Source organism: Ctenocephalides felis, unplaced genomic scaffold, assembly GCF_003426905.1.
Source record: "Ctenocephalides felis isolate EL2017-DRISC unplaced genomic scaffold, ASM342690v1 CF-g0.4_SCAFFOLD_03571, whole genome shotgun sequence".
Taxonomy (NCBI): Eukaryota; Metazoa; Arthropoda; class Insecta; order Siphonaptera; family Pulicidae; genus Ctenocephalides; species Ctenocephalides felis.
This window is the reverse complement of record NW_020539725.1, coordinates 67693062-67837240: the sequence shown is the minus strand read 5'-3', so window position 1 is coordinate 67837240 and position 144179 is coordinate 67693062. Positions and strand designations below refer to the sequence as shown.

General features: G+C 28.5%; 4 protein-coding genes and 1 long non-coding RNA gene across 6 annotated transcripts in view; 3 read left to right on the top strand and 2 right to left on the bottom strand.

The window, feature by feature from the left end:
• LOC113386598 overlaps positions 1-2822 on the top strand; it is a 10829-nt gene extending 8007 nt beyond the window's left edge. Inside the window, exons 5-6 of the mRNA XM_026624368.1 lie at positions 568-1262; positions 2684-2822. Of these exons, the coding sequence (XP_026480153.1) occupies positions 568-1262; positions 2684-2687 (699 nt within the window). The 3' untranslated portion in view covers positions 2688-2822. The remainder of the gene's footprint in view (positions 1-567; positions 1263-2683) is intronic.
• Positions 2823-5344: 2522 nt separating this feature from the next.
• Positions 5345-10765, top strand: LOC113386596. Its single transcript, XM_026624367.1, has 4 exons — positions 5345-5408; positions 5899-5940; positions 8013-8420; positions 10619-10765. Exons 1-4 carry the CDS (start codon positions 5345-5347, stop codon positions 10705-10707), a joined length of 603 nt encoding a protein of 200 aa, XP_026480152.1. The 3' UTR covers positions 10708-10765.
• Positions 10766-40365: 29600 nt separating this feature from the next.
• LOC113386916 lies at positions 40366-42513 on the top strand. The gene is made up of 4 exons (XR_003368027.1): positions 40366-40558; positions 41292-41342; positions 41837-41980; positions 42384-42513. It is a non-coding gene; the product is annotated as an uncharacterized LOC113386916 (long non-coding RNA).
• A 13876-nt stretch (positions 42514-56389) lies between these two features.
• On the bottom strand, positions 56390-124853 carry LOC113386912 (acetylcholinesterase). The gene is made up of 10 exons (XM_026624669.1): positions 124240-124853; positions 115521-115632; positions 113137-113394; positions 111568-111782; positions 108772-108979; positions 80761-80903; positions 80222-80374; positions 65525-65688; positions 58747-58952; positions 56390-56567 (listed from the first exon to the last, which is right to left on the bottom strand). Exons 1-10 carry the CDS (start codon positions 124528-124530, stop codon positions 56443-56445), a joined length of 1875 nt encoding a protein of 624 aa, XP_026480454.1. The 5' UTR covers positions 124531-124853; the 3' UTR covers positions 56390-56442.
• Positions 124854-142111: 17258 nt separating this feature from the next.
• Positions 142112-144179, bottom strand: part of LOC113386914 (corticotropin-releasing factor-binding protein-like) — a 46096-nt gene continuing 44028 nt past the window's right edge. For both annotated transcript variants that reach the window (XM_026624672.1, XM_026624673.1), the window contains exon 8: positions 142112-143131. In XM_026624672.1, the coding sequence (XP_026480457.1) occupies positions 142989-143131 (143 nt within the window). In that variant the 3' untranslated portion in view covers positions 142112-142988. The remainder of the gene's footprint in view (positions 143132-144179) is intronic.

Below are 144179 nucleotides of genomic sequence, written 5' to 3'. Positions count from 1 at the left end.
CTCAGGTATAAAAATCTAAATTAATATATACAAAGCCTTTCTGGAAACCATTGCAGACTGATAAGATATCAAATGCTATTGAACCGATATGATTTTAAGAATCAAATCTCTTTCATCTATCTTTTTATATATGTCTATATTTGTCATTTTTCATTTATATAGTGAAACCGACTCTTTTCACTAAAGAACCGGTTTTCGAATTCCATAACTTTCGCCAAAAAATCGGTTTTTAAAACCGTAAACCCTAATTTCTACCAATAATTAGAGCCCTAAAGGGCTCCACAATAAACAGTATTTTTCTTGACCAGAGTAATAATTATTAACTAATGATCTCTGATCGTCATTACCAATATCTAGACTCCTTAAACGCTTCATTAGAAACAGTATCCCTCAGCAAGAATTTTTCTTGACCAGAGTTATATTTATTAACTAATGATCTCTGATAGATATTACCAATATCTAGAGCCCACAAGATGTATTATCCTTCAGCAAGTAATTGTCTTGACAAAGTTATAATTATACCAACTTGTGTAAATCCATTTCGAGACCAAATTATTAAACTTTCAGGTCCACACAATTACCAAAAGAGCATCACCTCCAACTCCTGCCCACCAAACAGACCTGGTAGCCCTCTTAAAATCCTCAAACATCATACGATCAAGTCGTGTTGAAAAAGTAATGCAGGAAACAGACCGCAAATTCTATTCCCCTACAAATCCTTACTTAGATTTACCTCAAAGGCTTCAACGTGGAACACATGGAGCAACCATAAGTACTCCAACAATGCACGCATACGCCTTAGAACTCCTCCAACCCTTCATAAAACACGGAGAAAACATCCTGGACATAGGATCAGGAAGTGGGTATCTTCTAGCCTGTTTTTCGAGGCTGAAAAACCTGGACGGCCACGATAGAAATGACACAAGTGTAGTTGTCGGTATCGACAATCAACGAGAATTGATTAGGATAGCCAGGAATAATTTGAAACAAGATGATCGCACGTTGTTGCACGATATTGTACTAATTTCTGGGGATGGTAGATTTGGTTACCCAAAGTATGCGCCTTATAATGCAATTCATGTAGGTGCATCTGCAATGGAAGTTCCGCAGAGTTTGATAGATCAACTTAAACCTGGAGGTAGATTGGTGATGCCTGTAGGACCCCGGGGTAAAATGCAGGATTTTGTGGCTGTTGATAAAGATTTTGATGGTCATTTGAAGGAGACGAAAGTTTTGAAAGTGAAGTTTATGCCTTTAACGAAGTAACACTACACTAGACAACAAAACAATTTTCACATTGAACACAATAGAAAGACTAAATTGAGGGGAAATGTCATATGGAACGCTAGTAAATTATATAATGAATTGCCAAACGATATTAAGATGACCAATGATGACGACAAGTTTAAAATAAAAATAAAGAAATATCATAAGAAAATTGAAGATTGAATAGATATTTTAAATATGATAAATATTATATTGTAGTATAATGAAATAGACAAATGATATGTATATATAAAATAAACAAATTGTTTCATAGTCTCTCATACCAGATACCTCTGCCTGATTGAGATATGAAAATAATATATAAATAAATAAATAAATATAAATATATGCTGAAAAAAAGTGAATATAGTGATGCAAGTGATAGTAAATAATAGTGTGTCTAAAACAAAATATGTTTCAAAATATGAAAATAAATATAAATAAATTTACCAATCATCTTTTATTTTTATTTCTAGTTGAACAACAGGTTGTCTCATTTTTTGCACTGCTTAAAAATAAGTTCAGTCTTTATAGACTTTTAGAATCATGGGGAAATTCTGCCTCATAAAATAGCTTTCTTACGCTTGTTTCTTGGTAGTGAAAACTGAGAATATGTCAATCTATTTGCTTGGCGATCAGGTGTATTTTATATATAGACAATTAAAAAATAATCTTCTGATAACAAAATCTTCGATAATAAATATGAAAATAAATATAAATAAATTTACCAATCATCTTTTATTTTTATTTCTAGTCAAACAATAGGTTATCCCATTTTTTTTGGCACTGCTTGAAAATAAATTTAGTCTTTATAGACTTTTAGAATCATGGGGAAATTCTGCCTCATAAAATAGCTTTCTTACGCTTGTTTCTTGGTAGTGAAAACTGAGAAAATGTCAATCTATTTGCTTGCCGATCAGGTGTATTTTACATATAGACAATCAAGGAATAATCTTCTGATAATAAAATCTTCGATAATGCAGTTATCGTAAGATTCTTTCTTGCTTGTTTAAAGCAAGCGAAAAAATAGAAATTTTTAGATTTCACTACCAATAAATATGCATAAGATAGCGTTGCCATGACAACGCTCTTTTATAAGGCAGATTTGCCTCTCAGTCTTTTTTAAATTAATCAAAGATGTCCAAGAAGTTTTTTGTAAAATTTGCTTATTTCTACTAAATTACCAACCGAGAGGTTTATTTGAGAAACTAGTGGTAAATGGTCTATTTGTCCTTAAATCAAATTGCTGAACAATCCAGAAATTTTAAATTATTTTTTAGAATGATTTATAAAAGCAAATAATTTTTGGGAAGACATCACTTAGATTATATATTTCGTTGAAAAATCAGACACATGGCATTTTTTATAACAATTAAATTAATGAAAAAGTGTTCACAATTTTTTTCTTTTTTTGCAGATAAACGTGGAACCATTATGGCAATAAATATTGGTGGCATTTATTTTATCATCTCTTACAAAAACATGGAACAAATCAAATAATTATTATTTAAACTTTGTAATATTTTTTCAGTGAATCAAAAAAACAGAAATCACACCAGATGATAGACAATTAGACAACTCACTATACTATAAAAATATTTATGTATTTTTCTTTTATTACTTTATATATTTATTTTCAAAAACTTTATAGTTTACAGAATAACTATATGAAGATTGTATACATCTTGTACTGGAACATCAGAAATAAATACATATTTTGAAAAAAAAAAACATATTTTTATTTTTATTTGGATTTGCAGTGGGTAAACTACATCTATGTATTGTGTGTTTTCTTTTCTATAGCGAAGGAAATGCAATTTTGAGTACTAGACTAAGTCTTTTGTCTGGGTATGTCGAAGTCAATACTGCTTGGGTATAATAACTTTCTAAAACCTCTGTCCTTGTCCGGGTTCCCATGAAAACCGCCGCTAGGCATTACTTTGTGGGGGAGGATCTAGAATGTTATCATTCTTACCTTGATTTTATACTTATCTTTTAGCAGAGCAAAGTCAGTGCCTGTGTGTATGAATGTATATAATTGTTAATGTCCGTAAAAATCTGGGAAATTGTTAGGTAAATCCACGGACAGATTTTCGAATTTTTTAACTGATCGCCCCGCAGACTTTTTTTTGGCATTAATAATGAACATATGATCATTGACTAACACTTTTGTAAAATTAGTTTTTTATAAAAACCCTTATAAATTTCTGGTTATTTTTATTTCAATATGCTTTCGATATTGTTTGTAATTTTATTTTTTACTTCTAAGTATAAATATCAAATTTCAAATTAAAAATGGTAAATTTATTTTAAATTGTTTTTACGATTCTTCGCTTGTAAGTCATCATTCAGTAAATCTGAATCCCTTTTTTATTTGTTTTACAAAATAAATACTATCATCTTAAATCTGTTTTTAAATTTATTATGTAGAAATATTCCAAGCGAATCAAAAAAATCCAAAAAACAAAGTATGAAACAATATTATTTTTGAAGAAAATTTGGGAAATATTAGGCAAATCCCCTGACAGATTTTTAGATATTTTGATTGAAGCCCATATAACCCTCTATTTACCTAAATTTAAAATATATCACTATTAAAATATATTACAATTTTAATTTGAAAATGAAAAAGTTAAGTAATTAGATTTTTTAACGCTGACAGTTCGTAAAATTAGTTTTTTTCCAACGTCAAAAAATATTCAATTACATTGATTTATTACATCGATATAATTATTTCAAAATATATTTATGTACTAATAAAATATTTTTATTATTTATTATAAATCGACATAAAATATTTATTGTACTTCATTAAAATTCCTCATTATGATTTATTTAACTCATTAGAAGTTAATAATTTGTGTATAAATTCAAGGAGCAATTTATTCAAGTTCAGTTTCAGTTTTGAATCTCCAAAATTAATTTAATTAGAATACTTATACAAAATGTATACATTTCTGATTTGTTTTCTGTCTTTTGTGATATTTAGTTCCTGTGGTAGAAATGAAGGTAAGAATTTATACTTATTCAAAATTTGTACTTTTAATTTATGTATAAAATAGAATCCAAGTTTATTTCATTCTGATCTAAATACAGGATATTTGTATCGAATCTTAGAAGCAGTGTAATATAAAATTATTTCAAGACAAAAAAATTAAGTATTAGGCATCAGAAATCAGAAAAAACAAATATTAAATTTCAAAAATATTTTCAGATGGAGTAATAGAAATTATTATTGCTGAAGTGCCCGAAGGATTCAATATAGGTAAATAGTAAAAAATATGATCATTGACTAACACTTTTGTAAAATTAGTTTTTTATAAAAACCCTTATAAAATTCTGGTTATTTTTATTTCAATATGCTTTCGATATTGTTTGTAATTTTATTTTTTACTTCTAAGTATAAATATCAAATTTCAAATTAAAAATGGTAAATTTATTTTAAATTGTTTTTACGATTCTTCGCTTGTAAGTCATCATTCAGTAAATCTGAATCCCTTTTTTATTTGTTTTACAAAATAAATACTATCATCTTAAATCTGTTTTTAAATTTATTATGTAGAAATATTCCAAGCGAATCAAAAAAATCCAAAAAACAAAGTATGAAACAATATTATTTTTGAAGAAAATTTGGGAAATATTAGGCAAATCCCCTGACAGATTTTTAGATATTTTGATTGAAGCCCATATAACCCTCTATTTACCTAAATTTAAAATATATCACTATTAAAATATATTACAATTTTAATTTGAAAATGAAAAAGTTAAGTAATTAGATTTTTTTAACGCTGACAGTTCGTAAAATTAGTTTTTTTCCAACGTCAAAAAATATTCAATTACATTGATTTATTACATCGATATAATTATTTCAAAATATATTTATGTACTAATAAAATATTTTTATTATTTATTATAAATCGACATAAAATATTTATTGTACTTCATTAAAATTCCTCATTATGATTTATTTAACTCATTAGAAGTTAATAATTTGTGTATAAATTCAAGGAGCAATTTATTCAAGTTCAGTTTCAGTTTTGAATCTCCAAAATTAATTTAATTAGAATACTTATACAAAATGTATACATTTCTGATTTGTTTTCTGTCTTTTGTGATATTTAGTTCCTGTGGTAGAAATGAAGGTAAGAATTTATACTTATTCAAAATTTGTACTTTTAATTTATGTATAAAATAGAATCCAAGTTTATTTCATTCTGATCTAAATACAGGATATTTGTATCGAATCTTAGAAGCAGTGTAATATAAAATTATTTCAAGACAAAAAAATTAAGTATTAGGCATCAGAAATCAGAAAAAACAAATATTAAATTTCAAAAATATTTTCAGATGGAGTAATAGAAATTATTATTGCTGAAGTGCCCGAAGGATTCAATATAGGTAAATAGTAAAAAAAAGTTAAACTTCTATATTGAATATATTAAGGTATTTTTTTATAAATTTTTGTGATGACTTAAAATGTTCCAAAATAATAGTTTTCTCCAAGAATATATTTTTTGCGCGATTCAAAAGCATTTCGAAAGAATAATCGAGGTCATTAAACATATAATATTAGTACAAGATTTTTTTTTAAATTTTATTTTGTTATTAATTATTATATTTGTTTTATTAAAGGTTCCCTTCTGCAGCAATCGTATCGTCCCCAGAAAAAATCAGGTAATAATATTAATTATAATTTTAGTCTTTAATAAATACGATTATCATTAACAGAATAATTACTCAAATTGGCACAAATAAAAATTTTGCATAAAAAACTAAGTTTATAGATGAAAATTATTTAAATTCATAGTTTCATTTCATAAGTTTATAGTTTCACATTAAAGTATAATAATTATTAGTAATTGTGAATTAATTTTCAATACTCCCTGTATCAAAAATTAATTTTTCAAAAGATTTAAATATAAATAATTTTTAATTTTCTGATAACTGAAAAACAATTTTTTTATGAATTTTGAGATTTTTAAAAAAATTAGACTTTTTTGAAAAATTTAAAATATTTTTTTTATTTTGAAATCTTGAAAATTTTGAATTTGTTTTCAAAGCAATCGCGCTGCGTTGGATGCGTATATATCGCAGTATAACAGATAAACATTGGTACAGAACCCATAGACAAAATTTTTACTTATTGTTAAAATCCCTATAAAATATCTGATGATTTGATGTGCATTTGTCTAATTGTCATTTTTGACCTACAAATGGCATTTTTTTATTTTTTTATTGGATCTCCGAAACTGCTAGACCTGCTCTCTCAAAAATTTCATGAGTTCTTCATTTTGTCAATGCAAATAAAATATTATTTGAGTCATTCAAACCAAACGCTCCGTTCTCTCAAAAACTGAATTACCATTTATTGCACGTTTTAAGCCGTACTTTCGAAAAGGCCGGATCTGCTTTTGCCAAAAACTAATCTGCACGTCTCCTTATCAATAAAAATAGAAAGTATTTTAAATTATTTAAATCGGTTGATCCGTACGCCCAAAATCGTCTACAAAATATTGTATCCGCACATACACACACACATATCAATTTTTTCAAGTATGTCAAAATGTTCGATTTTTTGCGATCAATATATCTTACCCTACGGGGAGTTAAAAAAAATGACCCCATAATTTAATGAAAAGTGTTATGGTTGAACAACCCTTGATAAAAATTGATTGTTTTTCAAGTAAAATTCAAGCTCACACGACAAATACATAGATATTATTAACTTCCCGTAGGGCAAGTTATAGTAATCGCAAAAAAATCGAAAATGAAAATTTTTATATATCTTTACGTTTCAAAGGTTTCTGAACATTTTGGCATACCTTAGAAAAAACGGATATATGTGTGTGTGTGTGTGTGTGTATGTATGTATGTATGTGCGTGTGTGTATGTATGTGCGGATACAAATTTTCGTCGACGATTTCGGGAACACGGATCAACCGATTTGAATAATTCAAAAAACATTCGATTCGTATTGATAAGGAGACGTGCTGATTAGTTTTGGCGAAGGCAGGTCTAGCCGTTCCAAAGATACGGGGCAAAAAGTGCCGAAAACGGTAACTCAGTTTTTAAGAGAACGGAGCATCCGATTTGAATAATTCAAAAAACATTTCACTTGCATTGACAAGATGAAAATCGATAAAATTTTCATGAAGGTAGGTCTAGCGGTTTCGGAGATATGGAGGAAAAAGTAAAAAAATGAGCCATTTGGCGGTCAAAAATGGTCATTAGACATATGCACATCAAATAATCAGATATTTTATAGAGATTTTAACAATAAGTATAAATTTTATTTACATTCCTATGGGTTCAGTACCAATGCTTATTTGTTAGACAGCGACGCAGCGCTTACGCGCTTTGACATTTTATCTCTATGCAATTAAAGCAGCACGATTGCTTTGAAAAAAAGTTCAGAATTTCCAAAATATGTCAAAATAAAGAAAACATTTTTTTCGAAAATTCCTAGTTTGTCAAAAATCTAATTTTTTCGAAGTAAAATTTTTTCAAAAATGTTAATCGTTTTTAAAAAAATAATAATATTTGATACGGAAAGTTCCAGCAATTTGCCGTAAGGCTAGATGCCTTGCGACCCACTAGTTTTCATTCCTCATTTGCCTTAAAACACGATGCCATGCGTCTGTCTAGTTTAAGTAAAATTTAAGCTCATACTACAAATACATAGATATCATATTCATATTTTATCCAACTTAAATACTACGAAAACGTTAATATCAATTCCACCGTAGCTTTTCATAAAGACAACAAATGTCCCGCAATAAACGAAGTGTTCACCGAATGCGGCTTGGAATGTGACCCCAAATGTTACCAAATATTCAACGTCGGCGGCATCCCCAAGTGCGTCCCTGAGACCTGCACCCCCGGATGCATCTGCAGAAGGGGCACCGCCCGACGATCTGATGGAACCTGCGTACCCTACAATGTCTGCCAACATGGGAAACATGAAGACGTTATTCCACATGTGCCGTTTAATAAATTACCGCCTCCTAAATTACGGCCTAGTTATAAACCAGGTGTCCCACATTTGCCGACTGGCGACTTTAATGAAGAAGCATATGCGGGAATTCATAAAGAACCGTATGAGGATGGAGCATATGCAGGAATTCATATAGAACCGAATGAGGATGAACCATCAGGTAAAGAATTCAGATAGATCGATAAAATTTAGGATGAATGTATTGGAAATGATAAAAAAAAACAGAGAGTAACTAGGTATAAGTCTATATGTAGTGCAGAGTTTCAAACATTTTACCAAATAAGTGAGCTGAATAAAAGATTGATTTTATTTAGCACAGAGAATTAGGCCATTTGTGGGCTATTGTATTAACTAGGGTTTGTCGGTTTCCAAAAACCGGTTGTGAAAGCCGGTTTTAAAAGCCGGTTTTGAAAGCCTGGCAAAAATTATGGAATTCGAAATCCGGTTTTATAGTGAAAAAAGTCGGTTTTCACCGTATAAATGGAAAATGAAAAATTAAAAAGATAGATCAAATCGTTTTGATTCTCGAAATGATATTGGTTCAATAGCATTTGATATCTTATCAGTCTACAATGGTTTCCAGAAAGGTTTGGCATATATTAATTTAGATTTTTATACCAGTTTATATATTAATTTTATTCAGTGTGACTTCTTGAAGAAGTAATTTCCTTTACTCAAACTTAAAAAAAGAGTTTTAAACCCTAGAAACGACAAATTAAAAAACAATAAACTTGGAATTATTATATCAGGCTTTAAAAACAATTAAGCATAATTTGGTCGCAAGTATGAGAGTATTTTCTATTTCAGGAAATTTTGTGAGTAATCAAAGGACATGTCTAAGTAGAAATTCGATAGATGTTCTCAGTTTTTGAAATCATATTTAATCAAACAAAAAAACAATTAGAATGTTTAAAATTATTTAATTAAAATTGCTCGGAACAGACAATACCCGAGTTTAGCTTAATTGTTTTTAAAACTGAAATTAATATTAACAAGTATGTATCAACATGTATCTAATATTTTTTCAATTTATTAATTTTACAGATTTTTTTTTATTTAAAAATGTATTATTTTTATTTATTCTAAAACTTTCTTTTCACTATCATGAAAATATTGTCATTCTTATATGTGAAAATGATGCATGAATAACGAACAATTATTTTCAAAGTTATTTAATCAAGATAAACTATTATTTTTTAGTTCTACTAATTAAAATTAAAATAATTTTGTTTACTATCCATAAAATTAAACAATAAATTAATTCAGTCAAATACTGCTCTAAATTACACTAAAATTGCGGATAAATTACAGAATATTCGAGCAAAAACTTATTTCCTATATAAAATTCGAAAACCGGTTAAAACCGGTTTTCTGAAATGTCGGTTTTTGTATAAACCCTAGAATTAATCAACTTTCTTGAAAATTTAAAAGCCGTTCCATGCATCTCGATGAGAAGTATCGTTTATCATGTTAGCGCAATGATCGGCCAAGCAGTTTCTTTGTAAATTGCAACAAAGTGATTTTTTTTTGTCCACGTTTTAGACCGCGATTCTGAATCGATTTTTAAAATTCTACAACCGTTCGAAAAATTTTGGTTGGGAATCGATTTGATTAGTTTTTGGTAAAGATTCGCTGGCATAATTTCTTTTAATTAACTGTTGAAAAAAAAAAATTCAACGATTTTCATGATTTTTTTTAGGGTGGTTATAGTAATGGGCCGAAAATCGAAAATGAAAATTTTTGCATTTATTGAAGTTTTGAAGGTTTCTGAACGTTTTGGCGTACCTCAGGAAAAATGAATGTATGTGTGTATGTATGAATGTGTGTGTAGGTGTTTTGTAGTACGCATTTTTTTGTCCACGTTTTCGTTCGCACGGATCAACCGATTTGAATTATTCAAAAAACATTCGATTTCTATTGATAGGGAGATGTGCTGATTAGTTTTTGGCAAAGGCAGGTCCAGCCATTTCGAAGATACAAAGCTAAACGAACAAAAATTTGCAATTTTTGATAGAACTAAGTGTCCGAATTGAAAAATTCAAAAAAATTTCTGCTTGTTTTGACAACATAATTGGTTTCAAAAAAAAAATGTTTCAATTTTTTTTTTGAATTTTTTTTTTGTGTATCGATAATATTTCAAATTTTAATTTCAGTTCTGGCTAAAGTTCTAAAGCTTACTTACATACTTGAAATAAATAACTCTAACTTTAATTAAGTTTATATAATTCTTATAAATAAATGTTAGACAAATGTAACATTCTTATAATAATTTATTAGAAATCATTGAATATTGCCTTAAGACACGATGCTATACACCACTTGTTATTTATTAATAATGAGAACATCTTTTTCTTGAAGGTGCACAATTGTCACCAAAGGTTTTTACGGTGGCAGATTTTCCAGATTATTACAAAGATAAATTCTTGGAGTATATGAGTAGACAATGAATTATACGACTTCGAAATTATGCGACCATTATATGGATACATGGATACTATGAGAACAACTAAGGCAACTTCAGTAAATTAATTTTTTGCTGAAAAATACAGTTTTATGAATTATTCCTAAATATATAATGAATTAAAAAAAACAAATTTGTAATCTGCAATAGAATCTTATACTGTAAATTTGTAATGTGAATATATGTTATTGCATTTGAAAATGTGTTTGAATTAGTTTTGATATACCTTGCTAATTATTTCAGGTAACAAGATTATTTTAGGTAAGTAATAGCTAAAATTAACATTTTTGCAAATGTTGACGTTTCAAAGGTTTCCGAACATTATTAGACAAAATCATCAGATTTTTTAGGGATTTTTGGACTCATCATCCCCCTTTTGGTAATCGTCGTAATATAAAGAAATCAGAATTATCCCCCCCATCACCCACGAAACATCACGTGTATTTTTCATTACGTGAAATTTTCCGATCGATTTTTTCCAAGTTACGAAAAAAACGCAACATTTTTGTTTTTTTTTTTGAAAATTTAAATAAAAAAAGAGTGCGCGTAAGGTTCACACGCGATTGAAGTAAAACTTATTTGCTACTGCACAAGATGGCATTTAAGTAAAAATAAATACATTAACAATTTTGAATAATGTTCATTAGTAATATGATGGTAACAGTCGCGATGCACACATTTATTAGTGTCGACCATTATATGCATTTATATAATAATAAATTATAAATTATATATTTATATTAGCATTATAAATATGTATGATATTTAAAAACAATAATGTAATTAAAGTCGTACTTCAAATATGACATGATCGGTTTGTCAATGTAATTAGCATTTAGAAATGAACCTTCATTAGAGAAATGACGTATTTGCTGATTAATAAATTCTATAATATTCGTTCACAAATTGGATTATGTTAAACAACGCCTAAACAAATATTGTTTTTGCAACTTCACTCATTATGTAATAATTGTGTTTGAAGAACTTCATGTAATTAAAATTAACATACATTCATTGACTGATGGTATTTTTTTACTTTTTCGCTGGCGATAATCTCATTCTTTGAACAGCTGTAATATCTGTGTTGCCTAAAAGAAATAATTTCTAATCAATAAACTTACGTTTAGTACACGGCACAAATGTTTAATTTTTTTTATTATTTTCAAGGAACAAGGTAAAATATTCTTCTGATTCAGGCATTCTACATTGAATCAAGATTTGTACTACGATGTACTTTAAAATATTTATTTATCTATACCGATTTCTTTGTTGATATCGGTACGCATACAACGTTGATGCCGGTACGCATACAACGACAGATCTATATTCACATACACAACGACTAATCACAATCGACCCGTATAGAAATGATATATTCGAGAGCGAATGACGAATCATTGGCACTCGACTCTTATCTTATCTGCCGTAACGCATTTCTGTTGCATTTGTACGGATTTACCCCTTAGACGCGCCTAAAGAAGTTTTACTACAAAAATAAATACACGTGATATATCACTAGACCTCTCCCTCCTCAACGTGATTTTTCGTGATTTTTTGTCAAACTACCCCTCCCCCCAAAAACCATACTTGATTAATGGACGCTCCCTAAGTGTGTGTGTGTTTTTGTGTATAGTTTTATTTTGGAAAGTACGTCAACATCAGGTCATTCTAAATTATCATCATGCAACCCTAAGTTGCCGTCAGACAACCCCAAATATCTATCAGGCAAAACCAAAAATTTTATTTTTTTTCAGTTTTTAATTTAAAAATTTAAAGGCTCTTTCTTAACAGAAGTATGTATTAATCTATAATATAAAAATGAATCGCAAAATGTATTGGTAAGTGCATAACTCAACAACCCCTGAACCAATTTGGCCTATTCTTTTTTCAAAATGTTGTTCAAAATCGAATAATTGCCGGGGAAACCCTAAAAACAACTCTTTTCTTTTTCACATACAAATGTTAGTATTTTCATATTTTTGCCATCCGGATACGGAATATTTAGTCAAGTCAATGGAGCGTTTTGGGTTTGAATTTTTTTTAGTGTGCTCTAATTCGTATGAAATTTTGAAATAGGGTTTATCTTACTCTCAAGTTCAAAAGTGATAATAATTTAGACTCCTTTGCATTTCCCGGGGTGATGACATCCCTCTCAGTGATGTAATTTAATTTTTTTCAAAATAACGTCGGATATCGATAAAAGAGCTAATTATAAGAGAAAAATGTTTTATAATGTTTTTCAAAAAAGCAAATACTCATCATTTTGTTTAAAGCAGTTGTACATTTAAGATCTATATGGGTGGATGTATTTATATTTTGTTATAGACTATAGTGTAAAAAAAATATAATAATTTTAAACTAATTGGTAAATATCAGTATAGGTTATTTAAAAAAATTGGAACTTTTGAATTGTAAACATAAGTACAGGACAACGTCTGTCGGGTTATCTAGTATATAATAAATAACAAAAATATCCGATCAGCAGTCATTTAATTATTTGGTTTGAATGAAATTTAATATTTTTTGGCGTTAATTATGCTCGTATAACATTTTTCTAACGTTTTTGTAAATCAGTATTTAAAAAAAATCCTTATAATTTTATAGTTATATTTATATATTTTAATATGCTTTCAATATTGTTTGTAATTTTATTTTTCACTTCAAAGTATAAATATCAGAAGTCAAATTAAAAATGATAAATTGATTTTAAGTTGTTCTTACGTTTCGACGCTCCATGCGTGTCATCAATTCAGTGAATTTGAATCACATTTTTGTTTGTTTTACATAATAATTACTATCATCAAAAAATATCCAAATATCTAACTATAAATATAAAACAATAGTATTTTTAAACAAAATTTGGGAAATTGTGAGGTAAACCCATGGACAGGTTTCGGAAATTTTGATTGAAACCAATTAGTAGAATATTTTTTTGGCGTTAATAATTCTTATATAACCTTTTATTTGCCCTAAATTTAACATATATCAACATTCAAATTAAAATTGTAAGTAATTAGATTTTTCTAACACTGTCAGCTAGTAAAATTAGTTTTCTTTCAACGTCAAAAAATATTCAATTAAATTGATTTGTTACATCGATTATTTTAAAATATATTTATGTACTAATGAAATATTTTTATTATGTATTATAAATCGACATAAAATTTTTAATGAACTTGATTAAAATTCCCCGTTATGATTTATTTGACTTATTAGAAGTTAATAATTTGTGTATAAATTCAAGGAGCAATTTATTCAAGTTCAGTTTCACTTTTGAATCTCCAAATTTAATTTAATTAGAACAAATCATGAACAAAATGTATAAATTTCTCCTTTGTTTTCTATCTTTTGTGATATTTAGTTCTTGTGAAGGTAAAAATTTATACTTAAATTTTTTACTTTAAATTTATATATAAATTAGATTGATAGTTTATATCATGTTTATTTAAATATAAGATAAATTGCTTGAATTTTAGAAGCAGTCCAATATAAAATTAATGTAAGACAAAACATTAAATAGGCGAAAAAATTAAATATTAAATTTCAAAAATATTTTCAGATGGAATAATAGAAATTATTGTTGCTGAAGTGCCTGAAGGATTCAATATAGGTAAATAGTAACAAAAAGTTAAACAACTATATAGAATATTAAGGAATAATTTTAATAGATAAATTAATTAACTAAAATTAGTTAGTTTTCTCCAAGTGTATATTTATTGCACGATTCAAAAGTACTTCGAAAGAGTACTCGAGGTAATTAAACATATAATATTAGTACAAGAATTTTTTTAAATTTTATTTTGTTAATAATTATTTTTGTTTTATTAAAGGTTCCCTTTTGCAGCAATCGCATCGTCCCCAGAAAAAAAAAGGTAATAATATTAATTATAATTTCAGTGTTTAAAAATATCAAAAACAAATAGTAAATTTTACATCTAATCGTTATGAAAAATTGAATTTGTAGTTTCAATATTGTTCATAATTTTATTTTTCACTACGAAGTACAAATATCAGATTTTGAATTAAAAAAGACAAATTGATTTTAAATTGTTTTTACGTTTCGACGTTTGATGTGTGTCATCATTTGTATCACATTTTTATTTGTTTTACGCAATGAATACCATTATCAAAAAAATCCAAATAATATTTATGTTCTAATTCAAAAATCAATTTAAATTTATTAAGTAAAAATATAAAATGCAAATCAAGAATATTCAAAAAAAAACAAGACATGAAACAATATATTTTAAGAAGAACAAAATATTCTGAAAATTTATTTTTGTCAGTTTTTGTTATAAGATAAGATAAGATAGTATAGTTATGTATACGTGTTTATGATATAATAAATTAAAGATTAAAAAAAACTGTTCCAATAATAAGTTCAATATTATTCTGTCTTGATGTGAATTTTACTCAAAATTTATAATATATTGTCTATGTTTTAAAATTTATTCTTTTGTTAATTGTGCCTTAAGGCAAATTACTGAAACTTTCCGTACTGAAAATTTAAATTTTTAAGAAAGCTGTAAAATTTTTTTGAAAACTAAAAAGATAAGATTTTTGAAAAATTTGAAATTTTTTTATATTTAGATTTATTTTTTAATTTAGAATTTTTTTCGAAAGTAATTGTGTTATGTAGCTGTTTTAGAAAAAAAAACATTGAAGCGCGTTAGCGCCGCGTCGCCGTGTAATGATTATACATTGTTACGAGTGCAAACAAAATTTATACTTATTTTTAAAATCTCTATAAAATATCTGATAATTTAATGTGCTTATGACTAATGATCATTCTTGACCTACAAATGGCATTTTTTTACGTTTTTCATAGGATCACCGAAACTGCTAGACCTGCCTTTGTAAAATTTCATTAGTTCTTCATTTCGTCAATACAAATAAAATGTTTTTTGAATTATTAAAATCAGACGCTCCGTTCTCTTAAAAACTGAGTTACAGTTTTGGCACTTTTTGATCCGTATCTTTGTAACGGCTAGACCTGCCTTTGCCAAAAACAAATCAGCACGTCTCCTCATCAATAGGAATCGAATGTTTTTTTGATTTAATCAAATCGGTTCATTCGTGTTTTCGAAATCGTCGACGAAAATTTGTATCCGAGCACACACACATACAGCCGTTTTTTCTAAGGTATTCCAAAATGTTCAGAAGTTTTTTAAACGTAAAGATATATAAAAATTTTCATTTTCGTTTTTTTTGCGATTTCTATAACTTACTCTAAAGGACGTTAAAAAATGACACACAAATTTGATAAAAAGTGTTGAGGTTGGACAATCCTGATAAAAATTAATTGTTTTTTAAGCAAAATTCAAGCTCACACTACAAATACATAGATATCATATATATATATATATATATATATATATATATTAGGGTGGTCCAAAAAATGGTCATTTTCGAATTTCCTTGCTCCCAGGGGCTCAAATGGTTCCGAATAGATAAAAAACAATTCTCTGAAAGTTTTACCTCTTAATATTAACGTTTAGATAGAGCGCAATTTAATCAAACTTCGTATGGAAAGAGCATGGAAAAATTTTTGAAAATTAAAAAAAAAAATGTTTTAGGTATAACTTAGCGACAAATAAGTAAGTTTTATTCATTCATTTGTTCGCTAAATTATATCTAAAAAACATTTTGAAAATTTTTCCATGCTATTTCTATACAAAACTTTGATTGAATTGCGCTCTATATTGGACTATAAACCGTTAATATCAAAAGTTAATATCAATTCCACCGTAGGCATTCGTTACAAATGTTCCGGAAAGAACGAAGTGTTCTCCAAATGCGCGTCCGAATGTGACCCCACATGTTACCAAATATACAACGAGGGCATCCCCAATTGTAACCCTGAGACCTGCACCCTCGGATGCATCTGCAAAAGGGGCACCGCTCGTCGATATGACGGAGTCTGCGTACCCTATAACGCCTGCGAACACGCACCACCTGTAACACAATTCCCGAATTTTGAATTACCGCCTGGTCATGAAGAAGGTGACGCACATGTAGAGATTCTTAAAGAACCGCATGAGGATGAACCATCAGGTAAAGAATTAAGATAGATCGATAAAATTCAGGATGAATTAATTGAAGATGATAAAGTTAAACAAAGAGTAACTAGGTATAAGTCTATATGTAGTGCAGAGTTCCAAACAGGGGCGTAACTACCGCCGTATCAGCCGTATCAAAAATACGGTACGTAAGCAAATATTAAGTTGTCAAATATCTCCCTTCCGCCTTTTTGTATTATAAACCAAGAACAAAAAAGCCAAATATTGACAACCAAATATCAATAAAACTAGCTGCAAGTGAAATTCTGTCTTAAGGCAATTAAGGCATCCTGCCTTAAGGCAAATTGCTAGAACTTTCCGTACCAAAAATTATTATTTTTTCAAAAACAATTGACATTTTTGAAAAAAATTTACTTCGAAAAAATAAGATTTTTGAGAAACTATAAATTGGACAAAAAATTACTTATTTTTGAAAAAAAATATAGAAAAAAAAAATGTAAAAAAAATTTTTTTCTTTAATTTTTTTTTTAAAAAAAAAAATGTTTTCTTTATTTAACTTCCCGTAGGGTAAGTTATAGTAATCGCAAAAAAATCGAAAATGAAAATTTTTATATATCTTTACGTTTCAGAGGTTTTTGAACATTTTGGCATACCTTAGAAAAAATGGATGTATGTGTGTGTGTGTGTGTGTGTGTGTGCGTGTGTGTGTGTGCGTGTGTGTATGTATGTGCGGATACAAATTTTCGTCGACGATTTCGGGAACACGGATCAACCGATTTGAATAATTCAAAAAACATTCGATTCGTATTGATAAGAAGACGTGCTGATTAGTTTTTGGCGAAGGCAGGTCTAGCCGTTCCGGAGATACGGGGCAAAAAGTGCCGGAAACGGTAACTCAGTTTTTAAGAGAACGGAGCGTCCGATTTTAATAAATCAAAAAACATTTTACTTGTATTGACAAGATAAAGAATTGATCAAATTTCCATATAGGCAGGTCTAGCGGTTTCGGAGATCTAACGAAAAAAGTAAAAAAAAATGCCATTTGGCGGTCAAAAATGACCATTGGACATATGCACATCAAATTTTCAGATGTTTTAGAGATTTTAACAATAAGTATAAATTTAGTTTATTTTCCTATGGTATCAATGTTTACTCGTTACACAGCGACGCCGCGCTTACGCGCTTTATATTTTGTCTCTATGCAGTTAAAGCAGTACGATTTCTATGAAAAACAAGTTCAGATCTTCCAAAATATGTCAAAATAAAGAAAACATTTTTTTTTCAAAAAAAAAAATGTTAAAAAAAAATTTTTTTTTTAAAAAATTTAAAAAAAAAAAATTTTTTTTTCAAAAAAAAGTAATTTTTTGTCCAATTTATAGTTTCTCAAAAATCTTATTTTTTCGAAGTAAATTTTTTTCAAAAATGTTAATCGTTTTTAAAAAAAATAATAATTTTTGGTACGGGAAGTTCCAGCAATTTGCCTTAAGGCACGATGCCCTAATTGCCTTAGGACAGAATTCCACTTCCAGCTAGTTTTGACATATTTTGGAAGATCTGAACTTTTTTTAAAGCAATCGTACTGCTTTAACTGCACAGAGACAAAATATAAAGCGCGTAAGCGCCGCGTAGCTGTCTAACGGATAAACATTGATACGGAACCCACAGGAATGTAAACAAAATTTATACTTATTGTTAAAATCTCTATAAAATATATGATAATTTGATGTGCATATGCCTAATGATCATTTTTGAAAGCCAAATGGCATTTTTTTTACTTTTTTCATTAGATCGCTTTTTTAGATCAATTCATTAGATCAATTCTTCATCTTGTCAATACAAGTAAAATGTTTTTTGAATTATTAAAATCGGACGCTCCGTTCTATTAAAAACTGAGGTACCGTTTTTGGCACTTTTTGCCCCATATCTTCGGAACGGCTAGACCTACCTCTGCCAAAAACTAATCAGCACGTCTCCTTATCAATACGGATTGAATGTTTTTTAAATTATTCAAATTGCTTCATCCGTGTTCTCGAAATCGTCGACGAAAATTTGTGTCCGCACACACATACATACTACGCACGCACACACACAGACACACACACACATACATCCATTTTTTCTAACGTATGCCAAAATATTCAAAAACCTCTGAAACGTAAAGATATATAAAAATTTTCATTTTCGATTTTTTTGCGATTTACTATAACTTAAAGTTAAAAAAGTGTTTTTTTTTGTCCACGTTTCAGGCCGCAATTCTGAATCGATTTTTAAAATTCCAAAACCGTTCGAAAAATTTTGGTTGGGAATCGACTTGATCAGTTTTTGGTAAAGATTTGCTGGCATATTTTTTTTCAACGTTTTTTTTGTTTTTTTACGGTTTACGTCTAATCGTTTAAAAAATCATTTTGAAGGTTTCTGAACATTTTGGCATACCTCAAATAAAATGGATGTGTGTGTGTGTGTGTTTTGTGTGTCCGCATTTTTTCGTTCACGTTTTCGGGCGCACGGATCAACCGATTTAAATAATTGAAAAGACATTTGATTCCTACTGATAAGGAGATGAGCTGATTAGTTTTTGGCAAAGGCAGTAACCAGCCATTTCGAAGATACAAAGCTAAACAAACAAAAAATTGCAATTTTTGATAGAACTAAGTGTCCAATTTAAAAGATTCAAAAAACTTTCTACTTGTTCTGGCACCATAATTGGTTTCGAAAAAAAAAATTGTTATTTTCTTCAAATTTTAATTTCAATTCTGGCTAAAGTTGTAAAGCTTACTTACAATAATCTTAACTTTAATTCTGTTTATATAATTGTTATAAATAAATATTAGACAATGTAACATTCTTATGATAATTTATTAGAAAACATTGAATATTCCTCGAATATTTTGTTAAGCTGCGGGAAGTTCCAGCAATTTGCCTTAAGACACGATGCTATACACCACTTGTTATTTATTAATAATGAGAACATCTTTTTCTTAAAGGTGCCCAATTGCCATCAAAGTCGAAAACAAATAATCCCGAATTATTCTTGAATCACGGGGCTAGAATTCCGCATGCTTTAGGACAACCATGGACCTGGTTGAATTTTTATAATAGACCCTGAATTATACAACTTCGAAATTATGCGACTATTATTGGACGCTATGAGAACAACTAAGGCAACTTCAGTAAAAATATGACTTCGCTGACAACTACACTTTTATGAATCATTTCTAAATATATAATGAATTAAAAAAAACAAATTTGCAATCTGCAATAGAATCTTATACCGTAAATTTGTAATGTGAATATATGGTATGTTATTGCATTTGAAAATGTGTTTGAATTAATTTTGATATTCCTTGCTAACTATTTTAGGTAACAAGATTATTTTAGGTAGGTAGTAATAGCAATAATATCTAAAATTAACATTTTTGCATAGTTTTACGATTTAAAGGTTTTTAATCATTATTAGACAAAATCATCAGTCAATTAGCCACGTGATCAATTTTTTAGGGATTTTTGGACCCCCCTCCCTCTTGATAATACGTGATATTCAGAATTACCCCCCATCAACCACCAAACATTACGTGTATTTTTGATGATGTAATATTTTCCAATCAAATTTTTCGAATTTACGAAAAAAACGCAACATTTTTTTTTTGAAAATTTAAATAAAAAAGGAGTGCGCGTCAGGTTCACACGCGATTGAAGTAAAACTTATTTGCTACTGCACAAGATGGCATTTAAGTAAAAATAAATACATCATATAACAATTTTGAATAATGTTTATTAGTAATATAGTAATACTCGTGATGCACACATTTATTAGTGTCGACCTTTATACATATTTATATAATGATAAATTATAACTTATATATTTATAAAATCATTAAAAATATGTATAATATTTAAAAACAATAATGTAATTAAAGTCATACTTCAAATATGACATGATCGGTTTGTCATTGTAATTAGCATTTAGAAATAAACCTTCATTGGAAAAATGAAGTAATTGCTGTTTAATAAATTTTATAATATTCGTTCACAAAGTGGAATATGTTAAACAACGCCTGAAAAAATATTGTTTTCGCAACTTCACTCATCATGTAATTGTGTTTGAAGAACTTCATGTAGTTAAAATTAACATACATTCATTGCCTGCTTATATTTTTTTTACTTTTTTGCTGACGATATAATCTCATTCTTTGAACAGCTGTAATATCTGTGTTGCCTAAAAATATTTTCCAAAAATAATTACGAATAATATAGAAATAATTTCCAATCAATAAACACGTTTAGTACACGGCACAAATGTTTAATTTGTTTTGAGAAAACTTGTTGATATCGGTACGCATACAACGACAGATCTCTATTCACATACACGACGACTAATCACAATCGACCCGTATAGAAATGATATCATCGAGAGCGAATGACGAATCATTGGCACTCGACTCTTATCTTATCAGCCGTAACGCACTTTTGTTGCATTTGTACGGGTTTACCCCTTAGTCTCGCCTAAAGAAGTTTTACTTCAAAAATAAACACACGTGATATATCACTAGACCTCACCCTCCTCAACGTGATTTTTCGTGATTTTTTGTCAAACTACCCCTACTCTTAGAAGCCTCACGTGGTTAATGGACTCTCTCTAAATGATGTGTTTTTTTGTATAGATTTTTTTTGAAAAGTACGTCAACATGAGGTTATTCTAAATTATCATCATGCAACCATAAGTTGCCATCAGACAAGACCAAAAATTTAAAAGAAAGAAAGTTAAGAAAGGCTCTTTCTTAACAAAAATAAATAACAACAATATTCGAACAGTGCTTTTCATTAAATTATTTGGTTTTAATGAACATTAATAATTTTTTTGACGTTAATAATGCTCATATAACATTTTTCTAACGTTTTTGTAAAAACAGTATTTTACGAAAATTCTTATAAGTTTATAGTTATATTTCAATATTGTTTGCAATTTTATTTTTCACTTCGAAGTATAAATTTCAAATTTCAAATTAGAAATGGTAAATTGATTTTAAATCGTTTTTACGTTTCGACGCTCGATGCGTATCATCATTCAGTAAATCTGAATCACATTTTTGTTTGTTTTAAACAATAATTACTATTATCAAAAAATATCAAAATATCTGTTTTTAAATTCATTAAGTAAAAATATACATAGCAAACCAAGAAAATCCAAAAAAAACAAAATATAAAACAATATTATTTTTAAAGAAAATTTGGGAAATTGTTAAATGAATCTCCGGACAGGTTTTTAGATATTTTTACACTTTGAAGCCAAGTGGTAAAAGATTTAACATTTATCACCATTTAAATTAAAATAGTAAGTAATTTAGAATTTCCTAACACTGTCAAGTTGGTAGAATTAGTTTTCTTCCAACGTCAAAAAATATTCAATTAAATTGATTTATTATATCCATGTAATTATTTCACAATATATTTATGTACTAATAAAATATTTATTATTTATTATAAATCAACATAAAATATTTAATGCACTTGATTAAAATTCCTCGTTATGATTTATTTGACTCATTAGAAGTTAATAATTTGTGTATAAATTCAAGGAGCAATTTATTCAAGTTCAGTTTCAGTTTTGAATCTCCAAAATTAATTTAATTAGAGTTCTTGAACAAAATGTATAAACTTTTGATTTGTTTTTTGTCTTTTGTGATATTTAGTTCCTGTGGTAAAAATGAAGGTAAAAATTTATACTTATTCAAAATTTGTACTTTGAATTTATTTATAAAATAGAATCCAAGTTTATTTTATGCTTATGTAAATACAAGATAAATTGCTTGAATTTTAGAAGTTGTCAGATGTAAAAGTATCTTAAGTAAAAACATAAGTAGGCATCAGAAATCCGCAAAAAATTAAATATTAAATTTTAAAAATATTTTCAGATGGAATAATAGAAATTATTGTTGCTGAAGTTCCCGAAGGATTTAATATAGGTAAATAGTAAAAAAAAGTTAAACAACTATATTGAATATTAAGGAATAATTTTAATAGATAAATTATTTAACCATAATTTTTCTGTTGTCTAAAAATAGTTTTCTCCAAGTGTATATTTTTTGCACGATTCAAAAGCATTTCGAAAGAGTACTCGAGGTCATTAAACATATAATATTAGTACAAGATTTTTTTTTTATTTTATTTTGTTATTAATTATTATATTTGTTTTATTAAAGGTTCCCTTCTGCAGCAATCGTATCGTCCCCAGAAAAAATCAGGTAATAATATTAAGTTTAATTTTAGTGTATTAAAAATATTACAAAAAATAGTATAAATATAAAATTAGTATTTTACAATAACCATTATAAACTTCTAGTTATATTTATTTAAATATGTTGTCAATATTGTTTGTAATTTTATTTGTCACTTCAAAGTAAATATCCGATTTCGAATTAGAAATGATATGTTGATTTTGAATCGCTTTTGCGTTTCGACACTTGACGTGTGTCATCTTTCAGTAAATATAAATCTTATTTTTTTTTGTATAACGCAATGAATACTATTATCAAAAAATATCCAATTATGTTTTAAGTTCTAATTTAAAAATCAATCAATTTATTAAGTGAAAATATAAATTGCAAACCAGGAAAATCAAAAAAGAAAAAAAAAAACAAAGTTGAAACAATATTTTTAAAGAACAAAATTTGTTTTGTCAAATATTTAGAATGTTATTTTTATAAGTCTATTTACAGGTTAAGTTAAGATAGTAGTTATGTATTACGTAAGTAAGGTTTATTAAATTAAAGATTTAAAAAAAATATCTGTTTCAAAAAATGTGTTTAAGATTTTTCTATCTTGGTATGTATTTTACTTGATAAATTCAAATATTAATATAATTTTGACAATGTTCTGAAATTTATTATTATTAACAAAATCGTACTTTAAAACAAATTGCTGGAACTTCCCGTACTGAACATTGCAATTCTTGAAATAGTTTTAAATTTTTTTTTCAATCTTTGAACAGGTGAGATTTTTAAAAATCTTGGTGTTTTTATATTTCAATTTTGTTTGAAAATTTTGAATACTTTTCCAAAGCAATCTTATTATTAAAATTACTGCAAAATAACTGATAATTTGATGTTTTAAGAATTATTAAAATCGGATACTTTATGCTCTAAAAATCGTCGACGGAAAATTGTATCCGCACACAAACACACACAAACATTTTCTAAAATATGGCAAAATGTTCAGAAACCCTTGAAACGTAAAGATATATGAAAATTTCCATTTTCGATTTTATTGCCATTACTATAACTAACACTAAGAGACGTTAAAAAAATGACCCCCAAATTTAATAAAAAGTGTTAAGGTTGGTTAACCCATTAATTATTTTTTTATTAATGGGTTAATATAATTTAAGCTCACATTACAAATACATATATATCATATTTATTTTTTAACCAACTTAAAAACTACCAAAAAGTTAATATCAGTTCCACCGTAGGCCTTCATAGTGGCAATAAATGTACCGGATTGAACGAAGTGTTCACTGAATGCGCCTCCGAATGTGACCCCAAATGTTACCAAATATACAACGAAGGCATCCCCAAGTGCAACCCTGAGACCTGCACCCCCGGATGCATCTGCAGAAGGGGCACAGCCCGTCGATATGACGGAGTCTGCGTACCCTATAACATCTGCCAACATGTACCACCAGTAACAAAATTCCCGAATTTTAAATTACCGCCTGGTCATGAAGAAGGTACACCACATTTGCCGACTGGTGACTTTGGTGAAGCATATGCGGGAATTCATAAAGAACCGTATGAGGATGAACCATCAGGTAAAGAATTCAGATAGATCGATAAAATTCAGGATGAATGTATTATAGAGATAATAAAATAAAACGGGTAGGCTCATTTTGCCATAACTTAGACGATAAAATAGCATTGTTATGGCATCGCTATGTTATGCTTGTCTCTTGGTAGAAAAAACTGTAAAAATGCTATCTATTTGCTTTGCGATCTGGCGTATTTTACATATATAAAAAAGAGTGCGTGTAAAGTTCACACGCGATTGAAGTAAAATTTATTTGCTACTGTACAACATGGCATTTGAGTGAAAAAATACATCATGTAACAATTTTGAATAATGTTTATTAGTAATATGGTAACACTCGTGATGCACACATTTATTAGTGTCCAGCAATATACACATTTATATAATGATAAATTATAAATTATATATTTATAATAGCATTAGAAATATTTCAAATATTTAAACACAATAATGTAATTAAAGTAATACTTTAAATATGACATGATCGATTTGTCATTGTAATTAGCATTTAGAAATGAACCTGTATTAAAGAAATAAAGTCATTGCTGATTAATAAATTCTTTAATATTTATTTCCACTGTGGATGATGTTAAACAACGCCTAAACAAATATTGTTTTTTCAACTTCACTGATCATGTAATAATTGTATTTGAAGAACTTCATGTAATTAAAAAACATACATTCATTGACTGATGGTATTTTTTTACTTTTTCGATGGCGATATAATCTCATTATTTGAACAGCTGTATTATCTGTCTTGCCTAAAAATATTTTTCATTTTAATAACTTCACAGATTTATAGAAACTACGAATAATATAGTAATAATTTCTAATAAAAAAACTTAGGTTTAGTACACGGCACAAATGTTAAATTTGTTTTTTTATTTTCAAGGAACAGGGTAAAATATTCTTCTGATTCAGAAATTTTTTGTTTAATCAAGATTTACACTACGATGTAACTTTAACATGTTTATTTATCTATGCCGACTTCCTTGTTGGTATCGGTATGCATTCAACGTTGATGCCGGTACGCATACAACGACAGATCTCTATTCACATACACTGAATGAATACACTGAATGAATTTTATTATTATTTATTAACAATGAGATCATTATTTTCTTATAGGTGTTCAACCAAGGATTATGACGACGTGGAATGGCGGATTTAAACCAGGTAATATTAATAACAATTTTATTTTAAAATGAATATAATCGATTTATCATTCTCTTATATAAAAATAATTTTTTGAATAACCTATTACTTTAAACTACCACCAGATTATGAATTAGGTGAACCACTTTTGCCGTCTCCTAAGTTACCGCCTGGTTATAAAGGTAAGGTATTAAGATAGATCGAAAAAATTCAGAATGAATGAATTAGAAACGATAAAATAAATCAATGAGTAACTAGGTATAAGTCTATATGTAGTGCGGAGATTCAAACATTTGAGTAAATAACTGAGCTATATACAAATTGCTTTTATTTATCACAGAGAAATCGATCGTTTGTGATTCCTTTGGGGGCTATTGTATTGATTAACCTCTTTTAAGTATTACCTTCAAATGGATACTGTCAGAACAACCAGTGCAGCTTCAATAAAAAATATTATTTCAGTACAGTTTTAAGAATTATTTTAAACTATTATTAAATGTATTGTGATAAAAACAAAAAATTTTAATTTGAAATAAAATAAAATTGAAATAAAAAAAATATATATTATTGCATTTGAAAATGTGTTTGAACTAATGAACTTCTTGTAGGACAAGTTATAAAATTTGCAAAAAAATCGTGAATTTTTTTTTTGCATATTGTTACGTTTCAGAGGTTTCTGAACATTTTGGCATACATTAGAAAATATAAATGCATGTGTGTAACTTTGGTTGGAGTGCAAACTTTCATAGAAATTTTTTGTATCATTTTGGTAAAATTCGGAAATATCCATATTAAGGACCACGCATATATATATATATATATATATATATATATATATATATAAATGGAGCTCAGTGTTATGTTAAAACTCATTGGTAACTTTACATTTTTAATTAGAAATTTTTGTAGAAGCGCAATTTAAATGAAACTATGGACGGCGGCTGATACGTCAAATGTGAGATGTTTTAGACAGATGATATTTAGATGAATATTATTCAATTGTAGTTAGTAGTTTAATTTATGCACAAACATTATTCAAAATATCAACTTTTTTTAAATGTAAATGTGTAAATACACTTTTTTGAATTAGTGGCACCCCTTTTTGCAAATCATATTTATTTGAAAGCTTGTACTATAAAACAACTCAATAAAAATTGCAATGAATATATAAATCATTATAAAATAATTAGAATTTGCAATAACTATATAAGTCGCAAGATCAAAAAATCTTAGATTCGATTATATTTTTCATACGAAGTAGGTAAAACTTCCAGATTGATTGTATAGGGTCCGCCAAATAACTTTTTTTTAGGGGTACGACTTAAGCAACCCTACTGTGTACTCTGCACTCTTTACATTTCACTTCAAATAAAAAAAGGGAAAATATTTAGTGGTTTTTTAATAGAATTTTCAAACAAAAATAAAATTGGCAAAATATTCAGAACATTTTTTAAGGAATTTTTCAAAAAAAGTTAGTTGGCGGACCCTATATTATCAAAATATAGTCAAACAAATATTGTTAATATAAACTATATTATATTAAACAAAAACAGTTCGGGGTTCTATTGTTTCTGTAAAACCTCATGGTATTTACCACTAATTTACTACATCTTTATACACTTTCATTTTTATACACAATAAAGTAGTAGTTTTCTTGGATTCTCTAGAAATTGATTACAAATACCTTATATTGTAAAACAAAGTCTGCCGGGTCAGCTAGTATATACATATATATATATATACACATATATATATGTGATTATTAATCACTTATTATCTTTTATTCTTTTTATTAAAAAAATAAATTACTGACAGTTAGTGCTTGTCTATAATTATTAATTTTTACAAGTTAAATTAATATGTATTAGTGATAATATAAATAATTCAAGTAAGTAATGTTTTTTGCAATTCTCTTTAGTTAAAACCTTTCTTTTTACTATTGCTTATGCATATTCAAATTGTAACGTTTCTTTTTGTTTTTTAAATTGTAGAACCACTGAAGATGACGTAGAATTTTACGTCGAAACGTATGGAATAATAAAGATGTTTTGAAAAAAATCTTTACTTCACTCTCTTTTTTTTACTTGACGTTACGCCCTCCAAGAAATCAATCATACATTTCAACATCAAATTTAAACATTTTCAACATATATATATATATATATATATATATATATATATATATATATAAATATATATATATATATGTATTTATATATTTCTATTATTAAAATTTACCAAATATACATATCTAATCTAATCTTATCAATTGCCAAAGGCGTATCCACTGGAAAATGCACCGGAATTAACGAAGTGTTCACCGAATGCAATGCCGAATGTGACACCAAATGCCACCAAATATTTGGCCAAGAGGCTTCCGAGTGCATTCCGCAAACCTGCACCCCCGGTTGCACTTGCAGAAAGGGTACTGCACGTCGACATGATGGAACCTGCGTTCCCTTGAACCTCTGCATGGCGGAAAAGTCCCAGAAAGAAGGAACATTTGGTGACCATGATGGTAATAATAAAAGATAAATAAGATTCAGGATGTAGATTATACTATTCTGTACATAGAAGATAACCATAAATATTTAAAAAAATGAGTTTTGCAAATTTTTCTTGGCTGGTGGTTTTCTATATGAATTATCTATTCCCCAGATAGATGTTTGGGACAAAACGAAGAATTCACCGACTGCAATGCCGATTGCGACTTCAACTGCCAAGAAATAGTCTTTGGTGTCCCCGAATGCAAACCGCAGAGATGCAAACCAGGATGCATCTGCAAAAAGGGCTTCGCCCGTCGTCTGGACAAGACCTGCGTTCGATTTAACATTTGCCTTGCGGAGTTATCGAAGTCGAAATAAAACTAGCGGTGCCTTAAGACGAATTGCTAGAACTTCCCGTACCGTAATTGAATATTTGAGGAATAACAAATACTGTCAAACAGATAATTATGAATATTGTAACTTTTATTATTAATTTTTTTTTGGAAAAATACAATAGTTTGTACATATATTTACATGAAAAGTAAATAAACAAAACTTGATTAAATGGAGTTAGAATGAAGGATCTCATATTTCTATTATCTCATTTTATCTCAAATTTCTAAGAATTATATAAACTTAATTGCAAAGTTGAAATTATTCATTTCAAGTATATAAGTGTGCTTAAGGATTTTAGCAGAAATTAAAATTAATTTTCGAATATTTTTGATATATTCGAACAAATATTTTTTAAAGAATTGTTAACATACTTTGCCATCAGGCAATCCTAAATTTTCATCAGACAACGCAAAAAATTTGATTTCTGTATTTTTGTTAATTATAACATTTAAATATCCTTTCCAGGTAAAAGCAAGTGTATATAATTATATAAGTAACAACAATATCCAAACAGTTTTTTTCTTTAAATTATTTGGTCTAGATGAAAATAAATTACAACCATAGATAAAAAAGTATGAATGATTACAAGCTTGTATCCAATTCCAAAGATAAAGATTAATTGTTTCTCTAAATAATGTTACAATCGTCTAGCAATTTATTTAAGGCACCTTATTAAGCATTTCTATCGATTTTTCTGAAATTTGTCGAAGACTGTATAATTAATTAATTATAATTTGCAAAATAAATTGCCCACAATTAATCGCGCAATAGGAGTGGTCGCCAAAAATTACAATTCAACTCAGACGTAAATCTAATACATCCGAAAATATAAACATTTATATATATATATATATATATATATATATACATATATACATATAAAGGAGATCAGGATTTGACTAATATTAAAAACTAGATACACATGGTTAATAAGTCTTAAAGTAAATCAATATTTTACTTTTCGACAGTATGGATCTTTGCAACACATTTTCCAATTTTTTTTTTAACTAGCTGTAAGTGGAATTCTGTCTTGAGGCAATTATGGCATCGTGCCTTGAGGCAAATTGCTGGAACTTCCCGCACCGTAACGAAATGTTCGAGGAATATTGAATGTTTTCAAATATATTATTATAAATATTGTAACATTGTCTAATATTTATAAGAATTATATAAACCGAATTGCAGAGTTGAAATTATTTCTAAAGTATATTAGAACTATAGTCAGAATTAAAAATAAAATCTGAAATATTTTCGATATACAAAATACTAAAAAAAAAAAAAAAAAAAAAAAAAAAAAAAAAAAAAAAAAAAAAAAAAAAAAATTCCAAAATCAATTATTTTGTTAAGACAAGCAGAAAGTTCTTTGAATCATTTAAATCGGACGCTTAGTTCTCTCAAAAACTGCCATTTTTTACATAATTAGCTCCGTATCTTCGAAATGGCTGGGCCTGCCTTTGCCAAAAACTGATAAACACTTCTCCCAATCATTACTAATTCAATGTTTTTTAGATCATTCAAATCGGATACTCCGTTCGCTCAAAAATTCGATTTCTATTTTCTGCACTCTTTGCTCCGTATCTCCGAAACGGCTGAACCTGCCTTTGCCAAAAACTAATCAGCTCTTTTCCCAATCAATAGGAATCGAATGTTTTTTGAACCATTCAAATCGGTTGATCCGTGCGCCCTAAAACGTGACTGGAAATTTGTATCCACACATACATACACACACACACACACACACACACACACACACATCCATTTTTTCTGAGGTATGCCAAAACGTTCAGAAACCTTCAAAACGTCGAGAAATGTAAAAATTTTCAATTCCGATTTTCGGCCCATTACAATAACTTACCCTACGGGAAGTTAAAAAAATCAATTTTTAAAAAATTTATAAATTGTCAAAAAATATAAGCATTTTTAAAAACTTACAAAAATGTTTAAGAAGAACCTATTTTTTCCTCTCTAAAATTAAATTAAGGTAGGAAAAGTTCATATCCACTAGTTTCATTTTTTTGTAAATTTTTCGATCAATAGAAAGTTATTGTCTAAAGAAAAAAAAAATTAAGATATTTGGTCTGAACGTTTCAACACTAAATACGTGTCATCACTCAACCAGGAAATAATATAATAAATTAAGGATACTAAATATAAACATTTTGGAAAATTTATTTTGTTTTTAAAAATATGATCTATTATAACAAGATTATTATAGAGATTTATCTGTACGTTTCGGCACTATATGCATGCTTTTATCCAGCAGGTGAAAACCAGAAAAAAATATGAATTAGGCGTTCAGAATAAAAATCAACAAAATTTGGAAGGTTGAATTGATACGAGTTGAAGTTAGAAATTATCGCCGATAATGAAAAATAATACGTATTAAAATATATCTATTTTGGAATATTAAGATTAAGTTTATTTATATGTAGATACGTGTCGTCATACAACCAGGAAAATATAATACAAATCATGTACACCTAATAATAAAAGTAAACATTTTGGAATATTTTATTTTTTCAAAACCATTATCAATTAAATGAAATGATTTATTCCACACGTTCAGAAACTACATATGTGTCATGAAGAAAATACTTCAGTTATCTGTACAGAATAGATTTTTTTTTTCTTAAAGTCTACCATTTTACCCAGTATTTCTCTAAACGTTTAAAAAGTGAGAAAGTCAAGCAGTATATAAATTCCTAATCAGATCAACAAATTAATTAGTGTAGTGTAGTTTATGAAATTGTTTCAACAATATATCGTTAGATGCTGATGGTATCGACTATGAGAATAGTTACCTTGCTGGTAATTATTTCTTTGCTGGATGTTGAAATTTTGGGCGTTGGATATAAGAGGAAAAGAGGTAAAAAATCATATATCTTATATATAAAAATGGAGCTCTCGATAAAATGATCCGCTAAAACTCGAAAACGGCTAAACCGATTTGGCCAGTCTTAGTCTTGAAAAATTCTTGCTAATCAGTAGGTTGTCGGAAGGGTGAGATATTATTTCAAAATCGCGTAGAAACTTTACATTTTTAATTTGAAAATTTTTGTAGAAGCGTAATTTAAATAAAACAATGGACGGTGGCTAATATGTCAAATGTCAAACGTTTTTTACAGATGATGTTTAATTACTTTTAATATGATGTTTTACGTGAATATTATTTGATTATGATTAAATTGTAGTAAGTAGTTTTGCTTATAGTTTTATTCACATACAGCGTTAGTAATCGGGCCGCAAGTGTTACTAGAAACTCAAAATATCAACTTTTTTGAAATGTTAAAATGAAAATAAATTTTTTGGCGTTGTAGCACTCTTTTTCTGCAAATCATCTTTTTGTCAATTTTTATAATTATTTATTTTTTGTCATTTATATAATTATACACTCATTGGTATTTATAAAACAATTTCTATGTTATATTATTTTTTATTTATGTTATTTCCATTCAGAACCTAAGTTTGGTATTGATCAAAGGGACATTTTGTCGAATAACATAAGCTCAGTTATAATTTCCCAGGATTTATCGAAGAATAGATAGTAATATATGAAGGTCCGGGATTATAAAGGTCCACCACCTATGTGTCAAAAACCAGTAAAGTTGAGCATTGTTTAATACAGATATTTGCAAGTAGAGGGAAAAAGATGTATAACCAGCTATAACCTTGATTCTCATGACTTTGCTATCGGGAGATGAACGGTAATCTTTGAAAATTCATAATAAAAATATTTTCTTCCGTAGGTAATTTTTTAGCATTAGTTAAAAATGTAATTATTTTGTAAAATACCTTTAAAATTAAAATGAGACATTAAACCTGTTTGGCACCTGGCCGTTCCAAGTTACCCCGTCTATAGGGTAAAAAGGTCTAGCAGTTTTACTGAACATAGTCAGATAATTGTTCGTTTGAAATGTTTTATTTGTTGTGATATAATGGGTTTGATTATTATAATATAATTAATATTTTCTCAAAGTCAAATTGAACGTTTGTGCCTCGACCTGCTCTACATATATACTTTTTATTAAATTTACTTTAATTCATGGAATGTTACTTGAAACTTTTCAAAAAGCAGGCCAAAGAAAAAATACTTAATTCATTTTCTATCTCTCCTTGCAGAAATTTGAAAATTTTGTAGAAGCTCAGTAGTATTATTTACAATTATACACAAAATCCAGAATCCAAAAAGAATCTGAAAAACTTGAAACGTAATCAATAAGTCGAAAGACCAAAAAAGACTTGGATTGGATTATACCATGTTTTCTATAGAAAGTGTATAAAACTTCCAGTTTGGTTGTATTGACAAAATATAGACACACTAATGGACTTAATTGTTTTTATAATACCTCATTGCATATAGCATTCAAACAACACATCCTTATACTACACTTAAAATAATATTTTTTTTGATTCTCTAGAAATTGTTTAGAATATACCTTACTTAGCAAAACAACGTTTGCCGGGTCAGCTAGTATATATACATATAAATATATATACCAAATATCCTTTATCCCCAGATAAAAAATCGGACAAATGTCCCGGTTTTAACGAGATGTACACCAGATGCAATGCAGAATGCGACACCTTCTGTTTAGATCTCATAGATTCAAAACAGAGAACAAAGTGCATCCCCGAAAGATGCACTGAAGGTTGCATCTGCAAAAGAGGCACCGGCCGACGCCAAGACGGTACCTGCGTTCGGGTGAATTCCTGTATGAAGGAGTTGTTCGAAATCGATGAAGACTTTGCAGCATCTGATATGGACGAAGAATTTGCAGCATCTGGTCATGTTAATGAGGGTTTGGTGGAAGGCCAATTGGTAAGTTGACTAGTAGATCTAGGGTGAGTTGAAAGGGTTGTGTAGCTTGTTCAATGTTTTGCAGATGTTTGCGAAATGTAGCTCGAAGGATCCGAGGGATTGTAAAAAGAATAAACAATTTAAGGTATTTGAGATGAATATTTCAAACCAGTTAGAAAAAATCAAATTTGTTAAAAATATGGCGTTTAATTGTCAGATTTTTTAACTAAGTCAGGATAAGTTGAAAATTTTCATAGCCTTTATTTTTTTTAAAAACTTCCTACATTATTGGTATTCGGGAAAGCATTGATATTTAAAAAAAAACAATTTTTTTTGAAAAATCAGGAATTTTGATTAATTTTGTGTTTCCTGAAAGTTGAATTATTTAGAATTTACATAAAATGTAAAGATATGTATTTGATAAATGTGATAAAATTATTATTTACTGATTACTTCTAATTTTTAGCAAATAAGTTGATACTATTTGAAAGAATTGCTCACTGTAAAATTTATTTTAAAAAATCGTATTTCCTAAAATTTTGATTAATTTTATATTTTCTGAAAGTTGAATTATATGGATTGTATATGAAATTTGAAAATATGAGATTTTTGGAAAATGTCTGTTTCCAAGAACACTGCAAAATTTTTGACTACTAAATACATTCCATTTTTTTTTTAAAAAAAGAATTTTTTTTAAAGAAGCATTTTTTTGAATATTGCATTTGATTTCACAATACAAAATTGAAATTTTAAATCTTTTGTTTTAATTGAATTTTTTGAAAATATTATATTTGAGGAACATTGCAATATTTTGTATTTATTAAGAATTTTTAAAATGTTGATTGATTGTTGTTGATTGATAAGTTTTAAATTTTTTGATATCATTTGTAAATATCCTATGACGTTTTTATGAATTTATTGAAAACATTGAAATATTATAAATTTCGTGAGGACATTGAAACAATTTGTATAATTTTTTTGAGAATAATGAATCGTTTTGGATTTTTATTTTAATCAGCTGAGCACCTTCAATTTGTTTTAATCTAACTCGGCGAGACCATTGAATTATTTTAAGAATATTGTGAAAATTTGAAACTTTTTTACGTTTTTGAAAACGTATAGATATATCAATATTTTGTATGTTTTAAAAATGTTGAAGTATTTCGAATTTTTTTAGAACTTTGATACAATTTGAAAGATGTAATTTTTTTGTCGCAGTTAGAACAATTTTTTGAAAAATATATCTTTGCAAATATTATATATTTATATATATATATATATATATATATATATATCTGTGTTCTGATATATTTTAGGATTATTCGTGGTCTGGAGAAGATACTAATACCGATATATCAAATCAATTGAAATACAAGACTGATTATAAACACGTAAGTTCCATTATTCACAAATCCCATAAATCAACCAGAATAAATCACTTTTACAATCTTTTAATATATACTGAAATATAAATTATTGTTTACTTAAAAATGTTGTAAAACAATCTGGCAGAAAAACTTTTTTGGTTCTATAAGTTTTAATTTAGTAAATTAGTATAAAAGTAATTTTGGCATTCTAGTAAAAAAAACAATTAAACTAAACTTTATATTGTTATTTTTTTTAGCCGTCTGTATTTCAAGATGAAGATAGTTCTGATAAAAAGACGTCACTGGTGGCTGTGAAATGGGTAAAAATTAAATATAAATTTTTAGATAATTGATGAATTAACTATATACTTAAGACACAAATGATGGATTTAAATTTAACATTTTTCTTGGAAAAATTTTGACAGTTTATTCAGGAATAGACAGTTGATTCAGGAATAGTAGAGCTTTTTTTTCTACAAAGACTTAGAATAAAAAATATTATTTGAATTAAAAAGTTATATCAATAAATAGTATTGAAGTATTTAAATCTAGCAAAAAAATCAACCCTTTCGCATTGGTTTGAGTGCTCAGTTTTCGCATAGAATACATTTACATCACGATAAAAGTAATTTTAAATGCTGAAACTCCAACTTTTATATATTTATTATTATTATTAATAAATTTATTGTTTATTAATTTCTTGTATGTTTTTTAGCCCATTCGATTCAAAGAATTGGTCAATTCAGGAACAAATCATGGCAACCAGGGCTATCAAAGGGTATCTGATTATTGAAACCACAATATATATATATATATATATATATATATATATATATATTAATTTTTTTCATTTTTCAGCCTAGAATGAAACTCCAGGAATTTCAATCCCTTGATATTAAAAAAGAAGGAGATCATGATTATAATCAACGTTCATTGCAGTTAGTTCTTCAAAGACGCCCAAAAAGTAAAATTTAAACAAATAATAAATAATTAGTACAATACACTAAAAATATGTCAAAGTTCAATGATTTTGAATTACTATTTCTAAAATTGTATAGAGTTTTACTATTCTTAGCATAAGATAAGAGAATAAAATAAGTCTTGGTCATATTAATGTATTTTGTAAGACTTTTTCTACTACTCCTAGAAATGCATTTGCGTTATAGTACTATGTAAAACAAAATTATATGGTAATAAAATTAATTAACAAATAATTACTGTTTTTAATCCAAATGTTATATTTCTGATAGGCAAAAGTCTATAATTTTCAGAGACAATTGAAAATTGAGCTTATAGCTTATTTTTTCAGTGACAAGATTTAAGGTCAAAATTAACATCCTAAAATATTATAAGCCTAGGAAAAGTGCTTGAGTTATAAAAATAAATAAAATATAACTATTTTTTACTTGTTATATTTTATATATATATTTCAATATAATGAATTTATTATTCATATTTTTATTTTATTTATTAATTTTATTTTTATCATGATTTGCTTTTATTTTATATTAAATAATCATAATACGGATATCATTTTAATGAAAATACTATCCTAATTTTATACTATATTTTATTTATATTTATGTAGCATTATATAGCAGTTGTTACAGATATTGTAATTAAAAAAAATTAAATTATTGTATCGTATTTCTATTTATAATTATTGTCTTCCCCCTTTTAATTGAGTAAAAATTAAATATTGTAAAGTGGTTGGTATAATTATATTGGATACTGACAAAATTGGTAAGGGCAAAATTAAATGCTAAAATTTTTTAAAAAAAGTTGTAAATTTAAAAAAAAATTAAATGCTAAAATTTTTTAAAAAAAGTAAATTTTAGTTAAAACGTACTTTCCAAGGTTTCCATTCCAACTACAATAGTATTGATAATATTGTCTACAATTGGAATTTATACTATTTTTATGATCTTAACGATGATATTAATGGTACAAGTATCGATAGTAATGTAATTTATATTAAATTTTGATTTGATACATTTTTCCAATATTTTCTGGTATCATTTCGTTTGTTGATGCTTTTTATTATTATGGTGCTTTTGGATCAATAATTTAGTTCAATAATTTATTCTGCACGGTAAATACTAAGCAGCAAAGTATCGTCAAGAAAAATCTATAGAATTTAATATTATTTGAGTACCAAAGCAAAAGTATCGGCATGTAATTAACTATTGTTTCGATACTTGTCTATATAGTCGATACATTTTGTTTTTTATTCCCAAAACCAATCCTAATCAAATTATCAATGCTCCTACGTACGATAAGACGTCTTTTATTAATATTATATAACTTTCTACAAACAATCGTCACCGAATAATTAATATTGCTTAAAAATTGTTTAAACAAAACCGTGTTATTAAATCATTCGGCAACAATCTCGTTTTTATCAGAAATGAAAAAACAATTAAAGAAATTAATAGAAAAGAAAATACAGGCGCGGTTTGCCAAAATATTTACAGAACTTGGAGTACGCACTAGAATTAATTGTAAAAATATTTTGAAAAATTATTGACCGTAGAGGAAACCGGGGGATAGAAGATTGGTGTAATTGACATTTGTAAAAATAATCAATTTTTTAAAAATTAGATGTGATGTAATTAAAGGCTGCTCAGACACGATTTGTAATGAACTTACCCATAGTGGTAAAAATGAATCAAGGTAAAAATAAATTAGTAAGCATCAATGATGTCGATTTTTTGAAATCTTGATATCAACCAGAAATAATAATTATGTTACAAGTTTATGTATCAATCAATTACTTTTTAGATATTTCATAAAAAAATGGTGACCCAAGGGTGCACCCCTAAGGTACACCTAATCTTAACAAACATTTCCTTGAAAAACACGAATTGCACATGGTTTTTAAAATAATTGCTACAAAAACTAATAAATAATAAAATCAATTTTATATAATTTGTCAAGTTAGTGTTAGGTGTATACTATTACCATTTACCCCATTTTCCTCTACACTTTTCAATACCCATGTCTCGCCTTTACAATTTGCGTCAAAATGAAAACCGTATAAAAAGTGACGCATACTTTTCAACAGATCAGTATAGTTTAGTTAGTGATCGATTTAAGTAATTAATTTTCGAAATTAAATAGTTAATTAACTAATTTATTTATAATTATTTTTTAACAATGTTTATGTCACAAACACAAATGGCAAAGCTAGCTTTGCTCATTTGTTTATTTGGAATACAAACGGGTGCGGCCAGCAAAAAGCATTTTAAATATGCTATAGGTAAGTAATAATGGAATAGAAAAGTAGGTGTAAGTGGCATTTTACACTCAGGCAAGTAAGTTGCATGAACTTCTATATCTATGTATATATTAAATTTTAATTAATTAGAATCTTAGGGTAAAAACACAAAACGAATGTGCTTTACCATGTTTTAGTGCCTTCTGTATTCAATAGAGGATGCTAGAAATGAATAAATATTTTTTTTAAATTGGTGGAGGTTTCTTAAAAATTCATGCATGTAACTTAGAAATGAATAGACGCTACTTGAAAAATTTTTGGTTTCTGAAAAATTATAATTTTGTTTTAGAAATAAATGGATGTTTCTTAGAAATTAATGAAAGTTTTTGGAAAATCAATCGATGCTCCTTAGCAATGAATGGAGGTTTAATACAAAATAAATGAAAGTTTATTAAAAATTAATGAAAATACTTGAAAATCAATGGAGGTTTCTTAGAAATTTATACACGTTTTTTAAAAATCCATGAAGGTTTCTTAGAAATTAATGCGCACTTTTAGAATTTAATGGAGGTTCCTCAGAAATTTATACACGCTGTTCAAAAATTAATGGAGGTTTCTTAGATATTAATGGATGTTTATTAAAAATTAATGGAGGTTTATTACTAATGAATAGTCACACCTTAGAAATTAATGGAGATTTCTTAACAGTTTATATTTTAATAAGTGATGCAGGTTCCTTATAGAAACTAATATATGCTCATAGAAATTAATAGAGATTTATTAGAAATTAATGGAGGTTTATCAAAAATTAATGGATTAAAATTGATAGAGGGTTTTGAGAAATTAATTAAGGCGCTCTTAGAAATTAATGGAGGTTTAATAGATATTAATTATTTCTCCTTAAAAATTAATTTATTATTTATTTAGTACATTAATTTAAAATTGATGGTCGTTTTCTAAAAATTAATGCAAATTTTTTTTAGAAATTAATGGGTTTCCTTAGAAATTATTAGAGATTAATTGGAAATCAAGAACCTCCATTCTTATAAATCAATGGACGCTTCTTACCAACAATGGATTTTTTTTAGAAATCAATTGACTTTCCTTAGCAATTAATGTATGATTTTTAAAAATCAATTGACACTTCTTAGAAATTAATGGAGGTTTCGTAAAAATTAGTGGACGCTTCTTAAAAATTAATGGAGACTTCTTGAAAATTAACAAAGGTTTCTTAGAAATTATTTGAATTATTTCAAACTTAGTAGAAGTTTCTTAGAAATTTATGGATACTCCTTAGAAAATATTAAAACTTAGAAAAACTAATGATCTTTCGATAGAAAATAATTAACGCTCCTTAAAAATTATTGAAGATTTTTTAGATATTAATGGGATTCTTAGAAAATTAATGAACGCTCCTCAGAAATTAATGAAGGTTTTTTTTTAAATTAATGGAGGTTTTTTAAAAATCAATGGACGTCCTTTAAAAACTAATGGAGACTTTTTAGAAATTATTGAAGATTTTTAAAAAATCTATTGACGCTGAGAAATTAATGCACACTCCTTAAAAATTGATCGAAGTTTCTTTAAAGTTAATCGTTGCAACTTAGAAATTAATAGAACTTTCTTCATAGTTAATGAATGCTCTTTATAAGCTAATAAACACCTAATTTTATTTAATGGATATTCGCAAGTAATTACCAGACGCTTTTCAGTAGTTAAATATTTTAATTGATGTTTCTTAGTACTCATTGAATGCTTTTTAGTAATAAATTACACCTTATTAAATATTAAATGATCCTAAGTAATAAATAACAACCTCATAATAATTAGCAAACACCCCTTATAGTAACTGATGGACGCTTCTTAAAAATTAATGGACGTAATTCAAAAATTAATGGATGGTTGTAAGTGTTAAATGGATAAACTTTGATAATATTTAAACGTTCTCTAGTCACTAATGGATACCTTTTACTAATCAACGGACACTCACTGGTACTTAAAGGTAGTAATTAATAAATGTACCCTGGTAATTTTCTGACGCCTCTTTAATGGCAATTTATAGACCATCGTATAATAATATACGACCTTCAACAATAAAAAAAAATTAAATATCTTTTCCCAGATGACTTAAAGTGTCCCGGCTACAACGAAGTCTACACCGAATGTTACGGTCCCTGCGACACGACCTGCAACGACATCTACGACCTTCAAAAAATCACCAAATGCAGATTCAACCACTCTCCAACCAGCGTCAGTTCCGAAGAAGAAGAATCCTACGAGGATCAAAGCCAGGAAGATGACGACACTGACCACCATTATTCGAGCCAAGAATTCGATAAATGGTCTGACGAGGAAGAAGAAAATGATGATGATGATCATGATGATGAATCCAGTGATGAAAAGGAAACTGAGGAGGATTCTAAAGAAAATTTGTGCCAGGAGGGTTGTATCTGCAAGAAGGGCACTGCCAGAGATAGTTCAGGGATCTGTGTGCCTTTTGTTACTTGTGATAGGAAGTTCTTCAATGTGGCTCTTGGGCAAAGATCTCTTGATAATGGTGAAGAGTTTGTTGGGCAGATTGGAAGGGATGTTCAGGTAAGGTTGGTGGAGCAACCAGAATGGTAAATAAAATTCTTTTTTTTTTTTGGGAACACAAAAAACTTGTCGCTTGATACTTGATCAGATTATATTTTATCATACACATCTGATTGTAAAATTTTTATTCTAAATAATAAACCAGTAATTATAGACCAGTTCTTCATAATTGCTCATATTGTTACAAAGTAACATAAGTTGATTATTATTTGATTTTATACCACAATTTTGGCATGTTTTTGGTTTCTGCCAAATAACGACAAGTTTTTCATATTTCATAAAAAAAGTCTCAACTGGTACTTTTACTCAAAATGTTCTAGTTTCAGTAAACTCTCTTCTATATCTTTTAGTTTAAAATTTATTTTGCTCGTCAGTAAAGTCCTTTTTATATCTTTTATCTTAAAATTAAATTTGCTCGTCAGCAAAGTCCCTTCTTTATCTTTCAGTTTACAATTTAATTTGTTCATCAGTAGGGACCCTTTTATATCTCTTAGTTGTAAATTTAATTTGCTCGTCAGTAGAATCCTTTTTTTTATTTTTTATTCACATTTTAAGAGTACTCGTCAGCAGAATCCCTGTTTCATCTTTTTGTTTAAAATTTAATTTGCTTATCAGTAGTCTCTTTATATCCCGTACTTTAAAATCTCATTTGCTTGCTAGTAGAATCCCTTTTTTATAATTTAGTTGAACATATAATTTGCTCGTCAATAATATATAATTATTGTTTTTGCAGGATTCGCAACAGCCAGAGTCAATTGGTAAACACGAGGAATACGAAGAAGAGGTACGTACTATACATATTAGAGTGGTCCTTAATATGGAAATTTTCGAATTTCCTTGCTCACAGGGTTTCAAATGATTCCAAATTGATAACAAATTTTATTATCTTAAAGTTTTAGCTCTTAATATTAACTCTAACATAGTCCGCACTCTAACCAAAGTTCCTTGGTTTTTCTTCCTAAGTAAATACTTATTTTATGAAATATCAAATTATTGTTGTATTTTTTTTTTTTTTTTTGATCAAACTAAGCAAACACAATGTTATTCTTTTGATTCACTTGTCGCTCAGTTGTAAAATTCTAAAAAAAAAAATGGAATTTTATCTATGTTAATTACATAAGAAACTTCGTTTGAATTGAGGACTATCTTTTTGAGATAAAACTTTTAGAGATTTTTGTATCAATTTGAAAGCATTTGAGCCCTTGGGAGCAAGGAAATACGAAAATGTCCATATTAAGGACCACCTTAATATATATCTTATACTATTTATATTTTTAGATAGTAGCCTTGGATTGTGACGACAACGATGAAACCAAATGCAAAACGCGCAAAATTCCTGAAGAAATTCAAGAATTAGTCAGGAAAAGACCTGACTTGATTTTGCCAATTTTGGGAATCACTACATCAACGGACTCTCAAGAAGTAAATTAAAAATAAATGTATATAATAAAGAAAATATGAAAAAATATGAGTAGAAATAAAACTAAAAATTAATAGTTACAGATAGATCCTTAAAAATTTTGTATGAAAACTATCTTTTAAAATTTCTTTCTTTCGAAGTCCGGTGTGCTAATTTTTCACTGATTATGACAAATGATTGTAAAGTTATATATTTAAAATACTCAAAGTATTTTTTGTGAAAAATGTCAATGTTTATTATTCTTGTCTTTTTTACCTTTTTTAATTTTCTCGTCTTTTTTTCCTTCAAAATTTAGTGGGTGCAAAATGCCTCTTACTGGTTTTCAGTCTTTATTTAGGAACTTTTAAAGTTGAGCAGATTCACATTGAAAAAATGATTGTTTGTTATTCATTTTATAATTTTTAGGAGTCTTCAGACTTTTGGAACAAAAACGTGAACGATAGCAAAATTTGGCAGTATCAACAAGAAGAAGATAACAGTGATGGCCATATAACTTCTTCCGGAAATGTTTTTTGGTACAGAAGTTGAAAATTATTGATATTAAAAAAAAGTCAAAATTTAAAAATTAATTACATAACACATTGAGTTTTTAAATAAATTGAATTTTACTTTCACAATTTTGTATACAAGATCAAAATTATAATGTCTAAGAAAAGTTTGTGATGTAATAAATATTAGTAATGATAATTGTTTGATAAGTGTTTATAAAATAAATATAAACATTACTTCAAGTGTTTTTGATTGTTTTTAATTAATTCAAATATTTTAAGATATGATGTATATATAATAAAATAAAAATGTCATTTATATAGATTGTTGTATTACTTTTAAAATATATATATATATATTTTTTTAATTTTCAGTCTTAAGTCTCACCAGTTAAGATGATAACTTGATCTATTAAATGAGCAAATGAATGGCTTGACCTAAATATACCAAAATTTGGTGGACATAAATTTTACAAAAATCATTTTTCGTTCAATTATAAATGTGACATGAATTGTTATAAATATTTGCATAAAATGCTTTTATGATTTTTGCATATAATCATTCACAATTGAGTTCTATACAGAAAAATTGAGAAATTTTTTCACAATGATTACCAGAAAATTGGTATTTATCTATCTTGCTAATTTTTATCAAAAAGTAATTTGCCTCAAATAATTTTTTAAATATTTAAAAATCAAGCAAGTTTTTTTTGCAAAAACATTGACGAAATTTTTATATTTGAAGGTATAATACAAAAAATTGAGTTTTTTTAAACACGGCGAATAAAAAGTTGATGTTTTTGTCATATGATGCAACTTTTTTGGGATTTTATTGCAACGTTGCATAATAATAAATTTCGTTATTTGAACGAACATTCGACAATGTTATAGGCCTATGAAAAGTGGCTTTGAAACTTATTACCTAGATAGTTTAAAAAATTGCAACCTGAGAAATTTTACTTCAAAAATATTACTAAGTAAAAAGAAATTAAAATGTAAAGTAAAGAGAAATAAATAGAAGAAACTGACATTCGATTTATAGAGATTTTCAAAATCATCATGAAATAACTTTTGGTTTTCTCTTTATTTAAATTAATACCCTCAAATCTACTATGATTTGAACAAATTTGAATTTAAAGGCATTAGTTTTTTGGCTTCTTGGTATATTTGGTTAAACAATTTTTTAGACGTTTTCAGTCAGAGTTGACTTAACGAAAGTTCATAATAAAAACAAACATCCTTAAACAATCTAGTTCTACCAAAAGTCAAACTATAAAAATCATCAGAATAAAACATGTTTTAAAACATATAAGTCACATTCATTCAACTTTAGAGAAAAATAAAAAAAAAATTGAAATAAAAAATTTAATTTTATCTAAATATTTGAATCATAATCCTTATTGCTAAAGCCGATTATTACTACTTGCAACTTGCCTTAGGCCAAAACGCAACTTACACCTATTTCATAATCAACTTTTTCAAATTTCTTCTTCTCAATTAGTATATAGATTTAATATTTATAAAACTATTACATTACAACACCGATAAGAGATCGCTTAAGAAATTATAACATGGGTGTGCCAGATAAAAAAAAGTAAATAATTGAATTCAATTAAATTTAAACACCCAAAATATTTATAATAAAATGTTTTTTTATTATTTCTGTGCGTCAAAAATATAAGAAAAAAAAAATCGGCCGTATATAAGAAGCGATTAAAACGCAATATGGTCAGTTGGAAATAATTTGTTTGAGGGAAAATGGAGTTTGTGAGTGTTAAATTTGTTTTTGCGATTTGTTTGGTAATTGTTTATGTGGAAGGGCAAGGGAATGAAATGAGTAAGTATAGAATGGAAGTTTTGTCAAAAATAATAAAAAATATGACTATGATATAAGAAACTGACGCTTCAATCAAGTTTTTACAAAAAAGTTTAGTTTTTGTCAAAAAAACTTTTTGTATTTTCTAGGCATTTCAAGTTATTCTAAATCGTTTCGATACCAGTAACTAAAATATTTGTTGTAAGATAGGTTTGGAAACTACGGTAAAATATTCACAATTGTTCCATAAATTTTCACTAAAATCAAAATCATTGCATAATATTTACCCTTGTTCGTGCCTTAAAATCGTACATAATTCTTACCGCACTTTTCACAAAAAAATATGTTCTACTTTCAAAATTTATGTCCAAATAATTTCAATAAATCTCTTAAACTTTGCATGAATCTTATTAAATTGTTATGTTTTTGGTAATTGTTGAAAACAGTAATCGAAAACAGAAGAGTCTATATATATACGGTTTTCGAACTATGATCGTATATCAAATCGCTCGTATCTCAAAGCAATTTTTCTTATATAAATACATCAAAATATTTCTAAAACTAGGGCAGTCATTATTATAACTAATAAATTTTTTAACTTCCCGAAGGAGAAGTTTATGTTTTCATCAAAAAATCCGATTCGCTAATTTTATGTTTTCTCGACGTTTTAAGCCATTCTGAATCGAATGAGCCCAAATTTGGAAAAAGTATTAAAGCTTTAAAAATTCCTCAAAGTTTGCAAAAATTGGTATCGTTTATTTGGCAATTGTCAAAATTAGGCTTTTCATCGTCGTTTGCTCAAAAACGCCTGAACCGATTACAGAAATTTAAAAGCCATTCGTTGTATTTCAATGAGCACTATAGTTTGTCAGTTTTGTGAGACGATGTGCCTGGCCGTTTCTTTGTAATTTGAAAAAGAGTGTTAAACTTTTCGTCCACATTTAAGCTCATTCTACCGAATCGATTTTAAAAAATCAAAAACTGTTCGAAAGATATTAGTTGGGAATAATATTGATTAGTTTTAGGTGAAAATCTACCGAGCCGTTTTCACGTAATTAACCGTTGAAAAAAAATTAAGCCGATTTTTATGAAACTTTCTTTGGCGATGTATATCATGATTTTATAGAACTTACTGAAATATTACGGCCTTACGACAAGTAGTTTAATTTTAAAAATTCATCAACGTTTGAGAAAATGAGTAGTTTTCTTGATGTTTGTTCAAATTAAAGTTAGACAGTTTACTTGGTATAACGATAGATTACTTGGTCCTCATGAACGTACTAAACCATTAACGTCCTGCGAAAACTGGTTCAATTATAAAAATGATTGATTTGTGAAAATTTGCTTTTAGAAAATACTCCGAGTTAACGTATTTGTTTGTTTTCAATTATGTGTAATAAATCCTCTCGGAATACTTCTAATCACTCATAAATTAATTTGTTTATTATTGATTAAGTCGATTATTTGCACATATCGGGAAGTTCATGTAACTTGCCTCTGGGCTAAATACCAATACCAACTAGATTTCATTTCACTTTATTTTAGCAATCACAAATACAATAATAATTTCTATGAGCTAAACTGTAAATAAGTATGATATATAAAATACTCCGAAAATGTGTTATATTTTTATTTTGCCATAAACAGTTTTTGAGAAAACTCTTACTTGCCCAAAGCTCGTATCTCGAATTTCGCTCGTCTACAGTTACTATTCCCCTTACTAAATTTTTTTTGTAATTTTTTTATAGTTTTCGAGATAACTATTACTCACTCAGCTTCTATTACACTTGCCAACAGGTACTATTCTCCTTACTAAACTGACTACTTTTTAGCTATCATTTTTTATTCTCCATACCAAAATTTACTATAATTATCCTATTTACCAGGTGACATGACATGTCCCAGTTTCAACGAAGTTTTCGTCGAATGCAAACCAAAATGTGAACAAAGCTGTAAAGACATCGTCCAGGACAGCGGAGCATCTACTGATTGCGAAGACGACTTTTCGTCCAGTAAGGAAAATGAGTCCTTGTCTAGTAAAGAAAATAACTCCTTGTCCAGTATAGAAGGCGATCCTTCGTCCAACGAAAGTTGCAATCCTGGTTGCATTTGCAAACCAGGAACAGTCAGAAATCGAAACCACATCTGTATACCAAAAGAAGTCTGTTCCTCCGATATGTCTGATGCTCTGCTTGGAGAATGGACTTCAAACACTCAATTTTTGAAGCAGTCACCAGAAACTAAGGTAAGACGATAGAAATTCGAACATAATTTCTATATATTTATATTTATTTCTCAATATAACATATACATTTAAACGGTCCATACAACATTTTTTGTTAACATATAGTTTTCGTATTTTGTATTTTTCTGGACTGTCTACGAACCATTTGCGCTCATTAAAGTAAACCTAAAGACCAGAAAAAATCATTCGTTCCATAAAAAATATTTTTTGTCACGACAAACTATAGGTTTTATAAAAATATTATAATATTTTTAAATTAATTGTTATTTATAAAAATATTTGTAGAATTAAATATGAATTGAACAAAAGTAAAATATAAGAATTGACCGTATTTTTTAGGTTCTTTAAACTGTCAACATATAGATAAATACGTTTCGAGGCAAAGATATCTTTTGTCTAAAAATTGGGCATATTTTGGTTTAATATTGGACAACTATTGATAAAACAAAATTTAATATTACCAAAACTTCGATAATTGAATTTTTTGGCTTAATTTTGGACATATTTTGGCTTAATATTAAACCAGCATTGATAAACCAATAATTATAATCACCAAAAGTTCAATAACTATTAAAATTGGAACTAAAATGATCCAAATGTTTTATTTGCGAAATTTAGCATATAACTAAAAGAATAGATTTAATAAAATATTTAAAACTTATATTTAAATATATTACCCAATAAGTAATATACAACAAAAATAAATTACAAAAAAAAAAATTAAAAAATTGCAGTGTTATAATTGAAAAAAAAATTCTTCGCTTATTCGACCCCATAATTAGATAAAATGTTTAAATTTCACAGAGTTCATTAATTATTCGTAAATATTATATTTTTATTTTATGAATTTAATATTTCATGTATTTCTAAAAAATTACCAAATTATTATAAAAATCTCAATTAGAAAAATGAAAAATTGGCAAAGTGTGTAGTACGTTTTTACTTATTATTGAAAATCACATAAGAATAAATTTAAATCAACTTGTCTACATTAGTGTAGCGGAAATAGCTCAGTCAGTAGCATGCCCGACTCACACGCCAGATACACTCGGTTTAAGTCCTGGCACTGACATAAAATTGTCATTTGATTTCTTGGTCAAAAATATTGTTTTAGGATGGTCTATTAATTCGAATTAGTTGCGAGAATAACTTAGTCAGTATCATGCCCGACTCTCACGAAAAAGACACTCGGTTCGAGTCGTGGTACTGACATAGAATTCTCATTTAATTTTCATAGTATATTAGTATATAGTATATAGTATTTATATAGTATAATTCAAAATAGTGGCAGAAATAGCTCAGTCAGTAGAATACCCGACGTGCATCTCACAGACACTCGGTTAGAGTCCCGGCACTGACATAGAATTCGGATGAGTATTTTAATTTTTGGGATAAAAACTTAACAGAGATATAGCATTTAAAAAAATACACAGCTAAGTTTAATTTTTTTTAAAATATCCATGCACGTTTTTTACGAACCCCAAATATTTATGAAATTCATAGAAATACATAAAAAATGTATGTACTTGAAACGAACATAAATAAAAACATTAAATAAACAAATCAAAAATGAAAAGAAATCTGAAAATCAAAATACAACATTGTTTCAATATTGTATAAAAACGTTGCATCATGTTACACCAAAATCTTTTTCAAATAATTTTTTTTTTGATAAAAATTTCGTTCAAATTAAAAACAATATTGTTTGAGTATTATCAAACAATTTGACATAATTAGTATAAAATTTTTAATAAATTGTTTATTAAACGCATCATCCCTTTGTTGACAGTTAAAACTGACCCTAAAACCAACCAAAAGTTTATTTAATAAAAATTTAATAGTTTCTTATACTTAAATCTATTTTAATTAAATTAGACTAGTTTAATACGTAACACTGACAAAAATATTATTAGATAAATAATTTCAATAATAACCGAAACAAGTTTCAAGTTTTTTTGGTTTAATACTGTGAACATTTTAGGAGCAAAAATTTATCTAATAAATCATATATATTTTTTTAAAAAATAATAATAATAATATTATACTTATTTAAATATGCATATATTCATTTAGCCTGTAAATTTCTCTAAAACAACTCATTAAAAAAATTATATATTTGTGAGTAAAAATAAGTCATTAGATTTTTGTTCAAAAAATGTCCACATTATTTTAGAATAATTCTTTTATTAATTTTTGTGAATGTAAAATATTTATTTAATAAATATTTGAGTAGCAATAAAGATCTTAAATATATATGTATAAGTAATTAATATTAAAAATAAATTTAATACCAAAAAAATCTTTTCCCCATACAATCTCCAACCCACATATGAATTTTATTCACGTTAGTGCCTCGTGTTGATTTTTTTTTATAATATATATCTATCTAACTTCATTTATATATATTTATATTTTTATTTATATAATATATTATACTATTTATATATATGTATATATATACTTAATATTAATTCTATCAAGCGTTTGAAATTGACATTTAGGTTCACATAAGCTATAGGTTCATTTTTACACGATTTTTCATATAGATTAGTATTAAAGTTTGGTATATAAAAAGTTGGCGATAAAATGAATACTGAATTTGCAAAATTTTAGATAATTTTTTTGAAATTCAGTATGTATTTTATTTCCCTATATAAAAACACAGCATCTAGATTTTTTTAGTGTGTATGTGCGATAGTTTTTTTTAATTGTCTATTTTATTTCTAAATGGTAATTAGTTTAAGCAGTAAAAAATAAATACAAGCTACTTTCTTAATTAACGAAGCTGGTCCTTAATTAGTTTTATGTGTATCGTATAAATTTTTTCTGGTTTTTAGTAAAATTTTCGAAACAAAATAAACCACAAAAATATAAAATTTTATGTTAAAAATGGGAATAAACAAAAAATCAAGTCAGTGGTATTTAATTTTGTCTTCAAACCTGTTTTTGTAAGGTATTGGGAAAATCTTTCAGAGTCATTAAGTAACCCTTTCGACTCGGATGCCGCCAGTCCAGTAGCATAATTCATATAAATTTCGCAATTCGCGAGTGGAAAAGGTTAAAAATCATAAATTTCGTAAAATACTTTTAAAATCCATATATAATTTTTAATTAAATTTTAAATGCTATTTGTAATTAGTTATCTTTTCAGAGTCATTAGTTGACACTTTCGACTGAAATGCCGCCGCTGCGGCGTCAAAATTCATATAAATCTTGCAATTTGCGAGTGAAAAGGGTTAAAAATCATAAATTCTGTAGAATACTTTTGAAACCCATTTATAATTTTTAATTAAATTTAAAATAATATTCGTAATAATTTTTCTTTCTCATTAATATTTTTTAATATAATTAATTAATACAAAAAAATTAAAGCAGGTAATTTGTTGCATTTCTTTTTATGTAAATTATTTTTTTTTAGTTTTAACAATTACGTAATTTAAGTTTATTTCACATAATAACATAATTAATCGGTTTATCTTTTCTATATTATATATTTATTTATATAAATGTTATCTAGAATTAAACCTCGAAGGTAAATTTACGTGCTAAAGTGAGTGGCGCACTCTATGGAGAGCGATAACAATTAAAATTGAAGTTTTTACGATCTATTTATATTTTTTTTATCTAAAATTCACCAAACAAAAACAGATTTGAACCAAACGAAGTTAAATCTTCTTTCCATAATTTATTTAAATAAAATCCAACTAGAGTTTTAAATTTATAACATAAAATGTGTAAAAATTCTGTACAAGATTGTTAAAGACAAGACCCTGCTTAGATAATTATTTCATAAGATTTTTTTTCAAACTTCAACAAAAAAATTTTAATCTCTAAATAATATATTTTTTATAAATTAACAAAAAAAAACTACTATTATTATTATAAATTAAATTTCTGTAATCGTGTATATATGTATGTATATATAGTAAACATTTAGGCACTATTCTAAGAGGCAGACTGCGCAATTTTTTTCCTGTTTTAATAATTGTCTAATTTATTTATTTTTATTTTAAATTTTTCTTTTTTTGGATTTTATCTACAAAACGTAAACAATATTTTTTTGTATGCGCAGCCATGATAGATTATCGCGTGTGTAGAAAAAGCATTTTTCAGGATTTCTTTAAGGGAAGGTTCTGTGTAATGCTCGAAGGGTTGTAAGTGAAATTTTAAAATTATGACGTCATTGAAAAACAATTTAATGCATTATATATGTTTTGAGTAATTTTAAAATAATGGCCCAACTGGAAAAGGTATAATTATTTGAAAAACTGGAGACGTACTTATATTTTGTTTATAAATTTTACTAAAATGATTTTTATTTATAGGTTTGTTATTTCAGTAAACAATGTTTATAAAATTTGTATCATATTTTTTGGTTATTTTGTAATGTTTCAAAATTTTGTATAAAATTATTTTAGAACTTGTTTAACATGCTAAATGATGACACACATATACAGTGCCGAAACGTATATAAAAAATATTTAATTTATTAATTGGAAATAGTAAATTATTAAATTATCATTGGCGTTAACTCAAGAAAATTCACTGAATTTTTTTATAAATGTTCCTAACATTTTTTCTATTTTCAATGACGTCATAACTTCAAAATTTTCTCTAGTTTTTTTTTCAAAGTGGCGAAAGTACGTTTTAAAGTCCCGCTCTAAACGTTTTAGATTCATATTTATTAACATGCAGACTTATGCACTGCATAGTTTTTATTTTTTGCTTAACATTGAACTACATTTTATATTTCATATTTTATATTTACTTTACTAATTTATAGAATATTTTCTTCACTAATTGGCTTGAAGGAACGTGATTAATTGCGGCATTTGAAAATAAACCAACCAGATGATTTTTTTGTGGAAAATCAAATGCCGAAATTATTAGGTTCGTATATTTACTATTATTTTTTTGGCCCTAAAAAATTGTAGTGAGAACGTAATCGAAAATTGTAAATATAATAGAAGAGTCATTCGTTTATTTTTTATACTATTTTATAATTTTCAAATTTATGGGACCAATTCTCAGATAAAATAGAAATGTTAGGGGTCTATATTCATATTGGCAATAAAAACTGTCAAAAAGCTATGTTAAAGGCATTTCACACATAAAACCTAACCTTCAAAACACACAAACCTCTAATAACAATTTTATCATAAGTGCATCTTTCTGATGTCTCATTGATAACACATACGTGAAGTTAGGTTTTATGTGTAAAACGCCAGATCGCACAATTTTTCCATAGTTTTTATTACTAATTCATACGAAGATAGACCCATAACATAGCGTTGCCATAACATTTCCATTTTATCGGAGAATTCAATTTTTTTTTGTTGGAATTAAAGTAGTAAACTCAGAAGAAATGTGCTTTACCATATTTTAGTGTTTTCCGCACTCAACAGATGGCGCACTGTGTCCAAATTTATTACTCTGAATGATGACACACATAGAGTGCCAAAACGTACAGAATAAATTTTTTTTTTTATTTGATCATATCTCTGAAAAATATTCCAAAATTTTTATATTTAGTTAGTATAGATAATTTATATTATATTTCCCTGGTTTGCCTATTGAGTGATGACACACATCTAGTGTCGAAACGTCTAGACTAATTATCTATTTTATATCACGGACTATCATTTTCTGGATATATTTTCTTATTTAAGAACCATGATCCTCAAGATCTAATTGAATATTTTTGTTGGTTTTACTTGCAAAGTGATGACATAGATATAGCGCCGAAACGTACAGAAAAAAAACTCGTTATAATTGATGTTATTTTTTGGGACAAAACCAATATTTCAAAATGTTTATATGTAGTACACATAATTTATTTTATATGTTTCTGGTTTGACCGTTGAGTGATGACACACATAAAGGGCCGAAACGTACAGCAAAAAAAACCTTGTTAGAAAAAAAAAGTTTTAAAGTATGTGCGCGTGTATTTTGTTCTCATTCCATATATTTAAATTTATCAGGTTTATCTATTCCATATTATGTATTTATATAAATCTTATCCGGAATTTAAACCTAGAGGTGATTTTCCGTGCTACAGTTAATGGCGCACTCTATGAAGAGCGGAAACAATTAAAAACAAAGTAATGGCAAAGTCTCTACAAAATGATGCATCATAAAAATTTGTTAAAAATATCAATTATCAAAATCATGAGTCAAATCCCAATTTTCGATTTCGTTCTCATTCCGGTGCAAAAACAAAAACCCAAACAAAGTCTACACAAAAATTTTCACTAAGGATCACATTTTTCTCGCTGATTCTTATATCAATATCGAACTATACTTAATATATTATTTAATATATTATAATAGATATGTATATATATTTATTTCTTACATAAGCTTTATCAATTAGGTCTACAAATAAAAATTCATTTTGTTTTCATATCAAATAGACACCTAAACATTTCGGACATCGCGCGCGTCGAACATAAAAAATACTTTTTTTTAATACTAAAAGCTGAAAATATTGACACGAAAACTTATATTGTAACATTACATAGATACAAATATCACCTAGAGCTATTTTAGATTAATTGTCGTAGATTGTAGGATTTAAATCGGGGTCTTTACCAAAGCCTTCTGAAATATACTTCGAATATTTTGCTGACCAATCTTTTACCACCGCAGTATACATAAATATTTTAATCCGTTTACTAATAATTTTAAATCTATAATAATATTATATATAATATATACCTATTACATTTGTTTATATTGATATGTTATAAACATGATATGTAAATTTATTTTTATTTTACGAACTAAATTCTTATTTTAAACTAATTTATTATATCACGACAGACATGTTTTGGTTAATATAAAATTAACCAATTTTATTTTGTTCATATAAAATTTATTTGTTCATAAATTTTGATATGTTTTTGATTTGATCAGAAGGACAATTGTAATTATGATTTGGCTGAAAAAAAAAAGATTTTTGAAACTTTGCTTCGTTGGATATCTTAAAACAGATATCGTTTAAATTGATAGCAAAGATATATATTAAAATTTTAATATATGACGAGAAGAAGTTGAATATTTTATGATGATTAAGCAGCAAACATGTTTATAAGTATAGTGCATTTAGAATCGCAACTTATTTTGAAATTCTAGGAACTTTAAATACTTTTCGACGAATACAAAATAATTTATCGAATTTGGACTAAACATATATATGATAAAACTTTTTTCAGCTTCGTCGGGAATTGAACCGACGAACCACGAATTACTTAAACTTGCCTTACAACTTTGGAAATCGATTTTGTATTGTCCAAGAGCATTTAAAGTAGCTATAAACCCATGTTTTTTTATTTTTTCAGCCAAAAATTGATCTATCACAATGTCAAAAATTCGTCTTAATTACATTATCCTATTTTGTTCCACAAAAAGCCGTTTTTAACATACATTTCTACGGTCTAAGTTCTTTTTTAAAGTCCTAAAGGCTTATTTTGATATGTTTACGTTCATCAAGCACAAAAATAAAGAAACTTGGTATAAAAGCTCGAGCATTGTGCAAACACCAAAACTTTCTGGGCCTCGATACAAAAAAAAAAATGTTGTAGGGCCAGATTTATAAACAAACATTTTTGTAAAAGCGATTTTTTACTACATTCTAAATAGTACACTGTTTTGTGGGTCTTTGATGAAGAACTATAAAAGTTCTCTTTTTAACGTTGAAAATAGACTTATATCATTTGAATCATAGATGGAGAAAGAAAACTGGAAAGCACATCTCACAGACCTATAATATTTTACGATTGTAAATCTTATCGTCTTGCAAAATTTTTTCGAAATCCGAGACGAGTAAAATCGAGGGTAGTACATTGTATGAAATACATGGTAAAAATTTAAAATTAAATTATATATTGTGCTCAGAGATAAATATGGTATCGAGCGTCAGTGATATATAAATAACAAATTGAGTCCTCAATAAAATTCAAGCCAAAAAATGTGTATATATCAAAATCTTTTAGGAAAAATTATTTAACAAATGACTGTAGTACCTAAGCCCAAAAAAATAAATATATAAATTTTTACCATCAAATTTCCGACTTCGTCCACGATTCTTAATCGACACATAAAGCAATTTTAAGCATCACGAAACATCTAAAAATCCATTTTTGGTAAAATAAAGATAACAATATTTAATTTACTAACACGTATCTACGTTTAAAGCTCGTGTCCACTTTTTTATTACATAAATATAATTATGTAAACACATATAAATGTAGTTGGCTTAATTTTTATTTATTATACCGATTGATTGTGTTCGATATAGAACGAATTCAGATTTTTGCAATCTGAGTTTTATATCTTATATATTTTTATAAGACATGAGACGTTTTGATATTAGGACATACAATAAAGTATTTTTCTGATATCAGAAAGCTTCTTTCCGAAATTATTGATATTGTTTCAAGTGGAAGTGTTCACAATTCACGATACAAAAAATAAGACAAAATCACGTTGAAGAGACGCTTTTCAAAATCATATTTTATTCAGATGAAGAAAAACAGCATTAATAAACGCAACTATTCGCTTTAAAACAGCTATAAATTTGTCGGTCAGAAATCAAAGGTGTGTTTTAAGTCTAATGTATTATTGTGTTCGATGATTTTATTTTTATGAAATACTGGCTTATATATAATAAATCTCACATGAGACACAAAGCACACATTTATTTTCTCACGCACAAAATATTTTTTGGAATCAACTTTTATAAATAATAAAATTTGCATGATTCTAAAAACTTTTCATATCACAAACTTAAAATTATAACTTTTAGTTTAGAAAATAAAATCGTAAATATCAGGTGTACAACTTTGCTTCCACCGTTTTTAGCTACAAGAATCTTACAAAAACGGCGGATGCAAAGTTCTTCGATGTTAAGTAGAAAATATTTTCATTAATTAGAAAGTATAAAGTAAAATATTTCAGTTTGAATAATAAAATAATTTAAAAAGTGTATAAATGCACAAGAAATTCTTGTAACATTTTATGAAGGAAGGAAGGAGACACTACATATTTTTAAAACGTATAAATTATTTAAAAATAAAAAATAAATATTTTTTTGACTAAAAATGAAAACATATACCAGGTGTACAACTTTGCATCCGCCGTTTTTACCTACAAGTTTCCCACAAAAAACGGTAGAAGCAAAGTTGTGCACCGTTTAGAATTTTGTTCATAAAAATAACATGGTACAACTTTGCTACCGCCGTTTTTAGCAACAAATTTTGTATAAAAAACGGCGGAAGCAAAGTTGTGCAAGAGTCAATAGAAAATACATTATAATCCCGATATCCATTACCGGATATAATTTATAAATTAAAAGTAGAAGACATATTTTTTGAATCAGAATTTCGTTCATAAAAATAAAATCCTACGTATTAGGCATACAACTTTGCTTCCGCCGTTTTTACTTACAAGTTTCTCACGAAAAACGGCGGCAGCAAAGTTGTACAAAATATATGATTATCCCATCACCAAGTACCTGTAAATTAGTTTCGATTCTAACTGCCAAGTACATCCTGAAAACAAGTATCGACACTACTTCTATTTTGCAACTCCATATAAATCAGGACTAATATCTTTCCTTCAGGTTTTTTGTCTAGATAATTCCTTGTCTCTAGTTTTCTTCTCCTACAAAATAAGTCATGGTTCTCGTATCATCTGATTTGTGAAGACTTCCACTTCCACTAATTCAAAATCCATTACATCAGGCATACAAAAAATGCCTTAAGTCAATTTCATAATCATCATCAATTTTAGATAGATGACGTTTGCTTAAATCTAAACACAATTATTAAGTTGTTATAGTTCTAAATTAATTCTAATAACCTTTCTTATGGCCCTATTTTTCCTTAATAAAAATCCTTCCGTAGCTTTTAGCTTTTAGACCAAATTTATAACCATAAGATTCAGAAGCAAACTCCACGTCCAGAGATATTTGAAGTTGACACAGCCTGAGGCGATTTGAATTATCCTTTCGGTGATTTCACATGGTGAAGGAGGAGTTTCTAGAAAATGAAAAATGGAATTAAAATTTAGAAACAAACACTAATTTTCATTAGTTTAAGCAATAAGCATTAACTTGAACTGTAGAACGTTTTTTAAGCTAAATTAAATTTGTTGGTTTTGCATTAGGCGACGCTCATACGCAAATTATTAAACATAATATTAATAAAGTATTTTATAAAGCAAAGCTTTTAAATTATAATTATATTATTTATAAAGCACTTTATTCTACTAAATTTAAAGATTTTATTTCTTCAAATTTAGTACTGTTTGCCTTTAGAATTTTAATCCTATTAAAATATGAAAATTTTAATTCAGAAATATAAAATCGTTGATATCAGGTGTACAACTTTGCGTCCGCCGATTTTAATTACAAGTTTCCCATAAAAAGTTGTTCGACGTTCCGTAAGTAAATATTTTTATCAATTCAAAAGTAAATGGTAAGATTTTTCAGTTTTGAAATAATTTAACACGTGTATATCAAATGTGCAAAAAATTTTTTGTAATAGTTTCTGAAGAATGGGATATCACATATTTTCAAAACGTATAACTTTTTTTTCTTAAAACTTTTAGTTCACAAAAAAAAAGTACATATCAGGTATACAACTTTGCTTTCGCCGTTTTTGCCTGCAACTTTCTTACAAAAAGCGGCGGAAGCAAAGTTGTTCGACGTTCAGTAAAAAATATTGTTATTAATTCAAAAATAAAAAGTAAGATGTTTCAGTTTTTAAATAATTAAAACGTATCTATTACAAATAAATCGCTAAAACGTGGTTTGGTATGCTTTTCTGGTATTTTTTTATCATTAATTAAATAATATTTTTATTTAGCTATTTTTATGCATAATATTAAAGCAAGTTTTAAGCATTCAAGCAATTTGTTTATTTAATGTAAAAGTACGATTTTATGATTTTAAAATTATTTTGATATATTCAGATATACAATTACTTTTGATGCTTTGAAATTTAAAAAAATGCAAGTATGCAATTATCAATTCTATTAAATATTACATTTATTAAGCGTTGTTTTTCATATAAGCAAAAATAATTTAATTTAATAGTCATACCTTAAATTATTATTATCGTCATAATTTTTTTCATTTTTTTGATTTTGAACATTTTTATCGATGTTTTTCTTAAAAGTTCATTTTTTTGTAAGATTTAAATGAAATAAATTTAAAAATCGTTTGGAATATATTGAAAAATATTATAAACATAATTTATAAACATAAAAACAATTAATATTAAAATTATTATATAAGCTTCTATATTTAATTCTATTATTTTTTTATTTTAATTGTTGGTTGGATACCATAAAAAAATTAGGTTTAGAAAAAAAAATTATACACATGTTAAAAAGTACAACTTTGCTTCGGCCGGTTTTATATACAAGTTTCTCACAACAAACGGCGTCAGCAAAGTTGTAGAACATATATTATTGGTTTATTATATATAAAATTTTGTAAATTAAATATTATGAATATATATATATATATATATATATATATATATATAAATACATATATATATATACATAATTATCGTTGGCAACAAAATATATCCTAATATTATTTTTCTTATTATTTTTCAATAAACATTTGTATAATTCCTGTCGTACATGAAAGCGGTTCCGTAATAAATTTTATTTTGGGGATAATTATTATAATTTTTAAATTGTTTATCGCGTCGATTGTTGTTATTTTGTTTAAATTTATTCCTGTTGCGTTTCCTTTTTCTTTTTTTGCATTTTTCACGAACGAAGGGCTTACAGATATTCTTCAGGAAAGCTGGACTCTTTTGGGGTCGATAAACTAAATTAGAAATTAGAAATAGAAATAGATGATAAAAATCTCAAAAAAGCTAATCTTTTTGTTTTATTATAAAAAAAGTATATTTTGATAATAAAATAGGTCGATGGATTTTAGCATACATATCCTATGAAATTAATTCTAAATCAAAAATCAAATCTTGATCAAACAATTAAATATTTTGACGTTTTGAAAATGAAGATTATTTTGGAAATTGGATACAAGAAAAAATCTTATGATAAATTCAAGATGTTAAATCTTAGTCTTACATTGATACCTTTAAAAACAAAAAATAAAAATATTAAACATAAATTGTTGAAAGATACGCCTATATTTTTATCTTCAAGAAATTTTTCGAAAAATAAATCCTTTACCTGATAGAGCCCTTAGTTTAGGCAAAAACTCGTTCCAAAAAGCACAAGCCGTGGCCCTAGGCCCTCGCCCTGTGTGCTCCAGGTCCGAATCGGACCCATCAATGTCCAAAGAGGGCTCTGGTTGCGGCCCTTCGGCATTGAACTCGTAATAGATCGGTTTTTCTCGGCTGTACAAGGGCCAGGTTTCTCCTGCAGGGGTCGGATCTCTAAAAAAATAAGAGAAACTTTTAGATTGCTCTCTTATCCTAATAAGATAGTTTTAAACTAAGTGTGTCCATCCATAAAAGTGATAAAATTACAAATGTTAATATGATATTATCACTTTTGCTAATATGAGTCCCACCTAGTTTCCCTTGCATAGTAAAATATTTTTGTATTGGGGAAATAATTATCAATTTTCTTTTTTTTTTTTTAATTTAAGTATTAATATTTTATTGTAGAAACGTGTATTCATAATTTTTGCTATTAATTGATTTTTTTTAAATTTTGTTAAAATCCGAGTTAGAAATGGAAGTGTATGTTATTAATTATATTACTTTTTCATTTTAGATGATTTTGAATAGCGACATAGAACATCCAGGTCTTTGCATATAACTTAGTACAACTTTGCTACCGCCATTTTTATTTACAAATTTTGTATAAAAAACGGCGGCAGCAAAGTTGTGCACTGCTTAGAATTTTTTTCATAAAAATAACATAGTACAACCTTGCTGTCGCCATTTTTAGCTACTAATTTTGTATAAAAAACGGCGGAAGCAAAGTTGTGCAATGTACAATAGAAAATACATTATAATCCCAAAGCTCATAACCGAGAAAGATCGATACACTGCCAAGTATAAACGTTAGAAATAATTTTAAATAAACACTTAAACATATTTTTTCAAAAAGCATAATTTGTTCAATAAAATCGTACATATAAGATGTACAACTTTGCTTCCGCCATTTTTGCTTGCAAGTTTCTCACGAAAAACGGCGGTAGCAAAGTTGTACGAAATATATGCAATAATTATTAGCAAAATAAACTTTTTAGCAAATATAAGGAATAGGATATATTCTTGGATATTTTTATTTAAAATAAATGTTAAGATTTTATCTCAAAAATTGATTTTTCTTTCATAAATTTGTTACTACTATGTTATTAATTATCTTATTTTTTATTTTAGATGTTTTTGGATTGCGACATAGAACCTCCAGGTCTTTGCAGAAGTGTCACCAATAAAGTAAGCAAAAATATATTTATTTATTATTATTTTCTATTTATTTTTTTTTTCATTTTTAGGCCCACCAAACATCAGAATCAACTCCAACAAGTTCCAAAAATCCACCAGCTTCATCATCTGTAAGTATTTTTATAGAAAATATTTTAACAACAAAATAACTGAGTTTTATTATTTTGTTATTAATTAATGTTTATTTATAATAAAATATTTTTTGCTTTAGATGAAGGTTACTGTTTGTGATATAAATCATCCAGATCAATGTAGAGAAGTAACTTTGGATGGAGGATTACCAGCAGCACAAGAAAAACCAGTAAGAAATTAGAATAAATACTTAATTAGTAGACAACTTATTCAGAACCACTCTATTGCATATTGTATATTTATGTTTTTGTATCCAGAGCCTCCTCTTCTAATTTTCTGCTAATTTGTATTCTAGTTGAAGTCGAACAACATTTTCAATCCTCATCCTACAGATATGGAACATTTTTTGTTTATAATTTAGTGTTTATTTTGTATTTTTGCGTCCTCGTTTTTAAGACTAGTGCGACTAGAATTTTAAATTCCTCAATTTTCTTGCTAATTATTCTTATTTTTTGCTACATTTTTTAAAAATAATCTTCTTTTAATCGACACATTTTTTTCGGTTCCTAAATGTCGTCACATTGCATTAAATGACGTCAAAGTTTGCATTAGAATATCATTATTTTAGATTTAGAAGAGATTTTTATTGCTTTGTTGGTTTTTAATTGATTTTTTCTATTTCAGCATACAAATACTGCCACATATCATCCTGTTCAAAAAATTGATACAGGAACAGGTCAACATGATCAGGTAATTTTTTTGTTTTAAAAAAAGTATTACATTTAGAAAATTCAATATAACATTTGTATTTTTAGGGACGAATAGAAATTTGCGACATCAATCATCCAGAAAATTGTAAACCTTTGAACTTCCAAGGAAAACAAGAAGGAAAACCTGGTCAACCACATTCGGTAAGTTTTTAAGAAGATTTATGTTATTTGGTTTATTGGTATTTTAATAATGTTGATTATTGTCTAGTAACATTTTCAATTTTTTAGAGCGGCATCGAAATCTGCGACATCAACCATCCAGAAAATTGTAATTATTTGGACTTCCCAAGAAAACAAGAAGAAAAACTAGAACGTCCACATGCTGGAGAAAAATCACAAGAAATGCCTGATCGTCCACATTCTGTAAGTAACATTGATGAAATTTAGCTAGTTGGCATCTGAATGATGTTGACCATTTACTATTGTGATAAAAAATGTTTTTTTGTTAACTCTAAATGTAGAATAAGTCTTGTTCAATAAATTTCTCATTTTTTTTTCAGAGTGGCATAGAAATCTGCGACATCAACCATCCAGAAAACTGTAAACCATTAGAATTTCCAGAAAAACAAGAAAAAAAGCCAGTTCGTCCTCATTTCCCAGAAAAACCGCAAGGAATAGCTGACAACTCGTATTCTGTAAGAATTAAATAAAATTGATAATATTTACCAAATAGCTATTTATTGGCAACAAATTTTTTCCTAAAAATTCTACCTAATGCAATAAATTTTCTTGTCTGAAGTTTTTTTTTCTTGGCAGGGAAGAATTGAAATTTGCGATATCAACCATCCAGAAAATTGTAAACCTTTGGATTTTCCAGGAAAACAAGCAGGAACACCAGATCGTTCACATTCAGTAGGAAAACCTGACAACTCGTATTCCGTAAGAAATAAATAAAATTAATAATATTTACCAATTAGATATTTATTCGCAACTAAGATTTCTCTGAATTTAAATTTTCTAGCTTAATGTTTTATTTAATTGGCAGGGAAAAATAGAAATTTGTGACATCAACCATCCAGAAAATTGTAAACCTTTGGACTTCCCAGGAAAACCAGAAGGAAAACCAGATCGTCCACAATCAGTAAGAAATAAATAATATTGGTGACATTTAATATATTGGCATAGTAGATTATTAACATGATGATCAATTAATTTGTTAGTTGAGCAAGCAACTAACAAATTATCAGCTTTAAACTTTTTTTTAAGTCTAAAAGCAATTTTCAACCAATAGATTATTAAACACAAAATTACAGTGTAAGTTTAATAATAATAAGAATAATAATTTTTATTATTTAGGGAGGAATAGAAATTTGTGACATCAACCATCCAGAAAACTGTAAACCGTTAGATTTTCCCGGAAAACAACAAGAAAAACCAGATCATCCACATTTTTCAGGAAAACAAGGAGTAAATGACAACTCGTATTCCGTAAGAAAGATATAAAATTAATGGCTTAATTGATGATTTACTAATTGGTACAGTCCTCTGATTTAACCAGCTATTGGCAACTAAAGTTTCTTTTAAAATGCCTAACTAAATTTAATAAAATTCCAAGGTTAAAGCTTTTTTTTCTCGACAGGGAAGAATAGAAATTTGTGATATCAACCATCCAGAAAACTGTAAACCTTTGGATTTTCAAGGAAACCAAGGGGCAAAACCTAGTCAGCCACATTCTGTAAGAATTATATAACTTTTGATAACCTAATTGACAATTTATTAAGCAGCCTCCTCTTTTACACCAAAATCCATTTTTAATTTTTAAATACTTGATGGACATAATAACATTGCACAATTTTAATTATTAGAATTACAATTTTTTTTTATTTTTCAGAGTGGCATAGAAATTTGCGACATCAACCATCCAGAAAATTGTAAACCCTTGAATTTTCCAGGAAAACAAGAAGTAAAACCTGTTTATCCACATTCAGTACGTATTGGAAATCATTTATAAATTTATATATAATATTCTAAAAAAATGAGTTTTTTTACATAGTGTAATAATGGTAAGAAAAAATAATCTCGAATTGTTCTGTTCAACTAAAATATGAATATGGTTTCAAAAAATGTAACAGAAATAAACTTTAGTTAAAAGATTCCTTTTGAATTGCTTCCATAATTTATTCAAATAACTTAAAAAAATATTTTAATTCAATTTATTTAAATTTTAAGTTTTGTTTGTCTCTTAAAGACAAGTTAAGATTTTTCGACTGATAAAATAATCTACTTACAAATTACTGACTAAAGCTTTTTTTAGACTGGAGGATCAGCAAGCTATAAGGGTTCCAGGGAAGGGGTATGTGTTTAAATAATTATTTATATTCATTATTCATTATTTTTAAGCAAAACCAAACTAACAATTTGAATTTTTCAGGGAAGCATAGAGATTTGCGACATCAACCATCCAGAAAATTGCAAACCGCTGGATTTTCCTGGAAAACCCGAAGGAAAATCAGATCGTCCACATTCTGTAAGCATTAAATCGAATAGAATGAAAAATATATTTTTTTTATTCAAGACAATATAAAACAGACTAAAGTATTGATCTTGGCTTAATTCCTTTCGTGGATTTTTATACTAGTTATAGACAACCTGATGTCAAAAAGTAGTTCTATGTATTTTCACTTGAAAAAAATATAAGACATGGTCTTAGAAATTTTATTTACTTTGTATAGTCTTGCAATTTTTTATTATTTTAGTTCTTAAGACATTTAACTTAACAATTGTGGTTCATTTTTTTCTCAAATTGGAAAAACTACATATAATTATTTAATTACAATATTTTTTTCTAAATGCAGTATGGTCAAATAAGTTCCAAATTGGAAAATAACAATGTTGCGATATGTTGAAACCATCACACTTAGAAAAATTAAAATAACAGAATTGACTTCGAATATAAGAAATATTTGAAATAAATAAGATAACCACTGCCTCATAGAATTCTTGGTTTTGATTGATGTTAAAAAAAACTAAAAAAAATCAAGAATTTATTCAAATTTAAATGAAGTTCTTCTTTAATATAGCATTTTAAAATATTTATGTAGTATTGATAAAATCTCCTAATGACTTAAATTACCTTTATCTAACAATTGTTATTTTTTATATAGGTCGACGCATCAGAAAGTCATCATAGTCACCACGATGGGGTACGTATTTAAATAATTATATATATATATATATATATATATATATATATATATTATTTTATATTTTTTATCTAAATTTTGATATATTTTTCTGTAGCTTGTCGTGACTGTTTGTGACATCAACCATCCTGGACAATGTAAAGACATAAGTTTATCAGGCCAATCCAATACAGAGGTACGTAATTTAATGCAGTAAATAATTTTTAAATTATTTTAAAATTTTAAAAATTTGGAAAAACCATAATTGATTCTTAAAATGTTTGCATTTGTGATAAAGGCTCAAATATCAGATCATTACAAAATTCACATTTACCTCCAACAATGATTTCATGCTTTTAAGATAAAATTTATATGCCAACAAAATAGTACAATAAATAAGTTATACTCAATAATATTAATTAAACAAACCAATCTTGTATCATGTTGTTGATGTTTAAAATAGCCTTTTTACATTACAAATTACAAATCACAAATTTCTTCAACTATTTCTTATCCTTATTTGTAAAAAAATCTCTGATACAAGATGTCTTTATTACGATTGATAAATAATCAAAACGAGTATAGTAAACTTTATTTATCGACCTTCAATTAACTTAAATTCAATAAATTAATATTTCCTGATTCAAAGTTCTCATTATTAGTTGAAATTTACAAAAATTTCATGAAATTATAATATTAAAATATGTTGAATCAATTTTCAGCAAGGACAAACTGCATCGCAGAGTAAACCTCCATCACAGGTAATGCACTTATATTTCATTATACAAATTCATTAATCTTTTATATTTATTTTAATTATTAATATTAAATATAGATATAGTGAACTATATATATATATATGTATATATATATATATATATATATATATATATATATATATTTCGACCAAATTTTAGATTTATTTCTTATTTTACATTTTTATTTTCAGGATGGACACAAGGGCCCCATGATGTATTTTATAATCCGCGGTTGAAATTCAAAAACATAAAATTTAGGGAGGAATAAAAACAAAAAAATGTATTTGGAAAATAAAATAATTGTAAAATATAATTATACAAAATTGGTATCAATAAGTTAGTTGAATAGTTTTGTAATAAGTTAATAAATTTAGTAAATATTCTGAATATTGGATAATTAATTTTATGATCTTCATATATTTTATAGTATAGTCGATTTTTCAGTCGGATTACACATAGAACCATATTTTGTTTTTGTTAATTAAAAAACTGTAATTATTTAATATAATTAATTATTAGACCTATTATTAATTATAGATCTATTCTGTAGACAATAAATTTTAATATTTATAATATTAAGCTTTTTTTATTTTAAAAGTTCATGTTAAAAGTTTTTACCTGATTAACAGGAATATTGGTGGACAGGTAGATTGTTAATCAAGTAAATTGGTGTTATAGTTCTTAGTATTAAAAATATGAAAAATCAAGGAAATACAAATTTTCAAAAATCATTGAAAAAAAATTACAAAAAATTGTCAAAAATTCAATAAAGTTATGAATTTTAAAATTAAGCAAAATTCATCAAAAACATGAAAATTTCTACTTACCCTGTTCTTGCAAAATCAGCCACCGACTGCACCATCATGGCACTCAATTCCCTTTCTCGATCCCTATATTGTAAACTCTCATTTAAGGGTTGTCCAAAAATATATTCGATTTCATCACCGTGCATGACGCCCATCCATTCGCCCCAGACTGATGTACTTGTCCTCTAAAAAAAAATGAAATCATAAAATAATTGCATTAAAAGAAAAATTGAAAGATAGTGTGTATGTATGTATCTTCGGAAACAATTTTTCATTTTTTAAATACAGTCACTTTATCATTACTACAATTTTAATTCGTTCCCCACTCCATAGAGTGCGCCACCAAATGTAGCAAGTAAATCTACCCCCAAGTTTGATTCTACATAACTAGTAATGTCTACCACTAGCTCCTCGGCTATATTTTATTTCTGCATTCGTGCAAAAATAGACAGTAATGCGGTGACATCAGCTGAAATTACTTATAATGTCCTTCCTTCTGTATAAATAGAAATAAATAGAAACGGCTCAAGTGCGCGCACAACATTATGACAGTTTAACCTGAATGCATTTTTAATTCGCTCGGGGCAAAGGTTAATGCAGACGGAAATAAATGAAATGGGGAAATATATTTTTAAAGATACTTTAGAAAATAATTCAGAGATATATTTGGAAATATTATCAACAAATTATATAACACAATTGTAATCATAAATTTAAAAAAATATATTACTAATTGAAATAAAATTACACCAAATCGCAAATTTATGATATTGCTCTTTTATGATTATTAAAATTTTTGAAATTTTTCACTGACATTTTTCCTTACATAGCATTTAGAATTTGTCGTTTTTTAAAAACCGGTTTCAAAAACCGTTTTTTTGGCAAAAATTATGAAATTTGAAAACCGGATTTTTAGTGAAAAAAGTCGGTTTTCACTGTATAAATGGAAAATGACAAATATAGCCAAATATAAAGATAGATGAAAGCGTTTTGATTCTTGAAATCATATCGGTTCAATAGCATTTGATATCTTATCAGGTTGCAATAGTTCCCAGAAAGGTTTTATATATATATTAATTTAGAATTTTATACCAGTGTATATATTAATTTAAATCAGTATGAGTTCTTCTTGAAGAAGTAACTTTCTCTACTCAAACCTTAAAAAAAGAGCTTTGACCCCTAGAATCCACAAATAAAAGAACAAAAAACTTGGAATTATTATATCAGGCTTTAAAAACAATTAAGCATAATTTGGTCGCAAGTGTGAGTGTATTTTCTATTTCAGAAAATTTTGTAAGTAATCAAAGGACATGTCTAAGTAGCAATTCGATAGACGTTCTCACTTTTTTGAAATCACATTTTATTAAACAAAAAAACAATTAGAATGTTTAAAATTAATTAATTAAAATTTTTCGGAATATACAATACCCGAGTTTAGCTTAATTGTTTTTAAAACTAAAATTGATATTAACAAGTAAGTATCAACATGTATCTAATATTTTTTTATTTTTTTTTTAATTTAATGCATTTTGTTTTATTTAAAAATGTATTATTTTTATTTATTCAAAAACTTTCCTTTCACTTTCATAAAAATATTTTCATTCTTATGTGTGAAAATAATGCATGAACAACGAATAATTCTTTTCCAAGTTATTTAATCAAGATAAACTATTATTTTTTAGTTCTACTAATTAAAATTAAAATAATTTTGTTTACTATCTATAAAACTGAACAATAAATAAATTCAGTCAAATACTGCTCTAAATTACACTAAATTTGTGGATAAATTACAATATTCGAGGAAAAAATTTATTTTCTATATAAAATTTGAAAACCGGCTAAAACCGGTTTTTTAGTAAAATTATTATTCGAAAACCGGTTTTCTGAAATGTCGGTTTTTGTATAAACCCTAATGTGAGTATTACTCCCTAAATTTTGGTCGTCAAGAGTAAATTACACCAGAGTTTCTTCATAATTCATATGAATAGTTTTACGAGTTCCTCAGTTTATGGTTTGTTTGGAATATAGCTCAAGGATGACAAAAGGAAAACGACTATTATTTCAGAACTCCTCCTCGGTTAACTTGGAATAATAGCACACACGCAGAATTTTAATAGAGGAAACTGTATTTGCACGAACGATATGGTATGGTGATAGTCTGAAGACAATTTGCACATGAGCATAAAATTTATTGAGGACGACACGTAGAGGAAGCACTATTATATATATATATATATATATATATATATATAAATCACTGTGTAATTACTTTCTTGCCTCGACGTCATAAGACCAATGACGGAAAATTCCTTAAGACCAAGTCCTGTCCAAAAGCATATCTAAAAATTATTTTTCTGATCAAGTCATTCTTTTACAGATAGTATCCTTGATGTTGGCACTGATTTAAAATCCATCCTTTGACATTAGAATAAAAGCAAACATCAGCGATAAATACCAAATAGCAAACGTTTCAGTTTTTTATCAGATCATCGTATAAAACTCTCACTAGACCACTAATTAATCTAGTTAATTATTTCAGCGGACGAATCGATACGAAACACGCACAACATTTGTATGAATAGGAGATAACTGGGTAAAATGAAATTGTAAAATAAATATAGGATTTAGAATAGTCGGGTATAAAAATTTACAGTTTGGTACTAAAAAACTTTTACGTCAATTTTCTCCAAAATTTGTGTAACAAATAATCGATATCAAATTACTTCTTCAGGCAAATGTGAATCGACATCGATAGCAATTATTTATCGACATCACTATACATGATAATATTTTCATCAACAGGAAGCTTCATATTAAAGTTCGCACTACACGTAACAATTACGATTACAAAATGCACACCCACAACTAAAAACAAATCAATTGAATTAACTAAATTATTTTATTCTAACTCAAATGTTTATGATAACATTTTAATAAAATTTAGATATATCTAAAGAGCATTACGTAAAGTGTGATTGCTCGTTTCATTTCATTTTAATCTTTGGACGTTTTGACCAGGTAAATGTTTAGTTGATTTTCCTGAATGTAGTGAAAAAATTTAACGACAAATCTCAAAATAGTTACAAAAAGGAAATTATTCTACTAACGAGCAAAAATATAAACATAGAGCAAACTAAAAAAAGAACTAGAATAAAAAAGAGGGCTCTACTGACGAGCAAACTAAAATAATGATACAAAAAAAAGAAAATTGAATAAAAGAGCAAATTAGGAACCAACATAAAAATCAGAAAGAAGACTACTGACAAGCATTTTAAAAAATAAAAAAGGTCTCTACTGATGAGAAAACTGAATATTGACATGATAAAAAAAGAAAATTTAATAAATCAGCAAATTAAGAATCAACATAAAAATAGAAAAAATTCTAGCAATCTAGAAAATAAAAAGACTCTACTGACGAGTAAACTAAATAATGACACGAGAAAAAAGAAAATTTAATAAAAGGGCGAATGAGAAACCAACATAGAAAATAGAAAAAATATTACTGGTAAGCAATTTAAGTAATAAAAAAAGACTCTACTGACAAGAAAACTAAAAATTGACATGAGAAAAAAGAGAAGACATGAAAAATAGATCGGGCGTTTACAAAATAGCAAATGAAAATCCAAGGCTGCAAATAATAAGAACTCTACTGACCAGCAAGCTAAGAAAAAAGGGTTTATCTTATTATTTTAAACACTAATATAAGAACAAGAAAAGAAATGATTTTTCTTTAAGAACATTCTACTAACAAGCTTATTGAACACAAACATTGAATTTAGGCATGGGAAGAGAAAAAAGACCAGCAAAGACATTGACCATTAAATTAAATAGCAGCAATGGGAATAAAAAAAATCAATTGAGCTTCAAAATGAATGTCCCTAATAAACTAAAAATATATAAATTAACATTCTAAAAATGTTATAAACAAAAATAATAAAAATTAACCACAATAACCGAGTAATGGTCACAGTTCGGACAAAGCTCCAGGATGCACTTAAAAGCCTACAATTTTCACACCACATGTAATTTTATTTAATTTCTGTCTTGGTAGTTACGATCGGGACACTCTATATATATATATATATATCCGGATACAACATAAAAATCTGAACAACCCAAAATACATTTTCACCTAATCCATTATCCTGGTCAACCCTGTCACAAATCACCTGCCATATCCATATCGCATATACGAGAATGTATTTAAACGTTTGTTAAAAAAAGGTCTTGAGCGCTTTCAATAAAGACCTAACTCTCGACAATTTACCACCGACCACCAGACCACCACCCGACCGCCCTTTTCGGCTTGAATCAGACGTAATGACATCGTGACACGCGAACTTCGGAGGAAGGGCGGTCAGGTGGTTAAGTTGGCGGTCGGACACGTCCTCCAGCAGAAGCGGGTCCTATAATAATAACTACTGATAACGATATGTCAATGATAGGTTTCGGCTGCCAGGGTCACACGACGACGACGACGACGACTTTAGGTCGAAGTGGAGATTGGATCGAGAATATAATAGTTTGGATAGATTTAGTTACATTATCTAGTGATGAATTGCATCGTGCCTTAAGGCAAATTGCTGGAACTTTCCGTATCAATTTTTTTTTTAAATAAGCAAGAAAAAAAGTGTGATATAGCGTTGCCATAACAACGCTATGTTATCAGCTATGTTACTTGCAAAATTGGCTCCTAAATCTCAATACTTAGACAAAAAATACATAAAATGTTGAAAAAAGTTTCAATGATATCCGTTAGTTCTAAAAATCAACGAAATAAATATTATTTTCCCTACTGATGTAATTTTTAACTTCCCGTAGGGTAGTTATAATAATGGGACGAAAATCGAAAATGAAAATTTTTGCATTTCTCGACGTTTTGAAGGTTTCTGGACGTTTTGGCATACCTCAGAAAAAATGGATGTGTGTGTGTGTGCGTGTGTATGTATGTGTGGATACAAATTTCCAGTCACGTTTTAGGGCACACGGATCAACCGATTTGAATGGTTCAAAAAACATCCGATTCCTATTTATGGGAAAAGAGCTGGTTAGTTTTTGGCAAAGGCAGGTCCAGCCGTTTCGGAGATACGGAGCAAAGGGTGCAGAAAATAGAAATCGTATTTTTGAGAGAACGGAGTATCCGATTTGAATGATCTAAAAAACATTCAATTAGTAATGATTGGGAGAAGTGTTTATTAGTTTTTGGCAAAGGCAGGCCCAGCCATTTTGAAGATACGGAGCTAAATACGTAAAAAATGGCAGTTTTTGAGAGAACTAAGCGTCCGATTTAAATGATTCAAAGAACTTTCTGCTTGTCTTAACAAAATAATCGATTTAGGAAAAAAAAATTGTCCCATTTTTTTTTTTTTTTTTAGTTTTTTGTGTATCGAAAATATTTATTTTTAATTCTGATGTAATTTTTGTCTATAAATCGAGATTTACGGTGCAGTAACTTAGTCTAAAACATAGCCTTATGGCAACCTTGGTGCTAAAAACTGTAAAAATATTATTTATCAATCAGGCGTTTTACACATAAAATGTGTATGTTATAAATGAGCATCACAAAGATGCAGTTATGATAACATTCTTCCTAGATTCATTTATATGTAAAATACGCCTGATTGCACAGCAAATAGCATAGCATTTTCTCAGTACCAGGCGAGAAGAATAAGGATAAGCGTTGCCATAACAACGCTATGTTATCGGCTATGCTACTGCAGAATTGGCCACTAAATCTCAATTTATAGACAAAACATACATACAGAGTTGAAAAAAGCTTCAATGATATCTGCCGAATCTAAAAATCAACAAAATAAATATTATATACTCTACTGATGTATTTTTTACTAAACCAACCCACGTAAAAACAAGATTTTACCTCAATTTATTTCTACTAAAAATTTTAAGAGTTCTGCCTCTTTATTTTACCTGCAATATCAATTTATTATCTTATCTTATCCAATTTTGGCAATCTTATCCGACCAGACTAGGACAATGTTAAAAGAGTGTCTCCGTGTCGCATTCATGCCATTCTCACGGCATCATGAATGTTTCATTTTGTATGTCAAGGTCGATAGATGGTGGTGGTGGAAACTATCGGAAAATTCAATGTGTGCGTATCGTTTCCTTATTCTACAGGGCTGATTAAAAGAAAATATAGTTTACTGACAATTTTCACATCCAAAAACACAAAATCAGGGAAAATTTAGGCGAGAAATTGTCATACCATGGTTAACTACATCCTGATGTAAAAGCAACAAATTTATAAAAGAATTATAAAAGGTTTGCCTTTTCTGTTTACTTATGTTTATCAAACTTTTTTGAATTTTGTTTTAATTATGTTTGTTGCAATTTTAAGCAATATATCCTAAGACAAAATATAATTTGAAAAGGTTTTCTTTTTATGTCATTCTAGTTTTTGCATAAACATACAGCTATTTGTAGTATTATACATAATATATTTAATTTTAGCTAAAAAAAATATCTTAGTGCAAAAGTTAGTTTTTTGTGACCACTAATGATTTTTTCCATTAAAATTGTGTAATTAATGGAGTTCCTATAAATTAATCGGAATTTTTAGAATAAACCAAAAATTTCAATGAAGCAATAATAATTTTCAATGTATATATTTCTTGCTCAAAAATATTCAAATTTTGTTTTAATATACTGACAAGATAAAATACTTTTCGGTCTTTTATCCGTCCCTGCAAATTCATTCTCACATTCATTTTTCATTTTATCATTTTCAGTGTATGCGAAAAGTACATATTTGTTTCTAAATATAAAACGATCGAATTTCTATTCGTACTGATTTTAAAGTTATTTTCTATAGAAATTATACAAAATATATGACATATTTTCTAGAGAAATATATTTGAAATAAAGGCAAGATGATAATAATGCAAAATCTATTATTATTAGTTACTAAAATAAAATAGAAAAGGAAAGTAAAAATATTTATGATTATTTACAAATATCAAAAAACTCAAAATGGATAATTTGAGTTTAATATGAAAAACGATAGGAATCAACGAAGTTTAAAACAAATGTATTAAAATAAATGAATAAGGAAAATTTTGAGAAAAAAGAGAAAATTTAAGTTTATAAAAATATCATGTTTCTAATATGTCAAAAAAGTCATTTAAATTTAACACAAAGTTGTTACTTAAAATTAGTATTTTTTTGATTTATTGACAAAATTGATCTAAATATAAATTATAATCATATTGCATTCATATAATTACGGCATCCATGACAATCTTAGCACTTGGCTGTCTATTAATTCAATAGGTTAATTTTTGTAGAATTTTATTACTCTTGTAATTTTATTATTCTGGTCATTCGCCATCTCTATTTTAATTCGTATAAGTTCGTATAAATTTATTAAATTGCATAAATAATTTAGCACTGAACTGTCGTCAGCTTTGCATCTAGTGTTTCATTTTCCATTTTCCAATTTCCAATTTCCAACATCGTTAAAATTTATTTACAACAGCTAAAAGCCAAATCAATAACCGTAATGTTGAGGTGAGTTTCATTATGCGGACTTGTTGTAAATCAAACTGAAATAGGGGAGACGGGAGTAAAAGAGAATAGTAACAAAATAAAATGTACATATTTTCTCAACCAAAAATAATTATCATCCTATAAGAATGAGCTATATTTCACAGCAAAAAATAATAATACAATCTTGTAAATTTATTTACACAAATTATGCAAGCACATTATAAAATTTCCACATTTCTAGCACGGAAAATAGAAGCGTGATACTTGACGTGGATGCTATAGCATACATCTAGTATAAACGATTAAAATATGATAATATTTTTGTATTATCTTATTTTTTTCGTCAGTAATTATCTTGGGCGTAAAATAGAAGCGTAACACTTGACGTGGATGCTATAGCATTTATCTAGTATATAACGATTGAAATATGATAGTATTTTTGTATTATCTTATTTTTTTTGAAGTCACTAATTATCTTGGGCGTAAAATAGTAGAGTAATGCTTGACGTGGATGCTATAGCATTCATCTAGTATATAACAATTAAAATATGATAATAGTATTTTCGTATTATCTTATCTTCTTCCGGAGACACTAATTATCTTGGGCGTAAAATAGTAGAGTAATGCTTGACGTGGATGCTATAGCATTCGTCTAGTAAATACCGATTGAAATTTGATAATAGTATTTTCGTATTTTATCTTTTCCCGTAGTCCCTAATTACTTTGGCGAGCATATTGCGTAAAATAGAAGCGTAAAACTTGACGTGGATGCTATAGCATTCATCTAGTATATAACGATTAAAATATTATAATAGTATTTTCGTATTATATTATCTTTTGCTGCAGTCACTAATTACCTGGACAAGCACATTGCGTAAAATAGAAGCGTAATACTTGTCGTGGATGCTACAGCATTCATCTAGTATATATAACGATTAAAATATTATAATAGTATTTTCGTATTATCTGATGTTTTTTCGTAGTCACTAAATAGCTTTGGTAAAAATTGCATAAAATAGAATTGTAATACTTCACGTGGATGCTATAGCATTCATCTAGTAAATAACGATTGAAATTTGACAATAGTATTTTCGTATTTTATCTTTTCCCGTAGTCCCTAATTACTTTGGGCGAGCATATTGCGTAAAATAGAAGCGTAAAACTTGACGTGGATGCTATAGCATTCATCTGGTATACTACGATTTAAATATGATAATAATATATTTGTATTATCTTTGCTCTCAGTCACTATTTCCATTAGTCACTATTCCCATTATCTTGGGAAAGCACATTTCGTAAAATAGAAGCGTAATACTTGACGCGGATGCTATAGCATTCATCTAGTATATAACGATTAAAATATGTTAATAGTATTTTCGTATTATATTATCTTTTACCGCAGTCACTAATTACCTTAGACATGCCAATTGCGTCAAATAGTAGAGTAATACTTGACGTGGATGCTATAGCATTCATAACGATTAAAATATGATAATAGTTTTTTCGTATCATTTTATTTTTTTCCGAAGTCACTAATTATCTTGGGCGTAAAATAGAAGCGTGGTACTTGACGTGAAACTTTGGATATCACAACCAATTTAAAAATAAAATATTACTGTCAATTTTTTTAGCCTTGCTGAAACTGTTACTTTCCGCGAACGTGTTAAAATATTATATTCTAACTTCAAGTTACTAGAAAGAGAAAGCAATGAAAAATGATTCCTTCTGTACCCCCTACTATTTAAATTTTGCTCATTTAACTTAAGTTATAAATTGCTACCTTACTATTTTACCCTCTTCTTCCCTATCCTCGTAGCTATAGATTTACAGTTAATGGGGTAAAAGTTAGCTAATCGCAGAGCTATCGGTGGGCGACGGAGGGCGTCGAGGGCGGTTCAATATGATTTGACCTTTTCGGGCGAGCCGCCGCGGCGTCCGTCGCAACCCGCGAGTGACCCCGAGGGCGGCTGAGGGCGGCTCGAGGCGGCTTCGATGTCGATTGTCGATTGTCGGAGTCGCACCCGACACCGACACGAATGCGCGCATGCAAGAGCGGATTTATTAGAATATTTGAATGGAATTAGTGAAATCACAGAATTAGAATTACTATATAGAATGGTAGAAATAAATATGTAGGAATACTTGGGGATATAAATTTAGTATAAATACAGGGATTCTTCGGATTGACCAATTACTAAAATTATAAATTTACTAATAACAATACCATGGTGATTTTTTTTAATTACTATGTGGGAATTGTAATGTATAATAAAAGTATAAACTCCCAACGTATAAAAATATATAAAAATTATTTTATTATAAAATATTACTGATATAAAAAATATAAAATGACAAGTCCAATTGTTTTTTTTACAATCATCTTCACTAGCCTGCTTGATCCCCACAACTATATTTCTTACAACTGCTAAATAATTAACATCTAGTAACAGTAATGAACAATTATATAAATATAATAAAAGAAACACAAAGAATAGAATTTTCAATAAAATGACATCCGTAGTATGTTGATACCATGAAGTTAATAAAATTATTCGAATCTAAGAATGTTAATCAACCTGATATAATCTCTAGAACTAAATTAAGTTGGCAATTAAGTAAGTGCGTATTTTTGATAGAAAATCAAAGATTTCATCATTTTTCACAAAATTAAAAAAATTTAATCTGTAACGTATTGTCCATTTTGATCACTGGCTTTTTGACATTTTCCAAGCAGTATTTATCATCTCACTTTTATAAAACTTCTCATTTTTATTAATAAACAACCGAATCACGTACAATTTGACACATTCATTATTAACTTCTCGAAGAAGTTTATGTTTTCATCAAAAAATCCGATTCGCTAATTTTATGTTTTCTTGACGTTTCAAGACATTCTGAATCAAATGAGACCAAATTTGAAAAAAGTATGTGTGTGTGTTTGTGTGAATAGATTTTTCACCTTAAACCGACGTAAATTTTTATCAAAATCGGCTGGGTCGATTTCAAAATTTTAAAGGCCATTCCATGTATCTTGATAAGGACTTCGTTTCTCAGTTTTGTGCGATAATCGGCCAAGTCATTTCTTCAAAATCTGGAAAAAAGTGTTAATCTTTTCGTCCACATTTAAGCTCATACTACCGAATAGATTTTAAAAAATCAAAAACTGTTCGAAAGATATTAGTTGGGAATGATACTGATTAGATTTAGGTGAAAATCTACCGAGCCGTTTTTTTGTAATTAACTGTTGAAAAAAAATTTAAACCGATTTTATAGAACTTTTTTTGGTGATGTATAGCATTGTTTTATAGAAATTACTGAAATATTATGGTCTTACGACAAGTAGTTTAATTTTAAAAATCCATCAAAGTTTGATAAAATAAGTAGTTCTTTTGACATTTATTAAAATTAAAATTAGATGATTTACCTGGTATAACGACAAAGAACTTGGTCTAAATAAACATACTAAACAATTAAAGTTCTACAAAAAACTGGCCCAATTATAAAAATTATCGATTTTTGAAAATTTGCTTTTAAAAAATGCTCCGACCGGGTTGACGTGTTCGATTTTCAATAATGTGTAATAAATCCACTTCGAATAGTTTTAACTACTCAAATTAGTTTATCTATCATGGATTAAGTCGATTATTTACACAAATAGGGAAGTTCATGTAACTTGCCTCAAGGCAAAATACCAATACCAACTAGTTTGTAAATAATGCCATAAAATTTTGAGAGAGAAATGACAAAAATTATAAATTTGCAGTTACTAGAATAAGAATTGTAATTACTACATCACCAATTTCATACATATCATAATTTGAAAAAAAAAACGAGTTTTTGGGAATTTATAGAATTATAGATTTGCTAAAATAGCAAAATTATCAATAGATATGAAATAATTATCATGAAATATCTAGAATAATTTATTTAGAATACTAATATAATAAATTTAATAAAAGAGTTAAGATTAGAACTATTAAAATTAGGTTTTTCCCAAAACCTAATGTATTAGATTTTACTGCCAACTCTCATTTCATGTTCATATGATAGAATTATAGAGTATAGTAATCCCTTAATTTTCAATATTTATTTAAGCATGAGCACTTTATTATAGGGAATAATTAATGATGGAATGTAATGATAACTCTTTGATAACTTTATCAATGTTTCAACAAAGAACAGAAGTGTTTGAACAGGTCTTAATGCCTAAGTTAATCAATGTTCTGTTTTACTTTCAATTATCCAACAAAGTAAATAGAATGAGAGTTAAGGTGTTATTTATTCTAACGCTTGAAATAAATATCGATAATAAAGAAAACTAAAAAGATCTTAAATTTTTGCTAAATGCTGAATGTTGCTATATTGGCAATGAACTCTTATATTTTGTCTATAAAATATGAATAATGAAAGTTAAAGTATTTAAAATAATCTATTTGAAAATATTTAAAAGTTGTCGAATATTTCATTACGGTAATAGAAGTTCCAGCAATTTTCCTCAAGTTACTATTTGTTTCATGTTTATCAATTTCCATCCCCATTGACCCGATCCTCCCCTATACCAACTTTTTCTCTAGCAATCCCTTCTGACCTTTCCCAGTAATAGAGTAGTAAGAAAGAAGAAACCCGCAGGAATCTTCTTCTTTCCCAATCGAATTTCGCCAACTTGCGGGCGGACAGGCGGACAGGCGGACGAAGACATCCCATGCGAGAACTTCATCGAGAGCTTTGAGCTTTGAGCTTTGTGAATTTTATCTCGTACGAGAAAGTTCGCTCGGGTCAATAACGATATGGCAAGAGGCAGATACTGATACAGTTTGTTTTTTTGGCGAACGTAAATTGAAACTGGGGTAAAGGTAAAGGAAATTTATTTACTACTTTAATGGATGTAAGTAGTAAGTAGTTCTGTCTTTTACATATGTTGGAATTAATTTGGGATTCTGAAATTAAATCAAAAGTTTCATATTTCAATCACAGATGTTCACAGCAGCTCTGAATTTGCTGCCTGAAATCGCAGTAGCAGGAGTTGCCAATTTAATTTAATAGTCACAATTAGAGATGGAAACTAACTTGGCATGGGGTGCATGATTTCAAATTGGGTTGCGTGACTGGCAACGATTGTCGGAACATTTTGCTAGATATATATATATATATATATATATATATATATGTATATATATATATATGTATATATATATATATATATATATATATATATATATATTGATTGTTTCTTTTCCGAACAGTAAATCCAATAATAAAAAACAATTTGTTTTTTGAAGATGTTTAATACGACGTTTCGGAACTAGGTACGTTCCATCATCAGGTTTATTCTGTAATAATTTATATATCCATATCACTAATATTTTTTTGTTAAAAACACTCGATTTTTTTGGAAGATATTCGTAGATGTTACGACTACACAAGACTTAAACACACTGATATGGATTTCTGTCTGACAGAAATCCATATCAGTGTGTTTAAGTCTTGTGTAGTCGTAACATCTACAAATATCTTCCAAAAAAATCGAGTGTTTTTAACAAAAAAATATTAGTGATATGGATATATAAATTATTACAGAATAAACCTGATGATGGAACGTACCTAGTTCCGAAACGTCGTATTAAACATCTTCAAAAAACAAATTGTTTTTTATTATTGGATTTACTGTTCGGAAAAGAAACAATCAATATATTGAAAAAATCCAGGACTTATCTATTGAATATATATATATATATATATATATATATATATATATAAGGTTGTCAAATATCTCCCTTCCGCCTTTTTGTATTATAAACCAATAGCAAAAAAGCGGAAGGGAGATATTTGACAACCTAATATATATATATATATATATATATACTAGATGACCCGACAGTCGTTGTCCTGCACCGACGTCTATATTACAAAAGTTCGAAATTATTTAATATCCTATCCCCTACTGTAATTGTAATTCATTTATGGTCTTAGCAAAAGCAGTATAAGAAGCGCGTAAGCGCCGTGTCGCAGTCAAACGGATAAGCATTGGTACGAAACCCATAAAAATGTAAACTAAATTTGTACTTACTAAAATCTATATAAAGCATCTGATAATTTGATGTTCATATGACTAAAGAATACTTTTGAATGCCAAATGGTACACACACACATTCATCTATTTTTTCTAAGGTGTGCCAGAACGTTCAGAAACCTTTAAATCGTCAAGATATATAAACATTTTTATTTTCGATTTTTTGATTTTGAAAACAAAAACAAAAAGGAATTTCATTAATAAGCAAATTAAATAATTTACAATAACATAAAACTTTGCTGACCAACTAATTCTTACACAGAAAATAAAAATTTAATTCTATTAGTATGCAAACTTATTCATGACATAAGAAGAAAACAAGGATTTTACTTAAAGACTACTTATTATCACTCATTGACTAAAAATAACACACAAAATAATAATGGGTCTCTACTGACAAGTGAAGTGAATCTGGGCACAAGACAACAAATATTATACTAATAAAATTTATTATAAAAGTAGTGATAAAATAGGATTGTCAATAGAAAGCTAAAAGGACTTTTCTTACAAGCAAGTTGAATCTAGACATGAAAATCAATAATTATGAGTAAAAATATAAAAAATTAACTCTACTGATATTTTTGCAAAAGATTTGACCAGCAAGCAATAATATCAAAATTAGACTATACTGACGAGCAAGTTCGAAAACAAAAAAAAAATCCAAGAAATATATATATGGGAAATTAATTGTGTTGAATTTAACATGGCAATAGAATTCTTGATGTATATATTATATATATATATATATATATATATATATATATATATATATATATATACATAAATCCTATTCCTATGTCGTGTTGAAATTTATCAGAATATTTAATCAGCAGCGACATGAATTATCTGTCATAACTTTCCCAAAAGGAAACTTTGCTAAATCTATTCGCGAATTTCTCGCAAACTCTTCCAACTCGAATAACTTCGAATTTAAACGCGAACGAACCAGATATTTGATTACTGATAAAACTATCTTTAGAGATGGATAATGTCACTGCTAAAATTATCACTACCTGCTATTTCATAACTGTAATTGACGGAAAGGCCAACGTGATAAAATTTTCTAATAAATAAATTAGAGGGCTCTCATGGTTGTTTATGCTTTTTTAAATTTTTTTTAGTAGATTTTTAAAATTACTTACATGTGTAAAGTAGTAGTACCGCACATTGGCACCCCGTTCGGCCAATCCTTCAGCAAACAAATTGGAAGGACACACAAAAAAGTGGTCGCCTACTGCTCGACCAACTTGGTCTTGGTTTAAGGAACCATCTGTTGGATTTTCCCAATCGGTGTACTGAAAATGATAAAAATTAATAATTATACAAATGCAAAATAAATAAATACTCTAAAAAAACAAATTTGGAAATGCCTAAAATGGTGCTTATGATAATTTTAAATTTTTTGAAGATGGAGCACTAGTTCCTCAAAGTACCCTTTTTTTCAAATTGCCATAATCAAAGGATCCACAATTAGTTAGGAATTTTTTGATAATTTTCCTAATGTTAAAGAATTCAATAATTGATTATTTAATAACTACTGATTATTACCAGTTGGTCAAAAAGTAACTACTGACCACCTGATAGAAATCAATTGATATTTACAAAATTATTATTTCTCATAAAAAAGGAATTTTTAGGGGATTCACTATTAGGTAATTTGTAATATTTATTTATTTATTACCTGAAAATCTATCGCCTGTCTCTCTGCAGGACTCGCCTTAACAAATATCGTAGACATGATCTCCAAAAATTTGTCCCTTTGCAAAATACTTGGACCATCTTTCTCAAAATAATCAATGAAGTCGTATAGGATGAAATAAGTTCCTGAAAAGAAAAGATATGAATATTTTTAAAATCAAGTAACTGATTTTACTAATATAATCAATTTATTAATTTAAGATAAATGGATTTTTGAATGTCTTGGATGAATATAGGTGACATATGTATTATATCTTATGTTAGATATAAAATCTGTATGTAAATATGTCTTCATACTTTTCCGAAACGGCTTTACCGATTTTTACAAATTATAGTCGTATTCAGTAAGTCTTAGAATCGGTTTCTATCTTATATTTTTTATACCCCTATGTGCTAAGGGTAGTTAACACTTAATTTTTTTTTCTAATTTTTGGAGAAATTTTTCTGTTTTCTAATGTAGCACTAAAAATACATACAACCCAACATTTTTACTTTTTTACACCAACACCTATTTTTATAGCCATTTTAGTAATTTAATCACTTTTTATTCTTCGTTTAGTCATTGGATATTTTTGACATAATTTCAGGCCAGATTTTTGCGCTCGAAGTAAAAGTTTAATTCTTACTTTAAAAAACACTTTATTTTTATCAAGTGTTGTTCAACCATTAGGTTTGGGGTCAATTTTCTGTAATTTAATATTTCAAATTTGGAATTTAAGAACACATAAAACCTATTGTTTAAAATTAATCTTTATTTGAATTTTGAATTCTTTTGAAATTTTGGAATCATTTTTTTTTAAATTTTAATATTTATAATTTACATTTACAAAATGCATACTACTCTAAATTTTTACCCTTCTTTCACAAATCTCAATTTTATAATAACCATTTTACTGATCGAAAAATTTCATATCAATAGGAATCGGATGTTTTTTGAATCATTCAAATCGGTTGATCCGTGCGCCCGAAAACGTAAACGAAAAATTCGGACACACAAAACACACACGCCAAGAGGTATGCCAAAATGTTCAGAAATCTCTGAAACGTAAAGACATTTGCAAAAACTTTTATTTTTTATTTTCGGCCTATTACTATAACTACCCTAAACATCAATAACATCAACAAAACCTCTGCTATTGCATCGCATATATTGGACTTCTCATTTTTCGATCCCTAATCAAAACCACCATTAATTACCACTCTCCTTCATTGTTTGTCTTCAAAAATCTCCGTATCTCCTAAATTCTTTACTTTTCTAATTCCATTCCTGCCTCTGTTTCATTTTCTAATGACATTTGATTATTTGATTACCCAGCAATCTTTCTTATCCTCTCCAGAGACAAGAAAACTCTTGCTCCCTCTCTTTCGCACTTTAGTGAATCTCGTATTTTTTGTCTCGTTTTTCGGAGACTGATTTTATGCCCGGCCGAGCGAAAGATTAATTTGCATATCGACCGCGAGATGAAACCGCGAGGAATATTTTATGCGAAGTGGGAAATTGTTTTCGAAAAGATAGAATGGGATGTAAAAAAGTGGTTTATGGAAGTGTGAAAAAGGTAAAAATCTCAATGTATATAATGACAAGATTTGGCACAGTTACCTGGTAATATCAAATAGCATTGCGTATCTTGTAACTTGTCCTAAGAGAAAATGCTACATCAACTACACATCTCGTATCAATTGCTCGATCTATTATCCCATATCAAATGACATCCAAAGAGTCGTGCTTCCGGACCACCCCGAACAAAAATCAACATCCCACCTTGATATCATCCCTTCGCCCATTTTTTCTCCACTCAAGGTCGTCGGATTTGATCTTTTCGCAAGGGAAGAGATGGAGAACTGGTGAGGGTAGTATGGTGGTATGATGGTATGGTGGTGTTGAGTCTTAAGCTTTTAAGGGAGCAACGATTTATCATCTCCTTTCATAGCTCATCTTTGTTTTCTTTATTTTTTTTCGCTTCCTCTGCTCGCTAAAACACTTTTCGGTCCATCGCGTTTGAGAGAATTGTTCGAGTTTTTGTTTATGCTTCATCAATTTGACACGGTGGAAAAATTGGGAAAATATGAATATAATTGTGATAATAAATGTATATACATATATATATATATATATATATATATATATACTAGTATATATATACAATTTGACTCGACAATCGTGGATTTGCCATAGAAAATATTTCTAGTATAAAATATTTAGTATAAAAATAACTAACATTACAAGAGTGGCATATATAAGGGGACAATTGCGAGAGTGGCATATAAGGGGACGTTCATTAATCACGTGATCGATTTTTAAAGGATTTTTGGACGAGAAAAAATAGTGGAATTTCAGATTTTTTTGAAAATCTTTGATTTTTTTTTAAATCAGGTGAAAAATAATCACACATGATATCTTGCTACACTCCCTCCCTTACGTGATATTGTGATTTTTTGTTAATGGATGCCCCCTAAGTATAAGAAACAGTTAACAAAAGATTTATGAATAGTTTACCCACTGCACAGCACGCCACATATAAATGAATCTGGGTCATATGAATGAAGAAATAAGAAAAAAATATCGTAAAATAACATAGAAGAATTAGAAGACCAAGCAAATCTTCTTTCTCTAATTAGTCTTTGCAAGAGCCAACCTGATCTGAAACTGATTCTATTTAAATTGAATTGGCACATTTAAAGTTTCAAGATTTTGATATATTATTAACGCATTTTTCATTAATTTATTAATTTTTGACCAATTACCATCATTCATATTTAAATTATTATTGTACAATTTGTACCACATTAGTTCTTCAAAAATTTCAAAATTTTATATGCACCATTTGAAGCAATTAAGTGTGATTCACGAGTATACCCGTCTTGGAAAAATGACAAAATTTTGTGTACTGAAGAGAATACTCGTAAAACAGTGATTTGGCTATTTAAGAAAAACTAAATATATTCTCAATTTTTAATATGTCTGGAATATTTGCACGTGTTGCGATAAACAAAGTTTCACCAAAATCGTCAAAGAAAAAAATCGAACATTTATTTACGAATACACAGCCTGGCCGATCTTTACCAAAAACTAATGAGCAGGATACCCAATCATGATTTTTTAAACCATTTTTGATTTTTCGAATTTGATTCAAGTTTGTGGACTTAGACGCGGTAGAAATATTTTACCCAAAAACTTTTAGCCAAAACGGATAAATGCTAATCCTAAGAGTTATATCGAATGGTTTTTAAATGTTTGAAATCGTTACAGCTGTTTTTGAGAAAATGACAACGAAATGTCTAAAATTACATGCAGACATAATTTTTCCAAACTTGGTCTCATTCGATTCAGAGTGACCATAAAATTAGCAAATCAATTTTTTTTCCCCAAAGTAACTTTTCTTAGAAAAAATAGACGACATCAGAAACTTAAAAAATAATATTTTATCATATTTCCAAAAAATAAATGATATTTAATATTTGATGTAATAAAGATTTTAATCTGCATTTTCTCCATCTGCATTTCTTTTCGGCCGCAAATGGCGAAATGTCTTCTTAAATATTATTGATTTTACTTGCAGACACGAACGACGAATAAGAGACAGGCACTGCCATACTGGCACTGGCATGAACAAAAATAGGGGTTGGTAAGTAGACATTTGGTGATTATGATTTGGACGCACTTGACACCAATTTTCTTAGCAAAATATAAACAAAGTATAAAATAATGAATGGTAATCTGCCTGAAAGTAGGTCTATAGTATGGGAACACTACAAATTTATGATTTTCTTTTCATCCATTGTTTATTATTCTTATTACCAATGATCCTTTCCAAAACTTCTGTCTTCACGTTTTCTGGTCCTGCAATTTAGCTATCAGTTACATTTATTTTCTCTCGTCTGCGTAGGTCACCAATCATTTGCATTCTTCTTCTTTCCAATACTTTCACTCCTACTTTATCTTCGACGATGTCGTGTAGGAATTAGACTTTTGTGCAGAGTCGGTCAGATCCGGAACCTTTCCTTTTCATGTAAGGGTCCTTTATTTGACCACTTTTCTCAGCACTTCATCTTGTTTGTCTTCTCTAGTATAATATTTCTTAACACTCCAGATAGTTTTGTCGACCTTTCACAGTGTCCAAAGAACAAGTATTGTTTCATTCGTTGTTACTTTTTTAAGTTTTTCTTATTTCAGTAATCCTTTTCAAAAGGTTGACAATATCTGTACTAGACAGGTAAGTAATTTCCAATTTGTATACAGAGAAATGGTGGAGTAGAAATTAATTGTGTGTAAATTATATTACAGGCAGAATAATAGTTTACTCTGTTGATTGATATTTGCAGAATTAATTAATAGTTAAATTCGCATACGCGTTTGATGTCGCAATAGCAACGTCTTGGTAATGGTAATAAATCATTTTGATTACACATTGCTTTCTCAAAAATATAATTATTATATAAGTGCAGTATAATTTGATAAGTAATTAGACAAATAGTTAATTATTAACTTCCGTAGGGCAAGTTATAGCAATCGCAAAACAATCGAAAATAAATTTTTTTATATATCTTTACGTTTCAAAGGTTCCTGAACATTTTGGCATACCTTAGAAAAAATGGATGTATGTGTGTGTGGGTGTGTGCGGATACAAATTTTCGTCGACGATTTCGGGAGCACCGATCAACCGATTTAAATATAATTCAAAAAACATTGGATTCATATTGATAAGGAGAGAAGCTGATTAGTTTTTGGCGAAAGCAGGTCTAGCCGTTCCGAAGATATGGGGCAAAAAGTGCCAAAAACTGTAACGGAAGAATTGATCAAATTTTCATAAAGGCAGGTCTAGCGGTTTCGAAGATCTAATGAAAAAAGTAAAGAAAAAATGCCATTTGGCGGTCAAAAATGATCATTAGACATATGCACATCAAATTATCAGTCATTATCAATTATTTTATAGAGATTTTAACAATAAATATGAATTTTGTTTGCATTTTTACGGGTTTCGCACCAATGTTTATTTGTTAGTCGGCGATGCGGCGCTTAGGCGCTTTGACATTTTGCCTCTATGCAGTTAAAGCAGTAAGTTTGCTTTGAAAAAAGTTCAGAATTTACCAAAATATGTCAAAATAAAGAAAACATTTTTTCTAAAAAAATTTTTTTTCAAAAAGAGTAATTTTTTGTCAAATTCCTAGTTTCTCAAAAATCAAATTTTTTCGAAGTCAATTTTTTTCAAAAATGTTAATCGTTTTTAAGAAAATAATAATATTTGGTACGGGAAGTTCCAGCAATTTGCCTTAAGGCTAGATGCCATGCGCCCCACTAGTATATAAATTAAATTTAGATTCAAAACTTTTGCATGAAACCTGCTTGAATATTTTTAATTATTTCCGATAATTTGGTTGGTGCAAATATCTCTACAAATGCTGCAAATATGTACGATCATATCATCAAAATCTGTATCCATTATCCTGTTAGTGATTCCATCACCTTCACCTCAAAATTTCAAATCCATCCACTCCAAGATAAATCATTATCCAATTCTGCGAATATCTGGAGGTGGCTGCACGTGCAAGCACCACCAGCAGTATCTGTATCGAGTTAATTAAAAGGCGAAGAAAGGAGCCGAAGGGATGGGTAAATTACCCCGTTTCCACCGCGGAGGAATCATCTCGTGTTTTACCCATCCCGACGACTTCCTTTCCTTTGCACGTGATCTGGATGCAGAGGAGAGCTTTATTGGCTGATGAATCTATGGCGAAAAAGTGGAATTGATATTGTTGTTGAAAGTAGTTATATAATAGGGATAGATATGGTTTCGAACCTTGCCTGTTGGTAAGTTGTATAATACCATAGAAGTGATAAGTTTACCTGAGACTTTGGGTTTGCTGGAAATTTTTCAAAAACGTTAGAAATTTCTGTATTTTTATTCCATTTATTTTCAGTTTTTAATATTAGCTTTATTGAAAAATGTGTTTAAAACAATATGTGGTGTACCATTTTTTTGGGAAAAAAGAATATTTTAGCCTAATAAATTGTACGTCAAATATTGTATATAAACAAAATTCAGTAAATATAATATAAGAAAACTGAAATCAAGTGCTGCATGGTATCGTTCTTTAGAGCAAATTAATGGAACTTCCCGTACTGTTATGAATTATTCGAAGAATTTTAAATGTTTTCAAATAGATTATCATAAAACCTGTAACTTTCATTATTCGTATTTCATAGACAAAATTCAAGAGCTTTTGAATTCAACGGCGACGTTTATATATTCTTACATGAACGACCTTATCTCATATTTCTAAAAATTATATAAACTGAATTGCTAAATTAAAATTATGAAATTCAAGTACGGTGAGCTTTAGAATTTTAAGCTGAATTAAAATTAAAATCCGAATCATTTTTAATATTTAAAAATTGTTATTGTAATCTTTTGTAATTCTTATTGTAGGAATTTTTACATTTTTTACGTTTTGAAAGTTTCCGAACGTTTTGGCATACCTCAGAAAAAATGAATGTGTGTATGTATGTGTGTGTGTGTATGTGTGTGTGTATGTATATATGAATACAATTTTGCGTCCACGTTATCGGGCGCACGGTTCAACCCATTTGAATGGTTCAAAAAACATGCGATTCCTACTGATAGGGAAATGTGCTGATTAGATTTTGGCAAAGGCAGGTCCAGCCGCTACGGATATACGCAGCAAAGAGTTCAGAAAATAGAAATCGAGTTTTTGAGAGAACGGAGCATCTGATGTGAATGATCTAAAAACATTCAATTTGTAATGACGGGGAGACGTGTTGATTAGTTTTTGGCAAAGGCAAGACCAGCGGTTTCGGGGATACATGGCTAAATGTGTAAAAATGGCAGTTTTTGAGAGAACTAAGCGTCCGATTTAAATGATTCAAAGAAGAAATAAGTCAGATTTCATTTTTAATTCTGACTATAGCTCTAATATACGTTAAACAAATAATTTCAACTTTGCAATTAATTCTTATAAATATTAGACAATGTTACAAAATTTATAATAATCTATTTGAAAACATTCAGTATTCCTCGAAAATTTTGTTACGGTACAAGAAGTTCTAGCAATTTACCTTAAGGCACGATGCCATGCACCCCACTAGTTTAATTTTTTAAAAAAAAAAAAAAAATTTGTATATCAATATTAGACATTTTTATATAAATATTAGACAATGGTTCAACATTTATAATAATCTATTTTGAAACATTTAATATTCCTCGAACATTTCGTTACGGTACGGGAAGTTCCAGCAATTAGCCTTAAGGCACGAGACCATACACCACTAGTTCGAGTTTAATTTAATTAAAATACTCCAAAAATAAAAATGTAGAGCAATTATTTCATACAAAAAATATTGTTTTCTTAGAAGAAAGATTAGGTTTCATTCGACTCAGAATGACTTGGGATTTAAAAAAAATGTACAATTAAACATTCGAATTTTCTATACTTGGCCTTCGAGAATTTAAATAGTTGTCTCGTTACAACTGAATACAGTTAGATACAATATATCTCGAATCTCGAATTTGTTTATCACATGTTGGTTCTATCCATCTAACCATCCAGCAACAACTCGAACAAAACAAAATCTCTTTCCAACGTGTGCGCATCTGCTCGTCTCCCACTGTGTGCTGGCTGCCTGCCTCCGTTAATATGATAATACCCGCACACGCGTGTGTTGCCCCAGGTGTGGGTAATAAAGCGGACTCGTTCCCACATCACTCCCCCAACAACCAACGACGACCAACTCTCGATGCTCTCTACTTCGACTCATTCTTCTACTTGAGCTACTTCGGCTTCGGCCAGGTGAGGAGCAATTGGAGGAGATACCGACAAGGCGGCGAAGGCGGTGGCGGTGGCACCACCATTTCACCGCCCGAGAGGAGGACAGAGGAGTTTTCTACGAGTGCGATGGTAGAGACGGAGGTGTGAGGGCTACGTTTTCGCGTAGCAACTCAGCTGTTGCGTAGGCGCGTCTACGGCGACGTCGACGTGTACTACACCGTACACACAGATACACACATTTGGGTATTGACTCACTCGTAACAACTTGGATTCTTTTACATATGATTTGTATGTTGAAACATTTAATTGTCTGTATGAATATTGCTGAAAGGTTTTTGAAATTTCTGAAGGAGAAGTTTAAGTTTTTCCAAAAAATATTATTTACTAATTTTGTGTTTTCTCGAAGTTTCAAGTCATACTGATCCAAATGACCAAATTTCGAAATATATGCGTATGTGCATATTTATATGAACTATTATTATTACTATATATTATATACTGAATTATAGCAGACATAATCACAAAAAAACATAATAATTTATATGTATTTAAAGATTATATTAACATTCAAAACAATATTTTGAAAATAAAATGCCTACTGATAGTATCTGATACTTTTTCCAATAGTTGTTATTTTATCCTTTTTTCTAATTTTTATTCCAAATTATTTTAACATTTTTCCATCCTAAGTATTTTATCATTACAATTATTTTCATACTATATTCTTTTTTTCTGATACAGCCCTCAATTATTATTTTGCAGATATTGTACCCAAATAAAAATTGCGGTACGGATATTTAAAGGTTTGTTTTACCATTAGAAGAATCTCAAGATCTACAAGCCTTAAATAAACTAGCTCAAAGTTATAACATTTTTTCTTCAAGTTTTAGTGTTGTATTTTACTATAATTAATTGAATTAAGATAATTTATATCCTGTAATTACTAAAGTTAATCCTGTATCCGTAATATAAATATAAATATAAAATTTTTGTCGTTCTCTAAAAACACAAGAACGCGAATTCAAATTAACATTTTTCAAAAGAACTTATAATATCAGTAATTATATTTTTTAACATCTCCAAGAATTTTGTTTTCACCAGAAATTTCGATTTTCTAATTTTATGTTTTTTCAACATTTCATGTAATTCAACATTTCATGTAATTCAACATTTCAGTAAAAAACTACTTGAGTAAAAAATTTGTTTTCGTCTATTCAAAAACAGCTGAACCGATTTCAAAACTTTAAAAGCGATTCGATATAATTCGATAAGGACTAGCATTGATTAGTTTTGTGTCACAACCAGCTGAGCTGTTTCTTTAGAATTTGCATAAAAGTGTAACATTTTTTATCAGTTTTTTATTAGCCTACAATTTACAAGTGTAAATTGGAAAAAAATTGTTTTGACAATTTTAAATAAACTTTGTATGGCGTTAGATTTCGTAGTTTGAAATGACGTAAATAACAAAATATTTACATTTATATTGGTGTATATTTATTAACCATTGGCACTTTTCCCATTAAAAGAACTATCTCTTATCAAAGTCTCGTCATCAAAAGTGACTTCTATCATAGTCTTGTCTACAAAATTCAAATAAACAAAAATATTTAAAGTCTCCGCAGACTTCAAGGCCTCATCGATTATCGGACCAGTTGGGACATAAATTTCAGATTCGTTTTTAATTTTCGGTTTATCCAAATCTTCTGTAAAAATTTCTTCTGGTTTGCAGGAGTCTTCAGTTGTCTCGCAAAACGATAAAGAATCATAATCTTATAAAAATCCGGCGCTTTTGGATAAATCAGTTATGACTCAGTCTGGTAGTTTTTGCCAAGATTCGGATAAAAGGCTAAGATAATATACGATACTTTGGTTGGAGTGCGAACTATATCAAAGTTAATAGGAGTAAAACTTTCAGAGAATTTCTTTTAATATTTTGAAAGCTCAAAAAAATTAGAAAATATAAGACCAACCCTCTTCATGGGAAAGTTTATGCAACTTGCCTCAAGGCAAAGTGCTACTTACAACTAGTACATGTCAAACTAACTAATTAGTCGGATACTGAGTAGTATCGATACATTTGCCCCAATTTATTCCTAAAATCCATAATTTTTGTTAAAATTTACACTGCTTTATAAACGACTTCGTGTACATTTTAAAACTTTTATCACTTTGTCCAGCACTCGTTATCGACATTTTGGCCTTGCGCAGTGCAAGTGTTGCCCGATGTGTTAGTAAGCGTGCGTCTACGAAACGTAGACTCGCCTACGCATTTTGCAACAGCTGACTACGGCTGAGACCGACTGAAAAGTGGTAAACGATACTGAAAAACAATAACATGGACACAACATCAGAGGAAAATAATAACAATACCGACCTTGGACAACATGGTGATATATAGACATATGGTATATATATATATATATATATATATGTGTGTGTGTGTGTGTGTGTGTGTCTATGACGAAAACTTATATCATTGCCTGTAATTCAGCAACCCCGTGGCACACAACTTCTACTCTTAAGGTCCACATAATACTTGTTCTTGAGGTTTATTCTACTTAACACTTAAATTATTTGTATTTTGAGTAGAAAAGCATAAACCTGATAAATTTCAGTACAAATATTATAGGTTTAAGTAGTATATACTAAAGTTTGTCGGTTTTCAAAAACCGGTTTTAAAAATAGGTTTTCTGGCGAAAATTATGGAGTTCGAAAACCGGTTTTTAGTGAAAAAAATTGGTTTTCACTGTATAAATAAAAAACGACAAATATAGCCAAATATAAAAGATAGATGAAAGCGTTGATTCTTGAAATCATATCGTTTCAATAGCATTTGTTATCTTATCAGTCTGCTATGGTTCCCAGGTAGGTTTTGTATATAATAATTTAGATTTTTATACCAGTGCATATATTAGTTTAAGTCAGTGTGATTTCTTAAAAAACTTAGAATTATTATATCAGGCTTTAAAAACAATTAAGCATAATTTGGACGCAAGTATGAGAGTATTTTCTATTTCAAGAAATTTTGTGAGTAAACAAAGGACACGTTTAAGAAGCAATTCAATATCCTTTCTCAGTTTTTTTAATCATATTTTATTAAACAAAAAATAATTAGAATGTTTAAAATTAATTAATTAAAATTACTCGGAACAGAAATAAAAGTTTAGCTTAATTGTTTTTAAAACTAAAATTGATATTAACAAGTATGTATCAACATGTATCTAATATTTCTTTATTTTTTTTTAGTTAATGCATTTTTTTTATTTAAAAATGTATTATTCTTGTTTAGTCAAAAACTTTCCTTTCACTATCATAAAAATATTTTCATTCTTATATGTGAAAATGATGCATGAATAACGAATAATTATTTTCAAAGTTATTTAATCAAGATAAACTATTATGATTTTGTTTACTATCTATAAAATTGAACAATGAATAAATTCAGTCAAATACTACTCTAAATTACACCAAATTTGCGGATAAATTACAGAATATTCGAGCAAAAATTTATTTTTTATATAAAATTCGAAAACCGGTTTTTGTGTAAAATGAAAATTCGAAAACCGATTTTCTAAAATGTCGGTTTTTGTATAAACCCTACTATATACTATATTATATTTCCTTCATCTTTGTAAGTAATTATTCATAAAATCATCATCAGTCCTTGTCTGTCACTTCATTTCCAGAATAATTCTTTCCGACTTCACCATAATTAAGAACTTTTGCATAATTAGCAACCGCAATTAAAAGTCGCAAAAGTTGTGTCATTTTGTGAAACATGAGGAGAGAAAAATGTGAAATAGGAATATAAATGTAAAATGACCTTTTGTGAAAAGGTTAGCTGAGACTAAAGTTATTTATTTCAATACATTAACCAGCTTTAGCATTTTAGCTAGAATTAAAATTAAAATCCGAATCATTTCGCTATTTAAACAATTTTTTTTTTGGAAATTGCAATTATTTTTCTCTTTCCCAAAAACTAATCATATATTCAACACAAGCAAACTGCTGATCCATGCTCTCAAAATCAGCGATGAAAATTTGTATCCGCACACAAAATTACTCTTTCAAGTTTTTTGCGATTAATATAACTTACCCTTCTGGTGGTTGAATAAAATTCTGATATGGTGCCTTTTATATTAAAGCGACAATAAAGAGATTTGCATAATTTTTTTCTATGCCAATGAACTATCCAAAAATTTAGCTAAAGTTCCCAAAATCTGAGAGTAGGTACTCCGTGGTTGCATAATTTTACTTCTCCGACCGTCTGACGGACAGTTTGCTTTGTAAAAGCAGCCACTTTTTAATCATAGTGCCTCGGCTATTAAATTTTTCTCATTATCTTATTTTCATATTTTATATAATATTTTTTTCTTTTAAGTTAATAGCATTTGCATTTAATAAGCTCTTACATTTCTCGGGAAAACTTTAAAGTCGTCGCCTTGGTAATATAATATGGAATGTTCTACAATGATTAATTCTGTGGTCTATGCTGAAGAACAAATTGAATTTCTTGGAACAAAGAAAATAAAATGGTGAACACATTGGAGGAGGGGTATTAAATTATACGGGGAGTAAAATTTATATCGAAAAGATCAGAGTTATGGACTCTGGAACTTGCAAAACTACCCCAAAAGCTTCGATGAACAACCGAATTTCAAACTATGATCAACAGATTCGACAAATTTTCCGAAGATGGTAAGATCAATTTTTTGATAAAATAGACTAGAGTATGAATTGGTAGTAAAAACTGTGAAAAAACTGTGCGTTCAGGCGTTTTACAAATAAAACCTAACTTCACGTATGCGTTATCAAAGTGACATCCGAAAAATGTACTTTTCATAAAATTGTTATTTGGTATTTGTGCCGTTTGGAGGTTAGGTTTATGTGTGAAATGCTTTCGACATAATTTGTTGACAGTTTTTACTACCGGCATAGAATTAACCCTTATTGCGAGTTTCTATTATCAAGTGCAATTACTGCAAAACACCTAACCAAAAATCCTAAATTTATATTGTCATCATTTTTTTGTATATACTATCAGTGTTGAAGGTTTCCAAAGCAAATTAGTTAGAACTGTAAAAGTGCAGTTAAATTGTATATTTATTCTAAAAGTATTTTTCACAGCAGCTACACAGATTTTTAATTCATACAAAGATAGACTCTTAACATAGCATTACCATATCAATTCTGTAATATCGAGAATTGACGTTGCAAATAATTTGATTACAATCACCAACAATTATCCATTTTCATAGAATTTTCATATTTTCCATGTAAGTTATTACTGTAATATAAGTGCATAATTTGTTCTTCCGGGAATGCACTAAGATCATATGCATTTTCCTTCCCCATGCAATTTCTCAATATTCAAAACATTTTTCAATTCTCTTGTTTCTTCTCTTCTGGGAAAACTGACAGATATTTTCTCGCTTTTAGACAGAGGGTTTATGAAGCGAATTTTTGAACTAATTTTTAGCAATTTTATAAAAGGAAAGTCTATAGAATCATAAATTTTAGCAGGTTAATTTGATAATAAGAAATATGATTAATTTGATAGTATAAATTAATTTCGAATAAAGTTTCAGCATTTCTTTAGCAAAATGTTTTGTTCTACATGGGCTTTTAATCAAGTGGGTTGCTCAGGATTTTTTTACCAAAATTTTGGAACCCGTTTGGAACATGTCGCCTTACAATTAATTAACATGATTTTGTTCAAATGACTTTGAAAATCAAGAATCTCGTAGAAAAAATGCAACACAAGTATTTAAGGATTTAGAACAAGTCGAAACGTCAGGAAAAGTGTATCAGATTTTTGGTCAACTTCCAGTTTCCAAATTAAAAATAATCTTTCTACTATATATTTAAATTTCCATATAATTATTTTCAGCTCTTTTATTAATTTTAAGACGCTGACACGTAGAGCTCGCTCCGGACTCAAAACGCAACGAAATATCATTTATCAGCAAGACGAACGGTCTGTTGTTGCATAAAAATGGAGAAATAAAACAAAAACCAAAATGAAACATAAACCAGACGGAAGAAATATTATGAAGACGCAAATGGAAATTTTTGTAACAATGCAGAATTTGTAAGAATGCGGAGAATGGTTGTGGCGCATGGAATTTGAAATTTGGTAATAAAATATTGCATGCAGATAAGATACATCATAAGGTAAATTTATGAAACATATGCAACTTTTTCAGGAAAGAAATGAGGAATTAGAATACCGGTTTTCAATGTATAAATAGCACTTACAAAATTGAAACTGACAATTCTAGCCAAATGTACCAGATTGATGGAAACACTGTTGCAAATACATAACCGTCCTTTGTTACATTATGATGAAAATATTCACAACTTTGTATGTACAAATTGAGCATAAACAATGGATAATTAGTTTTTACTGTTTTCCAATCTTAGTCAATTTTTATTTTTCTTTTGGTTTTACTTAATTGCCTAAAAAATTAATATCAATAAAATTGAACGGTAAATATAATTTTAGTCAAAAAGTGCTTTTAACACTAAACCTACCGACAACTCATGTACACCTATATGAAATTTTATCTGAATTTATTTTTATATAATTTCTAGAAAATATTAAAAAACATAAATAGAATTGAATAGTCATACAGAATGCCAAATTTATACATAATATTTTTAATTCGGCTATCTCACATGATTTACCAATTCTTTGAGTTAGAAATGTTTATTTAAGAGATATCTCATAGAAAAAAATGCATTTACATCCACTCTTAAAAAATTATATTGTATTAATCGGCAATAAATCTATGCAAAAAATGTATATTTGGAGCAAATATATATTTGTTGTTTCGTAACTTTCACAAAATTTTAATTGACAAGTTTTTCATCCGTTTCAAACCTTGACTTTCTTGAGATTCTTAATATGCATCTCCGAGATGAAAAATTAATTAAAACAAACATTTGTGCATAAAAATTCTTTCACTCGTCATCTCTCTGGTCACAATTTACACATTTATCAAAATGTTAAAATATACTTAAAGTTGTCATCTACAAATTTTCGAAATCATGTTACATTTCTTAGTCACATTTCCACCAAACAATTTACTAATTCAAATTCTAATAGTTTTCGGTACTTTTGCTGCTTTCTCCTATTTTTTTGGATAATTTTTGAAACATGCGACGAGTATTTTTTCGGTTTACTTTTATACAAGCGATAGTAATGAAATTTGATTTATACAGATTGCTTCAAAATCTGTGAATAAATGTATCAGTTTTAGAACTACGAACTATCCAATTAAAAAATTGAAGTATCTTTTCTTTTGTCATTTTCCAAACATGAAAACGGACACTATTACTATTGACTTCACAAACCATCAAGACATTTATTCTAAATGTTTATGGTTCATTTGGTATATTTTGTCTAAATCTGCACCTACATTTCGACGGAAACAACTCCCCAAATAACATTCTTAAATTGACCGACTGCGATAGTTAGGCCACATAACCTTTTTTTTCGAAAAATAGAAAAATAACTAATATCTGAGAGTTCCAAGAATTGCCATATAGTTGAGATGATGGTATTTTAACGTTTAAAAACATCTTAACCTTTTGCACTCCAACTCTTCATTAAATGTCGCAAATAAGTCGACAAAGGAGTGCAAAGGTCTTAGAAGTTACGCAAGGTACAAAACGGTTAATTCAGTGATTTCCAACCTGTGGGGAGCGCCCCCCTGGGGATGCGCCATACCGTTCCAAGGGGGGCGCGAAGCTGTTTGAAAAATATTATTTTTAAATGCTGAGTAAGTGTCAAACAAATCAGCAAAATACTTAAAGTACTTCTAAGAGTGTTTGAGCTCAAAAAAGAAATTGCTATATGTCTTGCTGATAACAAAAGAGACGGAACAATCTTGTTTATGACACAAAGTTCCCCGCAAAATTTGTGTATTTAGTTGATATTTTTCAAAGACTTAGCGATTTAAATAAATCAATGCAAGGATCTCAAATTCGTGCTTTTGTTCAGAAAGACAAGATTATGGCTTTTATGAAAAAATTAGAACTGTGTATAGCTAGTATCAAATAACTTTATAACTTTAACATGTTTCCCACTTTTAAAATTACTTGTGTTACTGATGAAATAGAAGTAAGTAAAGATCTTATTATTATGTCAGTCATATGACTAGTCTACGGAACTAATTTTCGCATTACTTTATCTAATTGCGTCCAAATACGAATGGATTAGAAATCCCTTTGTTATTGAGAAACATGATGATTTTGGTCATTCAACAGCAGAGCAGAAAATGATAATTGATTTATCTACTGATAGCACATTGAAGCAGATGTATCAGGACAAAAATATATTGTTGAGTTTTGGTTACCAGTAAAGGACGATTTTCCTACTTTGACAAATAATGCTTTAGAAATTTTATTAACATTTGTGAGATCTTACTTATGTGAAACAGAAAATTCTTATAATAAATAGTTATGTTTGTGTGTATATTTTTTATAATACTGTGTATCATTTGGCATAATTTCAGTTATATTGAGTATATTTAAATTAAATTGTTAGAAAAATAAGAAGGGGGGGGGGCGCAATATTTGTTTCATTCGGAAGGGGGGCGCAAGGAAGAAAAGGTTGGAAACCGCTGAGTTAATTTGACAGGCGTTGGTAAGTTTAATTTTAATAAACACTCGAAACCGGTTAAAACCGGTTCTCCAAAAATACCGGTTGAAAACCGGTTTTGTAAGATGTCGGTTTCAGTACAAATCGCAATTGATATTCTATCCAGTACTCGTTATCGACTCTTTATCCAGTACTTAATAGCAAACATGATACTAGACTCTATCATGTACCTAACTGGACACTGGACCCACATCCAACCCTATTCCTCCGCCAACCCTATCTCTGTCCATCTAATCCCGACTCTGGTGCGTTGTCACGTATTCATCGGCAACGGTCCGTGACTCCGTGCCGTCCGTCCTCGTCCTCTACTCTGATTATCTATTTTTCGCTCGCACCTCGCCGAAACTTCTTCGGCGGTGCCTGTTGCCATGCGCGCCTGTCTGCCTCTCTGCCTGCCTGTCCCGGTTAGTGGCAGCAGCCGTTAGGCCCGTGTAAGCGTAGAGGAACGAACAAACGAATAAGCGAACGCATGGACACGTAGCACCGCGTAGCACCACGTAGCACGTAGCAGGAACAAGGTGCGCGGGCTACGAGTAACTTTATTAACACGGTATAGGTATATTAACTGTGTACATCGATATATGGGTATATATATATATATATATATTGAATGGTAGAGTCTTGGATTTGTGTATATTTTGTAGAGTTTCGAACAAGAATCCAAAAATAATACAAAATAAAAAACAAGAAAAGTTTTTAAAAAAAAACAATTTCTTTATTTAATTATTTGTTTATTGTCGACGTTTCGGAACTAGGTACGTTCCATCTTCAGGACATCTGTCAAGAAACATGATCTTGATGAGATTTTTGCAAACAATATGTTTAGGAAAAGAAAATAGATTTTTCTTAAATAATGAATTAAATTGTAAAAAATATAATAATGTACAGAAATATGATAATATGTTCAAAATAAAAATGATAAAAATAAATGAGTGGATTATCAAAACAGGATATTAAACATAATAGAAAATTTTTTTGAAAGTTATGGAAATTTTTTAAGAAAAGGTTAATGACAAAGTTGAATTAATTACCTGTATGTTTGAATATTTGTTAGCACTTTTTCACTAAACAAGCTTTTTTAACAAAAATGATTTTGTGAGTTAATTTTCCACCGAATAATTAGATTTTGTAAATCAAAATTACTAAAAAACTTTGTCTTTTTTAAAATTATTATTTGAAAACACAAATAATATTGTTCTCTGGATGTTGTTCGATTGGTTTTCGAAAATTAACTAAATGAAACTGGTGTGCCTTTTGTAACACGTGTAAACACTTGAACGAGAGATGTGAGATTGTATGTGTGTGTTTTTATATGTCAGGGTGTGAATACTTAAATTGTTGATCTTAAAAGGAAGTCGATATTAATTGTTTGTCAAAAAGTGTAAAAAATTTAAATATGAATCATGTAATAGGTTGTGATCTGATCTAATGTTGACACTGTTAGAAACGTTTATGAGGATGAGACAACTCTCCGCGAATAACCTTCTAAAGATGCAACTTTCGTGATATAAAATCTTTGGAGTGAAATTAAATGAATGGGCGTTTTCTATAGAGTGTTGTACTAACAATTAATATCGACTTCCTTTTAAGATCAACAATTTAAGTATTCACACCCTGACATATAAAAACACACACATACAATCTCACATCTCTCGTTCAAGTGTTTACACGTGTTACAAAGGGCACACCAGTTTCATTTAGTTAATTTTCGTAAACCAATCGAACAACATCCAGAGAACAATATTATTTGTGTTTTCAAATAATAATTTTAAAAAAGACAAAGTTTTTTAGTATTAACTTCCCGAAGGAGAAGTTTATGTTTTCATCAAAAAATCCGATTCGCTAATTTTATGTTTTCTCGACGTTTCAAGCCATTCTGAATCGAATGAGAACAAATTTGGAAAAAGTATGTGTGTGTGTGTGTGTGTGTGTGTGTGTGTGTGTGTGTGTGTGTGCGTGTGCACCAACAGATTTTTTGCCGTAAATCGCCGTTTTCTCAAAAACGGCTGGACCGATTTCAAAAATTTAAAAGCCATTCGATGTATCTCGATGAGGACTATTGTTTGTCAGTTTTGTGCGACGATCGGCCAAACCGTTTCTTCGTAAATAGCAGAGAAGTGAAAACTCTTTCGTCCACGTTTTAGCCCGCAGTTATGAATCGATTTTGAAAATTCAAAAACCGTTCGAAAGATATTGGTTGGGAATCGTGCTGATTAGTTTTTGGTAGAGATCGGCCGGGCCGTTTTCTTGTAATAAAGTTTTTAAAAAAAAAATTTCGACGATTTTTATGATTATTTTTTTGACGATAGATACCATAGTCTTCTAGATCATACTAAAATATTACGGCCCTACGACAACTGGTCCAGCTTTAAAAATTCGTCAAAGTTTGCAAAAATCAGTATGGTCTTTTTGGCATTTGTCAAAATTAGACTTTTGTTCGACGTTTTCTCAAAAACGCCTGAACCGATTTTAGAAATTTAAAAGCCATTTGATGTATTTCGGTGAGGACTATCGTTTGTCAGTTTTGTGCAACGATCTGCCAAGCCGTTTCTTTGTAATTTGAAAAAAAGTGTTGAACTTTTCGTCCACATTTAAGCTCATCCTACCGAACCGATTTTAAAAAATCAAAAACTGTTCGAAAGATATTGGTTGGGAATGATACTGATTAATTTTAGATGAAAATCTACCGAGCGGTTTTCTTGTAATTAACTATTGAAAAATAGTGTTAAATTTTCGTCCACATTTAAGCTCATTCTACCGAACCGATTTTAAAAAATCAAAAACTGTTCGAAAGATATTGGTTGGGAATGATACTGATTAATTTTAGGTGAAAATCTACCGAGCCGTTTTCTTGTAATTAACTGTTAAAAAAAAATTTAAGCCTTTTTTCATGGAACTTTTTTTGGCGATATACATCATGGTCTTATAGAACTTACTGTAATATTACGGCCTTACAACAAGTAGTTTAATTTTAAAAATTCGTCAAACTTTGCTAAAATTATTATCGTTTTTTTTTAAAGTAGGATTGATGAAGTATATTATTTACACTTTTTTTTGATTAAGTCGATTATTTACACATATCGGGAAGTTCATGTAATTTGCCTCAAGGCTAAATACCAAACCAACTAGTTTTGATTTACAAAATCTAATTATTCGGTGGAAAATTAACTCACAAAATCATTTTTGTTAAAAAAGCTTGTTTAGTGAAAAAGTGCTAACAAATATTCAAACATACAGGTAATTAATTCAACTTTGTCATTAACCTTTTCTTAAAAAATTTCCATAACTTTCAAAAAAATTTTCTATTATGTTTAATATCCTGTTTTGATAATCCACTCATTTATTTTTATCATTTTTATTTTGAACATATTATCATATTTCTGTACATTATTATATTTTTTACAATTTAATTCATTATTTAAGAAAAATCTATTTTCTTTTCCTAAACATATTGTTTGCAAAAATCTCATCAAGATCATGTTTCTTGACAGATGTCCTGAAGATGGAACGTACCTAGTTCCGAAACGTCGACAATAAACAAATAATTAAATAAAGAAATTGTTTTTTTTTAAAAACTTTTCTTGTTTTTTATTTTGTATTATTTTTGGATTCTTGTTCGAAACTCTACAAAATATATATATATATATATATATATATATATATATATACATGGTCTGTTCAAAAAGTACCCGGAATTACTAATAATTAAATTTCGCGGGTCTGGAGTGTCTGATTGTCAAAATTTTTTTTTTATTGTGTTGGTATACATGCCCCTAAAGTATGATGAAATTTTCAGCTATATTCACTGTTTACTTTGTCTGTGGTAGTCGCTAAGGTTCGACGTGTTTTTCTGAGCTCGGCGATTTTTACAATGGAAGAATTGAAAAAGTCAAAGAATTTGTATTAAATTTTGCGTAAAAAATGAAATAAAGTGTTGCAAAGTGCAAAAATTCACCAGATATGGCTCCGTGTGACTTTTTCCTATTCCCAAAGTTGAAGAGACCCATGAAAGGACGGCGGTTTTCCTCGATTGAAGAAAATCGCCGAGAGTGCTCAAGGACATATCAAAAAGTGAATATCAAGGGTGCTTCGAAAATTGGAAAAAACGCTGGCATAAGTGTATTATATCTGGGGGGGGGCTACTTTGAAGGGGACCACATTAATGTAGACGAATAAATAAATATTTTTTTGAAAAAACGAAAATTACGAAAACTTTTTGAACAGACCTCGTATATATATATATATATATATATATATATATATATACATATATACCCATATATCGATGTACACAGTTAATATTCCTATACCGCGTTAATAAAGTTACTGGAAGACTGCGCACCTTGTTCCATAAAAAAATTCATCAAAGTTTGAGAAAATAAGTACTTTTTTTGTCATTTGTTAAAATATAAAATAGACGATTTACTTGGTATAACGATAGAGTACTTGGTTTAATTACCATTAATGTCTTACGGAAACTGGTTCAATTATAAAAATTATTGATTTTTCAAATTTTCTTTTTGAAAACATTCCTGTGGGGAATCAAGCAGGCTAGACACCAGGCGGAAAAACAATATAACTTGTCATTTTCATTTCATAAAATTTGATAATCAGTAATCAGTAAATCGTTTATATTTTCATCCAATAGATCTTATATTTTTTATATTCATATCTACTTCCTACACTCCGATAACAAATCCACTTCAAATACTTTTAACTACTCATAAATTAATTTATTTTTTATTGATTAAGTCGATTAATTACACATATCGGGAAGTTCATGTAACTTGCCTCAAGGCAAAATGCCAATACCAACTAGTTATTTTATAATTTGTAATTATAAAATATATGGAATTTGTAATTATACGGCCATAAATTTTCACCCTCCTACCACAAACTTCTTTTTCGTAATAGTCATTTTAGTAATAAAATACTCTTTCACTACATTTCGTTTAGGTTTTTTTCAAAACTTATAAAAAAACTGAAATTTTAATTTTCAAAAAGGTTTTTTTTATTAGTGAAAGTTTACCCACCCTTGAGATTTTTTTTGAATTTGGGACCAATTGCCTTTAATTTGATTATTCATAATGTTTAATTAAAAAATCACTTATGGCCCTATTCTAGATATGTAGAAAATTGTAGAAATTGTTCCACTCGCTAATTGCAGAATTAATACGTATTTTGCCACCGGAGCATTTTTAAAAATTCAACAGTTTCTGGAAAGTGTAGAACTAGAAACTGTCTATAGCAAAGTTGTGAATTTTTTAAAGTTTTTTTTTGAGATATTACTCCAATCGCTAAGCATACCGCAATATAATCCAAAACTCAATGAACAGATTTTGTTTCGAAATTCAAAAACTATTGAAGAAATAAAAACCGATTTAATGATAAATCAAGACCTTGAATATGACTTTTGATATGTCCTAGGACTATTAATATGTTCTAGCAATATTTATATAAGACATGCATTGCAGTAGGTGAACCATCTATTTAATTTGTGTTAGCTGTTTCTTTTACTTATTTCCTACACACTTCTACGTTCACAACCAGTTATTTTTTATACTAAAAATTTTCTAGAAATATTTTTTATGGCTTAACAATGTTTGCCGGGTCATCTAGTATATATATATATATATATATATATATATATATATATATTTATATATATTAGGTTTAAGAATCAGGCTTTTGAATTTTTTTTGAGTTGTTTGTAATTCATACGTTTCGACTGACATCGAATCTATCCTTCATTCAGCGGAATATGCTGCCGAAATTTGGTGAATTTTGACTGAGAATGACTAAGTATCGAATAAACATCAAAATAGCAAGTCGAATTTTATCGCAAAAATGTAACATAAAAAAGTGTATTTTAAAAACAATATTCATTTTGCTATATCGGAACTAGTTCAACTGCATCGTAAGGCCTTTGTTCTATTAAATACAAAATATGTATGTATGATATATATATATATATATATATATATATATGTGTGTGTGTGTGTGTGTGTGTTTGTGTGTGTATGTATGTGTATGTATGTATATCTTCTTCCTCCTTACGCAATATTTTCGTGTCTTTTCCGAGACCAGAATTGCGTGTGTTTTTATTGCGGCGCAAGGATATTTTATAAATTTTTAAAGCCGGCACAAGGAAGGATATGAAGAAGTTAAATCCAATAGAAACGACCTTTGAATTCCTTATTTTCTTATTCGGAGGCCACTTTTATTCCTTTTATCTCGATGTTTCTACTTGTAGAAACGTTATGCTAAGAGAACACGAACATATTAGAAGACACGACATGCGGACGAATTGAATTATAAATAAATATTTTGGAAGTAAAACTCACATAAGATGCGTGGGAGTTAAGCATGATTTGGTAAATTGAGGCAATACACTTAGGCTGCTAGTAAAAACTATACAAAATTTTACCAATACTAATATTTTTATTTGTCAAAAAATTCTATCCACCATAAATTATTTTCCCAGCATTTCCGACTGACTCCCCATAAGATAATAATGAGTTGCTTGCAAAAGCCGCAATCGTAACTTTTGACATTTAAAGTTTTATGTATGTGATATGGGGGCGGAGAGGATTGTATTGTAGGGTCGGTCATGGGTACAGGGTACATGTTACATACTGAATTTATAATAGGCAACTATGTTTTGTTTCAAACAGACCAACTAACTGACTGCCAGGCTGACTGCCTGATTGAGCAACAAACTCTATGACAAATTGAACGACTGACCAATCTACTGTGAACCTAACTGTTCAACGGATTGACAATATGATTTATAGATAACCTGATCAACTAACTAATCGACTGACTAACTAAATAAGAGATTAACCATATTACTGAATAACCAACAGAAAAAATAACTAGCTGACTAATTAACTTAGCCTTGCTAAGTGAGTGAAATAATAATTGACTGACCGAATAACTAATTGACTGTCTTAGTAACTGACTAAATAAATTACAAACTGACTGCACAAATAACTGACTAACTGAGTAACTAACTGCTTGCTTAATTTATTTATGTGAATATTCATTCAACACCGAAATGCCTGTGTTAAATAAAAATTCAAATTTTTTTAAATTATTTAAAAATCGTAAAATCTTCAATGGCACATAATTGAATTTTCGAATATATTTTAAATGCATTGTGATTTTCAATATCCAACCCAGGAGAGATTTTTCTCTCCTCCTTTGTCTTGTAACCGCTGAATGTGCAAAAAGAGCGCCCTTTGTCAACCTTTGTATGTAGTTCGTTCCTAACCACCAGGGTGTTTGTTTCGCCCTTAACATAGTGCATATAATATTTAATGGTCTTCCCTCACCGACCCACACATACTGGCAGTACTAAAAATACACCAGAGGAAAACTATAAATGTTTAATGCTCCATATTAAAACTTTTGAACCAGCATTGTGTATGGATCACAGAAGGAATAACTGCAAAAGGGTAAAATGCAGAGAAAAAAGGATACATGAGGAAATGTTTGATAAAGACTTCAAAATATCAAAAGTCAATGTAGAACCATACCTCATTGTTTTTAACTTTTTGTAGAGTAGTTATAGTAATGGCCCGAAAATCGAAAATGAAAAGTTTTTCATCGAAATCGAATTTTTGAGAGATTTGAGCATCCGATTTGAATGATCCAAAAAACATTCAATTTGTAATGACCGAGAGAACTGGTGATTAGTTTTTGGAAGAGGCAGGTCCAGCGGTTTCGAAGATATAGCGTATAATGTGCAAAAAATGGCAGTTTTTGAGAGAACTAAGCGTCCGCTTTGAATTATTCAAAGAACTTTTTGTTTGTATTGACAAAACAATTGCTTTTGAGTATAAAAAATTATTACATTTTTTTTTATTTTTTATAAAATATTTCTGTAATTTTGGTATAAATATTCAAAAAATTACCCAGGATAAGCACAGTCTAAGCGCCACTCTGGTACAAATGTTCATTTAATTGCGGTTAGACTGTTTATGTGGAGCACTTTTCCAATTTTGTGAAAACTATTGAAAAATGTGAAAATGCCTCCAAGCAAAGCACAGTATAAGTAAAAATGTCGCACAGAACTATTTGCAAATGCGTTTAGACTGTGACTATACGAGAGCACTTTTTCAATTTTGTGTAAATTAAGCAACTATTTTTTTTAAAACTGAATTCGAAATGAAATGACGATTGTTAATGTTCTGGAGATAAATTTATTTATGATTGACATGATTTGCTCAGATATAACAATATTGCAAAAATAATAAAAGTTACAGTATTTGTAATAATATATTTGATAACGTTTATAATATCTCGAATATTTCATTACGGTATGGGAAGTTCCAGCAATTTGCCTTAATGCACGATGCCATACACCACTAATTCGATATTTTAATTCACAATTATTTATTCCTTTACTGTGTGGCAAAATGCAGCGAAAAAGATCCTTAGAAATTTATTCCTTTTTAATTCTGGTTTAATCGCATTTAAGACAAAAGTTTCTAAGACAAACTTTGAACTTTTTCAACTTTAATAATACAGAAACTTCGCCGACAAAACTTTCTTTCGTGGAATCAATAAATTACTTACTTCAGTATCAGTTGTTGCTTTTATTGTGTGTCGAGAGCAATTGTGGGTATTGGTTGTACTTATCATTTGACTTATTTATTTCTATTACCATTTTGCCTGTGACATCACGATCTACACATCAGAACACAGAATTTGTATTCTGCAATTATACAGAAGCGATGCTAATCCGAATCTAATCCCGCCAGGTTTACGTAGGGCCGTAGTTGGGCCCATGATGGGTCCTGCGGGTTGGCGCAAGGGCAATTTGGCTTTTCGGAAGGGATTAGGCGGATGTGGCGCGTATTATGATGGAACAAAAGAGCGGAAGGCTAAAATTAAAATTCAGACTATTAGATTATGGAAATTGAGCAGAAGCTATTTATTAGAAGCTATTTTTAAGTTAAATGTAGTTGGGTGTAGGTGTAAATGTGGCAGATATGCTATTTTTAAAAATGTTTTTATTCTTTATTACATTAAAATTTATATGCACGAGAATTCCAGAATGCAACGTCAAGCCCAAATAGAGTCAAAAAATGAAAAATTCATTTTAAGTAGTTGAAGCACCTAAGTAGTGCTGAGAGCTTTGATAACTCGGTTATTGTATTTAATTTTTAACTTTCCGTAGGGTAAATTGTTGTAATCGTCGCAATGAAAAAAAATTATATTTCTTCGCGTTTCAGAGGTTTCTGAACAGTTTGGCATATCTCAGCAAAATAAATGTGTGTGTATGTATGTATGTATGGATACAACTTTTGAAAAATTTTAAATCATAGTTTAAAGAAAAGTCTTAAATCTTGTTGACGTTGAGTTCTGGGATACCCTATATATATATATATATATATATCCATGAATACATATAAATCCATTCCTATCAAATTATATTCAATTCTAGTTCCGTAACTAATGCGACATTGTCGAATATCAGAATCGATAGCCGACGGCCCGCACCCGGATGCATAATATCAAAGCAAAGCAAATCATATCGGCGGAAACATTTCCCTCTGCCCTAACCATCCAACCCAGTCTCCTCTTCACTGGTCTCTTCCTATCTCATCCCCTGTTTCTCTCAATTATCTCTACAATTGGACAACCTTTGAAGCGCGAAACGACAATCGTAATGGTAATAAATGATTATGCAATATTATTGGCATATGATTAACATTATCGATAATTGTAATTATTGTCATTTGCATATGGTAAAATGATTGAGGCTAAGCCAGGGGCGGAGATTGGTATTCAGTAATCAAATTGAGAAAATTGTCTGGTTTGTTTGAATCAGAGATACTGACTTAGAATGATTTCTTGATGTGACGATGAAGAATCTAAGAGGAGATGCTGCTCGATTTGAGAGAAAAATGTAAAAGTTGTAGGACAAGAATATGGAAACAGACAAACATTTTTCAACAATCTATTTGAATCTAATTGACAATCTAGCTGACCACCGATCCAAGAATTCCAGCTAACCAAATAATTTTCTGTTTCAAATATTTATCATTCAACTAGCTGACCCGACAAACGTTGTTTTGCTAAGTAAGGTGTATTCTAAACAATCTCTAGAGAATCAAAAATATTAATACTTCAAGTGTATAAGGATGTGTTGTTTGAATGCTATATACAATGGGGTATTATAAAAACAATAAACCCCGTTAGTTTGACTATATTTTGTCAATACACTTATTGATTATATTTCAAGTTTTTCAGATTATTTTTGGATTCTGGATTTTGTGTATAATTGTAAATAATACTACTGAGCTTATTCATAATTTTCAAATTTATGCGAGGAGAGATGGAAAATGAATTAAGTATTTCTTCTTTGATCTGCTTTTTGAAAAATTTCAAGTAATATTCGATGAATTAAAGTAAATTTAATAAAAAGTTTATATGTAGAGCAGGGTGAGGCACAAAGATCCAATTTGACTTTGAGCAAATATAAATAAATTATGAAAACCAAACCAATTATATCACAACAAATAACACATTTCAAACGAGCAATTATCTGACTACGTTCAGTAAAACTGCCAACTACTTCATCATTGTGAAAATGTGCTTTTTTGCTGTCTTTCAAAAATTTGTTATCTAGATCTTTATACCCTATAGGTGGAGTAACTTGGAACGGCCAGATGGCAAACAGGTTCATTGTCTTATTTTAATTTTAAATGTATTTTACAAAGTAATTACATTTTTAACTAATGCTAAAAAAACTACCAATGGAAGAAAATACTTTTATTATGGATTTTCAAAGATTACCATTTATCTCCCAATAGTAAAGTCACAAGAATGAAGGTTATAGCTGGTTATATATCTTTTTTCCTCTATTTTCAAATATTATTATTAAACAATGCTTAACTTCACTGGATTTTCACACATTGGTGGTGGACCTTTTTAACCCCAGACCTTCATATATCACTATCTATTCTTCGAAAAATTCTGAGAAATTATATCTGGCAAAATTTTATTCGACAAAATGTCCCTTTGATCGATACCAAATGTATACCAAATTTATACTCAAATACCAATGGGTATTTAAATATTCAAATGAGATCTTTCAGAGCACCAAACTACAACGCCAAAAAGTGCATATCCATATTAACATTTCAACAAAAATATTTTGAGCATTCCGTTTAATAACGTTTTTGTGTATAAGTATAACTACTACATCATAATTAAATAATATCCACGTAAACTACTTATTACAATTTAATCATAATTAAATAATATTCACGTAAAACTTCATAAACGTAATTGCACATCATCTGTCAAAATCGTTTGACATTTGACGTATTAGCCACCGTCCATTGTTTTATTTGAATTACGCTTTTCTACGTTTACGTTTCTACGCGATTTTGAAATAATATCTCACTTTTTCGACAACCTACTGATTAGCACGAATTTTTCAAGACTAAGACTGACCAAATCGGTTTAGCCGTTTTCGAGTTTTAGCGGATCATTTTATCGAGCTCCATTTTAAAATATAAGATATCTTACCTTCGTCCTTGTTGCTCCCAATCATGACATCAACCCCTTGCAAATCAGCATTTCTCAGCATCTGCATAGGATCTCCAGTCATAAAAACACCATCAATCGTAGGTGCCGAAGGAAATCCTAAGATTCCTGAATAGGAATTCCATTGCTGGACGGAAATCGTTTTGGCGTCCACTGATCTCATACAGGCTAGGACCATACTAGGAGAATCCTGAAAAAATAATAAATGACAGGTAATTATTAGATATAAAAACAATCTGTTAAATTAAGAGAACAAAGACCAGTTGTTCATCTAATTTCATGAACCAGGAATCAGAAAGTTCATTTATGAGATCAATGACTTTTCTATAATTTTCCAATAGACTGCCTTTTAATTCAATCACACATATGAGGAGTTCGATGTCCAATTAATAACGTCTGCAAATGTCTTTAATTGAAATTGATATTTTTATCTTAAGAGATAAATGATGGTTCAATGGCTCTTCTTGGAATTCGCGGATGCAATTAGTGAGAGGAAAAGATTTTCTCTATTTTTCAATCGACGATGAATGAAGCCAATTTTAGATATCAATATATAGTCACGATGTTTGTTCTTAGTGACTTTTAAACTACTTAGCTTTTGTTAAATTTGATTTACTGACCGATTGCATTGGACGCAACAATAATAAAAACTTAAATTTATAGGCGAAAAATGTCACTAATGACTTCAATTAACTTTGATATAAATTTAAAAAATTACAATAAAATGTAAGTTGTCAGTTCCAACGTTTATATTATTTTTAAAATCCATAACCATATAATTTTGTAACAAATTATTCATTTATTTACAGAACTTATTGGATCGATATTCGATTTCTATTTAGAAGTATAAAAATCAAGTGAATGATGATAATTTATTTATTATATTTCTAAGCAATTTTCTTTAGTTATTAATTTTTTTATTTGTTTTTGCCAGAAAAGTCGACTTTCATTTTAATTTTTATAATTTTTAAGTCATACTGAATAATTCGTCAAAATTTAGCTTGTACGGCTGCACCAATTTTGAAACCGATAAGAACTTGCTTTTGCCAAAACCAGATTATTCTATACTTTAGGGAAAGGGGGTGGTTTGACAAAAAATCACGTAATATCACATGGGGGAAGGAAGGGTATAGCAAGTATTACGTGTATTTAATTTTCACATAGATTTAAAAAAAAAAAAACAAATATTTTCGAAAAAAATCGAACATTTTACAGTTTTGTTTCGGGGTTTGTAGTTAGAAAGTAAGAATTTAGGACTATGTGTATTCTTAATCACGAATTATAAAAAAACAATAAAAAAATGTTCCAAAAATTGAAAGAAAAATCTTGAGGGTGGCCAACCCTTACCACTTACTAGTATAAAAAATAGGCCTAGTCTTAGTCATATTAATCGTGATTATATATTTTTATAAGAATCGGTCAATCCATTTCGGAGGTGTATTGCGACAAATATCATGGTACGAAAATTATTTATATCTTATATATATAAAAATGAAGTATGGCAAAAGTCTAAACGAACCTATTTGCCAAGTTTTAGTCTTGAAATATTCGTACTAATCCGAAGATTGTGGAAAGGTGAGAAATTATTTCACATCTTCCTAGAAACTTCACAATTTTAATTTCAAAATGTTTGTAGAAACGTTATTAAAATAAAACAATCAATTGCTGCTCATACGTCAAATATCAAATGGTTTTGACAGAATATGTTCAATTAGGATGTTTTGGATGAATATTATTCAATTGCAGTAAGTAGTTTTATTTATACACAAAAATATTATTGAACTGGATGCAAGTGTTATTAGAAACTTAAAATATCAATTTTATTGAATGTTTAAAATGGTAATTTTTGGATTCTCTAGAAAATATTTACAAACACCTCATATAGTAAAATTTCATAAAAATGACGATAACTGACAAAAATTATTGAACTAATAAAGTAAGATATAAAATAGAAATTTGCTGTAGTACAGTGAAAATTTAGAGTTGTATTTTTTAATTGTACATTAAAAAAAATAAAATAAAGAAAATCGACCATAATATTTAAAACAAGTGTTAGGATTGATAAAAATAAATTGTTTTTTATTGTAAGAAAAGTTCGTACTTTTTCCAAAACTCTAAAAATTCTTATTTTCAATATTTTGATTTTCTAAAATCCAGTCAAAAACATTGACGAAACGCGGGATGAAAAATAATAGGATTGTGTCGGTGAAAATTTAGGGATGCATGCATTTTTCAATTACGAATTATAACTAAATTAAGTAAAAAGAAGCTGGTCCAGAAAATAAAAAAAGCAAATTATGAGAATGCAACCATCCCTCACTACTTAGGGGTATAAAAAAATAGATTTTGGACGATTCTCAGTCATATTAATCGTGAATAATATTATATAAAATATCTAATATTTATATAAATCGGTCAAGCCGTTTCGGGAAAGATTTACGACAAACATGATACGAGTAATTTTTATATATGTACATGTATGTATATATACGAGTATCTGTATATTTTTCGTCGGCGTGTTATCGAATTTAGCCTCCAAAACTTCGTCGGCAAGGTCAATAGTTAATAAGGCCGCCTTTCGACTTTATTGAACTTAAGTGGTCGCCTCATTCAATAATCATGATGTCTTTACAAAAGTACAAACGTTCGGCCACTTTAACTAAATTGCCGTTTAAATGGACTATCAGTCGTTTAGCCTTTTGTATTTTACAATCGATAGAATCAACAATCAGAAATTAATAATAAATAAATTATATTCATCGTTATTTTTTCACTTACCCTTAGGAGTGTAGCATTGCACCCACAATCCTCCACAAGTGCTTCGGCAACTCTAACAGCATCCTGCGCCGTCATATGGCTCCAAGGAGCATTTATAGTCCCACTTTGGAGCAGGGCTCTTGCAAACAAACCCCTCGTGGCAGGCGACAAGAGGTGCAAAGATACACTACCAGCTCCTGCACTTTCACCGAACAAAGTCAAACGCTCTGGATCACCTGAAAAACAAAATCACCATAGTAAATTAGATGTCTGATTTATGTTGACTTATCTTCTTCTTCTATATATATATATATATATAAATAAGTCGGGTTTTCCTTCCTGACGAAATAACTCCAGAACGCACGAACCGATTTCGACAATTTTGCATTCGTTGGAAAGGTCTCGGGCTCCGCAAGGTTTATAGCTAAGAAAATTACTTGTGCATGGCATCGTGCTCTTATGCAAATAGCTGGAACTTCATGCACCGTAGTTAAAAATTCGAGTAATGAAAATAATCAACAATTGTTTTAAATAATTTCAAATACATTATCTACATATATATAAAAATAATAATAATTTTATATATCTATATATATTAGGTTGTCAAATATCTCCCTTCCGCTTTTTTGCTATTGGTTTATAATACAAAAAGGCGGAAGGGAGATATTTGACAACCTAATATATAAAATATTTTCCTTCCTGACGATATAACTCCAGAACGCACAAACCGATTTCGACAATTTTGCATTCGTTGGAAAGGTCTCGGGCACCGCCAGGTTTATAGCTAAGAAAATTAGTTGTGCTTGGCATCGTGCCTTAATGCAAGCTGTTGGAACTTCACGCACCGTAATTAAAATTTCGAGTAATGACATTAGTGAGAATTATCAGAATTATGCTTGGTTAAGTCAACGAGCAATTCTTGCCGCAAAGAATAATGATGTACACGCACTGAATTTCACCATTCAATCAAAAATTGCTGGCGATTTGGTGACATACCAATGATTCCGATTGGTCTTCCATTTGACTTCAAACGATTGCAATTTCCAGTTCGCCTTGCGTTCGCAATAACAAGTCGCAAGGTTAATCGCTTAGTGTTTGCGGGATAAATTTCAATTAGATTATTTAGAAAATCATTGTTTTTCACATGGGCAGTTATACGTTGCCTGTTCACGAGTTGGAAAACCATCCGCTTTGTTTGTGTTAACGTCAGACCCAAAAAGCAAAAAATGTGGTTTACCAAAGGGCATTTCAATGAAACGGATAATATGCGGATTCACTTTCATTTACTTAAAATTAGAGAAGTTCAACTAAAAAACACTTTATTTTTGTAATCGAAATAAATTCATTACTGTTGTGTAATAAAATCAAATTTTTCCTTTTCAAATATAAAACAAACAAAAAATTTCTTAATCTTTCTCACGAAACCATCTGGTGGCGAAACGGAGTTCGTCGGGTTTGCAAGTTTATTAATTATTTTTATCATTTATTTATTATTTTTATTAGTTTATTAATTATTTATTATTTATTTTTATTATTAACATTTTCCATAGATGTCTAATTTATGTCTAATTCATGTTTCCATTATCCTACCTCCGAATGCTGCAGCGTTGTCCTTCAGCCACCTGATGGCCAAAGCTTGGTCCCACAGCCCCATGTTGCCGGGGGCTTCAGAAGCCCCGTTTCTAAAATGAGGGGCCAGATATAAAAATCCAAAAGCTCCGACTCTGTATTGCATTGCGGCAACTATTACGTTGCCAGTGGAGGAGAGAATTTCGGCGTTGTATATGTCCAGGGCTGCTGATCCGGACATGTAGCCCCCGCCGTAGATCCAAATCAACATTGGGAGACCTGGAAAAAAATTAAATTTTGTAATATTTACAAAAATGGAAATTTTGAATATTTAAATATAAAAGGGAGAAGGACTCTACAGACAAACAATTTGAAGTCTAGACAAAAGATTAAAAAAAATTGACTACCGAAGAGAGAATTAAACTTAAGCGAGAGGAAAATTTTGAAAAAAGTACTCTACTAACGAACACCTTAAATCTAGATAAGGGTAAGGGACTGTACTGATTATCAACTTAAATTTGAATAAGAGATAAAGAAACTCTACCGACAAGCCAAGTAAAGCCTATTAAGTAAAGACTTTAAGAGCAAAAGGGACTCTACTGCCAAAGCAAATTAAATTAGGACATTAGATAAATAGACTACTGACGAGCTAATTGAAGTCTAGGTGAACTTTAAGAAAAAAGGACTCTACTAACAAACAAATTAAGCTTGGACCAAAAAAACTTATATTGATAGAAAAGAATAATCTAGCGAAAAAAATTGATTTTGGCAATATGAACTCTCGTGACTTGCAAATTAAATTTTGACAAAAGACAAATGGACAAACAAAATAAATTCAGATACGATGAAAATGTTGATAGAAATAGAACTCTACTGACAAGCAAATTGAATTAGATTTTGGCGAAAATATTCAATAATGAGGCTCTACTGACGAGCAAATTAAACTTTGAGCGAGAATAGTTTTAATACAAAAAAGAACACTACTGGCGAGTAAATTAAAATTAGATTCTGAAACTCTACTAATGGCTAACAAATTTAATTTGGTCAAGAAATAAAGGAACGTTACTGACGTTGAAAGTTAGTATCAAATTGAAGTGTAGACTAAAATTTAAGAAAAAATGGGACTCTACTGACGAGCAAGTTACACATATAGACACAATAAATATATTGATAAAAAAGACTCTACTGACGAGCAAATAAAACTGAGACACGATAAAAAAATTAAATTTGCAAAGAGGACAACACATAAAGGAATTCTACTAACAATCAAATTAAAGAGCAGACTAAACTTTAAAAAAGGACTCTACTGACGAGTAAATTTAAAAAAAATGCAAAGAGATTCTACTATCGAGCAAATTAAAATAAACTTTGTAAAAAAAAAGAGATAAAAGGACTCTACTGACCAGCAAATTGAAAGAGGATTTGCAAAGAAAATAAGAGATAAATGGACTCTACTGACGAACAAATTGAAATAAGATTTGCAATGAGAACAAGATATAAAAGAGACCTTACTGACGAGCAAATTAAAGGCTAGACTAAACTTTAAGAAAAAAGAACACTACTGACAAACAATTGGAAATAGATTTGCAAAGGAAACAAGAGATAAAAGAGACTCTTCTGACGAGCAAATTAAAGACTACGCCAAACTTTAAGAAAAAGGGAACTCTCCTGACGATTAATGTTCGAAACTTTTTTATAGGATTTATATGTCGTTTCTGTTGAAAAATAAATCAATATGTTATGGCAAGGCTATGTTATACAGTGCTTCTCATACAAAATAGTACTGAAGACAGTTAAAATCCCATGTGGTTGCTGTGCGATTAGGCGTTTTACACATAAAATGCAACTTCACTAATATGTTATTATGGCACATCACAAATATGCAGATATGATAACATTGATTTTTTTGGCATTTGTCCGAGGTTTTGTATCTAAAACGCCTCTATGCACTTACAAAGCATTTTACAGTTTTTAGTACCACTTTATATAAAAAACGCAGCGTAACAAGGCCTTGCCGTAACATTGGTCTATTTCATGGCAGAATCGGCCCATTAGATTCCAACAATTTTTCATTTGTATCTAAAACGCCTCTAAGCAACTACATAGCATTTTGACAGTTTTTGATACCACTCTATATAAAAAAGCAGTGTAACAAGGCCTTGCCATAACATTGGTTTATTTCACGACAGAATCGGCTTATTAATTCCCAACAATTCCAAAAGTATTTTATAAACTACAACTCATTTAACCAAGACATTCATCTTTATAAATATTTGTGAACTATTATTAAATTTTAATGTCCCCTACTTTCACCTATAAAAACGAACGAATACAAGTATTCGGCGGAACACTAAGGAGAATGTTGGAGAGTAAGTAGGATGATGTTATGAGGAGATGATACCGACCTTGACCTTCCTGTCCTCCTCCCTTGAGCCTAGCAGGAGCGAACACGTTCAAGTAGAGGCAATCCTCCGATATGTTCGTATTAGGATTCCACAGCTCCTCGCCTTGAAAACCCTGAGAATTGAAAGAAAAAATTGAATTAAACAAATTGTATATTAATTACATACTTTTTATTATGATAGAAATACTATGTAAATGTAATTATAAGCATACTAGATTCACACAGGATCCTGAATTCACACGCCAATGATACTCGGTTCGAGTCCCGACACTAACATAAAATTGTCATTGGATTTCTGAGATTGAAATTAAGTAGAATTTGAATTCTTGATTTGAGATAGAATAGAATTAGAAATTAGGAAAAGACGCCAGTTTAGAAGATAAAGAAAAAATAAGAAGTAGTTATAAAAATAATTGAATGGTATAGCGTATATAAAGATAGTATATGATATAATAATGAAGATAGAATAGAATGTAACAAAAGCTTGTAAGGTTTGGCTAAAAGCTCTAAAGCGATGGCCAATATATACTATATATATATATATATATATATATATATATATATATATACTAGATGACCCGACAGACGTAGTCCTGTACTTATGTTCACAATTCAAAAGTTTCAATTTTTTTTAATAACCTATACTGATATTTACCAATTAGTTAAAAATTATGTTTTTTACACTACAGTCTATACCGAAATGTATTTACACCCATTTGCTTTAAATAAAATGATAAATATTTGCTTTTTTGGAAAACATTATAAAACTTTTTTCTTATAATTAGTTCTTTTATCGAAATCCGACGTTATTTTGAAAAAAAAATGAAATTACACCACTGAGAGAGATGTCATCCCCCCGGAAAATGGCAAAGGAGTCTGAATTATTTTCACTTTTGAACTTGAGAGTAAGATAAAACTAATTCCAAACTTCCATACGAATTGGAGCACAGTAAAAAAAATTCAGGCCTAAAACGCTCCATTGACTTGAGTAATAATATTCGAGAAAATATACTAAAGTTTGTATGTGAAAAAGAAGAAGGTTGTTTTTAGGGTTTTCCCGACGATTATTCGATTTTTCTCGCCGTAAGAACCATCCTTAGACTTCAACAAACATTTTAAAAAAAGAATTGGCCAAATTGGTCCAGGCGTTGTTGAGTTATGCGCTTACCAACACATTTTGCGATCCATTTTTATATATAAGATATATATTAGGGTAGTTCTTAATATGGCTCAAAGGGTTCCAATTTGATAAAAAAAAAACAATTCTCTGAAAGTTTAAGCTCCTAATATTAACTTTTAGATAGTGCGCAGTTCAATCAAACATTGTATGGAAATAGGATGAAAAATATGTTGGAAATTAAAACAATTTTTGTTAGGTATAACTTAGCGACAAATAAATTAAAAGTAAAAATTCGTGTCATTTTCTATTGAAAATTCCATAAAAAACTTTGAATAGCGCACTATAAAAAACAAAATTAAGAGCTAAAACATTCAGAAAATTGATTATTATCAATATGGAACCATTTGAGCCCTTGGGAGCAATCAAATTCGAAAATGTCTATATTAAGGACCACCTTGTTATACTTGTCATCCCTTTGTGGTAAAGTGGTTAGGTTAAAATTTATTATGGAAAATATAGAGTCCTTAGAAAACACATGATATACATAATACACTGAAATACTAATTAAGTGTGCTGAAAAATATAGTGTGTCCCAAAACTCAACGTCAAACAGAAAAGGTATGACAGAATCGATCATAAATATCTTGAAACAATATTAGAAATAATATTTATTGCACATAGTTTGAAAATTATAGGCTTTTAAGGTTAATGTAACGATTTTTTGATGATTGTAGTTAATTTTCATTATTTTTGTTCATTTGAACTTTGGATCCATAAGCCTGAATATCAATATATTGATAATTATTCCAAATTTTCTAAAATTAAAAATGCTTGGCTAATTAGGATTTTAACATTTTCAATATTAACTTTGTAAAGTCTTTCTTTTAAAAAAATGTACTAAAGTGTATTGGCAAATTGCATCAAGTGTTTAGGCGTTTAATCAAAACTTTTGATTGAAAAAATACTAAAAAATATCATATTTAAAACAACCGAGTAAAAAATAAAAACCTAAAAATTACATGAAAAAGTTTTTATATAGTAATTAAGATTCATGCAAACAATAATCGTATTATTGTCAAGTTTTTATTTTTTTACTCGAATTTTCATAATATGTTTATTAAATTTTTACTCGATTTTTTTTATTAAAAACCGATCATAAGTATCTCAAAAATAGTACTTGCATACTTTGTATAAATTACAATAATTTAACATAAATTTTATTCTAATATTTTTGATTATATATGCAAAGGAAAAATTTCACTAATAATATACAATAGCAATACGATACTACACAAATTACAATCAATTTGTAGTAAAATTGTTACTTAAAAACAACTTTGTGAAATGTTACAGGATTTTTAAGACTAATTAAAAAAATATGATCAAACTTGATTAAATAGATAGATTCATTGTTTCTCAAAAAATTAAAAATCCAAAATTGAAAATTCAAAAATTTAGCTGAATTGATATAAAGTTTCAAGTCTAGATTTGACTCATCTTTAGTGCAAAATTAATAAAATACAAACAAATTATTATTTTTTTGTTAAAAATATATACTCGTATGTTTGAAATAAAATGCTTACAAATAATTTTCAAAGGTTGAATTCAATATCAAGTTAAAGAGTTTGAATTGTTTGATCAGCGGAAAGAAAATATAATAGGCTTATGGAAATCGTTTGACACAGACAGATAATAGCCAAAATAATATTTTCAAATATTTGTTTTAGTAACTAAATAACTTTCCATAAACAAAATTTCAGAAGAAGCAAAAAAACAGCTGAAGTTATATCATTTGGCAAATTTTTAGAAAATTCTGTTCAATTTCACCAAATAGAAAAATTATGTGTGTGTATGTATATCTGTTTAGATATTTATTATATAATTCATTCTTTTTAACTGTATGTTTATGTATTGAAACATTTAAATTGTTTAATGATGTTATTCATCTAATAATAAAAAAAGAACAAAACAACAATTTGCATTGAAGCACTATTATACAAATATACAATGCTAGTTTAATTGAATTATCTACAAACAATTAAACATAAATCATTAAGGATTCTTTTGTTCCATTCTAATTTCATTAACATTTATATTCCATTATTTTTCATATTTTGTGAAATATATATTTATATTGATATATATATATATATGTGTGTGTGTATATGTATGTATATACATCTTTCAATATATATTTTCGTGTCAAAAGCTCACAATATGAGTACCTACGAGTATGATAAAATCAATAATTTTTTGCTTCGTTTCAAATGCATTCCCATCAATTATTCAAACTTACTCCCTAATATGATATAAACTGGATATCATCATCAGAGAGCTGATAGAAAAAATACTAGACTATTATCCATTCCTATTTTACTTGGCTAATTTTGATTTATTACATCCATTTTCAATTTTTATATTGGAATATAAAAATTGGACTACTTAGATAATATGCATATTCAAATGTTTGGATGCTTTGAAATGTTGAGATATTCAAATAATATTAACATTTGTAAAAGAAATAAAAATTACAGGAAATTATTAACAAAATCTGTTGAAACAAAAATGTAGAGGCATACAAATATTGATAGCAGTAAATTTACAAAAAATAAAATTTAAAAAATATAGAATACCAAATATTAAAAATCAAAAACCTAAAATTCAAAAACTTGATTAAAATTAAAATTATTGCAAGACAAATGAAAAATAAGATATCTGAAAAGCTAAAGAAACCAAAGTACTGATAACAAATAACTGAACATAAAATATTAGACAAAATTTGAAAGCTCACAAAATAGTGTACAGCAAAATTCTTTAATTTGTATAAATAAAAATATTAAGGTTTTTAATAACTTTTTAACAATTATAAATTATCTCTTCTCCAAGTATCAAATTGCAATTCTGTAAGTCATTAATCCACATGTTGGGAAACACTGGTTTTCAAAATTCCCCAAAAAATATAAATTTGTTAAATAATTTTTATTCAAATATGACATTCTTAATGTTTTGAGTAAATTTGTCATAAGCTCTTTTTCGTTTGTTTATAAATAAATAATTTGTACATATCAAAAATACTATACACGAAAATTAAGTTTATTTACGACAATGTTGTATTTTTGGTTGAATATTATAAATTATTAATATATATATATATATATAATGTAACGAAATAGTCGTTTAGGCGTAAATTCAATTATTAAAAGTAAAACAATGTCACGTTTAAAACAAATAATTTTTACTGTTATATTTTTTCACATTATACGAGTTCTTTTTGATGAGTTCTTTAACTTGTATTGTGTCTCGATATATATTAAAAAGTATGCATATTTAATATAAACATTACATAACTTGATATTTTAGATTTTCAGGCTTTCTGTCAAATAATAATATTCGTTAAATAATTGCAATAATATTTCATTTTATACTAATCAATAACAAAAATTATGGTCGAAGATAGTAAAAGTTGAGATTTTAAATTAAAAAAAAAACAAATATATAAAAGATAAAATTATAAATTCAAGAACCAAAAATTATTTATCAAATTATTTGCTATCAAATCTAACCTTTCCTTGTGTTCACAAATTACAAAAAAGTAAATATTATTATTGAAGTAAAACTTCTTTAGGCGCGATATGGGTGTAAAAATTTCTTTAGGCTACACGGGTGTAAATCCGTACAAATGCAACGAAAACGCCAACGTGAAGTTGAACACTACGACGCCGTAAGCGCTGATGTCGCGAGTATCCACTCCCGTCATGTCATGCGTAAGTCGAGCGCTAAACCCTATATGAATTTGCATTAATTGAATCACATTTTTTATGTTATGTCCTCATGGAATAAGACTTTTCTTAGAGAATAAATGTGTCATGGAATATAATAAATTTATACTGAATCTCGTTGAAGACAAAATAATATCTACTGCCACGGATATTTATGTAGGTTGCCATGCGACAGATCAACAATCATACATTCGTCAGCAGTTTCACAAAAATCGGTTATGAAATAATTTTAGTTCTGAATAATTTTAGTTCTGAATAAATTTTACATAATAACAACTAATATTGATGTAAGTGATGGCTTAGCTAATGGTTGTGTAGGAAAATTAGTGTACATAGAACGTGGCGATAATGATGAACTTCTAGGTTTATGGTTTGAATTTCCTGGTAAGATAGGTAACAAAATTAGGAAGAAAGCTGCACATCATATTCAAACTCTTAATATCAGTAGGACAGCTGTGCCGATTCTCAGGAGATCTTTATCTATTCCAATGAATAGAAATAAAACCATATTTGCCAAAAGAAATCATTTTCCTTTAGTGTCTGCTTGTGCACTCACAATACACAAATCACAAGGTGGTACTTTTGATGAAATTGTATATGAATTCAATAAAACACATAATCAGCAGCTTCTATATGTTGCATTATCACGAGTTACCAGCATTAATGGATTGTTCATCATTTCTAAAACAACGACAAAAAAATTTATAATGGAAGAAAACGGCCAGCAGGATTAATGAACTTAAAAACTGAATTCCAAAGACTTTCAACTTGTAGATTAATAACACAAGAAGAAAAATTGAGTGAGATAATAAGTTTGAACGACATTTCATTGTTTTCCTTTAACTGCCAAAGTTTACGAGCTCATTTGCCTGATCTGCAAGATAAAGTGCTACAACGTTGTACGTTTTTGTTATTTTCGGAAACTTGGATTAATAATGAAGAACGAATTGATATTCAGAACTATTACTGCGTTTCTCAATACAAACGATCAAACTCAAGAGCAGGTGGTGTAGCTGTCTAATGTCTATCATTCATGTTCAGATACTCTTCATAATGCGACTCTTATGCAGTTTCTTGCGCCAACGATATTACTGGATATTCCTAATGAAATTACACAAGTAGGTGATATTACACACACAGAATCAAACATTAATTATAGTCGTCCTTTAAATTTCTCCCAATAAAAACATATCAAATATTATTGAATTTCTTCATCAGCAGTTACTTCATTTTTCTAATGAGGGTGCAAAACTTTTAAACACTAATCACAACGAGATACCATTAATTCTTGCTGGAGATTTCAATGTCAATTTTCGTTCAGAAGAATCTCAACCATTAATCGATTTTTTAAATAATAAATTTAATTTAACAATGAATAATTCTCCATTTGAATCAACCACAAGATATGGCACGACTATTGATGCAGTTTTCTCCAGAAATGTACATAGTTTACAAAGCAAAATTTATGTCTCTCATTTCACCTATTATATCATATATGAAATATGATAGCAATTAATCTATCGTTGTTGTTTTAAACTGTGTTATTGATGTTATGTGATTATTAATAAATGATTTTTAAAATTCAAATATGATGTTTTTTTATTTTTATCTTAATTGCCTACTCATACAATATTAAAAGTTTTACTTCAATCGCGTGTGATCCTTACGCGCACTCTTTTTTTAATAAATGGTGCTCAACTGTTTAATTGTTATTAGTTAGGTTTCTTTGAGTTATGGTTCTTTCTATCATATTTACCATCTTTTTATATTTTTTTAGTAATTTCCAAAATATCTCAACTACAAAATACTAAAATATCAAAATTTACATAAAGCCTGAATCTCTCAAAACGTTAAAATGTCTAAAATGTTACTCCAGAATCTCCAAACAATTCATAAACAATAAAAAAAATTAAAATATCTAAAAAATTCAAAATATCTAAAAATTGTAAAATGATAAAAAAATCCAATAAATCTAAAAATTCGAGTAATTTAAAATTTGCAAATTGTTTAAACAAATACAAATATTCATAGAAATCAATCTACAAAAGATTGAAACTGATTTGTTTCAATAGAATTTGTAAATAAAGTAAATAAGCAATTTCAAATTCTACCAAATTTAACAGCAGAAATTTGTAAGAATTAAATCAAAGAACCAAAAATAGTAATAAATCGATTATAAAATTTTTTGTTTAAATTTAAATTCATTATGACTTAATTGCCGATCAAAATAATGTGGTTTAAAGTAATAATTCATAAATAGGTTTATAATTTTAATATTATTCAAGTAAGAAGATACCTAACATCAAATTCCAAGAAATCCGAAATAAATACCAAAATTAGATTAAGTTCGGTTTGAGAACTCCAAGAACAAACAAACATGTCAAAATTTCCGTCTACCGTTTTTTAATAGAATTTTTTTTAATTCAATCAACGGCAATTTAAAAAAATTAGGAACATGTATTAATGACAAGAAAAATTTAGATGCATAAAAATACCACAATTAAATTTTGGCATCGTCAAAAGTGAAGACATCCAAAATATGCATAATTTTGAGCAATCGAAATACCAGAAATACAATTTGGCATCACCTATAAAATGTAAATGCCAGACATAATTAATTTTGCAAATAATGATTGCAAAGATAATTGTGATTGCTTTATCAAAGTCAGAAACCAGGCTATTTAGAAACATTAAATAATGAAAATATCAAATTAACATAATAAAATATTGGCTTCACTAACATCGAACAACTACAGGATCGACTTCAGACACCACTAATTTTAGCAAAAGCAAAGGAAACTAGCTGTAAGTGGAATTCTGTCTTAAAGCAATTAAGGCATCGTGCCTTAAGGCAAATTGCTGAAACTTTCCGTACCAAACATTATTATTTTTTTAAAAGCGATTAACATTTTTGAAAAAAATTTACTTCGAAGAAATTAGATTTTTGAGAAACAAAAAAAATGTTTGAAAAAAAAGTTTTCTTTATTTCGGCATAGTTTGGAAATTCTGAACTTTTTTTCAAAGATATCGTACTGCTTTCAGTGGATAGAGACAAAATGTCAAAGCGCGTAAGCGCCGCGTCGCCGTCTAACGGATAAACATTGGTACGGAACCCAAAGGAATGTAAACAAAATTCATACTTATTGTAAAAATTTCTATAAAATATCTGATAATTTGATGTGCATATGTCTAATGATCATTTTTGACCGCCAAATGGCTTTTTGTTTTTCTTTTTTCATTAGAGCTTCGAAACCGCTAGACCTGCCTTCATGAAAATTTGATCAGTTCTTCATTTTGTCAATACAAGTAAAATGTTTTTTGAGTTTTTAAAATCGGACGCACCGTCCTTAAAAACCATGTTACTGTTTTTGGCACTTTTTGCCCCGTATCTTCGGAACGGCTAGACCTGCCTACACTAAAAACTAATCGGCACGTTTCCTTACCAATACAAATCGAATGTTGATTTAAATTCTTGCTATTTTAATCAATTGATCGGTGTTTTCGAAATCGTCCACGAAAATTTGTATCCGAACACACACACACGCACACACAAACACACATACATCCATTTTTTCTAAGGTATGCCAAAATATTCAGAAACCTTTGAAACGTCGAGAAATGCAAAAATTTTCATTTTCGATTTTTTTGCGATTACTATAACTTACCCTACGGGAAGTTAAAAAACATATGTATCAAAATATCATCAAAACAAATTGACATCACTAAAACCTAACAACTACAAGACCGACTTCAGTCACCACTAAAGTTAGCAATATCAAAACAAAAAAAAACACATAACAAATAAATCCTTTACCCCCCACCTGAAAATATTCATATCTCTCCTGGACGCAACAATTAGGAGGATGTGTGGCATCCAGAACCCCATGCCAAGGTTCTGCAGGAACCGGTTTTCTAAACCTCAAAGGACCAACCGGCGGTTTGGCATATGGTATACCGGTAAACACGTGTACCTCACGTCCCAGGACGATCCTTGCACGACCCCGGATCAACCCGGAAGTAGTGGTTACAGTTAAGGGATCCTGATGGGACCCATCGACTCTGGTCGAAATCGAGAGCAAGGAGAAGACTAAGATGGATGTTAGATGGTACATGATGAAAGATTAGGACATGAATTGGCAATTATTTGTTTTGATTAGGGCATGAAGGAAGGTGTAGTTGTTGGTAAGTTGGTAAGTTCACATCACACTAGAATCAAGTCACTAGAATCACGAGATGGTAATAGATTGTCACTTAGTCCACAGCGTCCAGCACTGTCAACACTTTTTTGTCAAATCCACGCACTTCAATACAAGTCACAAATTCACCAAATTCACCAACACTTCACTACAAACGTTTACACAAAATATTATAAACAATATGTCATTTACTATTTACTATTTAGGAGCGTCCTTCTCCGTCCGTGGTCGGTTTGTATCTGAGTCTCCGGGTCGAATAGGATATGTCGAAACTCGGCTAAGAGTGTGTTGGTTAAACGACAAAGTGTGCTTTATTGGTGTGTGGGTAAGTGTGGTTATGTGTGTATATGTGTGGTTATGTGTGTACAAGTGTATAAGTGTGTATGTGTGTACACGTCTATAGTTTAGACACCCGAATTCGTGTTGGGTTGGGTAGGGTTGAGAACGAATTTGGACAGGGTGTGGAGTGATGATGGTAACCGAAATATTATGAAAAATTTAATTTTTGTTGAAGTCTCTTTTTTATTATATTATAATTTTTTTACAAGTCTCTTCTCTATTATATTTGGTTTTCTTTTTACTGAAAATAATATAGGTGATTTATTTATACTGAATGTACATCTAAATGGTTCTGAAAAATTCTAACTAATTCAGTGGGTGTGAAATTTCCAATGTTTTTAATATTTCCAAGGATTCTATGGTAATAATTTAAAAATTCTAACAAGTTTAAGAATTTTAACAAGTATAAAAGTTCTTGCATTCTAACAAGTTTCAAAATCCAAAAATAAAATTCCAAAAGGTTTAAGAGTTTTAATATATTTCAAACTGAGCATAAATATACAAAATATATTAAAATATCCAAGGAGTTTATAAATTATAATAAAAATTTAGAGGTCATAATCCAAGAAGTCCCATTTTTTCAGAGTATAAAAAGATTTATGAAAAGAAAGTACAAGAATGACAAGTTCCAAAAAGTATAAAAAATTAAATAATAAATACTCAAAGATTTCAAAAGTGATTGAAATTCCTATATATTTCAACTTTTTAAGAATGGATTAAAATAAATATCTAAAATAATAATTTCAAGAAATTTTACATAATTAAAATAAGTTCCAATAGTAGTAAAAAGTCTAAAAGTTAAAATTTAATTAAAAGATTCTGAAAAAATTAGAGATTGCAAAAATTCTACAAAATTATTCAAAACCAGAAAGGTTAGAAAAATTTTAACAAGGTTGTAAAAATATGTATAAATTGCAAAAAAATTGAGGACTCCAGAAATCTAAAGATCTCAAAGTATGCGAATAAAATAAAAAAAGTTTATGAGATCAAAAATATGAAAAAAAATCTATATAGGCTATAAATGAAAAAATATCTAAAATTTAGAAAATATCTGTAAATAACAGAATATCTAATAATGACAAAATGTCTAAAAAATTGGAAAATGTATAAAAAATTGGAAAATGTCTAAGCAATTGGAAAATGTCTAAATAATTGTAAAATGTCTAAACCATTGGAAAATATCTAAACCATTGGAAAATATCTAAACCATTGGAAAATGTCTAAAAATCAAAAAATGTCTAAAAAAATTGGCAAATGTCTAAAAAAATGGAAAATGTCTAAAAAATTGGAAAATGTCTAAATATGACAAAATGCCTAAAAACGACAAAAAGCCTAATAATTACTAAAAATCTACAAATCCTATTTCTAGGTCTACAAAATTTAAATTTAAGAATTCTAAAAACTCTATAAATATAAAAATGTGCAAAATTCCGAAAAAGACTCCAAATTGCAAAAAGCCTAAAATTTATAAAGAGCCTAAAAACTTAGAATGACAAAAAAACTTTAAAAGAATTTGAAGAATCTAAATACCCCAAAAATCTAAAATTTCATGAGACTTATTAAATAAAAACTCTTGAAATTCAAAATAAATGTGATTTCAAAAAGTTCATAAATCTAACTCTTGCAAGTCTAAAAAGTAAAAAAATAAAATAAAAAAAGCTCAATAAATTTCAAAAAAGCTCCAAACTCAAAGTTTTAAAATCTTATCAAGTCTCATGAAAACTTGAAGAAGTCTGAAAACTCAAAAAGGTCTAAAAACTCGAAAAAATGTGAACACTCGAAAAATGCTGAAAACTCGAAAAAGCCTGAAAACTCGAAAAAGTCTAAAAACTTGAAAATGTCTAAAAGTCTAAAGAGGTCTAAGAACTCAAAAGCTCTAAAATCCCAAAAAACTCAAAAAAGTCTAAAAAGTCCATAAACTCAAAAGAACTCTAAAAAGTCGAAATAGTCTATAAACTCCAAAATGGCTAAATGCCCAAAAATGGCTTGAATTTATAAAAATTTCAAGGTTCCAAAAAGTTTTATATTATAATAATAAAAGTTTTAAAATACCTAAAGTTTAAAATTAGCTAAAAGTTTTTAATTTAAATTTGTTAAAATATCTAAAAATACAAAAAAATTGAAAAGTATAAAATTTCGAAAGGGTCTAAAGAGTTCAAAAGGTTAAATATTGCAAAAATCTAGAGATTGCAGATGAACTCAAATTTTTATGATAAAAATAAGGGTAAAATTTCTGAAGGTAAATCCTAATCTTAATAGCAAAAATCTAAAAATTCCAGAAGCTTTAGGAAATTCTAAAAGGTTCTCAAAAATTCCAATAAATAATGCCTTAAAAAGTTTTAGAAAACTTGAGAAGTTTACAACTTTGATAAATATATTGAAAATTTCAAGTGTGTACTCCAAATCAACACAATTATTCAAGTACATAGATTTTATACCATCGAATTTTTTGCAACTATTCTCTATATTTTATTTAAAGCTTTTGTGATCAAAATAATGACAAAACGTCTGAAGATAGCAAAAGATCTAAAAATTCAGAGAAATTCCAAAAAACATTATTAAAAAGTCTCAAATAACTTAGGAACTATGACAAGGATTCTTAAAATTGCAAGTATGTCTTCAAAAAATCTTCACAATTTATCAAGTTTGTCGAGTCTCTATTATTAAAATTTTCAGTTTTCTGTTCTATATTTTATTCCAAACTTTTGTAAACAAAATAACGTGTATATAAAACGTCTGAAGATATCAAAAAATATGAAAATTTAAAGAACTTTAGGAAACTTTAAAAATTGTCAAGAAGTACCAAGAAATCATGATAAATTAGTTTTAAAAAACCTAAAACTTTGACAAGAATATTTAAATTTGCAAATATGACTTCAAAAAATCTACACAATTTTTCAAGTTCGTCGATTCTATACCATTGTGTGTAATTTCCTTAACAATTTTATTCAAAACTTTCAAATATTATAAAAAATCATTTTCCCACTTGTAACGTTACATCGATTCCAAACCCTGATAACAACCCTCGCCCCGTCCCCCGATCCTCACCAACCCTCGCCAAAGCCTCCTCACCAGGTTTATACACCGTTGGCCTTGAACAGACTGCGCAAACTCCTCCGTTCCTTCGTATCTTTCTCATCTACAATAATACTACGAACACAGGCAACCTTTTGCCAGCGTACCTCTTACTACTACTACTACTACTACCAATACTACCAATACTAATACTACCAATACTACCACTGCCAACGTCGAAGACTTTGGGGTAAGGTGAGATAAAGTGAGATAAAGCCAGCCATCAGCCAGCCAGCGTGGAAGGTGAGAATGTATAACTCTGGTAAGGTAAAGTAAGGTAAGTGGTGTATGTATGTGTTTGTGTGTATGTATGTGTGTATGTATGTGTATGTATGTCGATGTACGTATGTACGAATTCCTTTACATTATTTACCGATGAGCGGTGGAGAATGGATGGAGTACAAATATGGTGAACGTGCACAGCACCAGATCTTTGGATGTAGTTATTGTATAGTTGATGTCGAGCATTGAAATATTAATATGTGAAATAATGTAACGCTGAATTGCCTGTTTGAGCAAGGATCAGAGATGTGGACTCTGGGGAAAGGCAGTTGGTTGTAGACGAAGAAGTTGTACTTGGTTTGAAATGTGGACTCAGGCAAAAGGTTGTCAATAGACACAGAGATACAGATATGTTTTTTTGTCAAAAAGTTTCTTTACAATTCACAGTATATATGTAAAATTGCACACAGATACTTTTTCGTAAATTTTAATTGTTAGAGCAAGAACATGCATCAGCTTATTTGTTCAGCTTGGTGTCAAGCAGTAGTAATATCAAATTTTTACTAATGTTGTACTATAGTATTACCTTCTAAAATGTCGCACTTCTGAAAATCTCAATATCAAAGTAGTAAATTAGAGTATTCAATATTTTAACTCATGGTAATAAATATTGAAGCAAGAGTCGACACACTGTATGTCATCTATAAGATACGCTATATCTAAAAAGTTAAATAGCAAAATAGTAAATTAGAATTCTCATTAGTTTACCTTGGAGTAATAAAAATTGAACAAAAAGTCGGCACACTGAATGTCTTTTTTAAGTGACACTAGTATTCACTTTATAGAATAGGACAATAGAATGTTTATTAGTTTAAATAATTTAGTTAAGTTGATACATTAGATGTCCTCTATAAGCGACACAAGCGTTCACTTCTAAAAAGTAACTAGAATTTTTAATTAGACTTCTTAACAGCATAACTCAGGGTGATAAACAAAGAAGTAAAGTCGACACACTAGATGTCGTCTATAAGCGACACTAGTATTCACTTGTGAAAAAAATCACTTCTAAAGAGCTAAAAACCAGACTGGGACATTAGAATTCTCATTAGTTTAACTAAATAAATATTGATATAAATACTATCAAAAGTCCACACACTAGATATCGTCTATAAGCTACACTAGTATTTGCTTCTAAACGGCAAAAAAACAACAGAAGATTAAATTAGAATTTTCACTAGTTTAACTCAGCGTGATAAATATTGAAGCACACCGCATGTCAACTATAAGTGACGCTATTATTCACTTATAAAAAAAAAATTCTTCTTAAAATATCAAAATAGTAAATAAGAATTCTCATTAGTTTGTTTCAGAGTGATAAAAATTTAACCAAAAGACACATTGGATGTCATCTATAGGCGACACTGATATTTATTTGTAAAAAAATCAATTATAAAAAGCTAAAAACCAGAATAGTAAATTAGATTTTTTTGTCAGCTTGACACAGAGTGATAAATATGAAAGCAAAAGTTGACACACTGGATGTCATCTATAAGCGTCTAGTATTTATTTGTAAAAGAAATTTACTACTAAAAAGCTAAAAACCAGAGTCTTATTCTGGTTAATAAGTTAATAAGAATTCTCATTAAAAGTCGATACACTAGATGTCGTATATAAGCGACACTATTATTACCTTCTAAAAAGCAAAAAAACTAAAATAATAAATTAAAATTCTCAAATAATAATAAATATCAAAGCAAAGTCGACACACTGGATGACGTCTATAAGTGACATTTGTATTTATTTGTAAAAAAATCACTTTTGAGGAACTAAAGACCAAAATAAGATATGAGAATTCTAATAGATTTGTCTCATTGTCAGTTTAATAAATATTAAAATAATAATAAATAAAATATCACTTCTGAAGAGCTGAAAACTATAATAGGGCATAAAAATGCTCATTAGTTTAATTAAATGTTGACAAAATATTATATCAAGAGTCGACAGATTAGATGTCTGTAAGCGACACTATTATTCGTTTCTAAAAAGAAAAAAACATAATAGTTATTTAAAATATACCAGAATAGTAAATAAACGGTCTATTAGTTGGACTTAGAGTATTAAATACCCGAGTGAGGTCGACACACTTACGTCACCTATAAGCGACACTAGTTTTTACTTGTAAAAAATTCACTTTTGAAGAGCCAAAACCCAGAATGCAAATCAGAATTTTGATTAGTTTAACTCAGAGTGATAATTAAAGAAGTAAAAGTCGATACACTGGGTGTCGCCTAAAAGCGACACTCGTACACACAGGTCATCACGTGAATGTCACCCATCAAGTGGAAATTTCTGAAATACTGAAATTCATAGTATTACGACATGCAGTTTAATTATAAAAATTCAGTAAATTTTGGAAAATGAACCGTACGCTTAGGACATACACGCGTATGTCCTAAAAGCATACAATTATTTTTAAAATCGAATCTTTAACCCTGTCCAATAAATACCATTCTATTGAATATTCAAAATAGAATTATATTTCTCCGCCAGACAAAATAAATTTATTGGTTTCGTGATCCGTCTGCTTGCAAGTCTGTTAGGAATTCATTGCATTTTGCAGTTTGCAGATTGCAGACGACTGACATTTGTTTTAATGCAATCTATATGCAAATGCTAAAACAATGCATTTCAGAATTTTGTGCGAAATAATTGAAACTGCTGTAATTACATTCATGGAGAAATAAAGTTTGATTTTATTTTGTGTCTGGGAAATTCTGACCTAGGAAAAAAAGCTTTAGCATCTAGATCAGCATGTGATTGAAGTAGGTGTATGTAGTAAAAAAATAGTTTTTTTTTCAATTCTAGACTAGAATTCTCCCTTATGTCATCTAATGATATTGTTAGGATTGTCCTCGTCGCAATGCAATAATTTGATGTTCATGACAACCTATATTTCTACTAGGTTACAACACTAGGGTTTATACAAAAACCGACATTTCAGAAAACCGGTTTTCAAATTTTCGTTTTACTAAAAAACCGGTTTTAACCGGTTTTTGTATTTTATATAGAAAATAAATTTTTGCTCGAATATTCTGTAGTTCAGGGCTTCTTAAACTCTTTTATATAGCGACCCCCTTCAAGTTTAGGAAATTTTAAACGACCCCCTCCTCCAAATAATAAAATATATATTAACTGTTATCGCACTATTTTACAATGTATATTAGGTTGTCAAATATCTCCCTTCCGCTTTTTTGCTCTTGGTTTATAATACAAAAAGGCGGAAGGGAGATATTTGACAACCTTATATAAAATAAGGATTAAAGAATATGTACCCATTCATGTTATATATAATTGGAAACGTTGACATAAAACTATATATATATATATATATATATATATATATATATATATTTCGTGAGAAAAATGAAGAAATATTTTGTTTGTTTTATATTTGAAAAGGAAACATTTGATTTTATTATACAACAGTAATGAATTTATTTCGATTACAAAAATGAAGTGTTTTTTAGTTGAACTTCTCTAAGTAAATGAAAGTGAATCCGCAAATTATCCATTTCATTGAAGTGCTCTTTGGTAAATCACATTTTTTGTTTTTTGGTCTGACGTTAATACAAACAAAGCGGATGGTTTTCCAACTCGTGAACAGGCAACGTATAACTGCCCATGTGAAAAACAATGATTTTCTAAATAATCTATTTGAAATTTATCCCGCAAACACTAAGCGATTGGCCTTGCGACTTGTTATTGCGAACGCAAGGCGAACTGGAAATTGCAATCGTTTGAAGTCAAACGGAAGACCAGTCGGAATCATTGGTATGTCACCAAATCGCCAGCAATTTTTGATTGAATGGTGAAATTCAGTGCGTGTACATCATTATTCTTTGCGGCAAGAATTGCTCGTTGACTTAACCAAGCATAATTCTGATAATTCTCACTAATGTCATTACTCAAATTTTTAATTACGGTGCGTGAAGTTCCAGCAATTTGCATTAGGGCACGATGCCATGCACCACTAATTTTCTTAGCTATAAACCTTGCCCGAGACCTTTCCAACGAATGCAAAATTGTCGAAATCGGTTTGTGCGAGAAAGGAAAACCCGACTTATTTTCATATATATAGAAAATATTCAATAGAAAAAATAAACTTTTGTAACAAATTCTTTATAAGAAAACATAAAACTATATCTACATATTCAATAAAAAAATAAAATTTTGTAACATTTTTTTTAATGAAAACCTATTATTAACATCAAACAATATTAATGTGATGAATGTGATTGTTTATTTTTACACAAATAATTAAATCTAAGCTCAATTTGTTAGTGCAGATCGTAATAAATTTTCAACGTTTATTAAAATTGAACGGTATTTTGATTTTATGTAAGTTAATGTAGAAGAGGCTGATTCACATAAATATGTTGCACAAAATGGCAATAATATTCTGATTTGATTTCAATCCAAAATTCATGCACAGACACTTGAAAAAATCTGAGTTGCAAGGTAGTATCACTTGTTATATCGGTAAATTCCTCTTGTGCTTTTAAATTTGAAAAATTAATTTCTTCCATTTCAATTGAAAATGGATTGCAAATCTTATGTTGTGTATCGATATCATTGAGAAAATACCTATGGATGTAAACTTCTATATTCTTCAAATGATTAACTATAATTTTTGTTATAGGAGTATCTTTTTTTGAAATATTGTTACTAATTATATACTCGTCAGTAAATGAAATCCACTTGCGATCCACTTTCCATTCTGTTTTTCCATATAAGAATTATTTTAACAAAGGCCTTAAGTTTATTTTTTAACATAAACATATTAACGCAGAATCCCTGCATTGATAAATTCATATCATTGATTTTATCAAAAATATTGGCCAAATAGCATAGCTTGAGAAGCCATAAGTTATCGTGAAAATAGTCGGCCTAATAATACTAATTTTAAAATTTTGTTTATAATGATTGAAAAGTATCAGATCTTTGCGACCCCTTTTCAGTAGTCTCGACCCCCACTTTAAGAAGCCCTGCTGTAGTTTATCCGCAAATTTAGTGTAATTTAGAGTAGTATTTGACTGAATTTATTTATTGTTTAATTTTATAGATAGTAAACAAAATTATTTTAATTTTATTTAGTAGAACTAAAAAATAATAGTTTATCTTGATTAAATAACTTTGAAAATAATCATTCGTTTTTCATGCACCATTTTCACATATAAGAATGAAAATATTTTTAAATAAGAAAAAATTTATTAAATAAAAAAAATAAAGAAATATTAGATACATGTTGATACATACTTGTTAATATCAATTTTAGTTTTAAAAAAAAATTAAGCTAAACTTTTATTTTGTTCCGAGCAATTTTAATTAATTAATTTTAAACATCCTAATTATTTTTTGCTTAATAAAATATGATTTAAAAAAACTGAGAACGTATATTAAATTGCTACTTAGACATATCCTTGGTTTACTCACAAAATTTCCTGAAAAAGAAAATACTCCCATACTTGCGACCAAATTATGCTTTAATTGTTTTTAAAGCCTGATATAATAATTCTAAGTTTTTTGTTCTTTAGTTTGTGGCTTCTAGAGTTTAAAACTCTTTTTTTTAAATTGAGTAGAGGAAAATACTTCTTTAAGAAGAAGTCACATTGATTTAAATTAATATATACACTGGTATAAAAATCTAAATTATTATATACAAAACCTTTCTGGGAACCATTCCAGACTGATAAAATATCAAATGCTATTGAAACGATATGATTTCAAGAATCAAAACGCTTTCATCTATTTTCTGTATTTGGCTATATTTGTCATTTTCCATTTATAAAGCGAAAACCGACTTTTTGCACTAAAAAACCGGTTGTCGAATTCCGTAATTTTCGCCAAAAAACCGGTTTTTAAAACCGGTTTTTGAAAACCGACAAACCCTATGCAGAACGTTAGTTCAGTTCGAAATAAATTCCATTACCAGGGTGTAGCCATTGTTGGCAATCAAAACAGCAGCACCAGCAATAAATAAGCAAACAAACAAAAGTGCAAAAAGAGCAAATAGCAAGAGCACACTATACCATGACCAATTTGTCATGCTTTGCCATCATCATCCAGAGTAATAGCAATAGCAATAGTGCTCACACATATTGTGCTCGTGTTTATTTGCACTCGTTTCTGGTGGTGCTCGCTCATTCATTGCTCATTGTGAGCAACGGCCCCCATGCTCCTCTATTTAGATGCGAAGGTAAAACAGGGAAGGACGAGGTGAAAATTCAACGGACCAAACTTTTTAGTTGTCGTAACGAATTGTCCGAATCGAGCCCATAACGAGTATATTCGTCAATCGCAGTGACCTATTTACAAGGATTAAACTATTATTTTGGCTTGTGGACAAGTTGCTTAAAAAAAATTTTTTTTGGATTTTGAGCAGATTTTTGGGTTTGAATAATAAGTATATAAACGTCATAATAAAACTCTAGGTGTGATAATAAATATACTCCAAGAAATCAAGATTTAATGAAAAGTATTTGAAATGTATTTGTAAATATTGGATAAAACAAATATTTTTTTGTAAAAACTTTATTTTTTTTTTCGAAATCCTGTCACATATTATTTTTGTCACATTTATCCTGTCACATTTTATTGTTATCTCGCAATTGAATCTGTTGAATTTTAATCTCTCGATTTTTATACTCTTGCAAACTGAATATTTAAGTATTTTATATTCATTTGAGTATTTGAAAAAATCGACACAAAAGTTCTAACATAGTAAAGCAGATTTCAACTTTCCGTATGGTAAGTTATAGTAATCGCAAAAAAATCAAAAATATTTTTTTCTATATATATCTTTGCGTTTCAGGGGTTTCTAAACATTTTGGCATACCTTAGAAAAAATTGATGTATGTGTGTGTGTATGCGGATAAAAATTTTCGTCGATTATTTTTAATCATCTAAATATCATTTTTGGTACTTTTTGCCCCGTACCTCCAAAACGGCTAAACCTGCCTCCGCCAGAAATTAATCAGCACGTATCCTTATCAATACGAATTGAATGATTAATTTTTGAATTATTCAAATTGGTTGTATACAATTACAATTTGTATCCGCACACACGCACACATACCCACACACATATATACATTTTTCTAAGGTATGCCAAAATGTTCAGAAACCTTTGAAATGTAAAGATATATAAAAATTTTCATTTTCGATTTTTTTGAGATTACTATAACTTGCTCTACTGGATGTTAGAAATAATAAATTTGGCGGCCAAAAATGAACGTTAGATATATATACATCGTGTTATAAGATATTTTATAAAGATTATCATGGTAAACACAAATTTTGTGTACATTTATATGCTTTTATAATTCGCTCCAAATCAGCTATGTGGCGCGTTTGCTTGTTAAAACAAATCAAAATACAAAGAAAAATCAAAATATAAAAAAATCAAATTTTTCAGATAAGTCAATTTTTTTTCAATAGTTTCAAAATTTTCCGTCTGGTTTTGCAAAAAAAAATTTAATAATTCAAAAGTTTCAGCGATTTGCCAAGGCACGATGCTAGCCAGAGGCACTACTAATTTTTTTCTTAAATCCTCTTACATTTTAAAGTTATCTCGCAATTGAATTTTAATCTCTCAATTTGTATGTATCCTTTTGCAAACTCAATCTCTAGTTTTCTTTTTTCAAAAAGTTTTACTTTCATCTGAGTATTTCTCTAAAAAATCTACACAAAAGTACTAATATAATATAGCGGATTTTTTCGTTCATTTCTTGTATAGGGGGCGTCCATTGATCACGAGGTTTTTAAGGGTAGGTGGGGGTTTTTACAAAAACAAAAAATATATCGCGTAAAGGAGAAAAAGGTATAGTAAAATATCACGTGTATTTTTATCTCACTTGATTTTTTTTTAACAAAATCTAAACATTTTCAAAAAAAATATAAAAAATACAATTGTTTCTCGTAACTAAATTTACGTGATATTTGGTGGGGCCGACGAGGAGATGGGGTCCAAAAATCATTAAAAAACCGATCACGTGATTAATGGGCGTCCCTTTATCATAATGTATCGTTTGAAGATATTCTTTATTTATAACAGAACCAATTGTATTTATATTTTGACCAGCAGTGCTATAAATAGCGTTTCGTTGCGTTAAACATTGTTTGTTCTGTCAGCGGCAGGATTTTAATTTATTACGATTGCCGTATCCTGCCTCTGGGTGTTCCGTAAATGATTTGTGGACCTATTCAGGCACACACAACACACAAATATACAAACACACACAAACACACACACACGCACACACAAATACATATATAACAAAAATAACGTTACAATGAAAATTGCATACATTCTAAATAAACTTTTACACAAAATCTAAATCTAAATAAACTTTTTCGCAAAAAACACGATTTGCTAATTTTATTAACGATTTTTCGACGTCATTCTGAATAGAATGATATCAAATTTGGAAAAAGTATGTGTGTGTGTGTGTATGAGAGCCAAATTTTGGCCTTTCGTCGACATTTATCCAAAATCGGGGCTGAACCGATTTCAAAAATCTAGAAGCCATTCGATAAAACTCGACAAGGACTAACTTCGTGTGATGATCGGTGAAGCCTGTTCTTTGTAATTAGCAAAATGATGTAAAATTTTTAAAGACCACGTTTTTAGTCCACAATTTCAAACTTTGCATAAAATAAACAATTTGCTCTTATTTAATTAAATTAATTATATTAGTTGGTAGGTCAATCGCCCATCGCCCAACGATAGATATAATGGATAAATAGATAGACACCTATTTTAATGGGATTCCAGGTGCAAAAACCTATATAAATTTAATATTCTGCATTCTTCTTGCATTATGGATGTGAAAGATACCGTTGTAAATTTTCTATTGTCCGTCGTTGGAATAATAATCCGATTAGAATGCCTCGGGGGGCTTCGCCGGGATTAACATGCGAATTGCCCTCCGACTGGAGGAAAAAACAGTTACAGAGTGTAATAGAAAAAGAGGTGCTGCAGAATTACATACATATATATATATATACATACACACATATATACATACATATATACATACACGCATACACATACAGAGATCCATATTTTTTAAGGTATGGCAAAATGTTCAGAAACCTTTGAAACAAAAATTTGTAAAAATAATATTTTTGGTACTTTTACGATTACTACAACTTACCCTACTGGAAGTTAAAAAAAAAAAACATTTTAAAAATAACCATAAATTTTTACCCTCCTACCACAATCTTCTAATTCGCAAAAGTCATGTTAGTTATTATCAAATAATTTTCATCCTGCATTCAAAATCCAACTTTCAATAATATTTTATCATAATTATAAAAAACTTATATTACTCCTATTTTTAAAATAATTTAATTATAATCGTTTTTTTAATTGATGATGCTCTAAGAACTTTTAAAACGCTTAACTTTAGAATTCCAGAAGTTTATAAAAAAAATTTAACAGATTTTAAAACTTGGTAAAAATATATAGTTTCTTTCTATTTCCCAAAAACATCATATTTCTATTTCGTTTCTATCAATTTTCTTGACCTACCATATCGACTGAAAGTTTTATTTTATTCAAATGATAATGTTCAGAATAATTTCTGTATACAAAACTTTTCCATTGAAGCTTCTTTTCTCGTCTTGTGTGCTGGTGAAAAGTAGCATTAAGGAAACTTTTCGAAAATATTCGAATCACGATCCGTCAACTGGCTACGCTTCGAACATTATAAAACCTTAAAAAGGAAGGAAGGAACACTTTTGCTCGAGAATAGAACAGTGGCGTAGAAAAAAAACTATTCTTAATCGGTTGGCCGAGAAAACTTGTCAAATGGCTGAATTTGTGTATTGATGTGTATTTACTTGTCGTGCGTATAAAACAGTGACAATTTGCTACTTTACCAAAATATTCTTAACCAGTTGACTGTGATTGACGAGTATAATCGTCATGGAAAAGTGGCCGATTTGTACATTGACATGTATACACGTCATGCGTATAAAACAGTGCCCATTTGCTACTTCACCATAATATATTTAACCACTTGACTGTAATTGACGAGTATACTCGTCGTAAAAAAGTGGCTGAAGTTGTGTATTGACGTGTATACTTGTCATATGCATAAAACTGTGACGATTTGCTAATTTACTAAAATATTCTTAACCAGTTGACTGTGATTGACGAGTATACCTACTCGTCATTGAGAAGTGGCATCCTTGTGTATTGACGTATTTATTTGTTTTTCGTATAAAACAGTGACCATTTGCTACTTTGCCAATTAAATGTTATCGACGAATATACTCGTCATGGAGAAGTAACCTTGTGTCTTGACGTGCATACTCCTCATTTGTATAAAACAGTAATCATTTGCTACGTCACCAGTTAAATGTGATTCACGAATATACCCGTCATGGCGAACAGGTCGGATTTACACATTGGCGTGTATACTCGCCATGCGTATAAAACAACGATTATTTGTTACTTTATCAGTAGTATGAGACGCTTATACTCGTCATGGAGAAACGGCAATTTTGTGTACTGACGTGTATACTCGTGATGCGTATAAAACAGTGACCGTTGGATGTTTTAAATTTAAATTTTGAAAAAAAAAACATTCCAAAATATCAAGTTGCTGTCGATATTTTGAGACTAAAATTCCATAAAATAATTATTTTTAATTTAATTTTAACGTGCTCAAAAATTTTGACTCACAAATACACACACACACACAGATATAGCAATTTTGATCTCAAATGATTCAGAATGACTTAAAACGTCAAGAAAGTTGATTTCGGTAAAAAAAACATCGTAAACTAACAATAAAAGTTTATAATAATAAAAAGTTATAAAAAATAGGATTAATTTTGACACTGCAAATATCAATATTAATATATAAATTTCCAAAAATTTGGTTTTATTTCCTTAGCCCTTAACGCAATCAAAGCTCCGCACGCATGTGCTGCGTGCGATCGTTTTAATATTAGTTATAATTCGATTTTAGTATAATAGTTGAGCACAAGGAGAAGTATGAGCTTAAAAAAAATAGTAATTGTATATGGAATACAAAATACTGCGTTTCTATCTCAAAATAATTAAAATATTTTTCCATTGGTGATAAAAAAAATTTCAAAAATATTTTCTAAACAGTATTAAAAAGAATTGAAGCCAAAGCTAAAAAAAAGTGTACGAACTAATTTTCCTTTATCAACATTTTGGTAAACAAATTTCTTTATCGCCATAAACACACAAGAAACTATAATTATTAATACATTTATATTATGACATCCAAGAAAAATTAAATCTACGCCACTGGGCAATAAAACGTCTATCGAAATATATTTGTACTAACACAAGGACGAGAAAAAGTATCAAATACATCCTTTTTACGAGATCAACGCAAAACAAGATCATCTCTGTCAACATGATGCCACTGGAAGAGGACTTATGGATATTATATACACATAAACATGCACATACACACAGCTATATAATTATTTATATATACACATTCATGTATATTATATTTACCACGTGCAGAATTTAACTTATATCAGCATTAAATTACATAAATTAATTATTGCTTCTAGAACTATTATTTGTACAAAATTGTTTGGTTAAAAAATGAAAAATTATTTTCTCATTCTTACAAAATTACCTATTTAATTTAGATCCATTGACATTGATAAATATTTTTGGCAAATGTCAAAAAGTTTTATCAAAATTGGACTTGCCGTTTGAAACAACATTACAAAAAATCCAAAAATAAAATAATGATCACTGAACATACAGAAATTATAATCATGGCTTAAATTTCGATGTTGGTGCAGTACTTTATCATGGGACAAAAAAGCCTCAGAGACGCTTTGCAGAATCATGCTACATTCAAAAAAACAAAAATAGCATTAACAAGCGCAATGATACCTCTTTGTTTTGTAAAAATGCACTAGTAATATTAAACAAGTAGTTCATTAGTATATATATGTAAAAGGTGCTAGGTTCTATCTAGCACTGTGGACAACCTGGTAACAAGCAGTATTGAATAAACGACTCCCTTGTAACCATATATCCAATTACTACAACAAAATAGTATTCTGTTGCAAAATTAAAATCCACTATGGATAAAAAAATTATCAAATTAAACTGAATAAAACTCGAATCAATATATACTATCTACCATAATTTGTATTGTTTTTTTTTAATATTTCAATAAATGTTTATTATTTTAATCACATATAATTAACATTCAGAACATTCAGTTTGTGTTTCAAATTTGAAATATTTTTTCACTACAAATTCTTTTTTTTGGCTTCTTTTTATAAATAATTTACAGGTTTATCATAGAAAATATATACAAAATAAATATGATGATATATAAATAGTTTTGTGTGACAACATCTGAATAAAAATAATTAAAAAATTAATTAAATTAACTTAGAAATTTTTGGAAACACTTTCAATATTCATTGAAAAAATAACGACATTTTTTAGTAAAACAAGAAAACATGTTTTTAAATTTTTTTCTGTCAAACGATTCAGAATAACTTGAAAGATTAATTTTAAAATTATTGTACTAATGTAGTAAAATCGAATGTTCTGGCAAAAACAAACTTTTATAATTTAAAATGATTTTGTCTTTATGAAATTATTTAATTAATTTACTAAATAAAATTTATAATAATTTAGTATATATTATATTTTTTATCTATTTTTTGTTGATAGTAGATGTTGTCACGTGTTTAAATATATTTTGTTTAACAATGTAAAAAAATTGCTATTATTTTAGTAAATATTTGATTTATATATAAATATAAATCAAATAGTAAAAATGTGTTTTAACATTAAGAAAAAAAATTCCGTTTAGTAAATAAAAAGTAAATATTTTAGTTAAAACAAATATTTATGATGATTTTTTTTACGGTTTAAAAATACTGGTAATTAGAATATTAATTAATATTTGTGTTATTAGTCAACTTTTTTTATCTACAAATAAAATGTTTTTATGAAAACAAAATTATGAAAAAATTCAAATTTTGATAAAAGTTACTTTAGCCACATCGGAGTTCACAATAAAAACTTGTGTAATAAATTTAACAAATTTGATTGTTTAAAACCAAAATATATATTACTAGACATATATAAAAATATATATAAAATTTTTGAATTTTTATAGAAATAACACATTTCAAAAGTAACATTTGCTGCAGTCACAATTCGATGCAAAACCACTTATTACTCTATTAAACAAAAATATTATCTTGACTTTGTTTCATTGATTTAAAATTTTGAATAAATTTTACTCAAAATGCTTTGAAATTTATTTAAAAAAGGTAAATAAATGAAAATTCAGTATATTTAAATTATATTCCAAGTAGTATTTGTATTCTCATTTTAAAGAGCTCTTTAAAAATCATACTTTGGAAACTTTGGCATCAATATGCATTTATAAAACAATTAATCATTTGTGATATATATATTTTTGAAAAATTTGTGCTATGGTATACAAACAGAAATTAATATTTACATACAAATTTTAAGTTGACTTGTATTTCCAGAAATAACAATTAATTAATGTTTTGTTAATTTTTTTATTACCCTCAGTAAATTTGCTTAAATCAAGCAAAAACTTTTATCGAATTTGTACCATCCGTTTAAAAACAAATCAATGACTGCAGTACTACAGTTTTCATATAGATGCCAGCAGTAGTTTTAAAAAAATCTTGAACACAAACCCATAAGAAATTAGTGATAGATAAGATTTCAACTACTATAATTTTTTACATAAACAATGTGACTAAAGTAAAATTTAAATGCACAAATAATTTTTATTAACTGTAAAGTTTGTTCCATGTTTAAAGTTTTTAAATCTTTTTTCTCATTATCAATTACAGTAGAAGGAGCTTGCAACTTTATCGTAGAATCAGAATGATATATAGCAATTAGTATTAATAATTATGTGAATATAAATTAGTATTTTTTGTTCTTACACACAAAAAACTATAACAAATTCCAAAAAGTTAACTTCAGTTGGAATAACATACACAGAGATGGCGCATCTGTTTTTTCTGAGACTTAAACGATTTCTGAGAGTTAAACGATTTAACAAATAATATTTTTATATTATATTTGGTAGGTGATTTTTAATGAAATAATTTACTGTTTTTTTTTCAAATAATCTAAGAAATAAATAAAAACACGAAAGGTTTTAGGCATTAACGATGTTTTGGAACTATATACGTTCCATCACCAGGTTTCTTAGCCAAAAAGTAGCATTAACAAGCGCTATGATACAAATTTAAATATATTGATAAATGTAATAAACAAGAGGAATTGCACTTAATTTTCTCTTCACAATTTGTCTTTTTTTCATAAAGTACGTAATAAACATCTAAATGCTAAATAACATCTTCGTGAAATTCCCTGATCATCAAAATAACTATTAATATAATAACTATAAAAATAACAGTTCTTGACTAAAAAAACCTGATAATGGTACGTATTCAGGTCCAAAACATCATAAATGTAGCATAATCAAAATCAAGATTCATATTCAATTCCAAGAAGTAAATAAAAATAATTTCTTATTCACTTATTGGAGTGAGTATAAATCTAATTTTGGATTCCCGATGATTGTTGCAAAGCTCCATTAGTCTTTATTAATACATTTTTTATTTTTTTATTTATTTGCATTGTAATTGTTGATTCAGACACCGCACACGACCGCCGACATGGCGCTGTAGTCTTGCTCCTCTGCCGGCCGTAACGTCAAAGTAATTTGGTTGTTGTACCGGCCGCTAGATTGCAGTCGCACCGTACTCACGCCGCAGAAAATCGCTTGCTCTCTCCCTAAAAATAATAATAATAATAATAATAATAAATACAAATTATTATTGCTGAAATTATTAAATGTAGATAAATGTTTTGGAATTTTTTGAATTATTTTCCAATTTAATATTTTCACACTTTCTATAAAAAATCCAATCTTTGGAGATTTTAATATATGTATGTTGAAAGTAAATAAACAAATCCAAGTGTTGAATTTGGTGAATTATTTAAAAACTGCATTTAATAAAAATTTAGTAAATAAAGCTTTTTGTACTTACCTTTATTTTTGTAAAAAAAACAGCTTCATTCTCCAATTCACATATATAAGCGTATCGATACACGAAACTACACAAATTCTAAGAAAACATAAAAATACTTACCACTTCTAAAATTTCTTCACGCCGGTTTAAATGAACAAAATTGTAAAAAAATATCACAAAAATATTTTTAAGCCACATATGATATCAAAATTAGGATCTTACCTCTTTATAATTGTTTCTTCCGTCAATTTTTTGGTAAATATATAAAGTAAGACATTCAGTGCACAAAATATAGGAAAAAATATTAGATTAGGTAAATTGAAGCTTAATTATTAAAGCAAATAATAAAGATAACACAGAAACAAAATCAAGCCTAATATGGATTATTCAATATTTAACCAATATTTTTTTTGCATAAAACAAAGATAAAGGTATGAGTGAACTAATAAGGTTTTAATATAATATTTTTATGTATAAATAAAACGACTTGCTATAATTAACTAATATTTATCTAAAACGTCCCATTAAATTTAATTGAACATAATCTGTCTAGATCATCTAACATTTGACGTATGAGCGCCGTCCATTGTTTCATTTTAAATTAAGCTTCTACAGAAAAAAAAATTAAAAATGTAAAGTTTCTACGTCGTTTTGAAATTATTTCTTACCTATCACACAACCTCCGCATTAGCACAAATATTTCAAGACTAAATATGGCTAAATCGTTTCAGCCGTTTTAGAGCCTTATCATATCTAGCATAATACCGAGTTCCATAAAATTATAAATAAATAATAAATATAAACTCTTA

Excerpts from the sequence above, each read along its gene's own strand:
- LOC113386596 (XM_026624367.1), top strand. The coding sequence starts at position 5,345 with ATGTATACATTTCTGATTTGTTTTCTGTCTTTTGTGATATTTAGTTCC. Across the intron at positions 5,409-5,898 it reads TTCCTGTGGTAGAAATGAAG|GTTCCCTTCTGCAGCAATCG; the intron begins GTAAGAATTTAT and ends GTTTTATTAAAG. Across the intron at positions 5,941-8,012 it reads TCGTCCCCAGAAAAAATCAG|CTTTTCATAAAGACAACAAA; the intron begins GTAATAATATTA and ends ATTCCACCGTAG.
- LOC113386912 (XM_026624669.1), bottom strand. The coding sequence starts at position 124,530 with ATGTACCATCTAACATCCATCTTAGTCTTCTCCTTGCTCTCGATTTCG. Across the intron at positions 108,980-111,567 it reads GCAATGCTACACTCCTAAGG|GATTCTCCTAGTATGGTCCT; the intron begins GTAAGTGAAAAA and ends TTATTTTTTCAG. Across the intron at positions 80,375-80,760 it reads GACAGGCGATAGATTTTCAG|TACACCGATTGGGAAAATCC; the intron begins GTAATAAATAAA and ends TATCATTTTCAG.